Source organism: Heterodontus francisci, chromosome 11 (genome assembly GCF_036365525.1).
Source record: "Heterodontus francisci isolate sHetFra1 chromosome 11, sHetFra1.hap1, whole genome shotgun sequence".
Lineage (NCBI taxonomy): Eukaryota > Metazoa > Chordata > Chondrichthyes > Heterodontiformes > Heterodontidae > Heterodontus > Heterodontus francisci.
Window position 1 is genome coordinate 115497025 of NC_090381.1, and position 117902 is coordinate 115614926.

The 117902-nt window shown below is 42.7% G+C and overlaps 2 protein-coding genes across 7 annotated transcripts; both read right to left on the reverse strand.

The window, feature by feature from the left end:
- Window positions 1-8530: 8530 nt before the first annotated feature.
- On the reverse strand, window positions 8531-64228 carry LOC137375484 (deleted in malignant brain tumors 1 protein-like). 6 transcript variants are annotated; one of them, XM_068042819.1, is made up of 17 exons: window positions 64201-64228; window positions 55017-55113; window positions 50325-50393; window positions 46436-46738; window positions 43874-44194; window positions 28334-28648; window positions 24967-25281; window positions 19952-20263; window positions 17240-17554; window positions 16550-16864; window positions 16402-16476; window positions 14925-15227; window positions 14024-14155; window positions 12809-12895; window positions 12086-12175; window positions 10715-10801; window positions 8531-9449 (listed from the first exon to the last, which is right to left on the reverse strand). In XM_068042819.1, exons 2-17 carry the CDS (start codon window positions 55060-55062, stop codon window positions 9394-9396), a joined length of 3141 nt encoding a protein of 1046 aa, XP_067898920.1. In that variant the 5' UTR covers window positions 55063-55113; window positions 64201-64228; the 3' UTR covers window positions 8531-9393. The 6 variants fall into 6 exon arrangements, with proteins under 6 accessions (XP_067898920.1, XP_067898919.1, XP_067898918.1 ...); XM_068042818.1 differs by lacking the exon at window positions 64201-64228 and adding an exon at window positions 55274-55317; XM_068042817.1 differs by lacking the exon at window positions 64201-64228 and having other exon boundaries at window positions 55017-55175.
- A 19637-nt stretch (window positions 64229-83865) lies between these two features.
- LOC137375092 (EEF1A lysine methyltransferase 3-like) lies at window positions 83866-92984 on the reverse strand. The gene is made up of 3 exons (XM_068041720.1): window positions 92832-92984; window positions 88012-88123; window positions 83866-84251 (listed from the first exon to the last, which is right to left on the reverse strand). The coding sequence occupies exons 1-3, from the start codon at window positions 92982-92984 to the stop codon at window positions 83866-83868; spliced, it is 651 nt and encodes a 216-aa protein (XP_067897821.1).
- Window positions 92985-117902: the final 24918 nt, after the last annotated feature.

Consider the following 117902-nt stretch of genomic DNA (forward strand, 5'->3'; position numbering starts at 1 on the left):
AGCGGGTTGGGGGATGGGGGGCGTGGTGGTGGTGGGTAGTGGTGGTGGGGATTAGCTGTGTTGTGGTTGCAGAAAGCCGGCATGAACACGAGTGGCATAATGGCTTCCTATCTTGCTGTAACTATTCTATGATTCTGTTCGTTGTATCCCTGTGAAGTGTAAATCCTTTCCATTAAATAGAAACGAGTAGTTAATTGCCTGCATTATCACTATATCTACCCTTCCTTTTTCTGTAGACATGCATAACTTAATCATATTGGGGAGGGTGGAATTTCAGTGCGTTCATCTATTTTAACATGAAATCTAGAGTTTCGTAGCCCTGTCTCCTGCAATCGCACACAGGAAGATGAGACAAAGCAGGACAACGTTAAATCTCATATTAAGATGAACTTGATCCCCAATGGCATAATTGTATTCGCATTTTATTTTTCATTTAGGTTTTCATGCATATTAATTAAAAATATATATTCATTCGGGGGATGTGTGCATCGCTTGCTAGGCCAACCTTTATTGCCCATCCCGACTTGCCCTTGAGAAGGTCGTGGTAAGTTGCCTTCTTGAACTAATGCAGTCCTGGTGACATAGGTACACCAAGAGTATTCCAGGATTTTGACTCAGTGACAGAGAAGGAACGGCCATATAGTTCCAAGTCAGGACTGTGTGTGACTTAGAGGGGAACTTACAGTTGTTGGTGCTCTCATGCATCTTCTGCCCTTGTCCTTCTAGGTGGTAGAGGCCACAGGTTTAGAAGTTGCTGTCAAAGGAGGCTTGACGAGTTCTTGCAATGGATCGATTAGATAGTACACACTGCTGCCACCGTGCACCAGTGGTTAAGGGAGTGAATGTTGAAGGTGGTGGATAGGGTTCCAATCAGGTAGGCTGCTTTTTCCTGGATAGTGTCGAGCTTCTTGAGTGCTGTTGGATCTGCATTCATCCAGGCAGGGGAAGAGTATTCCATCACATTCCTGACTTGTGCCTTGTAGATGATGGACAGGCATTGGGGAGTCAGTAGGGGAGTTACTCACCGCAGAATTCCCAGCCTCTGACCTGCTCTTGTAGCCACAGTGTTTATATGGCTGGTCCAGTTCAGTTTTTGGTGAATGGAGGTGTTGACAGTGGGAGATTCCGTGATGGTAATGCCATTGAACGTCAAGGGGAGATGGATAGATTCTCTCTTGTTGGAGATGATCATTGCCTGGCAACTTGTGTGGCCTGAATGTTAATTGCCACTTATCAGCCCAAGCCTGGAAGTTGTCCAGGTCTTTCTGCATGTGGACACCGACTGCTTCATTATCTGAGGAGGGGCAAATAGTGCTGAACACCGTGTAGTCATCAGCGAAGATCCCTACTTCTGTCCTTAAGATGGAAGGAAGGTAATTGATTAAGCAGCTGAAGGTGGTCAGGCCTAGGTACTATCCTGAGAAACTCATGTAGTGATGTCCTGGGACTGAAATGATTTACCTTCAACAACCACGACCATTTTCCTTTGTGCTAGATAAGACTTCAACCAGCGGAGAGTTTGCCCCCTGATTCCCACTGACTCCGATTTTCCCAGGGCTCCTTAATGCCAAACTCAGTCAAATGCTGCCTTGATGTTAAGTCAGAGTCTCATCTCACCTCTAGAGTTCAATCCTTTTGTCCATGTTTGGACCAGGGTTGTAATGAGGTCAGGAGCTGAGTGGCCCTGCCGGAACCCAAACTGAGCGTCAGTGAGCAGGTGCCACTTGATAGCACTGAAAATGACCCTTCCATCACTTTGCCGATGATCAAGAGTAGACTGATCGGGCAGTAATTGGCCACTTTGCTTTTGTTTTGCTTTCTTTGAGCAGGACATACCTGGGAAATTTACGCATTGTTGGGTAGAGGCCAGAGTTGTAGCTCTACTGGAACAGCTTGGCTAGGGGTGCAGATTATTTTGGAGCACAAGACTTCACGACCATTGCTGGAATGTTGTCAGGGCCCATAACCTTTGCAGTGTAGACCATTTCTTGATATCACATGCAGTGAATCGGATTGCTGAAGACTGGCAGCTGTGATGCTGGGGACCTCAGGAGGAGGCCGAGATGGATCATCCATTGGGTACTTCCAGCTGAAGATGGATGCAAATGCTTCAGCCTTGTCTTTTGCACTGATGTGCAGGACTCTCCTGTCATTGAGGATGGGGATGTTTGTGGAGCCTCCTCCTCTGGTCCGATGTTTAATTGTCCACCACCATGACTGGATGTGGCAGGATTACAGAGCTTATATCTGATCCATTGGTTGTGGGAGCACTTAGCCCTGTCTACCGCATGCTGCCTCTGTTGTTTGGCATGCAAGCATTCCTGTGTTGTAGCTTCACCAGGTTGACACCTCATTTTACATATGCCTGGTGCTGCTCCTGGCATGCTCTCCTGCACTCTTCATTGAACCAGGGTTGGTCCCCTGGCTTGATGGTAATGGTAGAGCGGGGACATGATGGGCCATGAGGTTACAGATTGTGGTTGAATAAAATTCTGCTGCTGCTGGCCATAGTGCCACATGGATGTCCAGTGTTGAGTTGCTAAATCTGTTCAAAATCTATCCCGTGTAGCACAGTGGTCATATCACACAATACGATGGTGGGTGTCCTCACTGTGAAGATGGGACTTTGTCTCCACAAGGACAGTGTGGTGGCCACTCCTCCCAATATTGTCATGGACAGCTGCGCCTGCAACAGGTAGATGAGGTCAAGTAGGTTTTTCCCTCTTGTTGGTGCCCTCACCGCCTGTCACAGTTACGCATAATTGACAACTTGTTCGCCTCAATGATCTTGCCTGCTAATGTATTTCAAATGTAATGCATGAATAGATTGCATTTGAATTTCATTCTTTCTATTTTTTAATCTTTACAACTCTGAGTTTCCATTTCACCTTGATTCATAAAGTGCTGGGAGTTATCTAGTTTCAAAATTCCATTTACATCACCTCAACGTCCAAGGAAGGTTTCCAAAGAAAACAAGACAACATTCCTCGGGTAGATTTTATTCTTGTGTGATCGTGTAGAACGCATGATAGCAAGATGGCTTCCTATTTTGCATCTTTTCCGATTTCTATTTCTACTGATTTCAAAATTCGCCTCATAACCTCTCCTCGTGAATTAGATTGCCGTCACCCAGCATTTTCCTTGTCCACTCTGTACCCTTTTAAAGGGCAATAATATCCTTCCCCCGATTATGCACCCAGGACTGTAAAGATGGTATTTACCCAGAGCCCTACACTGTAAGATTAAATCCTGTTTAGATTTGTGCTGTATGGGGTGATATTCAACTTCCGCTCCGATTTTCTCTTTTGGTTAGGGGCAATTTCATCCTTTGTGTATTGGCGAGAAACGGATGTCGTAAAACTGGTCATCGGCAATCTTTAGCCCCGTTACGTCTTTCCCAGTTCTTTTATCCACCCAATTGAATGCAAATGACAATCGCGGAAGTTGTAAAATAGTCTGACTATCCGTTATCGCTCCTATTCGCCCAAACCCCGATCCACCGTCGTTCATTTTGCGCTTGGTTTATCTCTCAATTGCACACGCTCAAAGTGTCGAGTTGAGCACTCCCTCTTTATCACATATATTGTGCAATTTATCTCACTCGAATACAGACTGTAACGAGTTTATCGCTCCCACAATCTCTGACAATTGACTCCGATAATTGACTTCAGTGCTCCAAGATAGCTGATTGTTCCAACAGTTAATCAGCGATCGAATAACGGAGTGTTTCCTGACAACGGAGAGCATGCGCAGAGCTATCGCCAATGTCATCAGTGCGTTCCAACATTTGCCAGCTTACCAGTATGAATCTGCACATGCGTGCACCGACACCACCAGGCAGTGACGTAATGTCGTCCGAACGTTGCCTCACCCCTCAATTACTGCAATCACTCCCTCTATTCTATCCCAACAGTACCCCTCTTCGGCCGTCTGGGCCGATATTTATCCATCAACCATCTGCACAACATATTGATTACCTGGTGATTTACCGCATTGCTGAGTGTGGGATCTTGCTGTGCAGAAATTGGTTTCCTGTTTCCCGGACAGAAAAATGGTGACAAGAATTCAAATGTGCATTTTTGGCTGTGAAGCCCTTTGGGCTATCCCGAAGTCGTCAAAGGCGCGATCGAAATGCAAGTGGTTCTGTCTCTCTTGAGATTAGCGAACAGGTCTAGGGAAAAAACTAACATTTTCCTGACCAGTAGGTTCCAGCTTTCCCCCAGTGTTACATTTCCTCTGTGATCCTGATATCACCAGTACATCCAACATAAATATTGATCACGACATAGGTATGTCCATCTAACTTCCTGCTTCTATATGATGGATTCTAATATTGGGTCATGCTTATGTTTCAACTGCAAATTATATATGTTAGGGTTTTTTTTAATATTCAAAACTCTGCATCCAGCTGGAGAAAAGTGTACCACACAGTGTAATATAAAACTGTTTAGTTCACCATTTATATTCCTATTCTGGATGTTGCTCAATTTTTATTTCATGTAGTTTTAAAATTCTCGTAGCACAGACTGCTAATTATTGTTATTTATTACTGTTAGCGAAGAGATTCTCATTTCTAATTTACTCGTCAAATCATTAAGGGTTAGGGTTAGGATTAGGGTTAGCCCCTTTAATGTATTAAAAAGTCCCAAGGCACTTCGTAAATTTGACATTGAGACACAGAGCTGGTATACGATCAGAAGGACAGGCTTTAAGGACCTAGTTAACGAAGGAGAGTGAGGTAGAGAGGTGGAGAGGTTTACGGAATGAATTAGACAGCTTTGGAGTTCTGATGAAAGGTCAATGATCTGAAATGTTAACTCTTTTCGCTCTCCGCAAAAGCTGCCAGATCTGCTATTTCTTTCATTTTCTCTTTTTATATCAGACAGCTTTGGGCCTGGGCAGCTGAAAGCATGGCCACCGAGTAATAAGGAATGAGCAAGAGGCTGGAATTCGACAGGTCCAGTGATCTCGAAAGGCTGCTGGGCTGAATGAGAATACAGAGCTGGAAGGGACAAGGCCATGGATGGCTTGGAAAAAAAACGAGAATTTTAACATTGAGCGATAGTCAGATTGAGAGCTAATGTAGGTCAGTGAAAGCCCGGGGTGATGGTTTACAGGATATGGGCACGAAAGGTTTGGATAAGCTCAAGTTTAAGGAAGGTGTGGGATGGAAGAGGTCGGCCAGGATAGTGCTGGGATAGAGACATTTAAAAGTAACAAAGGCAAACATTGGATGTCAGTTACCACGGATTTATTAAGTATACAGTACATATAATCATACCTAAAAGTCAATACTTACAGTCAAACAGTGCTGGTTTAGTTAGTCACAGAGTCTTTGAGTGAAGAGTCGTTTCGGCACATAAGGAGGCCATTCGGCCATCCAGTCCATTCGCCTGTTTGTAGAGTCAGTTCCATTCCCCCCGCTCTATCCCCGTAGCACTGCACGTTTATTTCCCACAAGTGTCCATCCAATTTGCTTTATGAAATCATTTATTGTCACCGCTTTCACCACCCTTGTGGGCAGGAAGTTCCAGGTCATTACCACTCACTGTGTAATAAAGTTCTTCCTCACATTCACCCTGCATCTCTGGCTCAAAATTTTAAATCAGTGTCCCCTGTCCTTGCACCATCAACTAATGGGAACAGCTTTTCTTTACCTACCTTATCTAAACCTGTCATAATCTTGTACACTTCTATCAAATCTCCCCTCAATCTCCTTTGCTCCAAGGAGACCAACCCCAACTTCTCCAACTTAACTTTGTAGCTTAAAACCTCTCATCCCTGGAACTATTTTGGTCAATTCTCTCTCGGACCCTCATCCTTCCTAAAGTGTGGTGACCAGAACTGGATATAATACTCTGGTTGTGGCCTAACCACAGCTTTATAAAGGTCCATCATAACTTTGTCATAACTTCCTGCTTAATACCTCTATTTATGAAGCTCATGATCCCATATGCTTTGCTAACTGCTCTCTCAACATGTCCTGTCACTGAGTCTGATTTGCAATTCTTTCAGTTGAATTAGTTCACCAATTTCCCACTGACTGCTGTGGAATTTAACTTAAGGACATAGATGAGGGGAGTGATGGCATGGTAGCTAAATTTGAAGATGATACAAAGATAGATAGGAAAGTATGTTGTGAAGAGGACATAAGGAGCTTGTAGACCGACATAGATAGGTTGTGTGAGTGGGCAGAAAGCTGGCAGATGGAGTATATGGTGGGAAAATGTGAAGTTGTTCACTTTGGCAGGAAGAGCAATGGAGAATGATTGCAGAACTCCGAGGTGCAGAAGGATCTAGGTGTTCAAGTGCAGGAGTCACAAAAAGTTAGCATGCAGCTACAGCAAGTAATAAAGAAGGCTAATGGAATGCTGTCCTTTATTATGAGAGGAGGTGAAAATAAAAATAAGGATATATGCTTCAGTTATATAGGACATTGGTGAGACACATCTCGAATACTGTGTGCAGTTTTGGTCTCTATATTTCAGGAAGGATGTGAATATGTTGGAGATGGTTCAGAGGAGGTTTACTAGATTAATGCCTGGAATGAGTGGTGTTATGAGGAAAGGGTGGACAGACTGGAGTTGTTTTCACTGGAGTTTAGAAGAATGAGGGGAGACTTGATTGAAGTATATAAGATCCTGAACGGTCTTGACAAGGTGGATGTGGAAAGGATGTTTCCTCTTGTGGGGGAGTCCAGAACTAGGGGGCACTATTTTAAAATTAGGGGTCGCCCTTTTAGGACAGAGATGAGGAGATTTTCTTTTCGCTTAGAGTATTGTACGACTTTGGAACTTTCTGCCTCAGAAGGTGGTGGGGCGGGGTCATTTAATAATTTTAAGGCAGGGTGGATAGATTCTTGTTAGGCAAGGGAATCAAAGGTTATAGGAGGCAGAAGGGAGTGTGGAATTCGAGACAGAAACATATCAGCCATGATCTTATTGAATGACGGAGCAGGCTAGAGGGGTCGAATGGACTACTTCTGCTCCCAATTCGTATGTTCGTATGTAAAAAGCTAATTTCACTCGGGCAGCTGCAACTTAAGGAACAAAGAAACATGACATAACGGGGAAAATTCACAAGCAACCGTTGTAGGTCACATTTCATCCTGAGGGAAACTGGAGTCCACTGCCGTTTGGGGCAGTCCCAAATTTCTTCTCGTGCACTGTGAACATTACCATGGATTTCCATGTTCACGTATGTTTACTATTTTCGGAGTGAGTTTCTACGTGTCATTAATATCTACAATAAACAAGCTGTCAGCAGAATTACTATACATGTATAGATAGAGAGAGTTATGTAGAGTCTGTTTCACAAAAACAGCTCATTTATCTCAACAGGCCCATGCTGACGTTATGGTCTATACGAGCCTCCACCCACCCCTCTTCCGATCCTATCTGCACATCTTTCTATTCCTTTATCCTTCTGGCGAGGTGAGGCATAATTAACAATCAATAAACTTGTTTCTTTCACATCAAATATATAAATGAAGAGTATATATTTTCGCAGTGATATCGTTCCATTTCTTACCGCTTATAGTTTCATGACAATATACGTAACTCTACAAGCGCCATTTTCAATTTACCTAAACAAAGTCACTCATTTATTTAGGCTGGGCATCATTGCCTGTCTCGATGGGCCAGGTGTGCAGATGAAATCAGCTCAGCATTGTGACTGGTCGATGACGATGCATTTATAGGTTCCGCATTGTCAGGGCAGACAGGATGTTGAAGAAGTCAGAAGAACTCAGGAGCTTTAATTTTTCTGATAGTAGGATCAATGGTGCTTCAATTCATGCATAATGTAATTTCAGATAGCCATTGGGACCGTAGTCGGTGAGTTAAGGATTTTTATATTCATCAAGGCAAAACAGAACTAGAACATTTACTGCAGAGTGTGAGTTTGCTGTGGTGACAAGTGGGGTTGGGATTTTTGATTGTTGCTCTTGATGTCATTGTTACTAGAGGTTCGCACTGTTCGTAAGGAAAAGATTCATCCGACTGTCCTGAAGTCTACTAATGTTATACTGCTATTGATTATTCTTTATGGTTTAGTGATGTTAACCGTTGACTTTTGAACAGGCAGCTTTAAGTCAATTTAAGCCTGACCCAGCAGCAATGAATAGTTTTAGGATGAAATAGTAATAGGTTGAATTAAAGACTAGCATTAAATCATTTGATAAAGGTACGGGGAAATCAAATAGCGGCAAAGGAAAAATTTGAGAATCTATCATCCTTTCTAATTGTTACAAATGATATAGAAACAAAGACAGACGTAAAATTCAAGGTTTCATTTGGTAAAATTGCAATTATATGGAACAAAAGTGAAACAAACAAAGTAAAGGGGTTATATGCTGTTATACTGTTATATGGAAAAAGAGTTTCTTTTTAAGTAAGGACGCTAAAATATTTAAAAGGCATATACCAATTAAATTTTCCTTATTTTGATATGTATTTTTAGCGATTATATAATTATATAATGCTAAAAGATTGTAGAATGTCTTGAGTATTTGGATTGGTAAAGGCCTAAGATACTCAACTAATTGTAACATGTTTGAATTTTCCAATCAAACTATCATGGTTTGTTGTAAGTTCTGCTTTTAAAAGTCTGTTTCAGTATTATTGTTTGCGCTGCATACTTAATAAATCTGTGACACATGATTTGATGAGTAAATGATTACAAGAACTCTTCAATTAACAGTCAGGGTTCAGGTTTGATATCTGATTAACAAGCCAGCCAACAAGTTAAACGTTTGCATATCTATAACTTAAGAGATAGCGAGACTTCCAAAGTGTACAGCTAGGATGGATATGATCTGCCCAGCACAGTGAGTCAAACATCATTCATCAGTTCATTGGTCAATTTATTTCACTTCAGTCTGCACTTATTATGCCACTACCAGATAGGCGGTCCCGCTTTGGATGATACACGGTCAGCAACATCACTTTTATGAAAACTAGTATCTCAGGGCCAGGAACAAAATTAAACCAGGCACAATTCCTCAAAACACGTACATGTAAAAACTAGAATAAGAAAACGTGCAGACCTTTATAATCGCAGTCTCCAGAAGAAAATGGCCAGGACGTGAAAATTATGAAGGTCAAGATATATACCAAAAAATCCAAACGAAACCCACTTTAGATTTCGAACTAGTGATTGAGTCCATAGAACGTTCTAATTTATCATTCTCTGCACAGCAACTTACTGTCCTGTTTCATACCACAGAGCTTACCACTGGAACTTCCCCATTAATGATGACTGCTAAATCTGCTGGATTCTATTTTCAATTTCCAATATCAGGACCTGATTCAAATCAAATTTAAAATGTAATTAACAAGTGATCAGAGTGATCGTAGCAAACTGCTGGGTGAGCAACTCAAGTGGTCTCACAACTTATTGAACATCGTCATATTCTCCTCCCAATTCAGCTTCAAATGGAGTTAAGGAATCTGGAAAAAAGACAGGAATATTGAGCTGGTTGTGTAGTCAATGTAGCCACGAAAATAATGAGTGCAGCTTTCACGTAGTCTGTTTGTGAATCTATCCAGCTACAAATTAGTTTACTTTTAGTCCATCCCATCACTCTGCATATCTGTTCAGTTATCGCTCACTCGACACAAGGAACCAAATTACTTTAATTGAGACAGTTCAGTCCTATTTACAAAATCGCACTGAACACGTCAGAATAATTGCCCTTGAAAACTAATCATGCGTTTAGTTGATATGAAACTGCAAGATGGGATAAATGTGTCTCTCGCTAGACAATGGTGAATTGTTTTTCTATTTCTGAGTGCTGAAGCCATGACACTGATTTTCTGACCTTTCTATAGGGTGAAGTTCTAACACGTTTAAAGTACACTGTGTACAGGTGCACTATTTCTCTCTGTTCACAGTTTCTATAAGGCCCGTGGCCCTTCTAACCACCCAACACAAGAGACATTGGAGGCTTACCACTAATATGGAGATAGTGTTGTATCACTAGGCATTATCTCACGTGAAAAGTCTAAATGATGCTTCCATATCCTTTTGAAAAGCTTCCACTGGCTATAATCATATCGAGAACAAGGGAAGATGGCTGTGATTGTAACAGGCCAATCACATCAGCCCCGGGATATTGGTGAAGTGGTTCTGCAGGGGAGAGTCCTAGGCCTAATCATTTTCAGCTGCTTCATCAATGACCTGCCCACCATTATCAGGTCAAAAGTGAGGATGTTTGCTGGTACATGTATAGTGTTCAATTCCATTCGCAATTCCTCAGAGATTGAACAACTTGCCATCAGTTCCTGGACAACATCCAAGCTTGGGCTATAAGTCACAAGACTCTGCTTCCACCACCTTTTGAGGAAGAGAATTCCAAAGACTTACAACCCTCTGAGAGAAAAATAATTCTCCTCATCTCTGTCTTAAATGGATGACCCCTTATTTTTAAACATGTTCGAGATTCTCCCACAAAGGGAAATATCCTTTCTACATCCACCTTGTCATGATCCCTCAGGATCTTATATGTTTCAATCAAGTTGCCACTTATTCGTCTAAATTTCAGTGGTTACAAGCCTAGCCTGTCCAATCTTTCCTCATAAGACAGCCCACCCATTCCAGGTATTAGTCTAGTAAACCGTCTCTGTACTGCCTCTAACGCATTTACATCCTTCCTTAAATAAGGAGGCAGTACTGTATGAAAGTAACAAAATGCCTGAAGCTTAGTTATAATTACCGGATTCTGCCCCAGGCTCCTGAATCTCTATCTCCTCATAAACAGGCTGAGGAAATCCAGTTGTAGAACGTTGTCTGTTTCCGCTGCCTGTAACACCAAGAACACGAGACTATAGGGTGAATAAGAGTCCAGAGTTATTTATATCTCTAGTTCCCCTTGTTCCTCTTTCTATCTCTCATTATTATTTTCCGGCAATAATCGGATTCTGATATAATAACATAATTCGCCTTCCCCCGTCCCTGAAGAGCTTTGTGTTCCTCAAGTGGTCTCTGCCCCAATTTTTCTGATGAGAGCTATCCGCACTGCCTGGGCGCATTACCAGTACAGAACCAAGTCCTGGCACGATCTTGTAGCAGGGATTATGGTTCGAAGACGAACCAAGGCCTATTGGCAGCTGCTGGAGAGGCCAACTCCTGAATATCCTGCTGAGGCAGTGAAAATAATTGTTGTGTCTTCTGTGATGCCTCCTATGTCCTTTTCGCCCCTCCCACCTTCCCTCCACCACAACCCGGTTTCCGTGATCTGAGCAGGATCTCGCCAGGTCGACCACTTTCAACTTTTTGGGGTGTGCCTGTATCGGGGAACTCCATGAGCATATTTTGAAGAAATGGAGACCGTAAGGCCTTACTGGAACATGTCGACCCACGACGCTTGCTGGAGCAGATCAAGGAGGTGCCCATTTACAAACACTCTGCAAAGATGCACGTCAGTAACTCGCTCAGGTTTCTTCAACAGTACATTCCAAACTCGGAACCTCTACCACCCAGCAGGATAAGGGCAGTACACACATTGGAACACCACCACCTGCAAGTTCCTCTCCCGGTTACGCACCATTCTTATTTAGAAATATATCGCAGTTTCTACATTGCGGCTGCGTCATAATCCTGGAACTCCCTCCCTAACAGCCCCGTGTGAGTAGCTTCACCAGAGAAGGCAGCTCACCACCACCGTCTCAAGGACAATTGGGGATGGGCAATAAATGTTCACCTTGCCGGGGACGCTGACATCCCGTGAATGGAAAAAAATGAAGAGTCCACACGAAAACCTCTCTATGGTTAGATTGCAATGTGTTTGTAAAGTCTGTGTGTGTGTGAGGGATTGGTTCATTTTATGTCAATCTGCCTTGTGGAAGGTGTGGGAGTTGGAGGATGCGGTTGGGAGCTGGAAAACATGTGACAAATCTCAAACTGTTGTAAAATAAGTATGGAAAATGTTGAAAACACTCGCAGGTCTAGCAGCATTTGTGGAAGTCATTGGCCTAAAACGTTAACTCTTTCTCTCTCCTCAGATGCTGCCAGACATGTTGAGTTTTCCTGGCATTTTCTGATTACATTTCAGATTTCCAGCATCCGCGACATTTTAGTCTCCTACCTTCCATATTTAGATCTTCATTGTCACCTTCATATAAACCACTGTCTATATAATATGGCAACTTGTCTGCTGAACTGATAGAATGTGAATCTATAACAGAAACACAGTGCAATCTTAAAATACTAAGATTATTTCAGATACGAACATATGAACATACAAATTAGGAGCAGGAATAGGTCACTTGGCCCTTCGAGCCTGCTCCGCCATTCAATAAAGTTCATGGCTGAACTGATTATTCCACATTTCCACCTACCCCCGATAACCTTCCACCCCTTGCTTATCAAGAATTTATCTACCACTGTCTTAAAAATATTCAAAGACTCTGCTTCCACAACCTGTTGAGGAAGAGAATTCCAAAGACTTACAACCCTCTGAGAGAAAAAAAATTCTCCTCATCTCTGTCTTAAATGGGTGACCACTTATTTTTAAACAGTGACCCAAAGTTTGAGATTCTCCCACAAGGGGAACAATCCTTTCTACATCCACCTTGTCAAGACCCCTCAGAATCTTATATGTTTCAATCAAGTTGCCTCTTACTTTTCTAAATTCCAGTGGTTACAAGCCTAACCTGTCCAATCTTTCCTCATAAGACAGCCCACCCATTCCAGGTATTAGTCTAGTAAACCGTCTCTGTACTGCCTCTAACGCATTTACATCCTTCCTTAAATAAGGAGGCAGTACTGTATGGAAGTAACAAAATGCCTGAAGCTTAGTTATAATTACCGGATTCTGCCCCAGGCTCCTGAATCTCTATCTCCTCATAAACAGGCTGAGGAAATCCAGTTGTGGAACGATGTCTGTTTCCGCTGCCTGTAACACCAAGAACACGATACTATCGGGTGAACAAGAGTCCAGAGTTATTTATATCTCTAGTTCCCCTTGTTCCTCTTTCTATCTCTCATTATTGTTACCGACAATAGTCAGATTCTGATATCGCAACATAATTCGCCTTCCCCCGTCCCTGAAGAGCTTTGTGTTCCTCAGGTGCTCTCTGCCCCCAGTTTTTCTGATGAGAGCCATCCGCACCGCCTGGGCGCATTACCGGTACAGAACCAAGTCTTGGCACGATCTTATAGCAGGGACTATACTAGGAAGACGAACCAAGGCCTATTGGCAGCTGCTGGAGAGGCCAACTCCTGAATATCCTGCTGAGGCAATGAAAATAATTGTCGTATCTTCTGTGATGCCTCTGATGTCCTTTTCGCCCCTCCCACCCTCCCTCCACCACAACTTGGTTCCCATGATCTGAGCAGGATCTCGCCAAGTTGACCACTTTCAACCTCTTGTGGTGTGCCTACATCGGGGCATATTTTGAAGAAATAGAGACCGTAAGGCCTTAATGGAACAAGTCAACCCATGACGCTTGCAGGTGCAGATCAAGGACGCGCCCATTTACAAACACTCTGCAAATCGCAGGGAAAGAATGAAACGCGGAAACACTACTTTAAGGAGATAAAAGCAAAATACTGCCGATGCTGGAAATCTGAAATAAAAACAAGAAATGCTGGAAATACTCAGCAGGTCTGGCAGCATCTGTGGAGAGAGAAGCAGAGTTAACGTTTCAGGTCAGTTCTAAAGAAGGGTCACTGACCTGAAGCATTAACTCTGCTTCTCTCTCCACAGATGCTGCCAGACCTGCTGTGCATTTCCAGCATTTCTTGTTTTTATTACTTTAAGGAGCTTCGTTACTTTTCCATGCAAACGAACTTATTTCTCAGTAAATCCGTATCATTGATTTTGGAAGCAAAAGTTTGGTTTGTCTCATTACTCCACAAAAAAAATCTGTGCTGAGTGTTTAACTCTCTTTTATCCCGTATATTTTGGACTTCCCATGGCCTTTCAGCCCGTTTCAATAGCACTTAACAATGACTGGAAAAGATAACCAGTGATAGGACACACCATTTATTCTCCAGGAATTGTTACGACTTATGAACCAACCTTTCTGGAAGCGTCTCTGCAGTACTGCAGCCAAAACAATTGATACGACAACCAAAAGAGCACCAAAAATTGAAGGGATGAGGAAAATAGAGGGTCTCTGCTGGCTGGCAGGCGCTTTGTACTTCTGATGGCCTGTAAGTGAAACACTTAATATTAGCACAGGGAAAATGTGTCCCACTCACTTCGTTCACTCGTGGAAACAGCAACAGGATTGAACTAAAATATTCATGGGATATAATTGGGAAGAAACCCATCATTTGACAGGAGTTCTGTTGTGGCTGTTACGGTTACTCTTACTCTGCACAACATTTTAGTTTTAACTCAGTTAAGAAGCCTCAGCTTCAGTGTGACTTGCACACTCTCTACCATTTCCCAAGTCTTCGATCGCAAGCTGCCATTAACAGTTAATTGCACTGCTGGGTAGAATAGATGCAGTTCGTGACGGAGGGCAAGATAATGTAAAGTCCCAAAAACATGGAGAAATACGGAGCCGTACACTCAAATTTGTTGACGACACCAACTTAGGCGCAACATTAAATTATGCAGAAAGCAACAGAAGGTTGCAAAGGGACGTAGACAGATTCATTGAGTGGGCAAAACTTGGTCAAAGTTTGGACAAAGTTGCCGGATTTAAGGAGCGACTTAAAGGAGGCGAGAGAGGCGGAGAGGGCTAGGGTGGGAATTCAAGAGCCTAGGGCCCAGGCAGCTGAAGGCACGAAGGCAATGGTGGAGTGTTGAAACTTGGGGATAGACAAGAGTCCAGGATTGGGGGATTGCAGAGAGCTAGGAGGGTAGTAGAGCTGGAGGAGAAGAGAGAGATAGGGACGAGCCGAGGCCATGGTGGGTTTTGATCACAAGGATGAGAATTGCAAAATCAAGGGGTCGCTTTAAAATGGCGTACCAGAACATATCACATTGACATCTTCTTTATGTTCACAGTCATGACCCTTTGCTGAAAATTGGCAGTCCCACAGGAATAGCTCACTCCCCTTGCATTTAACCTCGTCCATCCAAATGGTGCCGTTTCCTCGGTCAAATACAATCTTTCCGGGTGCCCACACGGGGTCGCCACAGTTTATTTGTCTACAGATGACAGCGGCATCGTGTCTATCCCAGGAATCATCGCATACCGTTCCCCACGTACCGCTGAAGAAGATTTCAACTCTTCCTGAGCAATTATCGAAGCCAGCAGCCAGCCGCAACTCTGCATTAAAAGATACAGGGTGAATACTTGGACACTTTAACTTGCACTTGGAAACAATCACTTTCTTGCATTTGTTCTTTTCCGAGTCCTAACCCAAATTTTCATAATTTGGCAGGACACAAATTAAAAATTCTGGGTTTCTCCCTAGCAAATGTTTCGGGATAATCTGCCGCAATACATAAAGCTAAATTAGATAGCGAACCAGTACGGCGGAAAATAACCCCATTCTCTCAGGAATGATCGTGATTAATGAGAGCCTTTGGAAAATTTCAATGGAACCAATTGAATTAAAATTGGAGTCATAGAATAGCACAGGACAGAAGGAGGCCACTCAGTCTATCAGGTCCGCGCTGGCTGTTTTGAAGCGCAATCCAGTTTATCCCAACTCCCCACTCCTTCGCCACATCCCTGCAACTTGTCCTCCAAGTATTTATCCAATTCCTTTTTAAAAAATACTACTGAATTTGTTTCCATCACCTTAACATGCAGTGCATTCCAAATTGTAACCACTCGCTGCATAAACAAGGGTTTTCATACTTCAGAAATTCTCTGCCATCAAGCCCTCAATACAATTACTGCCCAATTCAACATTGGGGAGTTTAAGTCTTCCGAGAGCCTAGCATCGAGGAGAGCAGTTGTAAAATAAAACCCACCATGCCAGAATTCAGAATAGGAAGTTTGGATTTTCCCCGACAGGGGCAACGGGCCAACCCTCGTGTTGAATACAGTGTGGCCTGTCTGCTAACTGGCTCACGCGCTGCCGATATCTGACTAAAAAATCTCCCTTTCTTCAACATTTTCTCCTCCCTCTCCCTACCCCTCAACTCGTTCTATTCATTAACAACAGCGAGTTACCAAGTGATCAATGACAACTGACCATTGTAACTCTCCAGGCAGCTGATTCTGACAGTGCTGAACTAAACTCGTAGAAAGACAATTCATTGGCCCACTGTCGTTGACTCTGTCAAGTGCATTCGCTACTGAACTTATAATGGCTTTGTACTAACAGACAAGAAGTAATGAGGGGTTGGACAGACTGATTATATACACCTAGGGATATAAATAAAATATACAGATGGGTTAAGAATAAACAGGAGTAAAATAAAATTCAGGACACATGTCTCACGATCCTTAAAATATCAATCTCTGTTATGGATATCGATCAACTACTTACGGGCATCGTCTGAAGCTGGTACCATTTTATTTTGCTTCGTATCCACCTCGTCGCGGTTCTTCATCGGATTTATTTCTGAAAAATAAATCCCATCAATTTACTTTAATGAAACTTCCTAAAAGAAACGGGTTCCATTTACTTTTCTTACCTGAACAAATGACTCCTACGTCCTCCTGGTGGCTACAATCATGTTGGCCCCATGGTGAAGATGGACATTGCCATAAGAGGGAATCGTGCCAACGGCAGTTCACATCATCGAGCCAGATCTGTCCAGAACCCTCTCCAAATGTGGTATCAGTGAGCACAATTCGGGCCGAGCCGCAGCCAAGCTGCTTACAAACCACTTCTGCATCTTCCAGATCAAAGTTATCGGAACAAACAGTGCCCCAGGTCCTGTTATAGAAAACTTCAACTCTACCCTGGCAGGGACTCGGTCCATTCTGCAGCCTTATCGCCTTGTGCTCTGTACAAGAAAGTGTAAAGTTTAATCTTCGCCTTAGCGGTAACTCACCTCTGTTAATGTATGAAGAAGAAGTCATAGGCTAAAACATAACAACGTTGCATTTAACAGATTGCTTATTTCAGAAATTGTAAAACGCCAATTATTTCAGCGGAAATAAATAGAAGAAATAAGACTATCTTATGCGGACACATTCTACATTGTGATGGAGCGTCAGTAGACCAAAGGGATTTCCTATTGGTCATCTACAGCGCAAGGCCTGAAGTGTCAAATACAATGTTTACCATGGCTACTAATCAGTTGTCCTGATCCCACATTTGTTAAAAATGGCCCTTTAACTGAAGTCAAAAAGTGCGCATATTTGAAAGCACATCTCACCCGAGCAGATAACACCAGCATCTTCTTTATGCATGCAATCGCTTTCACCCCACGGGCCGGCCAGACATTTCCACAAAACTGAATCATTCGCTGAACATTTCATATTGTCCAACCAGATAGGCCCCGATCCTGGGCCAAACCAACCGGAAACGGTTGCATTTAGAGCTTGTCCACACTTCAGCTGGTTACAGACAACATGGGCGTCTGCTAAATCCCAGGAATCATCACACACAGTTCCCCAGGTTCCATTGTAGTAAACCTCGACCCTTCCAGCACATTGACTTCCACCATCCGCCAACCTTATGAGAATATGATCTGTTGTACAGGAATAATTATATTAAACAGTATCCGACCCAGGAATCAGCTACTGCACAGCTCCCAGTCGATTCATTCCCAAGTGATATACCCTTGCACATTAATATTTAGGAGTAGCGCAACGGTTAGCACCGGAGCCTCACAGCTCTGGCGACCCGGTTTCGATTCTAGGTACTGCCTGTGCGGAGTTTGCAAGCTTTCTGCTAGGTCCCCCGGTTTCCTCCCACAGCTAAATCCTTGCAGGTGGATAAGTAAATTGGCTAATTGCCTTTAGTCTTGGTAGGAGAATGTGGTAGGGAGATATGGGATTAAATATAGGATTCGTATAAATGGGTGGTTGTTGGTCAGCACAGACTTGGTGGGCCAAAGGGTCTGTTTCAGTGCTGTATCTCTCTATGATTATGACTCTAACCACCACTCAAACAATGTCTCAGTTCTGTATCTCTAAATAAATACTGTTCCATAGACTCGACCTTTATGTTTCTGTCAAATGATTTTATTACAAATTCTTACATCCGCATTTGCAACGAAAACGAGCTACGTGAACCTCTTAATAGCAGCCTCCTAGAGTGCTGCAGGTTTTCAGAGTGTATAATGCAAAATAAGATAAAAGCAAGGTCTAAATCTATGATTTTCAAACTGAAACTGAATTTCAACTGAAAATGCTTCATCCAATGTCTCTATTTTTTAAAAGATCTATTCTCCGATACGGGCATCACTGATAAAGATAGAAATGTCCATCTCCAGTTACTCTTCAGCAGGTTGTGATATAATTTAATGGCTTGCTAGGTTACTTCAGCGTGCAGTTAAGAGCAACGCCCATTATTTGGAACTCGAGGCACGCAAAGGGGAGAAGGGTAAGGACAGTAGGTTTCCTTCCCCTAAAGGACGTAGTGAACTAATTGGGTATTTATGACAGTCGCAAAGCTTCGATGTCTCTTTTACGGATGCCAGATTTTTGTTCCAGAATTTTATTTTGAACTGATTTCAAATGCTCAACCTGCCACAGTGAGATTTAAACTTATTTTCCCTGAATTAATAGCCTAGGCCTCTGCAGTAATAGTCCAGTAACATTAAAACGCTGCGCTACTGCACTCATGAGTTTGAGTGTAATGAAGGTTCGAACACATGGGATCCAGGGTGAGCTAGCAAATTGACTTGGTGATAGGAGGCAGAGGGTAGTAGTGGAGGGTTATTTTTCAGATTGGAGGCCAGTGACCAGTGGTGTGCCGCATGGATCGGTGCTGAGCCCTCTGTTGTTTGACATATATATTAATAACTTGGATGTGAATGTAGGGGGCATGATTAGTAAGTTTGCAGATGACACCAAAATTGGCGGTATAATGGAGAGTGAAGAAGGTTGTCTGAAGTTGCAACAGGATATAGATGAACTGGGAAAGTGGGCAAGGGATTGGCAAATGGAATTTAACGCAGACAGGTGTGAAGTGATGCATTTTGGTAATTTAAACCAGGGCAGGACATATACAGTGAATGGCAGGGCCCTGGGGAGTGTTGTTGAGCACAGAGACCTTGGGGTGCAAGTACATAGTTCCCTGAAAGTGGCAACACAGGTAGACAGGGTGGTGAAGAAGGCGTACGGCATGCTTGCCTTCATCAGCCGAGGCATTGAGTACAAGAGTTGGTAGGTCATGTTACAGTTGTACATAACGTTGGTTAGGCTGCATTTAGAGTACTTCGTGCAGTTCTGGTTGCCGCACTACAGGAAAGATGTGATGAAGCTAGAGAGGGTGCAGCAAATATTCACAAGGATGTTGCCTGGTTTGGAGGGCTTGAGTTATAAGGAGAGATTGGATAGGCTGGGTCTGTTTTCCCTGGAGCGAAGGAGGCTGAGAGGGGACATGATAGAGGTATATAAAATTATGAGAGGCAAAGATAGGGTAGATAGCCAGAGTCTGTTTCCCATGGTAGGGGTGACTAAAACTAGAGGGCATAAATTTAAGGTGAGAGGGAGCAGGTTTAAAGGGGATCAAAGGGGTAGATTTTTCACACAAAGAATAGTGGGTATCTGGAATAAGCTGCCTGAGGAGGTGGTGGAGGCAGGAACAGTAGCGACATTTAAGAGGCATCTGGACAGGTACTTGAATGAGCAAGGCATAGAGGGATATGGAATTAATCAAGGCAGGTAGGATTCGTATAGATAGGCATTATGGTCGGCATGGACACGTTGGGCCGAAGGGCCTGTTTCTATGCTGTACAACTCTATGACTATGACTCTGTGATACAGGAGATGAATTAATATTACGGTAAAAATATACCGTCTGTGCACTTACTGTGAGAAAATTGCTGTGAGCAAGGCCAGGGAATATTCAGGAGTTTATCTTTAAACACGATGTTATTGATATATATTTTAATTTGCATAAGTAAATAGGTTCTTACCAGAGCAAACCACGCCCACTTCATGAGCGATAGAAACCTGGTTCACTTGTGTAAAACTGCAGTTCCACAGGTAGGGTTCACTTCCATTGCAGCTGACGTTGCTGATCCATACCGGCCCGTTGCCGTGTCCATACTTCGAATGGTTGTGAACACTTACTGCAGTGCCACAGTTCAGCTGTCTGCACACTACATCTGCATCATTGAAATTCCACAGGCTGTCAATCACTCTCCCCCAAGCACCGCCGTAATAAACCTCCACTCGGCCATCACAACCACTCTCTCCATTGGCCAGTCTCAGATGCCAATATTCAGCTGTGGGAAAACAACTTAGAAATCAATGTTCATGCCATGTTTCACAAGGAAATATTTTAACATAAGTGATGCAAGTTCCGATTATTGTGTGGTCTCACTTTGGCTGCGTTAATAAAAGAGAAAATGTTGCAAATACGCTACAATATTGTCAAGGACAATAGCGGGAGACTGTGTGTTGAGCCGGAAGAGATAAGTGAGGTTTTTAATGAGTACTTCTCTTCGGTATTTACGAATGAGAAGGGGTGTATTACTGAAGAGGACGGTGTGAAACAGACTGGTAAGCTCGAGGAAGTGCTCGTTAGGAGGGAAGATGTGTTGGGGTTTTTGAATAACTTGAAGATAGACAAGTCTCCCGGGCCTGACGGGGTATATCCAAGGATGTTATGGGAAGCAAGGGATGAAATTGCAGAGCCGCTGGCAATGATCTTTTCATCTTCTCTGCTGACGGGGGTGGTACCAGGTGATTGGAGGGTGGCAAATGTTGTGCCCCTGTTCAAGAAAGGGAATAGGAACAACCCTGGGAATTACAGGCCAGTTAGTCTTACTTCGGTGGTAGGCAAGTTGATGGAAAAGGTGCTGAGGGATAGGATTTCTGAGCATCTGGAAAGACACTGCTTGATTCGGGACAGTCAGCACGGTTTTGTGAGGGGTAGGTCTTGCCTCACAAGCCTGATTGAATTCTTTGAGCAGGTGACCAAGCAAGTGGATGAGGGTAAACCAGTGGATGTGGTGTACATGGATTTTAGTAAGGCATTTGATAAGGTCCCCCATGGTAGACTTATGGAGAAAGTCAGGAGGCATGGGATAGTGGGGAATGTGGCCAGTTGGATTAAGAATTGGCTAACTGATAGAAGGCAGAGAGTGGTCTTAGATGGTAAATACTCAGCCTGGAGCCCAGTTACCAGTGGCGTGCCGCAGGGATCAGTTCTGGGTCCTCTCCTGTTTGTGATTTTTATTAACGACTTGGATGAGGAAGTCGAAGGGTGGGTCAGTAAATTTGCAGATGATACAAAGGTTGGTGGAGTCGTGGATACCGAGGAGGGCTATTGTCGTCTGCAAAGGGACTTGGATAGGTTGCAGTGCTGGGCTGAAAAGTGGCAGATGGAGTTTAACCCTGAAAAGTGTGAGGTCGTCCATTTTGGAAGGACAAACATGAATGCAAAATACTGGGTTAACGGTAGGGTTCTTGGGCATGTGGAGGAGCAGAGAGACCTTGGGGTCTATGTGCATAGATCATTGAAAGTTGCAACTCAAGTGGATAGGGCTGTGAAGAAGGCATATGGGGTGTTAGCGTTCATTAGCAGAGGGATTGAATTTAAGAGCCGTGAGGTGATGATGCAGCTGTACAGGACCTTGGTAAGGCCTCATTTGGAGTACTGTGTGCAGTTCTGGTCGCCTCATTTTAGGAAGGATGTGGAAGCCTTGGAGAGGGTGCAGAGGAGATTTACCAGGATGTTGCCTGGAATGGAGAATAAGTCTTACGAGGAAAGGCTGAACATTCTAGGCCTCTTCTCATTAGAAAGGAGAAGGATGAGGGGTGACATGATAGAGGTTTATAAGATGATCAGGGGAATAGATAGGGTAGACAGTCAGAAACTTTTTCCCCGGGTGGAGCAAAGTGTTACAAGGGGTCATAAATTTAAGGTGAAGGGTGGGAGATATAAGGGGGATATCAGGGGAAGGTTCTTTACCCAGAGAGTGGTGGAGGCATGGAATGCCTTGCCCGGGGAAGTTGTTGAGTCAGAAACTTTAGGGACTTTCAAAAGGCTTTTGGATAGGTATATGGATAAAGGAGAATGATGGGGTATAGATTAAATTGTCCTTGACAGAGGACAAAGGATCGGCACAACATTGTGGGCCGAAGGGCCTGTTCTGTGCTGTATGTTCTATGTTCTATGTTCTATGTTCTAATACACTGCAGTATCTGCGAGAGAAAGAGAGAAATTAACGTTTTGGGGCAGGTCTCGGTCAGAACTTGGTCAGGAGGCCAAGCCCTTCACAGACCAGCCTGTAAAAGAAAGGGAGAGATTATTAATAGGTTAAGGATAAAGGTCATGTAACTACTTCCCCAAACATGTCAATAACCGACTCAAATAGACACCGAATGTACTTATTAATTTGTAAATGGGAAATAAAATCGATAAAAATCTGTTGATTGGCTCATATCCTGGACCGCAGTGGTTCAATGAGAAGGCACACAGCCATCTCAGGGTATCTATGGAGACGCAGTACAATCAGCTCTTGCTCGTATAACCCACTTCCCGACAACAGATTACAGACTAAATGGAGTGTTGTTCAGTAAAGAAGCAAAGGATGAAGTGTGATTGGGTTCCATAAGAAATTGAGTACTGTGTGCAGTTCTGGTCACCTCCTTACAGAAAGGATGCAATTGTACTAGAGAGGGTACAGAGCATATTTACCAGGATGTTGCTAGGACTGGAAAAAAAATCAGCTATGAGGAATGATTAGATAGGCTGGTGTTGTTCTCCTTGGCACAGAGAAGGCTGAGCGGAGACTTGATTGAAATGTACAAAATTTTGAGTGGATGTGAAGGGCTTTTCACCTTAACAGAGAGGTCAGTGACTAGGGGGTATAGATTTAAAGTGACTGGTAGAAAAAGCAGAGGGGAGATGAGAAAAAAAAATTCACCCAGTGGGCTGTGGGGGTCTGGAACTCACTGCCTGAAAGGGTACCTTCAACTCATTCAAAAGGAGTCTGGATATGTACCTCAAGTGCCGTAATCTGCAGGGCTATGAACCAAATGCTGGAAAGTGGAATTAGAGTAGGTGGATCGTTTTACGGCTGGCACAGACAGATGGGCCAAGTGGCCTCTTCCTGCTCCTTAAACTTTCTTTGATTCTATGATTCTAATATAGAAATAAGGAATAGTCCATTTAGCCCTTCTAGTTTGTTCCACCATTCGTATTCAAACCCCGCCTTAGCTCCATATCCCTTAATATCCATGACAAGCCTAGTTTATGTAATCTCTCCTCGCAATTTAAACTTTGGAGCCATGGTAGCATCCTGAATTGTCTAAACTGCACGTCTTCCAAGGAAAATATATCTTTTCGAAAGTGCGGTGCGCGGACCGACACACTGTACTCCAGATGTGCCCAAACAGGGATTTGTATAGCTGTCGCAAATATTCCAGTCCTCTAGTTTGAAAGGCTGGCATTCCAATAATGTCTTTGATAGTCTTTGCAACTGATCACTGCATTAAATCTTTTTGGACCTCCACTGTTGCTTGCTCGTCACCATTTGAAATGCACCTATGTATCCTTTTATCATCAAAAAATGGATGACTTCTCATTTACCTATCTTGAAATTCATTTGCCACAGTTTTGTGCACTCACTTAATCTGTCAAAATCTCTTTGTCATTTTAGGCTACCGTCCACATCACTTCCTATGCCACCGAACTTTATGCAATCGGCAAACTTGGAGATTTGGCTATCTATTGTGTGATCTAAGTCATTCACAGATATTGTGAATTGTTGAGGCTCCAGCACAGATCCTTGTGACACACCACTAGTCAATTTCTTGCAATTCGAGTACATGCTCATTATCCCTATTCTCCGTCTTCTACAGCCTAAGCAATCTGCTGACCAGATCAACAATTTTCCTTGAATTCCATGAGCTGTATCTTTTTTTAGCGAACTGTCTCTTATGACTAACCTTGTCGAATGCCTTCTGGAAATCCAAACAAACTATATCTATTGACATTCCCTTATCCGCTGCTCTAGTTCCTTCCTCAAAAAGTTCAATTCGGTTAGATAGACATTTCCTTCCCTTTATAAATCCATGTTGTATCTCTCTGATCATCTCAATTTTCTCAAAGTATACAGCCACTCTGTCCTTAATTATAGATTCTAATAACGTTCCCACCACAAATGTTAGACTAACATGTCTATAATTTCTTGATTTTGCCTTCTCGCCTTTCTGGGTTTCTCTCACGCTCTTATCCATTATGGAAGGAAGGACGCTTGAAATTAACTGAGAGGTTAGAATAGACAGAGTTTCTACCTTTAGCTGGGTAGAACATGGGAATACTATAATTATCAAAAAGGTTCTTGAAATTATTGGTAAATCCGATTAATCATGAGTGCACATTAATATTTATTAATGTTTATTATTAATGTTTGAGACTTATTTATTTGAAATATCTGGAAGCTAGTTTTTTGATCCAAATCTCCTTTAATTCCTTATGATAGTATATTGTACTGTATGTTATACATTGTTTTATAGTCTGTATAATAGACCAGCCTTTATCTTTTCGAATTACAGTAATCCCCAATTCCCAACGGACTGAAATTATACAACTCCAACACTCGTTGTTTAACCTATTTTATTTATCAACAGGAGATAGTTACAACTCCCGGCAGCTGTTAGTCCCCGAGGAACCTTCCCTGACAGGTACAATCACACGCTTTGGAGTCGGGTTTGTTTTGGACTGAGGTACAACACACCTGCTTGGAGTGAGAAACTAGGTTATATTAATTCTAATTTCCTGCTGCCAATGAGGACAAATAGAAGAGTAGATAAGCTTTGAATCATGGTGATTTGACCACGCTCACGCCTCCTGTTTCCCTCTTTATCCCAATGTAAACAATATGTGACATCGAGTATCGTCCAGAATTACTACATACAAAACATAATAATATAAGTATGCGAATAATTGATACGTGACAATGAATGAAACGCCTACCGGAACAGATGAGCCCAGCATCATTTCCGTGTGTGCAGTGATGATGTCCCCAGGAAGCAATGGGGCAGTCGCTCAAACGCATCTCATTGCCGTTACATTCGATGATATCCTTCCAGATCGGACCCTCTCCTTCTCCAAAAAACGCTCCCCCTGGCGTTGACATCGCGGCCCCACAACCGAGCTGATTGCAGACCACAGCCGCATCCTGTAAATCCCAGTAAGTATCACAAATTGTGCCCCATGTGTCACCCAGTAGAATCTCCACTCTCCCTGAGCAGGTGTCTTTACCATCAACCAATCGCGGTCCTTTTTGTCCTTTGTGTGTAAACAATTAACATTATTGGGTTAATTTATATGTCTTTGGAAAGTCTTTGGCTCGCTTAATCTATCAAATGTACACAAATAGAACTGTTTAAAAAGGAAAAGCTTTATATTTTCTCTAGGATTGAATTAGAAACGCCGCAATGTGTGACAGTCACCGTGACCCACACAAGCAGGATCTCAAAAAATGAAGAGATTACTACAACTAACACTGCTCTGCAGCGCCAGAACAAAAAGGCAAGGACTGACTGAGGAATGCAACAGCTCAATCCTTGTCCAGCGACAAGGTGAATGTTGAGGTCCATTACTGGTGGATTAGATGGAAATTTTGAAGATTGGAAAAAATAAATTAGAAACAAGTGAACAGGCAGCTTTGGGCTTTTTTTTTTATCAGCCTGGATACCGTAAAGCAAAAGGAAAGACTGGGGTTGGAGAAGGTTTTCAAAATTTTGGAAAACTGGGACAAGATGGGAAATGGCGATGAGCCTTCCTTTGAAAAGTGGTGCAATGGTGGCGACTGGGAAGGAAGGTGCAGCTGCTGGGAGTTGGCGGGCAGGTGAGGCTGGAGGTAGGAAATTTATTTTTTGGATCCTATTTTTGGCGGGTTAGCACAACATCACCAGAATCGAATGGGTTCGAATGGTACAGTTGTCATGCACCAGATGTCACTGAAATTTGAGCCTCAGCAAACCTTGTGATGTTACTGACTTGACTGTGGGAACATTGGGATCACATTCCTCTGTTTACTTTAAACTGCATATGATTCCATTAAATGATGAATAAAGGAATTTTTCTAAGATCTGACTATGTGAGATCACAGCGTTAATTCCAACATCCGATGTTAAAATGGCAGTTGCAGTGTGGGGCTGATCGTGAGCTTCAACGATGTTTGTCAAAGAGGTGATAGAGGTTCAGTGATAACATATATCCAATCTATCACAGAAATTGAATAGATGTAAACCTATCAATGAGTCTGTCCCTATCTCTATCGCAATCCACTGTAAGAATGATGTGCAGTACATATACTGATGCTCACACTCCCAGATACAGGCGGATACATAATAACGTAAGAAAATATGAAATGGGAGCAGGGGTAGGCCATACGGCCCTTGGATCTTGCTCCACTATTCAATAATGGCTGATTGTGGCCTCAACTTCATTTTTCTGCCTGTCCCCCATAATCCTATCATTCAAAAATCTGTCTATCTCAGTCTTGAATATACTCAATGACCCAGCCTCCACAGGTCTCTGGGTAGAGAGTTCCAAAGATTCCTGACCCTCTGAGAGACGAAATTTCTCCTCATGTCCATGTTAAACGGATGCCCCTTTCTTCCAAATCTATGCCACCTGGTTCCAGATTCCCTCACGAGGGATAATATTATCTCAGCATTTACCCTGTCAAGTCCCTCAGAATCTTGTGTGTTTCAATAAGGTTACCTCTCATTCTTCTAAACCCCAATCAGTATTGACCCAATCTGCTCAAGCTTTACTCAACAAACAATCCCTTTATCCCAGGATTCAACTAAGTGAATTGCAGCCAATGCAATTATATCCATCCTCAAATAAGGAGGCTAAAACTATACGCAGTACTCTAGGCGTGGTCTCACCAACGCCCTGTACAATAATAGCAAGATTTCCCTACTATTATACTCTAGTCTCCCACTGTAATAAAGGCTAACATTCCATTTTCCTTCCTAATTACTTGCTGTACCTATATGCGAACTTCTCTTGTTTCATGTACGAGGGCACCCTGATCCATCTGCACCACAGCATTCTGTAGTCGTTCTCCACTTAAATAAAATTTTTCTTTGCTGTTCTTCCTATCAAAATGGATAACGTCATATTTTCCCACATTATACTGCATCTGCCAAATTGTTGCCCTATCTATATCCCTTTGCAGACTCTTTGGTTCCTTACAGTTTGCTCTAATACACTTGGTTCCTTCATCCAAGTCATTAATTTAAATTGTGAATTATTGAGACCTCAGCACTGATTCCCGTGGCATCTGTTTGTTACCGTTTGTCAACCTGAAAATTGCCCATTTATCCTGACATTCTGTCTTCTGTTGACTAGTCAATTTTGTATCCATGCTAATATATTATTTCCAATTCAATGGGCATTTATCTTGTGCAGCAACCTTTTTATGTGACACCTTATCGAATGTCTTTTGGGAAGCTAAATACAGTACATCTACCGGTTCCCTTTTATCCACGCTGCTTGTTACATTCTTAAAGAACTATATTAAATTTGTCAAACATAATTTCCCTTTCTTAACCACGCTGACTGTGCTTGGTTGTATTAAGACGTTCTAACTGTAATACTAATACTTCCTTAATAATGATTCCAACATTTTCCCAATGGCAGATGTTAGGCTAACTGGCCTATAGTTTCCTGCTTTCTGTCTGCCTCCTTTTCTTGAATTGCAACATTACTTCTGTGGTTTTCCAATCTGCTGGAACCTTTCCTAAACCGAGGGAATTTTAGAAGATTGCAACTAATGCATCCACTGTTTCTTTAGCCATTTATTTTAAGACCCCAGGATGCAGGTCCAGGGGGCTTGTCAGCCTGCAGTCCCATAAGTTCGCCTAACAACTTGTCTCCAGGAATAATGATCGTTTTAAGTTCCTCTCTCCTTTTTGCCCCTGATTTTCAATTATTATTGAGTTGCTTTTCGTGGAGACAAAGGCAATATACTTGCTCAAAGTCTCTGCCATGTCCTTGCATCCCATTGTTAATTCCCTTTAAGGGCCCAACGTTTACTTTAGTGCTCGCTCCCTTTTTATATACTCGTAGAAGCTCTTACTGTCTGTTTTTATATTTCCCGCTTGTTTACTCTCATTCTATTTTCTCCTTTTTTTTAGTCATCATTTGCTGCTTCCTAAAATGTTTCCAATCTTCTGGCCTACCATTAATATTCACAACATTGTATGCATTTTATTTCAATCTAATCCCATCCTTAACTTCCTTAGTAGGTCACGGATGGTTCATCCTTCTTGTAGAGTCTTTCTTTCTCTTTTGTGCAGATACACACAGCTAAAATACTCACCAGAACAAATGATACTGACATCATTGCTGTGCGTACAGTTGTGTTGATTTATTGGTGTAGTGGGGCAATCCCAGAGAATGGTCTCATCACCCTGGCATTCATACGCATCCTGCCATACAGGACCACTGCCCTCTCCAAAGTAAGCCTCTCCGGTTACTGATATCACTTCCCCACATTTCAGTGCCGCGCACACCACACGGGCGTCCTGTGAATCCCAATACAAATCACACACAGTCCCCCATGTCTCTCCGTACTGTATCTCCAATCTTCCAGAGCATCCGTCAGTTCCGCCAACCAGTCTCGGCTGTCGGTGTCCTGTTGATTTCGAAACAAATGGTAAAACATATTCAAGAGAATTTGCTCGTATATACAGCTTAAAACAAGAACAAAGAATGTTATTATTTAGAAGTATCTGCCTTGTGTTTAAATCTGCTGTTCGCGGTTTAATAACACTTTTCATCGGTTCGGTTTTGCAGTTGAAAATAACGTGACGTCAGCGCTCACGCTTATCAAAAAGTAAATTGGACAGTGATTTCCTGCGGCCAAACATGCGCAGTTAAAAGCGAAATACAGGTAGCTGTCAGTGTTCCCCAGATTCTCCAGAAGCTTCGCCATATCGGTACCTCGCCAAGAAACTGTACATTCAAACACATGGGAAAGAGTAGTTAGGGTTGCTAATGTGATAGATATCCACAAAACAGGCCTGAAAAGTCAGGGTTTGCCTATTCAAGTGTAAATATTTTTTTAAGTCTGTTGTCAGCCTCAATTCTTGCCAAGCAACCTCACTGGCACTGAAAATTAATTTTTATTAGCATGGTATCTCATTCCTCCAGATTGTAATTATTGTTGGAGATTTCGTTGAAATAAAAAAAATAACTTTTTTACTCTTTCTTTTTGATCCCTTTCTATCTCTCCCTTAGTGCCATCTTTCCTCTCCTCTCTTTTATGTTTCCTATATATGATGTGACATTGAATTAATCATTCTAACATCCACTTCCCGTTCAGACTCTATGCGTCTCAGTAATGATTTTTCAATCTTGTTGGTTAAGGAGATACACAGTCGCTTGCCCTTTCACACAGTGTCCCAGCTCCCGTGTAAAGTGTGCCACACCGTTTTAGAATCCGAAGCACTGGGCAAGTTCCAGTACAAAAGCCCATAGAAGATTTGTGGGCAATAGTAAGTGTAATAACCTATGAGCGGCGTTCGTTCGTTGCTGACCTATTTAAAGATTTCTTCCAAATAATCTTTAGTTTTGTTATACAGTTTTATATGCACCATCGGACTTTGATTCTTTCCCGGAATCCGTGGGTTATGATGTCATAACATAGTCCCTTTAGTGTCTTGCACATTCAGGTTATCTCTGAAATCCTAGTTTCAAGAATAAAATATTAGATGTCATCCTGATGCACGGCCAGATTTTTATCATTCACCAGAGAATACAGCTGTAGTATTTTATTCTAACCATCTGAAGCTTCAAACTATCTAATGTGATAATGTAGTTCTAATCATTAATGAGTTACTGTAATCTCTTACATAGAATCATACACCACAGAAGGAGGCCATTCGGCCCATTATGTCCGTGCCTGCTCTTAGATCGAGCTATCCAATCAAATCCATTGCCCTGTTCTTTCCCCATATCCCTATAAACCGCCCCCCCCTTACAGTAGTTATTTAATTCTCTCAAGTCGTTTCTGATGCTTTTGCCAATCACCTTAAATCTGTGTCTTCTGGTTAGAACAAAGAACAAAGAACAGTACAGCACAGGAACAGGCCATTCGGCCCTCCAAGCCTGTGCCGATCTTGATGCCCGCTTAACCTAAAACCTTCTGCACTTCCTCTACTGACACCTCTGTATTGGAAACAATTTATCTTTATTTACTGTATCGAAACCACACATAATTTTGACCACCTCTATAAAATCTGTTCTTTGTCTTTCTTGCTCTACGGAGAAGTACCCTAGTTTCTCCAATCCCACTGCATAACTGTAGTTCCACTTCCTCTTCCAGTAAATCTCTTCTGCACCCTCTCCAAGGGCTTGGCATCCTTCCTTGTTTTGCCCAGAATTGAATGCAATACTACAGCTGAGGCTAAGTCGTGTTTTATAAAGATTTAGCATAACTTGTTGCTTTTTTAATTGATGCCTCTGTTAATACAATCAAAGATTCTATATGTTATTTTAACAGAAGTGATTTATGATTTTAACCTCTTATAGGGACGAAACCAAATCAGAAGTACATCCCTATGAATCTCCTTTAATTAAGTTTAAACCAAACAAATTCTTATCGACACTTATTTGGGTCCAAAGAACTGAAATAGTTTTCCCTTAAAGAAAGAAAACTAGCAGAGAATATTACCATCTTTTGGATAGCCTATTTTAATAATTCCAGAGCGTGGTCGCCAATATTGATGGATGGAGCATTTCTGACGTCACCACGCTCTGGAAGTGGTTCAAGAGTTCACCTACCTAGGCTCAACTATCACCAGTAACCTGTCTCGAGATGCAGAAATCAACAAGCGCATGGGTAAGGCTTCCACTGCTATGTCCAGACTGGCCAAGAGAGAGTGGGAAAATGGCGCACTGACACGGAACACAAAAGTCCGAGTGTATCAGGCCTGTGTCCTCAGTACCTTGCTCTACGGCAGCGAGGTCTGGACAATGTATGCCAGCCAAGAGCGACGTCTCAATTCATTCCATCTTCGCTGCCTTCGGAGAATACTTGGTATCAGGTGGCAGGACTATATCTCCAACACAGAAGTCCTTGAAGCGGCCAACACCCCCAGCTTATACACACTACTGAGTCAGCGGCGCTTGAGATGGCTTGGTCATGTGAGCCGCATGGAAGATGGCAGGATCCCCAAAGACACATTGTACAGCGAGCTCGCCACTGGTATCAGACCCACCGGCCGTCCATGTCTCCGCTATAAAGACGTCTGCAAACGCGACATGAAATCGTGTGACATTGATCACAAGTCGTGGGAGTCAGTTGCCAGCATTCGCCAGAGCTGGCGGGCAGCCATAAAGACAGGGCTAAATTGTGGCGAGTCGAAGAGACTTAGTAGTTGGCAGGAAAAAAGACAGAGGCGCAAGGGGAGAGCCAACTGTGCAACAGCCCCGACAAACAAATTTCTCTGCAGCACCTGTGGAAGAGCCTGTCACTCCAGAATTGGCCTTTATAGCCACTCCAGGCGCTGCTTCACAAACCACTGACCACCTCCAGGCGCGTATCCATTGACTCTCGAGATAAGGAGGCCCAAAAGAAAAGAAAGAAGTAATTTTAATAATTATAGATAAATCATAAATATCCCAGCTATTAATGGACTGGGAAACTCTCTTCAATACGTATCTCTCCACTTAAAGAGACACAGAGAAGGGGTTCTTGTAGCTCTATACAGAATACTACATGAGACGATTTATTAACTTTTACATATTTAGTGATGAATTTAACATGCAATACACTTTTAAGTGGATAGGTATACCACAATGTCAAATATTACTAAGTGATGTAACACATAATCTTATTTCTAACATAGAATCCAAAAGCTTACCTTGCTAATGTTACAGCGAAATGTCGCAGACTAGCCATCAAAAGTTAAAGTAAACTCTTACCTTAAATTCTAGAGTAAAGGTTAGAGTGAGAAGTATTGTTTGAGGAATTCAACACTTCTAATTTTTGCTTCAGATACCCTCATGATTATACTGTTTCTAAGGTGTCATCTGACCTTTTAGCATACAGGTGTTAGATTTCTGTGTGTGTTTTTCCTGCTTTCAAGATCCATACATGGGAATATCACTAACTAACATCTCCATTTAATGTTTTGTTGGAAATCCCCTGCTCTTGAAATTGTGAGTATTTATCTGGTCAAAATGTTTATAAATGTGTTTACTTGACCTCTTGTTCCTGTAAGTACTTTTCTAATTTATTATTGTATTATCTGTAATTGTGTTTTATGGTATCTTGAACTTTCCTTGTGTGTCAATCTGCCTCCATGTACCAACACCATCAATTAATTAAATTTATGGCCACCTTTTACTGATATCACACCGGACATTTCAGTGTGTTTTTCCTCCAATTCCCTGGCAACAGAAACACTGACATGGATTTTCCATCTTGCTTCTGGTTCTCATTTTATTGTAACAGGTACCTTGAAAGACCGGGACATTTTTTTACTTTATCTTCTTAAAGGGGAATATCAGTGAGTCTTGAAAATTTACCATTTATACAATCTTTAATTCTAAAAGGTATAATATATTACTTATATCTAAATTCTACCTAATTAAGCCTATTATACCTATATTCCATCACATAACAACATTCTCAAGTTGTTCTGCCACCTTCAAAGATTTGTCTAAACCTACCTACCTGCACCCAGGTCTCCATATCCTTTAAAGTTGCTCCCCTTTAAAATTCTACCATTTAGCTTATATTGCCTTTTCCTAGCCTTCTAATCAAAATATATCACTTCACACTTCTCTGTGTAAACTTTCATTGGCTACGTGTCTTCTCATTTTACTGGCCTGTTTTATTTCTTACTGAAGTCTGTTACAATTCTCATTGTTTGCATATTTCTGAGTTTAGTAATATCTGCAACCTTCAGCTTCCTTATTCACTATATTATGAAACTTATAATTGTCATAGGCATCTTTTACAAACCCATTTTATCTGCTACAGCTTTAGTCATTCAGGAAACTCTGGATTTGGATGTCCATTCTTTCAGCCCTTAAGGAAATGTTTCAACTCAGTACATGAACCATCTATTCCTTGAAGACCTCCCATTGTTCAAACAATGTTCTGTCTCTCAATGTTTTATTCCAATTTTAGTCTTTTGCCAGATCCTTTTCCAACTCACTGAAGTTAGCTCTCTGCCAATTAAGTTTAGTAACACTTGATTGCATGTTGACGTTTTCCATAACTATAATAAATCTAATAAAATTATGATCACTATTTCCAAAATGATCTCCCACTGAAACATGATCCACTTCTCAACTTCACATCTCAGAATTAGATACAGCATTTACTCTGATGAAGAACGTTATTTTGTAGCTTTTTCAGGATTCCTCCCCTTATTGCCCTTTACACTGTTATTTTCCAGTCTATGATAGGATAATTGAAGTCGCTATTATCAGTACTCCTCAATTGTTGCATTCTTATAATGGAATAATTAACATTTAATTAATTAGCATAGTTAAGAAGAATCTTTATTCTCTGAGCCCATTTAGTGTTTCACTATCGGTCTAAACAAATTGATAGGCCTTAAAGTATACAACAACCGTTTTAAAATTAATGATCTGCTCAAAAATGTAAGGCAGCAATATATCAAAGCTAAAAATATGGAACCGTTGAACAGTCGTAGCGACGTAATTGGTACAGATACAGATGGCATAGCTCTTGACTCTTAGAAAAAGATGTGCCAGAATGCCACCTTGTTCGGTATTCTCTGCTTTGGTTTGGGCATTTCTACACTATCTGTATCTTGGCAGTGCTGTTCGATATAGGTAAAAAAACTAAATTGTTGCTATGCGCAAGATTATTTATCCTCCAAATCAATTAAACGCAATCATTATTGTCAGCCCTAGGCTGACAGCACCAATCCTACAACACATTTGGCAGATTTGGTCTATGTCACTGCATCCAAGCACTTAATCAATCAATTGTGCAATCGGCTTAATTTCGCTTTTAAATTCTCCATTTATAACTAAAGTAGTGCTGATTTCTCCCACTTTTCAAAATGTCTTGGATTCATGTTTACCATTCAAAAGTGTCAACGAATGTCTTGTTGCAGGAATGCCCTGGTTGAAAAATCACAAAGAAAATCCCATTTCTCACAATCAGCAATTTCAAACATTGCAAGTTCTTCAAATGTTGCACAGGACTCTTCAAAATTGTTATGCAATCTATGTGCTGTTTTGCAGATTGCATTGTACACATTGTTCACTTGCAGCTAACATGCACATATGAGCCAGCAGAGGAAGCTGAAAGGGAAAGTTGAAGTAAAACAGAATAAAAAAGACTCCATCATCTTCAATAGCATGCTGCTTCTGTCTCAGCCTCTGCCTCATATTTCTTACAAAACTTGGCTAAAATGGTGATGAGGTAAATAAAAAACAAATGGTACAAAACAGGAAACATTGCTTTCTGGCATAAAACTTTTTGGAAGGCTTTGGTCAGCTCTTTGAAGAAAGTGGTCGGAATTTTATGCCCCCCACCCACAAAGAGCAGGCTGGTGGCGGGGGGAGAGGGTGCGGGGAGGGGGGCGGACTGGTGTCAATTGGAGAGGGAGACGGGGTGGGGGGGCCTTCCCCAAAAACGTGATTCTTTCCCATCATGAAGAATTTTACAGCGGGCGGACGGGAGCCGGACTCTGACGTAAATGTTGGTGACGAGCCCACTCCCGCCCACCCTGACGATCCATCCTGTATTTTATGGATCCCCAGGCTTTAATTGGCCCGAGACCGGACTTCCACCCACTTGAGGGAGGAGGTCCCCCCTCAGTGAGCTGCCAGCCACTCACCCTGTGCCCGACTGCCATGCACCACCACCCCACCCCCCCCCCCCCCCCGGCCCTCAGAGCGTGGAAAGGCCAGCAGCTATTGCTGGGCGGCTTTTCACGTCCCCAGCACACCCGCTTGCCACGGGTAAAATACCTGTGGAGGCGGGCGAGGGCCCTTAAGTGGCCGTTAAGTTGCCACTTAAGGGTCTTGATTGGCCTCGGGCAGGCGAACCGTTTCCCAGCCCACGCTCCCCACACCACCCCCCCCCCCCCCCACCCCCCACCCGGCTGTCCTCCGTAAACTTGTCCGGAGGCAGAATCGGGGTGTCTAGGCCTCTCGGAGCCTCCTGCTCAATCTTATGTCACCCCCACGCCACCATCCGACCCGTTGGGGCAGCGTAAAATTCTGGCCATCCTCTCCATCATCTTGATCATGTAGCTGGTTGCAGTCCCAGCAATGGGCACCGCTCCCCGTGGCACTGCTGGGATTAAGACCTGCCAGCCTGATAATTAGCCAGCAACTACATTAGGCGGCACTTCCTGCCTCAATGAGGTGGAAGTCCCACCTAAGACCAATTAATGGCCTGGGACCAGAAAATCCAGTCTGGATCCCCAGGTCCAGCAGAGGCAGAATCGCCACTGACTTTTCAGGTGGTGGATGGCTCCTGTTCAACAAGCGCAAAATTCTGGCCTGTATTTTAAGTTATAGACGGGTTCAATGACACACAGGAAGCTTGTACAGTGTATACTCACACACTGATCTCTCAAAAATAACCATCCAATCAAAATAATATATAATCTCAGATCATTGCAGAGAGGTTTCCTCTGAAAGTTGATCACGCATTATCACTGCATTGCTGATCAATATGGCATTGAGCATTTAGAGCCTTCATCTGTATTTAAACGTTGGCAAGTGTAGCTGTGATGTTTCAAACGTACAATGGCAGGTGTTGCAATCGCAGACGACACAAGGAAAAGGCCTTGCTTCTACACAGTAGCTCTGAAGAAGTGTAGGATATCTTTGAGATGGTTACACTTGTGCAAAATAACTACAACTCAGCAACAAATGCACGAACAACCGACATTACGCTCAAGCAAAACACCGTGTATGAACCGATTGTCTTCCAATGTACTAAGCTAGAAGCAAACGAGACAATTGAGCAATATTGCACACGATTGAGGCAACAAGCAACCAAATGTGACTTCAGTGATTTGAATATGTCTAACAGCAAATTTAACAGAAATAATCAAAGATTGTCGCTCCAGTCAACTATGCTGAAAAGCACTAGAGAAAGACAGGAAGTTGCGAGAGCTGTTGGAGTTAGGGAGATCACTATGGCTTCCAGAGTCCAGAGCTACTGAAGTTGAGGCTGCTACCAGTAACTACCACACTCGAATTTTAACTCCTGTGGACACTATTCATTGCTCACGTGCCAGCAACAACAGACATTTCACAGACAGAGTTGCGAATTATGCAAAGAATGTTTCCAGTGTACAGTGCTTAGCCACATCAGACAGAGTGTTCTGCTACTGGTAAAATCCAACCAGTGTGTTTGTGATTGTCGCTCATCAGCAAAATCAACTAACAAGACCAATACCAGTATAAGGGTGTCGTTTATGTGTAAAATAGCAAAAAGGGGAAAGAACTAATGTAACTAATATAGAAGCAGATGACCCTGAACATACTTTTTAGCTATCTCTCTCTCAGACACAGAAAACAGCCACAGTGACAGCGACCATTGGCTACTTGGACGTAATTGCTCTCATAGATACAGGAGCATCTGTAAGTGTCATTGGAGACAAAATATTCAATCAACTTCAGGATTTCCCCATTCTCTGCACATGAGGGAATATGAAAATTTCTCTTACAATAATGACAAAACACTGAAAATCCTTGTGACCTTTGAAATGTTAGTCTCATTCAAAGACACTGGAACAAAAGCTATACTATATCTGGAGCTTATGAGTTTCCCCATAGCAGCAGATCTGCACATGATTGCAGTCACATATTCAATCCCTACACATAATACCAAAATCATACTCAAACTGTAAGCTGATCGTTTCACTGGTATCGGCAAAGTGAAAGTTGTTACATGCAAGCTGCACATCGAACCTAATGTGCCCCCAGTTCTGCATCAATGGCAACGAATACCATTTCATGTCAGGAAACAGACAGCGAAGGAACTTCAACACCATGTATGTGCTTGACCTTGACACTACTGAGAAAGTTGGAGATGGGTCTACCCCTAGCATCTCACCATACAAGTTGTCAAGAAAGCCAAAAGTGAAAACCAAATTAGAATCTGCATTGATATGCAATCACTAAACCAAGCCATACACCGAAAAAGACATTTGACACTGACAATTGATGACATTATAGAGTAAGGAAATGGTGTTAATCGCTCCACTAAACCTGACCTCAATGCAGGTTGCAATCAAATTGAGCAGGCAGAAGAATCGAGATATCTTACTGTATTCTTCACACACATCAGACATTTTTAATACAAGAGGCTCAGCTTTTTAGTCAATGCAGCAGCTGAGGTAATTTAACATTTGATTCTGTCTGCACTAATATGACATGGAGGCATGCTGAACATAACTGATGACATTCTTATCTATGACCACACCAAAAAGGAACTTTAGACATGCCTACAACATCTCAGAGAACGTAGCCTCAACTGACTGACAAAAGAGACCACCAAATGAGAATGGATTTAATTACACAAACAAGCGGTACACCAGATCAAGCGACATTTGTCAGCAAGTTGCAAAAATGCTTATTTTGCCCCTGAAAAAACCACTCAGCTAGTCATGGATGCAAACCTGGTTGGCTTAGGTGCAATTTGTGTACAGCAAGACAAGACACAAAACCCATCAGTTGTTGCAATGGCAAGAAGATCATTAACGCCTGTAGACAAATGTTATTTGCACACAGAGACAAAAGCGTTCTGAATCACATGGGTATCTTACACTTCCATATCTGCTTATATGGAAACAAGTTTAAAGTTATAACCGATTTTAGACCACTAGTGAGCTTGTTCAACAATCCACATAGCAAACTACCCACGTGAATAGAACGTTGGATACTCAAACTGAAAGAGTACGAGTATCATGTTGAGTATAAGCCAGGCAAGCTCAAACCAGTGGACTATCTTTCATAACATCAGTTGCCAACCGTTGGTCCTGCTGTGAGGAAAAGGTTGCTGAGCAACAGCTTAAATAAAGAAGCATAAATGCGGTGCCAAAGTCACTAAAACTAGCTGACAGCAAAGCAGAAATAAAACAAGATGAGGAAATGCAATTATGTATAAAGGCTATAGAATCACGAAACTGGACAGATGTGATTGAGAAAGCATCAGCAAATTAAATTTTTTGCACACTACAAGGCCTTCAGAGTGTTCGAAATGAGATCTGTGTTACTATCACATCTGATCTCGTATTATGCAACAACTGTATTGTTGTTCCACACTCATTGAGGGAATCTGTTGTCCAAATAGCACATGAAAGACACCAGGGAATAGTCAATACCAAACAACTCCTTAGGGAAAAGGTTTGGTTCCCAGGAATTAACTGTATGGTGGAGCAAGAAATCTACTAGTGTTTTCCATGTCAAGCAACTGCAATGCCAAATCGTCATGATCCTCTCAAAATGTCCAAACAACCTCCAGGACCATGGATTGAAGATAGCGTTGACTTCACAGATTTGCCCACAGGCAGAGAACTACGTGGATAGCACGTTTCAGGAGGTAGTCATCCCCGAACTTAAGAGAAAACAGGCAGACAGGGATACAATGGCTGCCAGACAGACAAGAAGGTCAAGGCAGGTAGTTCAGGAGTCCCTGGAGAACATCTCCCTTTCTAACAGATATTCAGTTGAGTACAGATGGCAGAGAGTGTTTCTCTGGACAGTGCAGAGAGAATCATGACCAGAGCACCATGGGTGACTCAGCTCTGCAAGAAGGGAAGAGAAAAGACAGGTGAGCAATAGTGGTAGGGGATTTTATAGGTATGGGAACAGATAGGCATTTCTGTGATCGCAGACGTGATTCCAGGATGGTATATTGCCTCCCTGGTGCAAGGGTCATGGATAACACCGAGCGGCTACAGGGCATTCTGGAGGGCGAGGGTGCACAGACAGAGATCATGGATCACTTTAGTACCGACGATATAAGAAGAAGGAGGAATGAGGTCCTGCAGGCTGAGTTTAGGGAGTTAGGAAAGAAATTAGCAAGCAGGACCTCAAAGGTAGTAATCTCTGGATTACTCCCAAGGCCACGTGCTAGTGAGCATAGAAATAGAAGAATACACCAGATGAATGTGTGGCTCGGGAGGTGGTGCAGGAAGGAGGGATTCAGGTTTCTGGGGGATTGGGACCAGTTCTGGGGAAGGTGGGACCTGTACAAGCCAGACGGTCTACACCTTAACAGGACTGGGAAAAATATCCTTGCAGGAAGGTTTGCTAGTGCTGTTGGGGATGGTTTAAAGTAGTTTTGCGAGGGGATGGGAACCTGAGGGTAGTTTCATATAGAACAATTTCAGGGCAGGGAATGGAAGGCAGAAAATTAGCAAGTGACTTGGAAAGACAGAAGAAGCAAAAATGTGTGCAGCACAGGAATTTGGCAGTGTTAAAGGGTATTTAATTAAATGTAAGGAGTATAGTAAAAAAAAAAACAATGAGCTGAGGGCACAGATAGATACATGACAATACGATACAGTTGCTATAATGGAAACTTAGCTTAAAGTGGGGGAAGAATGGCAGCGCAACATCCCTAGGATATAAAGATTTCAGGCGGGATAGAGAGGGGATAAAAAAGGAGGGGGTGTAGCATTATTGGTTAAGTAATCAATAACAGCTGTGAGGAGGGATGATATGCTAAATTAATCATCAAATTAGGCCATATGGGTGGAGATCAGAAATAAAAATGGGGCAGCCACACTACTAGGAGTGTACTTTTGACCCCCAAATAGATAGAGGGAGGTAGAAGAACAATTACGTAGGCAAATTTCTGAGTATAAAAATTATAGGGCAATAATAGTTGGGGATTTTAACTACCCTAATATCACCTGGGATACAAACAGTGTGAAGGGCACAGAGGGCTCAACATTCTTGAACTGCATTCAAGAGAAAGTTTTTTAGCCAGCGCATAGCATGCCCAACGAGAGGGGGCGCAATTCTAGATTTAGTCTTCGGTAATGAAGCTGGGCAAGTAATGAAGCAGCAGTGGGTAACCATTTTGGCGATAGCGAATATAATACAGTAGGTTTTAGCATAATCATGGAAAACGACAAAGATAAAGCAGGAGTTAAAGTTCTAAATTGGGGGAAGACAAATTTTACGAAACTGAGAGGTGATCTGGTGAAAGTAGACTGGATACAGCTACGTGAAGGAAAACCAGTGGCAAGCCAGTGGGAGGCATTCAAAAGCGAGATTCTACACGGGATAGGCATGTCCCCACAAAGGTTAAAGGTGTTACAGCCAAATCTAGAGCTCACTGGTTATCTAGAGCCTTACAGGGTAATGAAAGCAGACATAGAAAGCTTATGATGATCATAAAAAATGTAATACTTTAGAAAGCCTAGAAGAGTATAGAAAGTGCAGGAGAGACTACAAAAGGAAATTAGAAAAGCAAAGAAAGGGCATGAAAAGTTATTGGCAGGTAAAATCAAGGAAAGCCTGAAGATGTTTTATCAGTATATTACGACCAAGAGGATTACTAAAGACAGGGTAGGCCGTCTCAGAGATGTACGAGGGAACTTAGATGCGGATGCAGAAGATGTGGGCAGGGCTCTTAATGAGTTTTTTGCCTCTGTATTCACAAAGGAGAGTGATGATGCAGATATTGTAGTAAAAGAGGATGAGCGTGGAATATTAGGTATGATTAACATAATGAGAGAAGAAGTACTGGAGAGTCTGACATCCTTGAAAGTGAATAAATCGCCAAAGCCGGATGGATTGCATCCCAGGTTGTTAAAGAAAGCCAGGGAGGAAAGAGCAGATGTGCTGAGGATCACCTTTAAATCTTCAGTGGATAGAGGCGAAGTGCCAGAGGATTGGAGGTCTGCTAATGTTATACCATCGTTTAACAAGGTTGCGAAGGATAGGTCAAATAATTATAAGCCGGCTAATCTGACCTCAGTGGTGGGTAAATTACTGGAATCAATTCTGTGAGACAGGATAAACTGTCACTTAGAAAGAAACGGATTGATCAGGGGTAGTCCGCAAGGATTTGTTAAGGGATGGTCATGTCTTACGAACATAATTGAATTCTTTGAGGAAGCAACAAGGAGGATTGATGAGGGTAGTGCAGTGGATGTGGTCTACATGGATTTTAGTAAGGCATTTGACAAGGCCCCGTATGGCAGAATGGTCAGTAAAATGAAAGCCCATGGGATATAGGGGAATGTGGCAAGATGGATCCAAAATTGGCTCAGTGACAGGAAACAAAGGGTAGTAGTGGACAGATGTTTTTGGGAATGAAAGCTGTTTCCAGTGGCATTCAACAAGGTTCAGTGTTGGGTACCTTGCTGTCTGTGCTATATATTAATGTTTAGTTTATGTTTAGAGATACAGCACTGAAACAGGCCCTTCGGCCCACCGAGTCTGTGCCGACCATCAACCACCCATTTATACTAATCCTACACTAACCCCATATTCCTACCACATCCCCACCTATCCCTATATTTCCCTACCACCTACCTATACTAGGGGCAATTGCTAATGACCAATTTACCTATCAACCTGCAAGTCTTTGGCATGTGGGAGGAAACCAGAGAACCCGGTTGAAACCCACGCAGACACAGGGAGAATTTGCAAACTCCACACAGGCAGTACCCAGAATTGAATAATGATTTGCACTAAATGTGGGAGGCATGATTGAGAAATTTGCTGATGACACAATAATTGGCCGTGCAATTCGTAGTGAAGTCTAGACTCCAGAACGATAGCAATGGTTTGGGTGAATGGGCATAAATCTGGCAAATGGAATTCAATCCAGAGAAGTGTGAAGTAATGCATCTGGGGAGGACAAATAAAGCGAGGGAATGCACAATAAACTGGAAGATTTTGAGAGGGGCAGAAGAAGTGAGAGACCTTGGAGTGCATGCCCGCAGGTCCCTTAAGGTAGCAGGACAGGTAGATAGAGTGGTGAAGCAGGCATATGGAATGCCGAGGTATAGAATACAAAAGCAGGGACGTAATGCTGGAACTGTATAAAACGCTGGTTAGGCCACAGTTGGAGTATTGTGTACAGTTCCGGTCACCACATTACAGGAAGCACATAATTGCTCTGGAGAGACTACAGAGGAGATTGACAAGAATGATGCAAGGGCTTGAAAGTTGCAGCTATGAAGAAAGATTGGATAGGTTAGGGTTGTTTTTCTTAGAACAGCGAGGCTGAAGGGTGACTTAATTGAGGTGTACAAAATTATGAGGGGTCTAGATATTGTAGACAGGAAAGACCTGTTTCCCCTAGCGGAGAGGTCAATTACCAGGGGGCACTGATTCAAGGTGATTGGTAAAAGAATTAGAGGGGACATGAGTAAAAGCATTTTCGTCCAGAGGGTGGTTGGCATCTGGAATTCACTGCCAGGAATGGTGGTGGAGGCAGAATCCCTCTATTCTTTTGAAAGGTACCTGGACATGCATCTGAAGTGCTGTAACTGGCAAAGCTATGGATCAGGTGCTGGAAAGTGGAATTAGATTGGCGGCTAGTTTTTATTTTGGACCGCACGGACATGACAGACTGAATGATCTCCTTCCGTGCTGTAATTTTTCTATGCTTCTGTGGTTCAAAATGCATCATTTATCAAAGCACTGAAAACACCACTCATCAGCATTGAATCCGATTCTGACATCAACACGTCAGATGAAGAACATGAGTCAAAGGAGATTACACATGATGTCAGATGATATAAGATTCGTGAAAGAAAATACTCACCACACTTATATGACTATGTTATGAAGTGAACTATTTATGTTTAAATTTATTGCTTACATTTTTAGAATCACATTATTGAAACATGCTATGTCTCTCATTTACTAAGAAGAGATATAGTGGTTTGAGAATTGCATTAAACATTTTATTCACATGAGGTTACCTTGCACACTTGAACCAGCATTGGGAACTGAAAGAGATAGTGAAAGTGAAGCCGGATAAAGACTCCATTATGTCCATCAGCCTCTGCCTCATATTTCTTACTAAATTCGGCTAAACCTTGCTCCAGTTCCATCAACCCCACAATATAGGTTTTTGCTTTTTTTTAACCAGGGAAAATCTGCACCCCCCCCCCCGCCCCCCCACACACACACATTGTTTGTAGTCCTGACTCAACAACAAATTGTAAAAGGAACTACTTATTTTGTTTATAGGGAATAATAGTATCACAGTCACAACAGTATCACAATAGTATCACAGTATCTTGCTACACAGAAGGCGGCTATTGGGCACATTGCCTCTGTGTCGGCTATTTGAAAGAGCTATTGAATTAGTCCTAATCACCTGCACCTTTCACTATGGCCATGCAATTTTCCCCCTTAAATAATTATCCAATTCACGTTTTAAACTTACTGGCTCTTTCAGGCGGTGCATTCTAGATCATAAGAACTCGCTGTGAAAAAACAACTCCTCATCTCCCCTTTGATTCTTTTGCCAATTTCCTGAAATCTGTCTCCTCTGATTGCAGGGCCTCTTGCCAGTGGAAACCGTTTCTCATTATTTATTCTCTCAAAACACTTCATGATTTTCAGCACATCCAGTAAATCTATCCCCAATCATATCTGCTCTGAGGAGTAAAATTCCAGCTTCCCCAGTCCTCCACAGATCATGAATAACGGAACAGATCATGAATAAGAGAATGCATAATTTATAAATCTATACCATATTAACTCTCCTTACTTTCTGCCACGGATGCTGCCATCCGTAAAAGAGACTTCAGTAATTTTTAGTACTTTAAAGCATTACTTTTGCATTTTTTGGGGGGTTTTTTGTGCTCATGGATGGTGTGACGTCAACGTCTATCATTTTCTAATATATTGTAGACAATGGAATTACCTGAACAAACAACCCCGGCTGCTTCCTCTTCCACAGAGCAGTTTGCATGGGCCAACGTTTTCAGCTCACAATTCTGGAGGTTCTTCTCGGTGCCTTTGCAGCGATATGCAGCGTTATTCACGTGCCAGACTCCAACTCCAAACTTGGAATTCCCCGATGCTGATACAGCGTCGCCACAACTTAGTTGTCTGCACAAAACGCGAGCATCGTTTATATCCCACATTCGACCGCAAATAATGCGAGCGGCCAAATCGCCAATTCCGAGCTCAGCTCTCCCAGCACAGGGGCTACCTCCACCGATCAGCATCGCTTTTATCCCATCTGTTATGAAAAAATGCCGTTACAGTTTAGCACCTTAAATATATTACACCAAGTTAAACATGAAGTACATTTCCCGAGAATGATCCGCGCCATGAACATATGTCAATCCTGCTGCCAATGCACCAAGTTTAAACAATTATATATATATATATAATATAGCACAAGTAGCTAGCTGTATAAATATAACACATAAAGCCCAGGCAATAACCAGCATAAATATCGCACACACTGCAAAGGCAAGCGTTTATTTAGAAGACGGGGTCACAGCCTCAGGATAACATTTAGCAGTGAGATGAAGGGAAATTTCTTCACACAGACTGATGTGAATCTTTGGAATTTTCTATCCCGGAAGGTTGTGGGTGCTCCATCATTGAATATATTCTAGGCTGAGATCGATAGATTTTCGATCTCTCAGGGAATCAAAGGATATGGGTGCCGGCGGGCAAGTGGAGTTAATGCAGAAGATCAGCGATGAGCTTACTGAATGACAGAGCAGGCTCGACGGGCCGCATGGTCGACTGTTGCACCCATTTTTGCGTTCTTACCACAATTAACACTCTAAATGCAGCGTATACAGCACAGGTTATTAGCATTATGAATAAAACAGGCAGTGGAGCAATTAGTACTATAGATGCAGCACAGGCGATGATCGATATAAAGATTACACATACAGTGCGGACAATTAGCACAGGGAGTTCAAAGTATCAAATACAGCCCAAGATCACAGTCATTTGGCGCTTTAAATACTTTGGAAGTAAGAACAGCAAAAGCATGTGCAGCTTAGTAATAAAATTTGAAATGGATTAGAGGATCAACGCCATAATCAGGCAAATAAAATCTTTGGTGTTATATCTAGAGCATAGAATATAAAACCAAGAAGGCCTTCGTTAAGCCCCGTTTGAAGTACTGCATTTTGCAGTCTCCCTAAACGTATGTTGCATACTTTGCAACCGTAAGGAAGACTTCCTATGGTCTTTTTTTTAAATAAAATTATGTGCCCATTGGATCTGAAGTACCATCTACCTGTGCATTAAATTAAACATTTTAGTAGGTGGAGCAACGCCCATTTACCAACCTTGCCTCATGTTACAATTTTGACAATTTTTAATTCATTTTATCAATTTCCCTATTTTTTATCAGCTGTCACGATGTTGACAATGCTCTTCGGCAGAACATCCTAAACCAAAACCTCCACTACCTGGATGGACAAGAGCACAATCAGAACCAAGCTCCTCTCTAAGTCGCATACCATCCCGACATATCGCTATTCTATCATTATCATCGGGTCAACTTCCTATCTAGCAGCACTGTGGACGAAGGTTTCCCACATGGACTGCAGCGGTTCAACCAGACGGCATATCACTCATTTCACTAGTTCAACCAGGCATGGATGATAACTGCTGGCTTTGCCAGACAGACACATAATCCCGGTATGAAGTAAAAGGCCAATAGGTAGTGCTGCGTTATATATTTCCACAATTCACTGAAATTTTTCTCCAAAACACAAACTTTCTGTTATTTATTTTCTATTTAAATGCGAGTTGTAATGTTCCAATCAGGTCTTAAAAATAGAGTCTTGTAGCATTTGTGGAGAGAGAAACAGAGTTAACGTTTCAGTTCGATGACTTTTCATCAGAACGCGGAACAAGTGAAAGAGGCGCGGGGGAGGATGGAGGGTGTTGCTTTTCCACAGTGTGTACCATATACAAGATGCACTGCAGCAACGCTCCCCGTCTCCTTCGACAACACCTCCCAAACCCGCCACCTCTTCCACCTAGAAAGACAAGGGCACCAGACGCATCAGAACACCAGCATCTGGAAATTCCTCCCGCTCCCCACCACCGACCCCCACCCCCCACCCCGCCGCAAGCCACACACCATCCTGACTTGGAACTATATCGCTGTCCCTTCACAATTGCTGGGGCAAAATCCTGGAACTGCCTTCCTAACAGCACTGTGGGTGTACCCACACCAGATGGACTGCTGCAACTCAAAAAGACAGCTCACCACCACCTTCTCAAGGGCAATTTGAAATGGGCAACAACAATTTGCCTTGCCAGCGACGCCCACATCCCATGAAACGAATAAAGTAATTGGTGGGGGGGGGGGGGGGGCACTCATTGCAATCCATTTTCACCCGCTCGTAACTAGTTAACTGCATCGTCTTTAATAATTTTCGTTCAAACCATTAAAAAGAAGTCAAGTAAAACATTTAATAGTAATCAGTAATAGCAAACCTACCTAGACACACAAGGCTTACTGTCTCCCCAGTTTCGCAGTTCTGCTGGTGCGATACACTGGACGGACACTCCCACAGTGAAGATTCTGTTCCCTTGCATTCTACCTTAACCAGTAAAACAGGTCCCGTTTCTTGTGAGATGGGACTGGTAAATGAACTGTAATAAGATTCGCAGCCAATCTGCCTACAGATGACTTCTCCAGTAGCTGAATCTGACAGACTGCTACAGACGGAGGCCCACTGGCCTCGGTCGTAAACCTTCAGTTCCCCGACACATGGTGCGTCCGGGCCCTCCAATCTCAGGACTGTAATAAAATACAAGAGAACCACTAATTATGAAACTTCTGCCAAATTGAACTGAAAAAATCCTCTTATAATCTTTATAAACCACTTAAAACATGGCTTTAAAATGACTGATAAAACAGGAATATTGAAGTTATTGGTGCACTCAGTTGACACTTGATTCTACGTTTTGCAGTTTTAAGATTTTAAAATAACGGCTCTGCATCTCCAACAAGTACCTCTGGAAGTGCTGTAAATTATACTATTAAACCTTTTACATTGCATTAAAATCATTCAAGTTGCCCATTTTAATTTGTATTATAATTCTGACTTTTAAATATATCCTTTGTTAGCCTTTAAAGAGTATCAGGGTCAGGTGAGATGGTAGGGGATGAGCAATACGCATTACGTTGCCACTGCCGCCCACATCCCCCCTTTCCTACCCCCCAAAAAATAGTGTCATTCCCCCTGACTATGTGCTCCAACTGCAACAGTTTTGTCTGCAATGTACGGAGGAATCTGAACAGCGATCTGCAAACCTAGCTCTGTAACGCTACTCTTTTAAAAGCACGAGACTGCACGAGTTGAAATCCAATTTCCTGTAAACAGGAGGTGCTTTGTAGTGCTTGAAATTAGCATCAGTTTGCAGAATGCATTACAAATTGCATTACAAATAGGAACCACGGTTCATCCTCCTCTATTCGTTTCCACGTCAAGCGTAGGCTGCGCCCCATTAAAGTGCCACTGAACGTGTTAAGGTTTCTCATTCAATGGTTTACCCTTCCCCTTCATTCTGAAAGGGAAGGCAGAAAACACAGAAAAGCTGCACATCGAACCAGAATTTATCATCCCTAAATGGCCTTGTGACTGGCTTGATGAGCCGCCATCTTGAATCGTTGCAGTCCATGCGGTGTTAGTAAACTCACGGTAATGTTAGGAAGGGAGTTTAGGTTTTTGACCCAGTGACAGTGAAGGAACGGTGATATAGTTCGAAGTCAGGATGGAGCGTAGTTTGGACGGAACTTTCAGGTAGTGGCATTACCATGCATCTGCTGCCCTTCTTCTAGGCGGTAGAGTTCGCAGGCTTGGAAGATCATAGCCAAGGAGTCTTCATGAGTTACTACAACGCAACTTGTAGATGGCAAATACTGCTCCACTGTGCACGATGGTGGAGGAAGTGAATGTTTAAGATGGTGGATGGAGCGACGATCAAGTGGGCTACTTTGTCCTAGGTTGTGTCAAGCTTCTTGAGTGTTGTTGGAGCTGCACTCATCCAGGCATGTGGCAAGTACTCCATCACATCCTAGACTTGTCACTTATGAATGGTGGACAGGCTTTGGAGAGTCAGGAAGTGAGTTGCACGCCACTGAATTTGCAGTCCCTGATCTGCTCTTATAGCTAGAATATGCATCTGGCTCGTCCAGTTTAATTTCTGGTCAATGGTGACCACGCAGGATATTGCTGGTGGGGGATTTGGCGATAATAATGCTATTTAATGCCAAGGGGAGGTAATTGGATTCTGTCTTGTTGGAGGTAGTCATTTCCTGGCACTTGTCTGGTATGAGTGTTACTTGTCACATCAGCTAAAGCCTGAATGTTGTCCAGGCCTCAGTATCTGAGTAGTTGTGAATGGTACTAAACAGTGTGCAATCATCAGCAAACATCCCCCTCTGATCTGAAGAAGTTGAAGATGGTTAGGCCTGGGACACTACCCTCAGGAATTACTGCAGCAATGTCCCGAGGCTGAGATGAATGGCCTCCAACAACCATAATCATGTTCCATTGTGGAGAAATTCCCCCTTTCCCCCTTCCCCCCACCCTGATTCCAATTGACGTCAATTTTGCTAAGGCTCCATGATGCCATACTTGGTCAAATGCGGCCTTATTGTCATGGGCCGTCACACTGACCCCGCATCTGGAATTCAGCTCTTTTGTCCATATTTGGACCAAGCTTGTACTCTGCTCCACTGTGGAGAGCAGTGGCCGTGGTGTAACCCACACTGAGCATTGGTGAGCAGTTTAGTGCTGAACAAGCACCACTTGATAGCACCGTGAATTACACCTTTCACCACTTCTCTGATGATTGAAAGTAGATTGATGGGGTGGAAATTGGCCAGATTGAATTTGTCCTGCTTTTTGTGGACAAGACATACCTGGGCAATTTTCCACATTGCCAGTGGTGTAATTGTACTGGAATAGCTTGGCTACAGGTGCGGCTACTTCTGGGGCAGAAGTCTTCAGTACCACTGACAGGATTTTTTCTGAGCCAAAAGCCTTTGCTGTATTCAGTGCTTTCAGCTGTTGCTTGATATCATGTGGAGTGAATTGAATTGGCTGAAGACTGGCATTAGTGATGGTGGGGACTCAGGAGGAGACCGAGATGAATCATCCACTCAGCACTTTTGACTGAAGATGGTTGCAAATTGTCAGCCTTGCCCTTTTCTCTGACTTGCTGGGCTCCCCCATCATCATCTCCTCCGCAAGAGACTGTCAACTTGCAGAGATTCTTCAGTACTACTTGAGAACATGGAGAGGAAAATGCATTCTCTGCAGATGTGAAATCTAGAGACATCTTTGAAAATGTTCTATATCACACACCTGAACCATATACCAAACCAACGTACTCAGTCTCTCTGTCGCTCCTGAAACTGGAGTTGCTGCTTTAGGTCTAGAATTCTTAAAGCACCTGCGGCAACAATAACTGAATCGCAGCTTTTTCTCTTTGAGAGTGCTTACATTGTCATAGAATCAGTGGCGCAGTGGTTAGCACTGCAGCCTCACAGCTCCAGGGACCTGGGTCTAATTCTGGGTACTGCCTGTGTGGAGTCTCCCTGTGACCATGTGGGTTTTCGCTGGGTGCTCTGGTTTCCTCCCACAGCCAAAGACTTGCAGGTGATAGGTAAATTGGCTCATTGTAAATTGCTCCTAGTGTAGGTAGGTGGTAGGGAATATGGGATTACCGTAGGGTTAGTATAAATGGGTGGTTGTTGGTCGGCACAGACTCGGTGGGCCGAAGGACCTGTTTTAGTGCTTTATCTCCAAAATAAATAAACCACAAAGTGAAGCCATTCGGCCCACTATGTCCGTGCTCTCTTTAAAATATTTATCCCAATAATTCCACTTGCCTGATTTTTCCCCTATCCCTGCATTTGTTTTCTTCTCAAGTCATTAGTCAACTCCCTTTAATATTTACCATTGATTTTGCTTCCATCACCGTTTCTGTCAGTGAATTCCAGATAGTAAGAACTTTTCTCAGCGTTTGAAAATCCTCTCGGATATTGTATTCTGCCAGGAAACCATGGTTCGAAGTACGGTTAGAATAACAATTCATATATTCAATCCAAACGGTTAATTGCATCTTAAAAGCATGCTTCCAGCATAAGTAAATGGCCAGAGCTAGTCGTTGAGATCAGATAACTATGGTCATATCTTCTGCCTTCCAGTCTCAGTGCAGAATTTCAGAATATAAACATCGTACATGTCTGCTCCCAACACGAGATGTGTAACGTATTTCTTCTGTGCAACTTTTATTAAATCAATACGAAGGATTAATATCATCTTATTCCATACTTCAGGATATATTTATCTCTAAATGTAGAAAATGTTTACCTCTTTCTTTCGCTGTTTGAACTGAAGCACTTTGACTGGTAGGTTGCACAGAGCGTTGGCTTGCTGAGACTGAAATACAAAACGTGGGAAATGGAGATTCTGAACATCTGTAGCCCGCAGAATGACATTATATGCACGGCAATGGTGAGGCAGACAACGAAATCCCTTTTCTGCGAAGCTAAAATTGGAGAAGCGCAACACATGCATCAAAGGCGGAATTTTATCAGTTCCGCCGAGGCGCCTTTCTTCTCGGGACTGGAAGGAAAGTTGGACTGCCGGAGATCGGCCCGGTAGGTCGACACGTTCCCGCATCCGGCCGAACTTGCCGAAGGTGGGATGCATCTGGCAACGGCTATACTCTCGGCAACAGCAGGTAGTCTATTTGAATAATTAAGTGCCATTTATAGGCAGTTTAGGGATGCCGGCAGAAGTCCCACGCCACCCCTCCCACCAAACAATGATCCTTTGGATGAGAAGGCTAGTGGTGTGGAAAATGAGTACAAGGGGAACCCTGTCGCGATTCTGGGAGGGAGGGAAGGGGTGAGGGCAGAAATGCGGGAAATGGGTTGGACACTTTGGAGGACACTGTTAACCACAGTGCGAGGGAATCCTCGGTTGAGGAAAAAGGACGACATATCAGAAGCTGTTGTGGAAGATTTCGAAATCAGAACAGATGCGTTGGAGATACAGAAACTGGGAGAATGAAATGGAAGCCCTGCAGGAGGCAGAGATGGAGACAGATATGTCAAGTAAAGCATGGCTACCTGACCTGAACCCAACCAAACCCAACTACATGTGTCGGGTTCGGGTCGTGTCTGTATTCGGCGTCCAGCTTTCCGGCTTGGGTTGGGTCGGGTTGGACTGTACTGTTTTGTTTTGTATTGTTTTTGTTTTCGTCTGTGATCCTTTTCTGTTTCAAAAATATGTTTGTTACTTTCGGGTCGGATCAAGCATTTAGAAAAATTAAAGGACTCGGGCCTGGGTCGGGTTCGGGTTGGCTTTTGTGGGGTCCGGCCCGGGTCAGGTTTTAACTTTATATCAGAGCCAGGCTTTAATGTCAAGAAAGGGAAGGGAAGTGCTGAAGATAGACCTTATGATGGTGAGAGAAGGATGGAATTCCGCCACATCTAGTGTGATGCCACCACCAAACACATCTTCCCCGCCCCTTCCCTTTCCAGTAAGCATTCCAAAGGGTCTGTCCCCTCTGCAGCACCCTGCTGCACTCCTCCATCACCCTGACACCTCATCTTATTCCCATGACACCTTCTCATTCAATTGCAGCAGTTGAAATACCTGCTGTTTTACCTCCTCTCTCCTCGCTATCCAAGGCCCAAAACAATCATTCCCGTTGAAAGCAGTGATTTATTAGCATTTCTTTCAATTTAGCCTACTGTATTCGCTGCTCACAATATAGCTGTCTCTGTTCTGGGGAGACCAAACGCAAACCAAAGGTGACTACTTTGCAGAACACCTTCACTCAGTCGGCAAGCATCACCCCAAGCCTCCAGTTGCTTGCCATTTTAATTCACCACCCTGCTCCCATGCCAACATTTCTGTCCTTGGCCTGCTGAAGTGTTCCAGTGAAACTCAATGCAATCTCGGGGAACAGAACCTCATCTTCCAATTAGGCACTCTACAGCCTTCTGGACCCAACATTGAGTTCAACAATTTCACAGCATGGCCGCCATTGTTAGAGTCATGTATGGCACAGAAGGAGGCCATTCGGCCCATCGAGTCGACACCAGCTCTCCACGGAGCTCTGCAGTCAGTCCTACTCCTCAGCTCGATCCCCATAACCCTGAAAGTCTATTTCTGTCAGGTGGCAATCCAACTTCCTCTCGAAAACATAGATAATTTCTGCTTCCAGCACACTTGTAGGCAGTGGGTTCCAGGTCATTAACACCTGCTGCATACAAAAGTGCATCCTCACATGCCCCTGCACTTTTGTCCAAAACTTTCAATCTTTGTCCCCTAAACCTTGTACCATTTGTTAATGGGAAGTTTTTCCTTATCTAAGTTAAATAAGTCTGTCATAATCTTGAACACTTCTATTAAATCTCCCCTCAATCTCCTTTGTTCTAAGGCGAAGAAACACAACTTTTCCAACTTAACCATGCAACTAAAATCCTCCATCCCTGGAACCATTCTGGCAAATCTCCTCTGCACCCTCTCAAGGACCCACAAATTTATTTTTTAATTTTTACTTCTTATTTTATTTCAATTTTATCCATGTACCTGTCTGAAACTTGTTTTTCATGTTTTTGCTGCCAGACACTTCATTCTTCTGCCATTAACACTCTCTCTGTTTTGTCTTTTGATTAGTGGGCGGCAGAGTGGCGCAGTGGTTAGCACCACAGCCTCACAGCTCCAGCGACCCGGGTTCTGGGTACTGCATGTGTGGAATTTGCAAGTTCTCCCTGTGTCTGCGTGGGTTTCCTCCGGGTGCTCCGGTTTCCTCCCACAGCCAAAAGACTTGCAGGTTGATAGGTAAATTGGCCATTATAAATTGCCCCTAGTATAGGTAGGTGGTAGGGGAATATAGGGACAGGTGAGGATGTGGTAGGAATATGGGATTAATGTAGGATTATTATAAATGGGTGGTTAATGGTCGGCACAGACTCGGTGGGCCGAAGGGCCTGTTTCAGTGCTGTATCTCTAAATCTAAAAAAAATCTAATCTAAACTATTACGACTCCCTTTGCATTTTATTCCATGACATCTTTGTCATTTAATCTCTCCTGCCCTCCGCCCTCTCACAGACCTTCCCCTGTTCTCTTCTTTCCCTCTCCCTCCTTTTATTTGCTCATAACCTATTGCATTTCTAACCTTTGCCAGTTCTGATGAAAGGTCACAGACCTGAAACGTGAACTCTGTTTCTCACTGCACAGATGTGGCCAGACCTGTTGAGTATTTCCAGCACCTTCTGTTTTTATTGATGGAATGATCTCACTGTTTATAGCCTATTTCCAACTAATTACCAAAGTGCGAAAAACAAGGACAAAAAATAAATCTAGATTCTTGAATTCCACTATTCTGATGCTAGGTTCTAACATGCAAAAATTTCAATTTTCTGGTCTGTTGGACTCAAAGTAGATTGGAAGCGAATTAAAATATATTTCTAAAGTGGGGTTTCTGTCACTGCCAAGATATTGTAACTAAAAACTAAATAGCTTGCAAATAAGTCTTTACACTGATAGGTATCTGTTACCTTCAGTGATTTACAATATTTAATTGAGAAGACGAATTATCATAAAATGCACTCACAATGGCACTGAATTAAATCAATCCTAATTGGAGTCTTCAAGGTAAATTAATCCCCTCTACTCACAAAGCATTAACTGGAATGAAGCACCAACATCTCAATCAAAGAATATCAATTTTAAATTAACTTTGTAGCAGTTAGATACGACTGAGTGGCTTGTTTGGCCACTTCAGAGAGCATTTAAGAGTAAGCTACATTGCTATGGGTCTGGAGTCACATTGAGGGCAGAATAACAGATTTCCTTCCCTAAAGGACATTAATGAACAAGTTTTTTTTAAAGAACAAACGATAATGGTTTCATGGCGATCATTAGACTAGCTTTTAATTCCAGATTTATTAGTTGAATTCAAATTCCACCTTCTGCTGTGGTGGGGTGGTGAGATTCGAATCCAGTCCCCCAGATCAATACCCTGGATAGTTGGATTACTCATCCAGTGACAATGCCACTTCCACCACCACCCGCAACCCCCCCCCCCCCCCCGCACCCCCACCCGAGGGATGCACCAAAGCTCCTTAGACAGCACCTTCCAAACCCCTGACCTCTATCACCTAGAAGGACAAGGGCAGCAAATGCATGGGAACACCACCACCTGCAAATTCCCCTGCATGCCACACACCATCCTGACTTGGAACTATATCGCACTCCTTCACTGCCGCTGGATGAAAATCCTGGAACTCCCTTCCTAACAGCACCGTGGGTGTACCAACACCACATGGACTGCAGCGGTTACAGAAGGCAGCTCACCACCACCTTCTCAAGGTCCATTAGGGATGGACAATATATTGCTTAATATTGTTTAATATTTAAACTCTGGATTTAGAAAAAAAAATCATTTATGTGACCCAACCAAAGAGATGGCGGCTCTAATAGAAAAAAAGATAGATGTTGGTCAAAATTATATGATTTTACATTGATTTCCTTCAATCGATGTTACTAAACCTATAACGTTGCATAATTATTAAATGCAATTAGTTAACTGTACATCTGCTCAGACAGCAATATTTCGCTGATTCTATTCTGTGTTTGACTAAAACACGGACTGTAATGTATTTACATTGAAAGCAGAGATCCGCCTTTTTCCATTTCAATCGGCGCTTGTCTGGAAAGCATTTCCCAGCTAACCGTACAGAATGTTAAAGATGCAAAACTCCCACAGCAGAAACGTTTATTGGTAAATAGGGATTGATTTTCACCTATCCTGGTCTCCCCTTACAGTGGAGACCTGTCGGAATGGCAGTGAAGTTCTCTCACTAATGGTTGGGATGAGAATAAATAACAGAAGGAAATAATTCAGTAAATGAGAAAAGAGTTTTGAATGAACAGTGATTGATGGTAATAAAGAGAAACACTCAGTGAATGGCAACAGTTCCAAAATACAGATTTAGGACATTTGTACATTTTCAGGGCAAGCGGAATGGAGATATACTCACACATTAAAGCTTGCAGAACCGGCAGCAGTAATCCCACGCCCTGCATTTCACGATAACTGTATTTGCAGAGACACGAATGAGAACCTGATCAATGGATCTGCGCAAAAAAAACTGTACATCAGCTCAGTGAGAGAGACATCTAGCCCACATCAGACAACCGTTCTGTCCATTCCTAAAGTCAGGCCGGCCAATAAGTTTTGACGTGTTTGAGGCAAAACTAGAACTGGAATCAGTGCACCAATCACAGATATTATTACCATTTTAGGCAAAAGAAAAGTCAGTAATTGGATCGGGGGAGGAGTTGTCCGACAGATTTTCCCACTCACAATCTCTAACACTGTCCTGTTAGGTAGAAAACGTTGAGATAGATAGATAGTTAGACAGACAGGCAGGCAAGCAGGCAGGCAGACAAACAAACTGACAATGCAGACGTACAAAAACAGTTGGAGAGAAACAAAAAGAATAAAGAGAATATATCATATATAAATGAGAGAGAGTGTGAGAGTCGTGGGGGGTGGGGGGAGCGGTGGGGTCGGGGGCGGGGGGGGGGGGGGGGGGGTGGGGGCGGTGTTGCAGTGGTGAGGACTGTTGTGGCCGAGGCAATGTGAGAGAGACAGGTGCATGGAAAGAACTTAAATTGACAATAACAACTTCCACACTCTCAGCTCTGCCTGGTTTTGCATCTCCGTTTTTCACCCTGTTTTGTTGTCGGCGTCTCTTTCAGTTTCTATGTCTATCTGTATCCATGTATATCTGCATCTCTATATATGTCTATCTATATATTTCTGTTTTTGGCATCGTTTGTTGCTTCTCCCTATCGTATTGGTCTGGCAATTAAGGTGATTGGATTAATTATAACAGAACAGAAAGCAGGCAGAAGCCTGGTGAGGGAGGAATTGAATTTAATAATGTCACACAGGCAGTTCTCAATGTAAAGATCTAGAGATCGAGAGAGAGAAAGAGGGCAGAGCGTGGACTCCAGATGAAATGAGATTTCTGAAGATGTTGGACAGGGTCCGCTGTGCGGGGGGAGGGCTCCTGGTTAAAAAGAAAATGAGCGTGGATGTGAAGGCGCTAAAGGAAGACCTCAGCGTCCTGCCTAACCCGACATTCATTGATGCAGAGCATAAGGGGATGGAGCTGAGACTTTTGCTAAGGACTGATAGTTCAGTGTCAATGAAGGGAATGTCAGAGGAGATCATGAAAACAAGGGAAAGGGTGAGATTGGAAGTAGGGGTGGAATCAGAGGAAAATGAAGGGGATGAAAAATCCGGAGGTGTGTTGGTACCCATGAATTGTTGAAACTTGATAAATGAAAGTGTCAGACGAGGAGAAGGGTGGAATGGAACTATGGGTCAGGACAGCTTTGGCACAGAGTGAGATGGTGCTACTCAACAGAGAGGTGGAGAGAGCGCATGTGGCGGCACGTGGGTGTTGCGCGTGGATCCCAGGATGCAGCGAAAGCAGTGGTTTCAGGAGCCCTGAATGTCTTGGAGTTATCTGTGATCGTGGGTGAAGCCGAAACATGAAAGGTGGAGTTCGTCTGTAAATTGTGTTGAGTTACTGTGCAGACTCTTATCTGATTTACAACTGGATTTTCAATCCGTGGACGACGTAAATGAGGAAAGGATAGCGAAGATGATTCTCGACAGGAGCGAGAGTAACAGGGTAGTTGTTATGGGGGACTTTAACTTTTCAAATATTGACTGGAAATACTATAGTTCGAGTACTTTAGATGGGTCAGTTTTTGTCCAGTGTGTGCAGGAGGGTTTTCTGACACAGTATGTAGACAGGCCAACCAGGGGCGATGCCACATTGGATTTGGTACTGGGTAATGAACCCGGCCAGGTGTTAGATTTAGATGTAGGTGAGCACTTTGGTGATAGTGATCACAATTCGGTTAGGTTTACCTTAGCGATGGGCAGGGACAGGTATATACCGCAGGGCACAATTATAGCTGGGGGAAAGGAAATTATGATGCGATTAGGCAAGATTTGGGATGCGTAGGATGGGGAAGGAAACTGCAGGGGATGGGCACAATCGAAATGTGGAGTTTATTCAAGGAGCAGATGCTGCATGTCCTTGATAAGTATGTACCTGTCAGGCAGGGAGGAAGTTGTCGAGCAAGGGAGCCGTGGTTTACTAAAGAAGTTGAAGCGCTTGTCAAGAGGAAGAAGAAGGCTTATGTTAGGATGAGACGTGAAGGCTCAGTTAGGGCGCTTGAGAGTTACAAGCTAGCCAGGAAGGATCGAAAGGGAGAGCTAAGAAGAGCAAGGAGAGGACACGAGAAGTCATTGGCCGATAGGATCAAGGAAAACCCTAAGGCTTTCTATAGGTATATCAGGAATAAAAGAATGACTAGAGTTAGATTAGGGCCAATCAAGGATAGTAGTGGGAAGTTGTGTGTGGAATCAGAGGAGATAGGGGAAGCGTTAAATGAATATTTTTCGTCAGTATTTACAGTAGAGAAAGAAAATGTTGTCGAGGAGAATACTGAGATTCAGACTACTAGGCTAGATGGGATTGAGGTTCACAAGGAGGAGGTGTTAGCAATTTTGGAAAGTGTGAAAATAGATAGGTCCACTGGGCCAGATGGGATTTATCCTAAGATTCTCTGGGAAGCCAGGGAGGAGATTGCAGAGCCTTTGTCCTTGATCTTTATGTCGTCATTATCGACAGGAATAATGCCAGAAGACTGGAGGATAGCAAATGTTATCCCCTTGTTCAAGAAGGGGAGTAGAGACAGCCCTGGTAATTATAGACCTGTGAGCCTTACTTCGGTTGTGGGTAAAATGTTGGAAAAGGTTATAAGAGATAGGATTTATAATCATCTTGAAAAGAATAAGTTCATTAGCGATAGTCAGCATGGTTTTGTGAAGGGTAGGTCGTGCCTCACAAACCTTATTGAGTTTTTCGAGAAGGTGACCAAACAGGTGGATGAGGGTAAAGCCGTGGATGTGGTGTATATGGATTTCAATAAGGCGTTTGATAAGGTTCCCCACGGTAGGCTATTGCAGAAAATACGGACGTATGGGGTTGAAGGTGATTTAGAGCTTTGGATCAGAAATTGGCTAGCTGAAAGAAGACAGAGGGTGGTGGGTGATGGCAAATGTTCATCCTGGAGTTTAGTTACTAGTGGTGTACCGCAAGGATCTGTTTTGGGGCCACTGCTGTTTGTCATTTTTATAAATGACCTGGAAGAGGGTGTAGAAGGGTGGGTTAGTAAATTTGCGCATGACACGAAGGTCGGTGGAGTTGTGGATAGTGCCGAAGGATGTTGTAGGTTACAGAGGGACATAGATAGGCTGCAGAGCTGGGCTGAGAGATGGCGAATGGAGTTTAATGCGGAAAAGTGTGAGGTGATTCACTTTGGAAGGAGTAACAGGAATGCAGAGTACTGAGCTAATGGGAAGATTCTTGGTCGTGTAGATGAGTAGAGAGATCTTGGTGTCCAGGTACATAAATCCCTGAAGGTTGCTACCCAGGTTAATAGGGCTGTTAAGAAGGCATATGGTGTATGAGCTTTTATTAGTAGGGGGATCGAGTTTCGGAGCCACGAGGTCATGCTGCAGCTGTACAAAACTCTGGTGAGGCCGCACCTGGAGTATTGCGTGCAGTTCTGGTCACCGCATTATAGGAAGGATGTGGAAGCTTTGGAAAGGGTGCAGAGGAGATTTACTAGGATGTTGCCTGGTATGGAGGGAAGGCCTTACGAGGAAAGGCTGAGGGACTTGAGGTTGTTTTCGATGGAGAGAAGGAGGAGGAGAGGTGACTTAATAAGGACATATAAGATAATCAGAGGGTTAGATAGGGTGGATAGTGAGAGTCTTTTTCCTCGGATGGTGATGGCAAACACGAGGGGACATAGCTTTAAGTTGAGGGGTGATAGATATAGGACAGATGTTAGAGGTAGTTTCTTTACTCAGAGAGTAGTAGGGGCGTGGAACGCCCTGCCTGCAACAGTAGTCGACTCGCCAACGTTAAGGGCATTTAAGTGGTCATTGGATAGACGTATGGATGAAAATGGAATAGTGTAGGTCAGATGGTTTCACAGGTTGGCGCAACATCGAGGGCCGAAGGGCCTGTTCTGCTCTGTAATATTCTTAAAAAAAAGTATCTCTGAGATATTGAACATGTCTCCTTCCATAATATTCAAAAGTTTATATTTGACTCTCCTTTCCCTTTTTCACAACTGTTATTACATACCCTGCTGTGAGTTTGGAATTCCCCTCTTGTTTACGAATGGTTTTTTCGACCTTTACCCAATTATCTGAACAGATTGTGGAGCTGTTGCTACGAGCAACTGGTTATCCGAATATCTTTGGTTGAAGTTTGACGCACAATCAATCGTTTAGATCATTCTGAAGTGACGCTTGCAGCAGCAGTACAAGGTGTCGTCAGCGTGAGCTGGGTGCAAGGCAATGGCATGAGTTACAGTGCAGAGTATTATCTGATCTATGCCTGGGCTTTCAAGAATTGTGCAATGTAAAAAAACCAAAACATTAAGATCTCTTCTGCAAACCACAGGCAACAGTATTTTACAACTGAAAGAAAAGGTGTTTAAAAGCATAAAAAGCGACTACTCGGGACTGCTATGCTACACAAGCCCATGCCTCATTGATACAGAGAGATATGGGATGGATTGGCAACACATTGCAGCTGGGAGCTACCGATACTTCAAGAATTGATCCTGCCGTTCATTCCTTGCACAAAAAGATCAGTACTTTCGTCTTGGGGCCAGGCCTAAAACTTGCCATAAAATCACAGAATCTTCCACCACTGGAAGAGGTAATTCGACTTATCCTACCGGTACCAGCTCTTTGAAAAATGTGCCAATTAAGTTCCACCTCTGCTCTTTCCCCAGATTCCCGATTTGTTTTCCGTCTTCAGTTAAGATTCAACTTCCTTTTGAAAGTTACTAATGGATCTGCTTCCACCACTCTTGCAGGCAATGCATTCCAGATTATATCAATTCTCCCTGCAAAACAAAAGTTCTCTTACTACCCCTTGGCTTTCTTTCCAATTATTTTAAAGCAGCGTCACCTGGTTTCCGACTTTCCCGAAAGTGGAAAAGGGTTCTCCCTATTTACGCTATTGAAACCCCAGATAATTCAGAACTCCCTTTAAGCTTTTCTGTTCTAAGGAGGACAATCCCAATCCCTCTCTTCTCGCTAGATATCTTAAATACCTCATCCCTGATACAATTCTAGTCAAGTTCCTCAGCACCTTTAGACCTTTACATCCTTCTTAGAATTGTGGCATCCCAAACTGAACACAGTACTTTAACTGAAATATGATCAGTTACTTTTAAAGGTTTATTACAATTTCCTTGCTTTTGACTGTTTCTCTATTTGAAAGCTAAGGCCTTGCTAGCGACGCTCACATCCATAAAAGTATGCAGAACACGCTTTTTAAACAGTTTTAGCAACTTGTCATGCCACATTCAAAGATCTCTGTATGTGAATCTCCAGGTTTCTCTGTTCCTACATGCCCTTAGAATCATAGAGTCATGGAGTCATATAGTTATACAGCACAGAAACAGGCCATTCGGCCTATCGTGTCTGTGCCAGTCATGAAGCACCTATCTATTTTAATCCCATTTTCTAGCACTTGGCCCATAGCCTTGTATGCTATGGCGTTTCAAGTGCTTATCTAAATACTTCTTAAATGTTGTGGGCGTTCCTGCCTCTACTATCCCTTCAGGCAGTGTGTTCCAGATTCCAACCACCCTCTGGGTGATTTTTTCCCCTCAAATCCCCTCGAAACCTCCTGCCCCTTACCTTAAATCTATGCCCCCTGGTTATTGACACCCCCACTGAGGGAAAAAAAATGTTTCTTCCTTTCTATCCGATCAATGCCTTTTATAATTTTGTATATCTCAATCCGATCCCCCCTCAGCCTTCTCTACTCTAAGGAACACAACCCTAGCCTATCCAGTCTCTCTTCATAGCTGAAATGCTCCAGCCCAGGCAACATCCTGGTGAATCTCCTCTATACCCTCTCCAGTGCAATCACACCCTTCCTATAGTGTGGTGCCCAGAACTGTACACAGTACTCCAGCTGTGGCCTAAGTAGTGATTTTTACATTGTAACATTTAACTTATACTGCCTCTCGGCATTTTTTCCTTCTGAAATGCATCACTTCATACTTCTTTGCATTCAATGTTATCTGTCAGATCATTCGTTTATTTGATTTTATCCTTTTACATGGCATCCACCATTTCCTTTACTGATATCATTTGGATTATCCACACGCAACTCAGGTCAGGAATCCTTTCAGCAATTTGTGCATTGTCTCGTCATGCTTCCAAAATGGTTCAGTAACTATTCGGTTCTAATCTGCATTTTCTACGGTAGCTCCTATACCAAACCGATCTTCCAAAGCTCTCATTTACTTTACTCAAACCAATTAAATCTTTACCATTTTTCTTATTAAACCCATTTATTAATTCCTGGACTAGCAAGATGATAGTGCATGTTTCCCACGAATTAATACACTCTACCACAAACAAGTTAATGTAAAATAGACTTACATAAAGATTTTAAAACAATGGATTTGAGGTAATAATTGTTCCAACCAAGTGTATATGAATTCCAGCAAATAGTTTTCAGCTTAAATGGATCCAGCCTACACATCATTAATTTATAATTTATAGGTAAAATGTCAACACAGTGATAGTACAACAGTTTCCCCAATTTCTAAGATTCACTTCTTAACTGAGTTTATCAGCGGCTCACTGGAGAATAGCAAGATAAATGGGTTCCATCATTGAAGAAAAGAAGGGGTACAAGAACAGAAAGACTTAGGGATATATATGTACAGATCGTTGAAGGTTGACAGGAAAGTGGTCAGAAAGGCATACGGGATGTTGGCCTTTATAAATAGCAGCATAAAGTACAAGAGCAAGGATATAATGATGAACCTTCTTAAGAAAAAGCACTCATCAGCCTCAGCTGGAGTATTGTTTCCAATTCTGGGCACCACACTTCAGGAAAGATATGAAGTCTTTAGAGAAGGTGCAGAAAAGATTTACAAGATTGGTTCCAGTGATAAGGGACTTCAGATATGTGGGTAGACAGGAGAAGCCTGGGATGTTCTCCTTAAACAAGTGAAGTTTCAAAGGAGATTTAGTGGAGGTGTTCAAAATCATGAGCGATTTGAACAGAGTAGATAAAGAGAAACGGTTCCCATTGGCAGAAGGGTCGAGAAACAAAGGACGGTGATTGGCAAAAGAAGCAACAGCAACATGAGGAAAAATGTTTTTACGTAGCGTGTGGTCAGGATATGGAATGCATTTCCTGCGAGTGTGGTGGAGGCAGATTCGTAGCTTTCAAAAGAGTATTGGATAAGCATCTGAAGAGGAAAAGAAGTTGCAGGACTACTGGAAAAGAGTGGAGGGAGTGATACTGGCTGTGTTCCTGTTGCAGAGAGCCGGTATGGTCACGACGCTCCGAATGGCCTTCTTTCCTGCTGTAACCATTCTATGATTCTATCAATTGTATCCCTGAGAAGTATAAATCAGCTCCACCAAACAGAAACCATTAGTTGATTGCCTGCATTATGATTATATGTTCCCTTCATATTTCTGTAGACATGCATGGCTTAATCATATTGGCGAATTCAGTGCGTTCATTATTTTAACGTGAAACCTATAATTTCATCGCCCCTCTCATGCACACACAAAAGGCGATGAGACAAAGCAGGACCACCTTAAATCTCACAAGATTTTGGGTGTACCATATTAAGGTGAATTTGATCCCCAATGGCATAATTATATTCGCATTTTGTTTTTCATTTAGGTTTTCATGCATGTTAATTATATTCTTATTGCGATAAATTTAACAGAACTCTAGTTTCTTTAATTACACTGAACAGTCACCATTGATTTCCTGTTATGGGGAATGATCTCAGAAATGCTAGTTGTTATGCGACAGAGCCGTGGCACAAAGCAGGCTCAGCCAATTTACTTAACTAATTGTCTGCAGTAGCTGATCACAGGAAACTGGTATTTATACCTCTATTCAAAAAAGCCGTGTTATCTCAGTTGATCAAACACTCTGTCTGTAAACTCAAATTGTTTTATGTCAATTCAGTTCAAACCAAGATACAAAGGCAGTCAACAGTTCAAAATAAGACGCATATATAACGATGTTAGGCTTATATATGCTTCCAAAAACCTAGTAAGCTGCACATTATCATTGTCTTTCTGAGCCTTTGCAGAAAAACTACAAATCCGCAGAATATAACTGCTTAAAAGAAACATTTCTGGATAGATCAAAGATTAAAACACTGCCAGCAATCAAAACCTCAGTTAAACTAAGGTACAGAAAGGGTAAAGCACCACAGCCTGAGAAGGAACGGAATGCATGCAAAGCGCGCAACTCGACTTTAAAGCGGCTAAAATGAAAAGGAATCATGTCGTGGGTAACAGTAAAAAGTAGCACTTTCTTGTCTGTGATGAAGTCTTCTTTCTGGTTTGAATTTCATCTTTCAATCTCTGATCCAATTCGTGACTGAATCCAGTTTGCTACTGATTTGAAACCTTACTCAGATGTATGAAATATTCCTTCTCGGGCTTATGGTTAGAAGGTAGGAAAGGGGGAATCAATATTTGCAGCATTCCGGTGCTTCGATTGCAAGGCGGTGGTAATTACAGCGTTAGAAGGTTACATACGCAGATCCTATTACAAAGAAATAATAACAGACAATTACTAGGACGTGACATGTGGGCATACGGATTTAATATATTATACATATATACGTACTTAAACTACTTTATTTGGAAACATGGATGCTCTAGGCCCACTGTTGCACTGCTAACTGGAACGGTTATAATAACACCTGCATTTCTGTTTCCTTCTACAGGCTGAAGTTACAGGTCTCCCAAAAAATGATTGTAAAAGCACCTGCGATTCTTGCTATCTCGCGGGAATTTGCTCTAGGAAATTTGCCGATTCCGATCAGCTTGGGGTAAAATTGTCTTCGAACTTTCTACTGCCATTGCTGGAACCGTGCACGGCCGCTGTCTGAAACCCCCGAGGACAGGCCTTCCAACAGTGTCCTCACCACCGAACATCGAACGCAAGATGTCAGGGCCTAACAGACTGCACTAGCGTCCTGCCTTTAACTGCATCAAAGCTCCGGTTATATGGCAGACGCCATATTTCTTTCATTTTCACCTACCTCGCATGTACCCAGACACGTATGCACGGGAGCATTTTAGACTGAAATCCCAGCCTAATGTGAAACGTGTGCAAGCTGAGATGCAGTGCGGTATGTCTCCTATGATTTCTATCCCAGATTCTCCAAGATGTCCACAGGATCTACTTGGTCCACAATGTGCATGTGGTTAGGCATGTGCAACGTCAAACTAAATTTTAAAATAAAAACAAAATACTGCAGATGCTGGAAATCTGAAATAAAAACAAAACATTAACGTTAACTTTTCACATCTCTCCACAGATGCTGCCAGACCTGCTGATTATTTCCACCACTTATTGTTTTTATTACACTAACTGTTTTCGTAAACTACAACCTTCTCCCTGCTTACCGATTGGTGTTGTGGGAATGTGCCCTTCTCACTGCCGCCACCGAGCTAACAACTGGCTCTCACCTATTGCCCTTGTTATCAGCAGAAAGTCGTCTGGCCCTGCATTTGAACTCAGTGCGAATAACTAAGGAAGATGTCTGGTAGCTGCAATTCTTCGCAGGACCATCGGCGTGCAGCATTAGTAGAACAGGAGGCTGTTATTATTTTAAGACTCGTGCTTTGCTTCAGTACTTTGAAGAAAAGAAGTTTCTCGCTGAATAAAGAGACTGAACTGGGTGCTGGCATTAGGATTTTAGCAATCTAACTTTTCTTCCAGTTGAGTAAAATGGACTCTGTGCACCCGGAAGCAACAATAAATGCTGGAAATACACATTTTACGAGGCCTGTAGCTCCTTGTCGAATTTTTGCTGAGAGAAATAGACAGCTCTTTTCCGCATGTCGCACCCTTTGCTGGTGAATCTCAAACTGGTTTCAGCAAGTTTTTACATAGACTTAAATTGTTACAGTACACCATATGACCTCTTCACTCCTGCTGTGGCCTCTTATGTTTTCTTTTTAAGGCACAATGTTTTTAAACGGAGTCTTAAAGGCACACAGTTTTAATCTGAGGAGAAAAAGAAATACAGTTCTGTGACAATACATATAGGTTTATCTCATTATCGTTTAACATTGGTTTATTAATAAATAGTTAATTTGTTGTTTAAAGAAACCTGGTTTGTACTGCTTTATTCTGGGGAACAAACACGGTGCTTAATTTGGTTAATCTTCCGGTAGATGGGAAACTTTACTAATATGTTTTGATATATGGAATAGTGGGACTGAATTAACAGTACATTATTCACGTCTTGATCATAACACTAACCAGAATTACCAATAGTGGCCCGGTAGCACCACTACTGACTGACATAGCCGAGTTCTGTCAGTTGCATCTGCCAGACTGGCCCAGAGGGAACCAAAATGAGGGGGGAAACCTACTTGACCTCATCCTTACCAATCTATCAGTCACCGATGCATCTTCACACTGAGGACATCCTCCATCATGCTGTGTGGCACTACCACCATGCTGAAAGTCATAGATTCAGAACAGATCTAGTAACTTAAAATTGGGCATCTGTGAGACACTGTGGGTCATCAGCAGCGTCACAATGTATTAAACCACAATCTGAAAACCTCATGGCCCAGCATATCCCTCAATCTACTATTACCATCAAGCCAGGGGACCAACCCTGTTTCAATGAGAAGCATAGGAGAACCTGCAAGGAGCTGGACCAGGCATACCTAAAAATGAGATGCCAGCCTGGCAAAACTACATCACTGCACTACATTCATGCTAAACAGTGGACACAGCCTCCGATAGGCAGAATTGAGTGGTCCCACAATAAATGGATAAGAACAAAGCTTTGAAATCTCATCACATCCAGTTATGAATGGTGGAGGACAGTTAAACACCAACCAGAGGGTGAGGCTTCACAAACATTCCCATCCTCCATGATGGGGGTGACCAGCATGTCAGTGCAAAAGACAAGGCTGAAGCATTAATAACCAACTTCAGCCAGAAATGACACGTGAGTGATTCATCTTGGCCTTCTCCTGAGGTTCTCCAGCAGCCCGAGATGCCAGATTTCAATTTATTCAATTCATCAAGAAAATGGCTGAACGCACTGGATACAGCAAAGGCTGTGGGCCCTGGTGGCATCCCAGCTGTAGTACTGAAGGCTAGTGCTCCAGAACCAGCCACATCACTAGCCAAGCTGTTCCAGTATAACCTGGAATCTACCAACATCTATTATTGCAAATTGTCCAGCTGTGTCCTGTCTACAAAACAAAACAGGCAAATTCCACCATACCAACTCCTACACAATCGGTCTACTCTCAATTGTCAGCAAAGTTATGGAAGTTGTCGTTGACAGTGCTAATAAGTGGCACTTATTTGCCAATAACCTGCACATTGATGCTCAGTTTGGGCTCTGCCAGGGTCACTCAGCTCCAGACCTCATTACAGCCTGGGTCCAACCAGGGAAAACAAGAACTGAATTCCAGAGGTGAGGTGAGAGTGACTGCTCTTGGTATCAAGGCAGCATTTGAGCGAGTGTAGCATCAAGGGTTTCTACCAAAATTGAAGCCAATGAGAATCAAGGGAAAAACACTCCCCAGTTGAAGTAGCACGTAGCACAATGTAAGATCGGCGTGGTTGTTGTAGGACAATCATGTTGATCGCAGAACATCACTGCAGGATTTGCACAGGGGAAAATGCTAGGCCGAACCATCTGCAGCTGCTTCATCAATGACCCCCCATTCATCATAAGTTCAGAAGCTGATAATTTCACATTTCTCCGTACCATTTACAACTCCTCAGATACTGAAGCAGTCCAGGGCTGCATGCACATTCAGTAGTGGTCTGATAAGTGGCAAGTGACAATTGTGCCATGCAAATGCTAGCCAATGACCATTTCCAACAAGATAGAATCTAGCCATCTCCCCTTGATGTTCAACAGCATTACCATTATTGAATTCACCCACCATCAGATCCAGAAACGTAACTCTACCAGCCACATATATACTGTGACTATAACAACATCTCAGAGGCCGGGACCTCTGTAGAATGTACTCACATCCTGACTCCCCAAAGCCTGTCTGCTATCAACAAGGCACAAGACAGGAGTCTGATGGAACACTTGCCACTTACGCGAATGAGTACAACTCCAAAAACATTCAAGAAGCTCGACATTATCGAGAACAAAGCAGTCCACTTGATTGGCACTCCCTCCATCACCTTAAACATTCAGTCCCTCAACCACGTCAGTGGCAACAGTATTCGTCATCTCGGAGATGCACTGCAGCAACTCACAAAGACTTGTTCGACAGCACCTTCCAAACCCGCTACTTCTACAACCTAGAAAAACTAGGGCGGCAGGTGCCTGGGAACAGCGCCATCTGCAAGTTCCTCTCCAAAGCGCACACCATCCTTACTCGGGAAGTGTATCGCCATTCATTCTCTATAGCTGGGTCAAGATCCTGGAACGCCCTCCCTACCAGCAGTGCTGGTTTACCTACACCGCATGGTCTGCAGTAGTTCAAGAAGGCAGCGCACCACCATCTTTACAAGGCAACAAATGCTGGCCTTGCCAGCGATGCTCACATCCCTTGAACGAATAAAAAGAAGCCTGTGATCAGGATAGAGAGATTAAACTAGATGTTTGAATGTGCACTGGTGCTGGTTTCACGGATCGATTGATCTGCTGCCGTGCTGCAACATTACATGATTGTAGAGCAGAAGCGCTACCTCAGCTAACACGTCAGGGAATCACCTCATTGGTATGCAGTATTGTTATTGAATTATTATTGGAAATTTGCAGTCTCCAGAAATTCATGTTACATACTTTGCAACTGGAACGGACTATTTATTTGAGCTTTTTATAATTCGATGTTCCGACTGGATAGGCAGCACCATCTTCCTATGCATTGCATTAAATATCTTAGTCGGTGGAACATCTTCCATCCACCAAAATTAATTCCTGCCGTTGCAATTCGAATAAGCGTTCCCATTTGCAATTTATACGTAAACAGCTCTGAACAACGTGGCGATATTTTTATTATCTACCACAATTTTGGCAAGGCTTCTTGGCAGCACTTACTAGACTCAAGACTGCCACAGCCTGGAAGGACAAGAGCAACAGGTACACCATCAGAACGAATGTCCCCAAGTCATATACCATCCCGATTAGGTTATAAATCGCCATTTCTTCACTATTGGCAGGTCAAATTCCTATCTAACAGCACGTGGACAGCAGCGGTTCAGCCAGAAGTTCATCACCACTTTCACAAGGGCAGAGTGGCGGACATTTGCCATCGATACGCATATCCCGAGTATGAATTTTAAAAAAACATAGTCTCTGGCCAACAGGTGGTGCTGTAGGTATTTTACTGATAACGTTTTAGATAACAAAAGTGTTTCATTTGCTGTCCTTTTAATTATGAGTTGCAATGTTTCAATCAAGTCGGAGAAAAATATGTATTTCACTTAACAAGCCCAACGAGAGGTGGTGCAATTCTAAAGTTAATCTGAGGAAATGAAGCTGAACAAGTGGATGACCATTTTAGAGATAGTCGCCATAATACAGTTAGACGTAGCATTATTATGGAAAAGGACACAGATAGAACAGGAATAAAAGTTCTAAATTGGGGGAAGGCAAATTTTACGAAGCTGAGCGGTGATCTTGCGAGAGTGAACTGGATAGGGCTACTTGAAGGAAAATCAGTGGCAAACCAGTGGAAGGCATTCAAAAGCGAGATTCCATGGGCACACTGTAGATATATCCCAAAAAGAAAAAGGGTGATACTGCCAAATCCCTGGTTATCTGGAAGCATAAAGGTAAGATAAAGCAGAAAAAGAAAACTTATGACATTCACAAAATCTTAGTACTTTAGAAAGCCTAGAGGAGTATAGAAAGTGCAGGGGTGAAGTAGAAGAGGAAATTCAGAAAGCAAAGCGAAAACATGAAAAATATTGGCAGGTAAAATCAAGGAAAACCCAAAGATGTTTTATCAGTGCTTTAAGAGCAAGAGGATAACTGTCAGAGATGTACAAGGTATGCGTGGATGCAGAATATGTGGGCAAGGTTCTTAATGAGCACTTTGTCTCTGTCTTTGTAAAGGGGACGGATGATGCAGACATTGTAGTTAAAGAAGAGGAGTGTGAAATATTAGATACGATAAACATAATGAGAGAGGAAGTATAAGAGAGCCTGACATCCTTGAAAGTGGATAAATCACCAGGCCGGATGGATTGTATCCCAGGCTGTTAAAGGAAGCCGGGGAGGAAATCCTGATGCTCTGAGAATCATCTTCAAATTTTCACTAGATACAGGTGAGGTACCAGAGGATTTGAGATCTGCGAAAGTTGTACCATCATTTAACAAGAGTGCAAGGGGTAGATCAAATAATTCTCGGCTGGTCAGTCTGAGCTCAGTGGTGGGCAAATTATCAGAATCAATTCTGAGAGATAGAATAAGCTGTCACTGAGAAAGGCACGGATTAATCAGGGATAGTCAGCGTGGATTTGTTAAGAGAAGGTCATGTCTTACTAACTCAATTGAATTGTTTGAGGAAGTAACATGGAGGATTGATGAAGGTAGCGCAGTGAATGTTATCTATGGATTTTAGTAAGGCCTTTGACAAGGTCCCACATGGCAAACTGATCAGAAAATTTAAAACCTGTGGGATACAGGGGAATATGGCGAGTTGGATCCAAAATTGGCTCAGTGTCAGGAATCAAAGAGTAATGGTTGACGGATGTTTTTGCGAATGGAAGACGGTTTCTGGTGGTGTTCCACAAGACTCAGTATTGAGTGCCTTGCTGTTTGTAGTATATCTTAATGATTTGGAATTAAATGTGGTAGGCATGATCGGGAAATTTGCAGATGATACAAAAATTGCATGTGTAATTGATTGTGAAGAGGATAGCTGCAGACTCCAGAATGATATCAATAGTTTGGTTGAGTAGGCAGAAAAGTGGCAAATGGAATTCAATCCGAAGAAGAGTGAGGTAATGCATTTGGGGATGGAAAAGAAAACAAGGGAATACGCAATAAATGGGAGGATATTGAGAGGGGTAGAGGAAGTGAGAGAACTTGGAGTGCATGTCCACGGGTCCCTGAAGGTGGCTGGACAGGTAGATAAAGTGGTGAAGAAGGCATATGGAATGCTTTCCTTTATTGGCCGAGGTATAGAGTACAAAAGCAGGGATGTAATGCTGGAACTGTATAAAACGCTGGTTAGGCCACAGCTTACAGTTCTGGTCACGACATTAGACGAAGGACATAATTGCTCTGAAGGGAATACAGAGGAGATTTACAAGAATGTTGCCAGGGCTGGAAGGTTGCAGCTATGAGGAAAGATTGGATAGACTATTGTTTTTTTCCTTAGAACAGAGGAGGTTGGGGGTAACTTAAGTGACGTGTATGGACTGGATTCTATAAGTTCGCCACCAATCTCAACCATGGTGGTTCATTTGAATAGCTGGGGCTGATGCCATTTCTGAAGGGCTGTTAGTCCTAATTTAAATGCTTAAAGATAGAATGAATTAAATTGCACAAAACATTTCTTTTGAACAACCCCCCCCCCCCCCCCTCCCCCCCCCCCCCCCAATCGCAACACTCACTAACAATTAAATTAATTATTGGGCCTTTTCCCTAAAAAAAACACATGTTTATCATCTGACCTTCCCCCCTGCCCCCACAAACTGTATAGACTTCAAACTACAACTCTTCCCATCATCCCCTACACCCATGACGCTTCATCTGGATAAAGTGCCTCGTTTCCTCGGATGGTGATCAGAATCATAGAATCACAGAAAGTTTAAGGAACAGAAAGAGGCCACTTAGCCTATCCTGTCTGTGGGAAGGCTTGGAAATGTCGGCCGCCAGGCGAAAGATCGCAACGGGACATCAGGAGTCGATGTAAGTTTATTTAATTATTTTAATTGATTGAAATATTTAAACTGTTGTCCCATCGCCCAGCGGCGGGAGGCCGTCACAAACCAGCGTTAAGGTCTGTGGCAGGCTTCATCCGGGGTCATCTTCAAGTCCCCAGCGCCACCTGTCCCCCAGTCCGCTACGGATCCCAACGTCGAGGGTTCCTTGATATCCAGGCCTATGAGGGGCCTATATAGAGGAGACAGGAAGGACCTGTTTCCCCTAGCGGAGAGGTCAGTTACTGGGGGCATAGATTTAGGGTGATCGGTAGAAGGATCAGAGGCGACATGAGGAAAAACCTTTTCATTCAGAGGGTGGTGGGTGTCCGGAATTCACTGCTTGGATTGGTTGTGGAGGCAGGAACCGTCAACTCATTTAAAAGGTACCTGGACATGCACCTGAAGTGCTGTAACCTGCAAGGCTACAGACTCAGCGCTGGATAGTAGGATTAGACAGATAGTTTTGTTTCAGCCGGTGCAGCCACAATGGACTGAATGGCTTCTTTCTGTACCATAACCTTTCTATGGTTCCACGATTCAGAATGCGCATGATTACATTTCAAATTGTCTATTGTATCTTTTTATTTCTTCAATCAGGTTTTCATTTCAAGCACTCATTCTTAGCCAACAAACTGGCTTTAGAGTGCTTTGTGACGCTTGTCGATGATGCAGCTTGCCCAAACTGAACATATACAGTGTTCGCAATTTTATGGAATTCGTAAGTAAGATTCAGTCAACTAAATAGCTGGAATTTCTTTTTCGTCCAGCTGCTGTTCTGACATTTTTGCATAAATTTCTCTGATCAGCAGCTAGTTGTCAATTGCTATGTGCTTTATTCCATTATGAATTATAGATAAGAGTCATAGAGTCATTGAGTCATTTACAGCACAGACTGGGACCATTCGACCCATCGAGTCCATGCTTGCTCTCCACAGAGCTATGCTGTCATTCCCACTCCCCGGCTCCAACGCCATGGCCCTGAAGTCAATGATTATCTTCATTTCCACCACCGTTCTGGGCAGCGAGTTCCTGGTCATTACCATTCGCTGGGTAAAAAAAAGCTTCCTCCTGAATCTCTTGCCCAAAAACTTTAATCTGTGTACCCTAGTTCTTGCACCATTTGTTAATGAGAACAGCTTTACCTTGTCTAACTTATATAAGTCTATCATAATTTTGTGCACTTCTATTAAATCTCCCCTCAATCGCTTTTTTTCTAAGGAGAACAACCCCAGATTTTCCAACCTCACCTTGTAACTTAAATTCTCCATATCTGGAACCATTCTGGTAAATCTTCTCTGCACCCGCTCAAGGACCCACACATCCTTCCTAAAATGTGAAGACCAGAACTGGTCTCAATACTCTAGTTGGGGCCTAACCAGAACTTTATAGAGGTTCAGCATAACTTCCTTACCTTTGTACTCAATGCCTCTATTTATGAATCCTGAGATCCCATTTGCTTTATTAACCACTCTCTCAATATGTCCTGCCACCTTCAAAGATCGATGCACGTACACTCTCAGGTCACTCTGTTTCTGCACACTATTTAGTACTGTGCCATTAAGTATATATTGTCTCTCCCTACTCCTTCTGCCAAAATGCATCACCTGACATTTGTCACTATTAAATTACATCTGCCATATCTCTGTCCATTCTGCTAGCCTATCTATGGCCTGCTGCAGGCAGTTCATATCATCTTCACAGTTTCTCGCACCTCCAAGTTTGGTGTTATCAGCAAACTTAGAGATTCTATTCTGTATTAAAGCCTGACTCAGGTATAAAGTTAAAACCCGACCCGGACCTGATCCGACCACAGCCAACCTGAACCTGATCCGAGTCCGAGCCCTTTAATTTTTTTTCCGCCCCACCCAACCTGACGCGAATCTCCTTCATCTGTTCTGGCAGCAGGCTATTCCTGCAGCTGGAGTTGTGGGGAATCATGGGTAAGCCTGATTGCGTGACTTCCCAAAAGCAGTGTCCAGTCAGACTCGACCCGAGCCTGAATGCTGGACTCAGAATTTCGACCTGACCTGACCCGAACCGAACCCGATGCATGTAGTCGGGTCTAGTAGGGTTCAGGTCAGGTAGCCAGGTTTTACTCCGTATTCCAAAATCCAAGTCATTTATGATTTTAGATTTTAGAGATACAGGCCCTTCGGCCCATCGAGTCTGCGCCGACCATTAACCACCCATTTATACTAATCCTACATTCCTACTACATCCTCACCTGTCCCTATATTCCCCTGCCACCTACCTATACTAGGGGCAATTTACAATGGCCAATTTACCTATCAACCTGCAAGTCTTTTGGCTGTGGGAGGAAACCGGAGCACCCAGAGGAAACCCACGCAGACATAGGGAGAACTTGCAAACTCCACACAGGCAGTACCCAGAATCGAACCCGGGTCCCTGGAGCTGTGAGGCTAACCACTGCGCCACTGTGCCGCCCATATATATATTAGAAAAGTACTGAACCGAGCACTGACCCTTGGGGAACACCACTGTCTACTATCCTCCAGGCTGAAAAACAACCATTCACTCTGACTTGCTGTTTTCTGTCCATAAGCCAATTTTTAATACAATTGACACTGACCCTCCTATTCCATGAGCTTCAGTTTTCTTAACTCGCCTTTTATGTGGTATTTTAGAAAATGCTTTCTTAAAATCCATATGAACAACATCCACCCCATTCCCTCCATCAATCGTCTCTGTTACTTCATCAAGAAATTCGATTAGATTTACAAAGCATGAACTGCCTCTTACAAATCCATGTTGGCTATCCTTAATTAAATAAAACTTCTCTAAGTGTCTGTTGATATTTTCTCTGATTATAGTTTCGAAAACCTTACCCACCAATAATGTTAAACCAACTGGCCTGTAGTTGCTAGCACTGTCCTCACACCCTTTTTGAATAAGGGTGTCACACTTGCCACTCCCCAAATCTGGCACCTGCCCCGTATCCAGGGAAGATTGAAGGATTATAGCAAGCCCTTCCACTATTGCCACCCTCACCTCTGTTAGCAACCTGGGATGCAAACCATCTGGACCAGGTGACTTACTTACCCTAAGCATAGCCAAACGTTTTAGTACCTATCTCCTCTCAATTTTTAGCCTATCCATTGCCTATACTCTCTCTGCTTCTACTGATATTTTGTCAAGCTCCATTTCCTTTGTGAACACTGAGTACTTATTAAGTATATTAGCCTGGCCCCGTGCTCCTCTTTGTCCCGAATAGGCCCCACTTCTCCACTTACTGCTCGCTTACTATTTACATACCAGTAGAAGATTTTTGGGTTCCCTTTTATGTTGATTGCAATTCTATTTTCATATTGTCTGTTTGCCAGTCTTATTTTCCTCTTCGCCTCCCCTCTCAACCTTTTGCATGGCCTGGTTCTCACCTGATGAGTTCACCTGACAGCAAGTAATTTGGAAATCTAATCGAATGTTATCATTTATTGCAAGGGGAACTGAATGCAAAAGTAGGGATGTTATGGTTCAGTTATATGGGGCATTGGTGAGACCACATCTGGAGTACTGAGTAGAGTACTGGTCTCCGTATTTAAGGAAGGATGTAAATGTATTGGAGGCAGTAAAGAGAAGGTAGATTAGACTAATACCTAGAATGGGCAGGCTGTCTTACGAGGAAAGATTGGACAAGATAGACTTGTATCCGCTGGAGTTTAGAAGAATAAGAGGCGAATTGATGGAAACATCTAAGATCCTGAGGGGTCTTGACAGAGTGGATGTGGAAAGGATGTTTCCCCTTGTGGGGAACTATTTAACTAGGGGTTACTATTTAATTAAAAAGGGGTCGCCCATTCAAGACAGAAATGAGGAGGAATTGTTTTTTTTAGAGGGTCGTGAGTCTTTGCAACTCTCTACCTCAAAAGTCAGTGAAAGCAGAGTCTTTAAATATTTTTAAGGCAGAGGTAGATCGATTCTTGAAAAGCAAGGGGGTGAAAGATTATCAGGGGTAGGCGGGAATGTGGTAATGAGGTTACAATCAGATCAGCTAAGACCTTGTTGAATGGCGGAGCAGGCTCAAGGGGCCAGGTGGCCTACTCCTGCTGTTAACTCGTATGTTCCTATGTTCGTCTGTTTTGAGAAAGAAAGAGTGTGTCATTTTTCACCTCAAGTTAAGTTGTTATGAGTTGTTTTTGGTTTAAATCAACTGTGATTGGAAAAGTGGGTTGTAATAAAATTAATGAATGTTGTACATCTTCCCAATAATTTTCATTCAAATAATTGAAACAAGTCAAACATAATTTTCAATAATTAGCAATTCCACGAATACTTTTACATGAAACATGTGCTATCTCCCTAGTTTCACAGTTCTGCTGGTCCGATGCACTCTATAGAAACTCTCAGAGTGAAGGTTTACATTCCTTGAGCTGAACCTTATCCAATATAACAGATTCAATTTCTTGTGAGATGGAATTGTTAAATGATGCGGGATAAGGTTCGCAACCAATCTGCCTACAAATGACTTCTCCACTAATTCTCCACTGCTCTCGGTAGTAAACCTTCAGTTCCCCCTGACATGGCACTTCCGGGCCCACCAATCTCCTGTGTCCGAACTCTGTAATAAAATAGAGGAGGAACACTAATTTTGGAATTTCCCCTAAAATAAATTAAAATAATCATCTTGGAATCTTTACAAGCCTGCAACAAAATTTACAGAACAGGAATCCCCCCTGAGGATCTGATGCAGTTAGTGTTCATTAAGCTCTCAAAGAAACCGAAAGCCCTCGAGTGTTCAAAGCCTAGGATAGTAAGCCTCATGAGCCATGTGATGAAAATGATTTTGATAAAATGACCAGAAGCAGAGGTCGATGCTAGTCAGTCAGGATTCCGACCAAAAAAAGGAACAGTTGTCATTGAAAGATTCCCCGAAGTGCAAAAACCTATAAATATGAGAAGACACTTCATACAGTCTACCATCAGAAAATAATAGAATGCTTAAACAAACTAGAAATTGATAGAGATGATAAAAGAACATTTTTAGAATCTATATTGGAATCAATCAGCGATGATGAGACTTGATAACATCTTGTGAAACAGCTTCCCAATCAAAAGAGGAGTGTTGCAGAGATGTGTTATATCCAAAAACGTGCCCAGCCTGTGCACTGAAACTATCTTAAGAGACATAGAAGATCAACCAGGTTTCAACATTGGTGCGTTAAACCTAAACAACTTGAGATTTGCAGATGACATTGCACCGATTGCAGATTCAGAAGAGGCACTACAAGAAATTGTGAACAAAGTGCAAGCAAGGAGTGTGCAAGAGGATTAAGAATGTGAAAAGGACCAAGATAATGGTGATAAGCATAGACCTAACCACGTAAGTGAAAATTGAAATAAATGGAACAAGTGAAAATGTTCACATGCCATGGGCAGCTTCTCACAGATCTTGGGAAATGTGATAGTGAGATTTGAAGGAGAATTGCAACGGTCAAGAGCAGCTTTGTCAAAATGAATGAAGCGTTAACATCAATTAAATTGCACCTGAATCTTAGGAAAAGCATGCTAAGGTGTTACATTTTGTCAAGTATGTTATATGACTCGGAGACATGAACAATAAGCAACGAAACTTATAGATAAGCTGAATGCATTCGAGATGTGGATATATAGGAGGATGTTCAGCATATCCTATGCAGACAGAAAGATTAATGAAGAAGTGCTGAAAATGGCTGGATAAAAGAGGAAACTACAGCATAACATCAAAGAGCGAAATATATAATATTGCTGTCGCATCATTAGAGCAGAAGGTTGATAGAGACAATTATTGGAAGGAAAGATCGACAGAAAACGTAGGAGAGGGAAACTGAGGAGAAAATGGATGGCAGATATTATGGACTGGATGCAGTTGACCTATGTGGAATGTGTAAGGATAGCATAGGACATATAGAGGTGGAAATCCATGGCAGTCTACTTTCTGGGAAGAAGATGACACCAACGAGCGAACAGAAACTCCCAATCCAGCACATTTGGATGATCCAAATACAAGGGTGCGATAAGCCATGCCACATGGCATTACTTCACGAACCTTCTGCAACTTTGTCACGAAAAAGCTGAATTTTAATGCAGTGGAGTCCAAGTCTTCATCAGAGCCAAGCAACATTGACAGCATAACGTCCTTGCTCAAGTAATAGGCTGGAGAACAAACCTGCCAAATTATTCAGGATCTTAGTGAAAAAAATAGACCGCCATAGAAAGAGGCATTCACTTGGAAAAAGGAAGAGGAATTGGAGAAATGGCTCGGAATGCGGAAGCAGCGCAGGAGACTCACACCCACCTCCGCATCCACCCCGCCCTCCAACACCCTAGCTGCTATCCCACGGCAACCTCTTTTCTTCCCGCGAAGCTGCCAACTGTCAAAGAGGTTCTTCAGATTGTGTTTGAAAACAATTCTGCTGCTGCTGATGGCCCCCAGCACGTTATGGATGCCCAGTTTTGATTTGCTAATCTGTTGGAAATCAATCCCATTTAGCACGGCAGTAGTGCCACATAACATGATGGCGGGTACCCTCATTGTTAAGATGGGACTTCGTCTCCACAAGGCCTGTATGGTGGTCACTCCGACCAATACTGTCATGGACAGATGCATCTGCGGCATTTAAATTGGGGAGGACAAGATCAAGTAGCTTTTTCCCTCTTGTTGGTTCCCTCTCTACTTGCCGCAGACCCACACTAGCAGCTATATCCTTTAGGACTCGGCCAGCTCGATCTGTAATGGTGCTACCAAGCCTTTCTTGTTGATGGACATTGAAGTCCCCCACCCAGAGTACATTGTGTGCCCTTGCTACCCTGAATGCTGCTTCCAGTTGGTGGACTAAAATTGTCCCCCTCCAATTAATTATTTTTACTCTGGATTTCTCCTTGTCCCTTTCCATAGTTAATCAGAATCTTATAATACTAAGATCACTGCTCCTTACTGACACTTGAGCCACTTTACCCATCTCACTCCCAGAAGCAGATGCAGCAATGCCCGCGTCCTCGTTGGGCCTGATCTAGTAAATTCTCCTAAATACACTTCCGAAACTCTTCCCCTCTCTTCCCCTTACATGATTACTATCCCAGTCTATATTAGGATGATTGCTCTCCCCCATTCTAACCACTTGATAATTCTTGCACCTCACGGTGAGTCTTGTGCTAATTTGTTCCTCTATATCTTGTGGATGTTTTAACATTTGTTTGAAAGCAACATGACACAGGCAGAAGAGATTGGTTGGCAGAACTGGTGGCTGCTCTCGAAGATTGGAAATACAGTATGGAGAGATAGGGCACTGTTTACGATTCTCATTGGGATTCACAGGACGCCCATGTGGTGTGTGCAGCACTGAAATATAGGGACATGGCATCAGTACCCGGAGGGGCTCACTTTGGAGAGGGCAGTTGTCTTATATGGCAGGATGCCTATGAATGTCAGGGTAATGAGACCATATTCTGGGACTGCCCCACTGCACCAAGCAATCAACATTAAGGCACGCACAGAAATGATGTCAGTGTCATTTGTTACAATAGGTGCTTCATCCTTTCCTACAGTTAGATTCAGGTAGAGGAAGAAGCAGACCACGAGTAGCTTAGACTTTTTTTGGGGCATTTTTTCTTATAGATTCCATATTCTCTTTCTCTAAACCTCTATCATTTATATGGGAAAGATAATTGATGCTCAGTATCAGATCTACCCTGCAGCAGCGCTGCAACATCGGTAGCAGGAAGTGACGTTATATTATCACATTCCCTGTTCATATGTATTTCCTTTCGTCACGCTTTAATAGAGACAGTTGAAACAAACAGAAATCTCATCCAAATACAAGAAGGGTCAGTTAAATAGTGCCGTATAGAGTTATAAATTCCAGCAAAATCTGGTGTCTGATAATAGTTAAATTAAAAACTCCCCGGATTTTGCTCGATTTGTTCTTATTCGCCACAATAAGATTAGAACAGCAAATTTCAGAGATCCCCGCCCCCAAGCACATTCACAGTTCGTGCAGTTTTCTTCCCTATCGTTACTGCTGCACCGCATTTCAAAGGAGAACCCATCGCAACCTTTCTTACTTTATCTCAATCGTTGCTAGGACTTTTAACCTATTGACATCCTCCGAGCCTAATATTCCCTTTTGTTGTTCGGTATTCAGGCTAATAAAAGTCAAAAGCTTCCCTTCACCTGGTCACTCCTACCAAGTTTACTTCTTCCATTCTTCAGAATATTGGTGGCATCCTTCACTATGGAGCCTCATCCTTCACCTTGCCTCTCAGCAAATGCCCTAGCGGCTGCATTCCCGAGTCGTTCCTTCCCTTTTACTGTGGCGTTGCAGTGCAAATTAACTGCCGCAGTGATGTCTTGAATACCTCAAGAACTTGTGTGGGTCACGGTGAATCATTCATTGCTGGATTTCTCACCAAATCCTAGTCCAAATATAAAGCTGTTCGTGTTTGAACGATTCTATTGGTGTATATTTGATTGGTTAAACGACATAAGGACTTTCCAATGGAATATAAATAAGCTCAAGAAAGTTCATTATTTATACACAGGACAAAAAGGATGAAGGTTAGTTGTTGGTGAGGACACCTGCTCAGTGAGCGTGGAGGGACTACTGGGGTACAACTTGAGATACTTGCTGGAATTTACGGGATGCGGCTGTGGTCTGACATCAGCTCGGTTATGGGACCTCGATTTTAACGCCAAGAATTCAAATCAATTGCCCTCAGTATTGTAATTAGAAATGATTAGTTTTTTTTTATCAGATGTGAAACTAAATCTTCATAAGACTGCCACATTGAATTGAGTTAGCAAGGTGTTTGATTATACATCGTGAACTTCATCATTCTGCATTTTTTAGGCTTTACATTCAGCATTGAAATATCAGTGACAAGGTTGGAATAATACTTTCATTCATAATAACCATCGATCATCAATGCTAAACAGCGATCTTTAAAATTATCATGATCTTTAATACATAGCACTGCATACTGCTAAGTACCGGCTATTGATAAGTAGCATTTACCATTATTAAACATTAACAATCAGTAATGAGCCCGAATGATTCATAATATTTACCAATCATTTTAAGTGCCCAATTGTTAATCTAAGTCTAATTTATATTTACTGCTTTGTACTTCCTAGTTTTAACTCTGTGTGGCTCAGTAAGGATATTTTAGTCTGAATGGTTGAAAAGCCTCACAGTTGATTGTCCTGTTCTGTGGATTATGGAGGGAGTAAGAAAGATTTATAAATCTGGCTGTTGTAAGGAGTATTTGGATTTCTAAAAGACCAAGACATCGAGCTCAGAACTGTGATACATTTCAATTCCTCAATTAAACCAGCATCGTACTAGCACTTAGATGTTTGATTGAATACAATTATATATACTTTATGTTTAATACATTTGTAATACGTGACATCCAATGTTTGACACTCTTACTTCTAAACTTGATTATTCATGACCAGTCTCCCACACTCCACCTTATTAGGCATTTTAATTGCTGAACTATTTGAGGTCATGCTTTCAGCTGCCTCCTCCCAAATTCTGGAGTTCCTTCCCTAAACGTTTCTACCTCCACTACCTCACTCAACTTCAAAAGCCTCCCTAAGTGTACCTCTTTAGGCAAGTGTTTGCTCATCTGCCTGAATAACTTTCTTTAACTTAGTGTCCAATTTTGTTTGATAATGCTCCTGAGAGGCGCCTTGGCACGTTTTACAACATAAAGAGGCTATATAAAAACAATTTGTTGCTGTTGTTAAGAACCTTTGATTTGATAGGTAAATTAGAAATACGAAACTCGACACCAACAGTGTAATTGACAATAAAGCAAGGTCAGAGATACGAGAATTCTCAACATAAATGCAAGGTAAAACTGAATATTATCCAGAATAGAAACATCAATTGTGAAATAAGCAACTTTATATCACACAGTGTGATACACGGTTCTCCGGCTGAACAGAGGTTTTGAATTAAAAAAATAAACAAAATAATTTGAAGTTGAAGCATAACTGAAGATTTGAATGCACCGTAAAGAAGCAAAAAATTAAATGAGCATAGTGAGAAATGTTCCTGTTGAATGTACTGATGCTATCAGAGATACGGTTTATTCAAGAGAAATATGAGCTATAAATGTTTTTTGAAAGGTGACAAACAGACTATAAAATGAAACTTTGATTAGTTCACAGGGGAAAGAAACATAAGAGCGAAGCTGCACCATACGGGTCAAGGAGATGCATGGTTGTTCACCGGCATGTCTGCTAATCTCCATAGATGTTCTACCAAGAGTGAAAGAAACAGTTGCATGTCAATAGCGGTATTCAAGGCATCGGGATGATCCAAAGCGCTTTACAGCCAAAAATATGTATACATTTGATTCTTGTCACTATTGTTGGTAAAACTGGCAACTAATTTCTGGATGGCAAGATCCTACAATCAGCAGCGTGGCAAATCACCATATAATCTGCATTTGGTGGAGTTGGTTAATGGTGAACCTCAAGAGTGTTAAAGGAGCTGGACCTTCACTTAATCAGGCAGACAGACATGTTTAACTTATTACCCACCTGTGGGAAAAGAGTGCTTTCTCTGAGCCAAGCTGACTCTTATAATGGTGCTACAATTGACTTCGGTGCTCCAAGCTAGTCGGCGCTTTCTGCAGTTAATGGGCAATATATTAATCCCCGTTGGGCAATCCGTATGTGAACGTTGAAAGAGGAAACGATGCTATTTGATTAACACGACGAACTGCTGAACACTTTAATTCTTTTTTGCATTGACTACCCAAAGCTTGCAGTTAGAATGAGAGAAAAGTAAGCTTAAATTTTAAAGAAAATCTGGGCCAGGATATGTAGTTAGTCAACGCAACTTTTCAAGCTATTCGTCAGCGTGAGATCACACTATCCATCCCTTTGAACGAGAAACCACTTTCTCATTCTGCGACTGCGGCTGTTGACAGAAGCAACGGAGGAAATAATGGAGGTTCAGTGCATCGTTTTCTAATCTACTCTGGCTACAGCCGTGGTGCCGGGGGATTGGTCTACTGTTAACATCGTACCTTTGTTTAAAAAGGGGGAAAGGGATAGACCGAATTATGGCAGGCCAATCAGCCTAACCCTGGTGGTGGACAAATTATTGGGAAAACTTTGAGTGACAATAATAAGCGTCATTTAGCAAGCACGGAGTCGTTAAGGGTGAACAAATGGATTTGTTCAGGAAAGACTGCATTTGATTTGGATTTTTGTGGAGGACTGATGAAGGTAAAGCATTCGATGTAACATACATGGACTTTAGCAACACTTTTGAAAATGTTCCACTTTGTTTAAAGCTGAAAATAGAATGGGAGAGAGATAAATGCAATTTTATAGACAATCTAAACCAGAATAAATAGTTGGTCAAAATGACTTAGCAAGCTAATCGTCAACATGAGAACACATTATCCCTCCCTGAAAAGTAGCAATTAGTATTCTATGTGGAGACGCATGAGCTAATGAATTTAGGGAGTGCAAACAAGGCAAGGGAATCCACAATAAATGATAGGATGCTGAGAAGTGTAGTGCAAAAAAGAGACCTCAGCGTGCATGTTCACAGATCCCCGAAAGCAGCAGGACAGGTAGATAAGGTGGTTAAGACGGCATATGGGATAGTTTCCTTTATTAGCTAAGGCATAGTGTATAAGAGTAGAGGAGTTATACTAGAATTACATAAAACACTAGTTAGGTCAAAGCTAGAGTACAGTGTACAGTTCTGGTCATCACATTACATGAAGATCTGATTACAAAAGAGATTTACGAGCAGGCTTCCAGGACTTTTAGCTATGACGAAAGATTGGATAGGCTGGGGTTGTTTTCTTCATAACAGAAGAGGCTAAGGAGAGATTTAAAGGAGGTGTATAAAATTATGAGAGGATAAGGTATTATGGATAGAGAGAGAGTACTAACCATAGAAGCATAGATTTAAAGATTTTGGCAGAAGGATTAAAGCGAAGTTGAGGAGATTTTTTTTACATCCTGACTTTTGTTTAGTTTAGTTTAGAGATACAGCACTGAAACAGGCCCTTCGGCCCACCGAGTCTGTGCCGACCATCAACTACCCATTTATACTAATCCTACACTAATTCCATATTCTTACCACATCCCCATCTGTCTCTATATTTCCCTACCACCTACCTATACTAGGGGCAATTTATAACGGCCAATTTACCTATCAACCTGAGAGTGGTAAGTGTCTGGAACCCAACGCCTGAAAGGTGGTAGAGGCAGGAAACCTCATCACATTTAAAAAGTACTGGGATTTTTGAATGCTGTAACCGGCAGGGCTACGGAACAAGATCTGGAAAGTGGGATTGGGCTGGAGAGCCCTTTTTCCAATGGCGCAGGCACCAGGGACCGAATAAGCTCCTTCTTAGCCGTACATCTCTATGATTCTATGATTTTTTGTTCTTCTGCAAGTAACATAGTTTAGAGAAAACTGCACAGTGGCGCAGTGGTTAGCACCGCAGCCTCACAGCTCCAGGGACCTGGGTTCAATTCTGGGTACTGCCTGTGCGGAGTTTGCAAGTTCTCCCTGTGTCTGTGTGGGTTTTCTCCGGGTGCTCCGGTTTCCTCCCACATGCCAAAGACTTGCTGGTTGATAGGTAAATTGGCCATTGTAAATTTCCCCTAGTATAGGTAGGTGGTAGGGAAATATAGGGACAGGTGGGGATGTGATAGGAATATGGGATTAATGTAGGATTAGTATAAATGGGTGGTTGATGGTCGGCACAGACTCGGTGGGCCGAAGGGCCTGTTTCAGTGCTGTATCTCTAAATAAATAAATAAATAAGATTCCAAGTGATTTATAATATTTCAAGTTCTTTTAGTCAGCCTGTACAGGTTAACATCTTTGTTTTCGTATCTGTAAACAAGATCGCAGTTAAAATGCTGAGACAGAGTTTCGTATCCAGAACTGATCAATTTGCGACAGATCGACATGGTGGAGGCGAAATAGATGACAGTCCTTTCGTTGCTTAGGTGTAGAAGTGTCTTTAGAATTAAAGGAACGCTTGCAAGAGTATACATGATATCCGCGCACAGGATATAGTCGTAGTCTGAAGGGAAAAAAGTGTGGTCAAAACCCCAGGAAAGAGCACGGATTGTGACACGAGCTCTACAGGAAGAAGGGGTATTGGCAAAGACGTTCAGTTCTATTTGCTTCAGAAGTTGTGGTTTGTCTGTAATGGTGACGTCACCACCTGAAAGAAGAAGAAACATGATCTGACTCTGTTACTTGGATCACCAGGAATGCATCCACATGCAAAGCGCTGGACCAGGGAACTCCAGTAATACTCAAGAAGCATGAAACCACCTGAGACAAACCAACCCCCTTGACCAGCACCCCATCCACAACTTTAGATATTCATGCCCTCCACCACGAGTGCACAGTGACAGCAGCGTGTACTATCTACCCATTGCACTGCAGCAACTCACCAAGACTCATTTGACAGCATGTTCCTGACCCACGACATCTACGACCGAATAAAACAAGGATAGCAGATGCCTGGGAACACCACAACCTGCAGGTTCCCCTCTAAGTCACTCACCATCCCGACTTAGAACTATATTGCCATTCCTTCACTGTCGCTGAGTCAAAATCCCAGAGCTCCCACCCTAACAGCACTGTGGGTGGACCTACACCACATGGACTGCAGAGGTTTAAGAAGGTGGCTCAACAACACCTTGTAATTAGGGATGAGCAATAAATGCTGGCCCAAAAAGAAACAAAAAAAAAAATCAGACCTGTTACATGGCAGATAGAAAGTAAACAATGAAGTCGTTCCTGGGTCCGGCTTTCCCAGTGTAGGACCATGATAACAAGGAGCTGTGGGTGAAAAGTCAATGGTTCCACTGCCTAATTCATGTCGTTTTTAAAATGAACTACGCAAAGTCAGGGATTTGGGTGCCCTGGTGTCTGTATTGGCCCTCAGTTTGTTGAGCAACATAGAAACCAGAGTAGGCCCTTCAGCTGCTCGAACCTGTTCTATTATTTAGTTAGAACAATGTTGATCTGTTCCACAATTCCATTTCATCGCTTTTGCTCAAGGACCCTTGATACCCTTGCCTAAAACATATTTGTCCGTCTTAGCTTGGATTTTCAATTGACGCTCAGCATCCACAGATGTTTGGAACAGAGAGTTCCAGATTTCTAATATCATTTGCTTGGGAAAATATGTCTTGCTTTCGAACTTTAAGAGCTATTTCTAAGTTTAAGTTTATGCTCCCACTTTCTGGGTTCCATTTGCGGTCATGCCTTCGACTATCGAAGGCCTGGGGTCTGAAACTCCCTCCCTAAACATCTCTGTGCCTCTATCTCTCTTTCATCCTATAAGATGCTCCTTAAAACCTACAATGTTTTCTGCCATAATATCGCTTTATGTTGCTCGATGTCATATTTTGTTTGACAATGCTTCTGTGAAGCACCTTGGGACGTTTTTCTATGTTAAAGGCGCTACATAAATGCAAGCTGTTGTTCGTCTTCTTCTCCTTTCCACATGTAAGGGAATAGCTTCTCCTTTTCTATCCGATCAAATCATTTAAACATTTTGAACAACACAATTCGATAACAAAACCAACGTCTAAAATGGCGTATCGATCCTCTCCTCACAATTTAACACTGTTCAGCCTCTAAATCACCGAATCTATTTAATTTTGGTTCAAAATCTTCCTTAATAATGTTCCATACCGCCAATGATCATTGGCCCGGACATGCAGCTGGCTAATATGCGTTGTTTGCCTGCCTCTTCAAGCGACAAGACGGCACAGTGGCGCAGTGGTTAGCACTGCAGCCTCACAGCTCCAGGGACCCGGGTTCGATTCTGGGTACTGCCTGTGTGGAGTTTGCAAGTTCTCCCTGTGTCTGCGTGGGTTTTCTCCGGGTGCTCCGGTTTCCTCCCACAAGCCAAAAGACTTGCAGGTTGGTAGGTAAATTGGCCATTATAAATTGTCACTAGTATAGGTAGGTGGCAGGGAAATATAGGGACAGGTGGGGATGTTTGGTAGGAATGTAGGATTAGTATAAATGGGTGGTTGATGGTCGGCACAGACTCGGTGGGCCGAAGAGCCTGTTTCAGTGCTGTATCTCTAATCTAATCTATCAAGGATATGACTATCTGGGGGTACCTCTGGGCCATGTAAATATCTGCCGACAGGATATCCCGATGATGCTGCGGCTGGCCAGGCGCAGCGCCCTAATGAATATAACGTTCTTGTCTAATCGGGCAAAATCCACGTGGCATGATTGACTACACAATGGGGCTAAGTTTTAATGCGTTCTGTAGTGTTAAATGGTGATATTGGATCAGTTGCCAGATGACGGTAGTGCAGTTGTTGTGGTCTACATGGATTTTAGCAAGGCTTTTGACAAGATCCCAAATGGCAGACTGGTTTTAAAAAAATTCATGGGGTCCAGGGAAATGCAGCAAAGTGGATACACAATTGGTTCAGTGGCAGGAAACAAAGGATAATTGTTGACGGCTGTTTTAGCAACTCAAGGGCTGTTTCCAGTGGCGTTCTGCAGGGCTCAGTACTGGGTCCCCTGCTTTTTGTAGTGTATATTAATGATTTGGACGTAAATGTAGGGGGCATGATCAAGATGTTTGCGGGCGACACAAACATTGGCCGTTTGGTAGATAGTGAGGAGGATAGCTGTCGGCTGCAGGAAGATATTGATAGTCTGGTCAGATGGTCAGACAAGTGGCAAATGGAATTTAACTTGGAGAAGTGTGAGGTGATGTATTTGAGGAGGTCAAAAAAGGCAAAGGAATACATGATTAATGGGAAAATACTGAGAAGTGTAGAGGAAGCAACGGACCTTGGAGTGAATGTCCACAGATCCCTGTGCGTTTCTGGTCACCTCATTACAGAAAGAATGTAATTGCACTAGAGGGGGTACAGAGGAGATTTACGAGGATGTTGCCAGGACTGGAAAAATTCAGCTATGAGAAAAAATTGTATAGGCTGGAGTTGCTCTCCTTGGAACAGAGAAGGCTGAAGAGAGATCTGATTAAAATGTACAACATTTTGAGGGGCCTGGATAGAGTGAAGGTGAAGGGTCTATTCACCTTAACAGAGAGGTCAGTGACAAGGGGGCATAGATTTAAAGTGATTGGTAGAAAAATATAGAGGAGAGCTGAGGGAAAACCTTTTTCATTCAGAGGGTGGTGATGGTCTGGAACTCACTGCCTGAAAGGGTAGTTGAGGCAGCGACCCTCAACTCATACAAAAGGAGTCTGGATATGCACATCAAGAACCATAAGTGGCAGGGCTATGGACCAAATGCTGGAAGGTGGGGTTAGAATAGGTGGGTCCTTTTTCGGCCGGCACAGACACGATGGCCAAGTTGCCTCTTTCTGTGCCTTAAACCTTCTATGATTCTGTGATTCTATTCGATACATCACTCCCATTGACTTTAAATTAACATAAAAATCAGGATGACGATGAAGACAATCCCAGTGAAGGAGAAAAAGTAAAAAAGGAGGCCAGCAAAGTTCAGGTAGACGAGGTGGTACCAATCTACAGAAGAGATTGCCATGAGGAAGTGTATGCCGGATCTCATCAGTACCCAGGCAGAGGGGTCTACCTCCTGAAATTCGACAATTCCTATTCACTGTGGAGGTCAAAATCCGTTTATTGCAGAGTATATTATACCAGATAAAACCAAGCTTGCCCACGCTTGGTAAAAGTTTTTTTTTGTTTTCTTTTGTAAACTTTAACATGCACATTGTGCATAGAAATAATTATCTATAATGAATATACAATGATAAATTGGTCCGATATTGTCCGTTTTACTACAGCGCCCAAAATTAAAATCATCTCCATTAGTTATAAAAACAGAAAATGCTGGAAATACTCAGCAGATTTGGAAGCATCTTTGGAGAGAGAAACAGACTTAAGGTTTCAGGTCTATAGCCTTTCATCGTAAAGTTATGCCTTGTTTCCTGCTGGAGTCCATTTTACCTAGAAGGAGCGATAAAATGCTCAAAATCCCCGTGCCTGCTCCCAGTTCAATCACTTTTTTCTGCGAGAAACTCAACTTCTGTTCCTCGAAGTACTGACACAAACCAAGAGCCTAAAAAAAACAATACAACTATGTTAGAACCGCCACACACAGTTGCCGCCAATAAATGCAGTAGCGAAAAAAATCAATCGACCCTTCACCACTGGAAACAAATTATTTTCAGGTGGTTTTTCTCCTTGGCCTGAGCTAAAGTCACGTGGGATCAGCCGGAAAGGTTTCTCGGACTGTTTGCCTTGCTGCTTCTGTCCAATGTACACCCAGGTAGCCCGAGACAGGTATCATGGATTTAGGGGCAGGCATAGCAATTGCTGGAAGATAAAAAGTCCGTCTAGTTCGGCCAGATGCAAAGTACAATTATGATGGAGTTGTTGACTGAAAATAACAATCTCCTATCAATTAATCTCCAACAGACCCGGACGAGAGGCGAGGAAAACCCCAAATGGCGAAGCGTTTGGGAACCACAGATCTAAAGCCATCTTTTCCTCTAAGCGCGTCTCATATTACTTATATACTATATTTAGAAAATATTGTTTTCTGAAATAAATCTATCTAATTTTCACTCGAATGAATCGACATTTACTGCTTCTGTCCTCTCCCTCGGGACCCTGCGCCGTAGATTTACCACTCGCTCAATAAAATGCCACAACCTTGTTTTACATGATCCCACCACCAACGCATCCCCGCCCCCCCCCCACACCCCCGCCCCAACCCCCGCGTCTTCCAATGCAGGCTGTGCCTTTTGGTTCTATGCATCGACTGTTCTGTGCAAAGCTGGAATAGCTTGGCATGATCCTGTTTTAGTTTTAGTTTTTAGTTTTAGAGATACAGCACTGAAACAGGCCCTTCGGCCCACCGAGTCTGTGCCGACCATCAACCACCCATTTATACTAATCCTACACTAAGCCCATATACCTACCAAACATCCCCACCTGTCCCTATATATTTCCCTACCACCTACCTATACTAGGGGCAATTTATAATGGCCAATTAACCTATCAACCTGCAAGTCTTTGGCATGTGGGAGGAAACCGGAGCACCCGGAGGAAACCCACGCAGACACAGGGAGAACTTGCAAACTCCACACAGGCAGTGCCCAGAATTGAACCCGGGTCACTGGAGCTGTGAGGCTGCAGTGCTAACCACTGCGCCACTGTGCCGCCCCTACATTACCTACTCCATTAAAATCGTAAAAGCAATAATTATATCACCTCCTAACTTTTTTTCCCCAGTGAGAACATGTGCAATTTATATGATTCAGTCCACATAATCCAATTCCTCCAACCATTCAGTCATTCTTGGTTGTTGTTTTTCTATAACATTTCAATTGTTGCAGTGTCCTTTCTGTGCTATGGCGACCAGAACAGTACACAATATTCTAAGTGATCCAAATGATTGCATTTTAAAGCAAGATTCCCTCACAATTTCGGCTCAGTATTGACCTATTAATACATCCCAACATCTGATTGAGCTGCAAGGGCAAAATGTTTAAGGAATAGCTGGAAGCAGTTCAGAAACAGGTGGACCTTACAATGGGTTATATTGGGATCTCAGTGAAATGATGAACTCAGGTGAACCGAATTACTTTCCTTATCTGTACTTATCTTGTGAGCAATTATCTCCGCAGTCCAGCTTTTCTAACATTGCGGTGTGCTGATGTGGAGGAACTGAGAACGACACCAATTTCATTTGACATTACAAAGACATGGTGCGAATGTTACACTGCTACTATGACGAGGATTGTATATCCCTAAATATTAAAATTAGAATTAGAACATTACAGCGCAGTACAGGCCCTTCGGCCCTCGATGTTGCGCCGACCTGTGAAACCATCTGACCTACACTATTCCATTTTCATCCATATGTCTATCCAATGACCACTTAAATGCCCTTAAAGTTGGCGAGTCTACTACTGTTGCAGGCAGGGCGTTCCACGCCCCTTCTACTCTCTGAGTAAAGAAACTACCTCTAACATCTGTCCTATATCTATTACCCCTCAACTTAAAGCTATGTCCCCTCGTGTTTGCCATCACCATCCGAGGAAAAAGACTCTCACTAACCACCCTATCTAACCCTCTGATTATCTTATATGTCTCTATTAAGTCACCTCTCCTCCTCCTTCTCTCCAACGAAAACAACCTCAAGTCCCTCAGCCTTTCCTCGTAAGACCTTCCCTCCATACCAGGCAACATCCTAGTAAATCTCCTCTGCACCCTTTCCAAAGCTTCCACATCCTTCCGATAATGCGGTGACCAGAACTGCACGCAATACTCCAGGTGCGGTCTCACCAGAGTTTTGTACAGCTGCAGCATGACCTCGTGGCTCCGAAACTCGACCCCCCTACTAATAAAAGCTAACACACCATATGCATTCTTAACAGCCCTATTAACCTGGGTGGCAACCTTCAGGGATTTATGTGCCTGGACACCAAGATCTCTCTGTTCATCTACACTACCAAGAATCTTCCCATTAGCCCAGTACTCTGCATTCCTGTTACTCCTTCCAAAGTGAATCACCGCACACTTTTCCGCATTAAACTCCATTTGCCATCTCTCAGCCCAGCTCTGCAGCCTATCTATGTCCCTCTGTAACCTACAACATCCTTCGGCACTATCCACAACTCCACCGACCTTAGTGTCATCCGCAAATTTACTAACCCACCCTTCTACAACCTCTTCCAGGTCATTTATAAAAATGACAAACAGCAGTGGCCCCAAAACAGATCCTTGCGGTACACCACTAGTAACTAAACTCCAGGATGAACATTTGCCATCAACCACCATCAATTTCTGATCCAAAGCTCTAAATCACCTTCAACCCCATACTTCCGTATTTTCTGCAATAGCCGACCGTGGGGAACCTTATCAAACGCCTTACTGAAATCCATATACACCACATCCACTGCTTTACCCTCATCCAGCTGTTTGGTCACCTTCTCGAAAAACTCAATAAGGTTTGTGAGGCACGACCTACCCTTCACAGAACCGTGCTGACTATCGCTAATGAACTTATTCTTTTCAAGATGATTATAAATCCTATCTCTTATAACCTTTTCCAACATTTTACCCACAACCGAAGTAAGGCTCACAAGTCTATAATTACCAGGGCTGTCTCTACTCCCCTTCTCGAACAAGGGGACAACATTTGCTATCCTCCAGTCTTCCGGCACTATTCCTGTCGACAATGACGACATAAAGATCAAGGACAAAGGCTCTGCAATCGCCTCCCTGGCTTCCCAGAGAATCCTAGGATAAATCCGATCTGGCCCAGGGGACTTATCTATTTTCACACTTTCCAAAATTGCTAACACCTCCTCCTTGTGAACCTCAATCCCATCTAGCCTAGTAGTCTGAATCTCAGTATTCTCCTCGACAACATTTTCTTTCTCGACTGTAAATACTGATGAAAAATATTCATTTAACGCTTCCCCTATCTCCTCCGATTCCACACACAACTTCCCACTACTATCCTTGATTGGCCCTATTCTAACTCTAGTCATTCTTTTATTCCTGATATACCTATAGAAAGCCTTAGGGCTTTCCTTGATCCTATCCGCCAATGACTTCTCGTATCCTCTCCTTGCTCTTCTTAGCTCACCCTTTAGATCCTTCCTGGCTAGCTTGTAACTCTCAAGCGCCCTAACTGAGCCTTCACGTCTCATCCTAACATAAGCCTTCTTCTTCCTCTTGACAAGCGCTTCAACTTCTTGAGTAAACCACGGCTCCCTCGCTCGACAACTTCCTCCCTGTCTGACAGATACATACTTATCAAGGACACGCAGTAGCTGCTCCTTGAATAAGCTCCACATTTCGATTGTGCCCATCCCCTGCAGTTTCCTTCCCCATCCTACGCATCCCAAATCTTGCCTAATCGCATCATAATTTCCTTTCCCCCAGCTATAATTCTTGCCCTGCAGTATATACCTGTCCCTGCCCATCGCTAAGGTAAACCTAACCGAATTGTGATCACTATCACCAAAGTGCTCACCTACATCTAAATCTAACACCTGGCCGGGTTCATTACCCAGTACCAAATCCAATGTGGCATCGCCCCTGGTTGGCCTGTCTACATACTGTGTCAGAAAACCCTCCTGCACACACTGGACAAAAACTGACCATCTAAAGTACTCGAACTATAGTATTTCCAGTCAATATTTGGAAAGTTAAAGTCCCCCATAACAACTACCCTGTTACTCTCGCCCCTGTCGAGAATCATCTTCGCTATCCTTTCCTCTACATCTCTGGAACTATTCCGAGGTCTATAGTAGACTCCCAACAGGGTGACCTCTCCTCTCCTGTTTCTAACCTCGGCCCATACTACCTCAGTAGACGAGTCCTCAAACGTCCTTTCTGCCGCTGTAATACTCTCCTTGATTAACAATGCCACCCCCACACCCCCCCCCCCCCCCTCTCTTTTACCATCTTCTCTGTTCTTACTGAAACATCTAAATCCCGGAACCTGCAACATCCATTCCTGCCCCTGCTCTACTCATGTCTCCGAAATATTAAATATTTATATCCGTGCGAACTTTTTAATGGAATCTGCCTTTGCAAATTTGTGACTGTGTAATCATATCCACGCCTGGTGGAGGCACTTTAGTCCTCCTTTCCCCACAAAAGCTGCTGGTGATTTACTGAGTTTCACTAATTAGCACTTTGCGTCAGTGTAAATTTACCAGCACAAGTGAAGGAACATTATCAATGCACCTGGTGACCCCAAATGAGCTCCCACATTTGACAAGAGCAAACTGGTGTAAACTTACAGCATCCCAGACCATCGTCCCAAACTCTTGGTTTGATACCAGCTTGATATCGATTTCTAAAACGAAACCACACACTGCATAGGAAAGTTTGTAAGTGGAACCACAGGTCCCTCGGATAAAGTGAGCAATAGGTTTTCTCAACAGGCCCGTCATCTTTCTTTCTGAAATTCAGTTGGATTTCCCTTGATCTCCTGTAATTGTCGGATAGATCCCGGTCGATTTCTGATTGGCCGACTTGGGTCTTCACTTGTAAACACTATATAAAAATATAAATTTGAAAACGTGATTTAGAATGATTAGAAATAGTCGTTTTTGGTAGTACAGAACTTGAGTATTGCTGAAAATAGAGACATTCTATCGAAGCTTTTCCTCTTGCACACATCAAGACAACTCTTAAGACTACCAATGTAAGGGAAGCAACACATTTATGCTGCATGAAAGGAGAGTGCTGATTGGTTGGCAAGTGGACTCTGATTGGTAGAGGCATTGCCATGGAGAATGCACCAGTTTGTGGTGACTGACAGCTAACTGTCAAGCTTTGTTTGAAATCTAAACCAGGCAGCTTGATTCTGATTTACCAGGGCATTGTCCTAAGGAATGAACCAGCGGATGGCTATCACTTATTTTGTTTAGCTGAAACAGGCGCAATATGTGTACATGTTCTTTCTATCTGCAAAAAACAGGGTCCTGTGCGTGAACATAGCTTGCAGTACAAGCAAATGCACTACACTGTGAGCCTGACTGACAATCTTAAATTTGTTGTCAGTGTAATTCTTAGCACACTGCGGATTATGTAGTAAACGTTGTTCAAATGCAGAATCGCATCTAATGTTGAACACTGTGTTTCGTGTTTTGCAAGCACAGGCTGGTTGGCTACGGCCTGTACCTTGCCTGTTGCAAACAGCTGAAGGAACATGTTGTTTGATATGATCCGCCAGTCTTTGTGGTGTACGGCTTATATATCTAGCATCACACTGGTGCTGAAATTCATATGCACATTACTTATTTGTGTGCTCGGCAGAACGTCTTTTTGGCTTGACGGTAGCATCCTGTTAGTGGCGAACACCACACGTGTTGTTAGCACATAATAGCAGCATGAAAAAAGCTAGCTTCACCTTTTGCTCAACTTTTTGGGATATGTTACCTTTCCAGGGAAATCTGAAGTATACTGGGCACTTTACAGGGCTGAAGATTAGGCCCATTCATAAGTTCTCGCTGTATATCGCACAAACTAATGAACTCTCTTCTCATACAGTATAGATTTGTTGTTTCCCTTACATTGGTATTCCTGAGAGTTGTCCTGATGAATGCAAGGCAAAAAGCTTCGACAAAATGTCTCTTTTTTCAGCAATACTCAATGACTGGAAAAATAATTTTACCTTTTTTGAACTTTATGCACATGTCTTGTCAGCGTTCAGGCATGTTGGAGTAGGCAACATCTTGGGTATTAGGTCAAAATGGCAGCATTTCATGCCTGTTATACGCCCCATTCGATAACCTGTTCTATTGAAGGGCTTCATTTCCTCTGTTTTTGAATACCTCTAAGAATTGATGTCCAGAACCGGACGCAGTATTCAAAGTATTCTCTGACTAGAATGAGATACAGTTGTTTAGAAGTCCTCTGACGTAATGTTCTGTTTTGACTATGTAGTTCAACATTGTATTGTCTTTGATTGCTACTCTGGATTAGTTCGACATGTTTAGTGTTGACTCCACTAAGACTTCTGAGTCTCTCTTAATTTGTCCCTTCGCTATTTCAACACGGGCAGTGTTCATATCTCCTATTTTTGCTCTGGCCCCATTAAATCGCATCTACCATTGTGCTTGGCAGCTATATATTTTGTCCGATTCATTCTATATGTTTTAAGCTGCCTCTTTCCATTCTACCTCCTCTCTTAGTTTGGCATGGTCTATAAATGTGACAACAGTGCGCTCAATCAGGTTATTTATGTAAATTAGAAACAGGAGTTCTCGCAGCAACAGCCCTCAGCTGTACCATTCAGATGCAAGTCCTCTTCGTGTTTCGTTATCCAGTTTCTTGCTCATTCCCAGAGTTTCCATTCAATTCCATAGCTTTGAGTTTATTTAAAGACCGTTTGGAATTCAGTTGTCAACATAGGTGGGCTAAAAGTTGTTCGGGTGCATAAAAGACCAGAGGCCTTGAACGCTTGTTGGGCTGGTAGTTGTTACAGAGATAGCAAGGGTTTAGGACAGAAGACCTTTGAAAATGAGAATGATAATTTTAAATTAGAAGCGTTGGTGAAACTGGCGTCAATATCCGTTACTTGGCGCAGAGATGATAGATGAGTGAAACTTGGTACGGTATCTGTGGCCATATATAAAGATGTCCTGTTTTCTACCCTGAATTGCTCATTTAAATTATTTTTATTACCGTCTCGATGTTTCTCATATACTCTGCTTTTTGTTGATATAATTATGCTTCACGCTCCAGTTATTTTTATTCTGGAATAATTCCAATTTATTTGAGAAAGTAGAATTGTTAGCCTCACACATGTTGGCAACGAACCATTTACCTTCTCCATTTTCCTGGTGAACTGCTTTTTCTTTCCAAATATTGGCGTTGTACCAGAAAACATAACTTCACCATTAAATTTTAGGTCAATCTTTGTACAAGTGCCTTTTAAGACTCCTGTACCATTTTGTGCTACGCCATTCGGCCTACATTACTAGAATTGGTTCTCTATCTGACTGCTTCAATATCAGTTCTAATTTTTCCGAATATGTAGTGCACAAGCTCCAGGGACACAATTCATCATATCTCGCAGAATCATAGAGCACAGACTGAGGCCATTAGCTGGCTCTTTGAAATCCATTTAATCCCATCTCTGTAGGTATTACCATTGAAACAAACATGAAGAAGAATCATGTGTGACTATAATCTCTCTGTGAGCCTCTCAGAAAAAGCTGTTGGCTGTTTCTTTGAATAGGATTTACCTCCGGGCTTGTGTTCCTCTGTCGTGTTTGGTCATACATGCTCTCCATTAACCACAATAAATCTTACTCCAATGTGAGCAGAATCATGTAGAAAATTGAGAAAATACGACTATGAATATAGATAGAAACGGAGAAGACCAAACAGATCAGAGAAAGGGGAAGCGACATGGTAAACATAAGATGACAACCAAAGACTGCAAGTCATAGTTAACAAACAGATGTGAAAATACCTAGGGAGAATTGGTGCAGGACAGACCGAAAATAAATTTTTGATTTTCATTAAAACATTTTCTCATCTCTAATATAATGGAAGACAATAGCGACGGAGTCTATTAATTTCTTTGGATACAATCGCCAACCTTCCACTTATCCTGAAAAGTAAAATGAAATAAATTACACGATTTAGTATTCCGATCATTATTCAAAACCTAACACTCACTTCAGTCTTCCGGATCTGCAGTAAGTTGCTTAACCCTGCCCGGCGCAGTTCCTATGCCCTACACACTGACAATGAGCCACATCAATATTTGAAAGGGTCAGAGCACTATATATAACTTGTTATTGATCGGCAAGATTTCAAACCATGCGATTTTGACACAAAAATTGCGAGATCACCAACAACCCAGAAAAAAAGCTACAGGCCAGCAGAGAACTGAGTGAAGAGTTTTTGCTTTGTGCTGACGTGTATTTATGTGGCAATCTGCGCACTGATCAGAGAGTGAAGTTGGGAGAGACGTCTGGACAATTAGGAAACACTTCGGGATCACCAAAGAATTTTCCGCAATGAAAACAAGTAGTAGTCAGAGAGTAGGAGTGAGAGTGAGGAATAACAGAAACACAGGCAGATTTAGTAACAGAGAGAGAGAGAGAGAGTGAGAAACATACAATGAGAGTGTAATAGAGGCATAGGGAGATGGTGAAAGGAGAGTAATAGAGATACAAAGAGATATAGAGAGGGAGAAAGAAACAGATAGCGATAGGGGAGTAACAGAAACCTGTGTGGTGCACAGAAATTCTGTCTTTGCCGTATGAAATGTCAATTCATACCCTTGTATATTATTTTGTTAAAATCACCTTCAACAGGAAACTTGACTTCAGAAAGAGAATCAGAGAGACAGTGTAAGAATAACAACAGGAGAATTAAAAAAGAGACTGAGTTAGAATAGCAGATACATTCCATGAGGTGGGAATAAGGGACAGAGACATAAAGAGGTGGCAACATTATGGGGCAGCGAAGTCGAGAATGGATGAGAATAAGAGAGACAAATCACAAAGTGACAGTAAAAGTAATGGAGAGAAAAACACAAAGATAGGATGAGGGTAATAGACACGGAAGAAAATATGTGTGAGAATGAAGGTCCTATTAAATTTACACAGAAAAGCTATCGGGTTCTTCCCCACCCAGACTTCGGAAGGGTGGATGGATGAAATACATGGATTTGGTCTGACAATAATTGGGTACTTACGTTTTGATGGATTGCTATTTGAACAGGAACATAGTACTGACCTGAAATTCCCGCATGACATCTGGGCGGAACAAAATGATAAAGATCACGGAATTTGAATGGTTGGGGGTGAAATTTAAAAAGATAAAATTCAGTCCCTTGGTATGGAAGGGATGTGACCAGCAGCCAAATGAAATCACACAAGTGTGCCCTGGTCTGCTGTAGCAATTAGTTAATTGGAGATAGCAGTGCGTTGAAGGCAGTTGAAGTCAATTAGAAAATGAAACTGATCATTAAGGCACTTCACAGGAGCAATAAGGAAACGAGATCTGAAAACCAGTCACATAAGGAGATATTAGGACAGATGGAAAGAGGCAGATTGCCTGGCAGTCAACTGAAGCTTTACGCAGTCAGTTTTTCTGCTGCCGCAGTGGACTTTCAATTACTTTTAGATGCAATTTAATGCAATTCAATCAATTGGCCTGCACTTGGTGCATAAGATCTGTGACAAGGAGTTAATTGAAGTCACACATGTATGTCTTGCTCTGCAGCAGTAATTAGTTAACTGATGAGAGCAAAGATCAGCAGTCAATTAAAGCTACTTGAAAAGTAAAATTGATCATAAATAAAAACAAGAAATGCAGGAACCACTCAGCGGGTCTGGTAGCATCTGTAGAAAGAGAAGCAGACTTAACGCTTCGGGTCAGTGACCCTTCTTCGGAACCGAAGAAGGTAAGATTGATCAGTCGGATTAAGAGTGGCTAATTTCCTAGCTTATCCCATTCCTCTTTGCATCGCTGGAGGATGCTTGAATTCAGTCACGAGTTGATTGTGATTAATTACCCTGCATAATCGTGCTGGTTCAGTAATTGTTTTACGTTCAGACTTATGCTCAGAATTTTGTGCGATCGCTTCACCTTGCCAAAACCTGTGCATTGTCCAGTACATGCTGGTGGCAATTTTCCAGTTGTACACCTAGCAGAAACTCCACGCCCTCAATAAAATCACCACTTATTCTTCAGTACTTATGTGAGTACAAGTCGAATTTATGTGGTTTATCCTCGAAATTCAACCCTTTAAGCCCTGGTATCATTCTGGTGAATCTCCACTATGCTCCTTTCATCCCAATATATTCTTCGTGAGATGCGGAGCTCCAGATTTGTTTTTTGAGGGGTTTTTTTCTCATAACTACAACATAGTTTCCACCCTTTGTATTCCAGCCCACTTGAGATCGTTACTCGTTCAAATTATTTTGAATCTGTCCACTTACTATTAGTGATATTTGTACATGGATCCCAAATCCCTCTCCACCTCTATAGCTCCTAGACTCATAGCATGTAGGAAAAAAACTTTGATCTATATTTTGTCACAAGAGTTTTGTTCATTTTTTAAACTGGGAATTCTGTGAATTTGAAAGCCTAGAAAACGGGATTTTTTCTGAACACTGCTGAAACTTTGTGTTTGAACTATGTGCACAGCCAGTAAGACCTGTTTCCAAGCAAGCAGGAAGATTTATGACTGCCTTGTGACTTAGTTATTGAAAGGTTTTAGTTTCGTTTTGCGATTGAAAAGAACCAGTGAACCCTGCAAGGTGCAGGCTTTGAAATCTTTGTTTTGCCTTGCCTGAAAAGAGAGGAAATCCCAGAAAAAAAGTGTTACCAGTCTCTGCAAAGAAGCCTTGCATCTCTTAGAAAGCCATTCTGCATTTAAGGTGTGATATTGACTTGCGTGAAGAGAGAGAAAACACCTAGAGAAAGAGGAGTTGTTGCTCACTGTGGAGAAAGGCTCCTTTTCTAAGAGGAGGTCCTGTATTGTTAAAGGTAGCAAATTCCTATTGCCACCATTCTCTGGAAAATCTCTGCCTCAAGAGTGATTCCTGCTACTTGTGCTTTTGGGAGATCCTGAAATGTCAAGAAAGCTTCTATTGCTAGACTGCCACTTTAAAAATTTAAGTAGACTTGTTGCTACACCTTTTGCTGAAAGATCTGTGTGATGCCTACTGCAGACGAAGTGCCTTGAACGCCTACCCATCACAGACTGTTCATCAAACTCGCCTGGAGAGACTTCGAGTGGCATCTGACTATTCAACTCTGGGACAGACTGTGACAACCAATTACTTTTAAGAAACCGTTGCAACTCACTGTTGTTCCCCAGTTAACCGGTTTTTGAATGTACATGTGTGCATGATGGTCAGGAGGAAGAATAAGAAGTTATAAATATTTTTAATATATAGATTTATCTCATCATTGTTTAAGATTTAGTTTATTGATAAATACTTAATTTTGTTGCTGTTTAAAGAAACCTGGTTTGGTGTAATTTATTCTGGGGGATAAATAGAGTGTTTAATTTGGCTAAATTTCAGTGGTGGGAAGCTTTACTAATATGCTGTGACCTGTGGAGTAGTGAGACTGAATTAACAATGCATTACTCCCGCCTTGGTTGTAACAATTCCTCAGGTTCAATGTGGATGATGTTTCAGTTCCCCACATTAAATCCTTCTTTGGCCTCCTTGTCTTGGGAGACAATGGGTAAGCGCCTGGAGGTGGTCAGTGGTGTGTGGAGCAGTGCCTGGAGTGGCTACAAAGGCCAATCCTAGAGTGACAGGCTCTTCCACAGGTGCTGCAGATAAAATTGGCTGTCAGGGCTGTTACACAGTTGGCTCACCCCTTGTGCTTCTGTCTTTTTACCTGCCAACTGCTAAGTCTCTTCGACTTGCCACACTGTAGCCCCGCCTTTATGGCTGCCTGCAAGCTCTGGCAATCACAGGCAACTGATTCCCACGACTTGTGATCAATGTCACAGGACTTCATGTCACATTTGCAGACGTCTTTAAAATGGAGACATGGACGGCAGGTGGGTCTGATACCAGTTGCGAGCTCCCTGTACAATATGTCCTTGGGGATCCTGCCATCTTCCATGCAGCTCATATGGCCAAGTCATCTCAAGCGCTGCTGGCTCAGTAGGTTGTATAAGCTGGGGATGTTGGCCGCCTCGAGGACATCTGTGTTGGAGATACAGTCCTGCCACCTGATGCCAAGGATCCTGAGTGGCGTGAAACAGGGCTGTGTTCTCTCACCCACACTGTTTGGGATCTTCTCCCTACTGCTCTCACATGCGTTCAAGTCTTCAGAAGAAGGAATTTTCCTCCACACAAGATCAGATGGCAGGTTGTTCAACCTTGCCCGTCTAAGAGCAAAGACCAAAGTACGGAAAGACCTCATCAAGGAACTCCTCTTTGCTGACGATGCTGCAGTAACATCGCACACGGCAGAGTGTCTGCAGAGTCTCATCGACAGGATTGCGGCTGCCTACAACGAATTTGGCCTAACCATCAGTCTCAAGAAAACGAACATCATGGGACAGGACGTCACAATTGCTCCATCCATCAATATCGGCGACCACGCTCTGGAAGTGGTTCAAGAGTTCACCTACCTAGGCTCAACTATCACCAGTAACCTGTCTCTCCATGCAGAAATCAACAAGCACATGGGAAAGGCTTCCACTACTACGTCCAGACTGGCCAAGAGAGTGTGGGAAAATGGCGCACTGACACGGAACACAAAAGTCCGAGTGTATCAAGCCTGTGACCTCAGTACCTTGCTCTACGGCAGCGAGGCCTGGACAATGTATGTCAGCCAAGAGCGACGTCTCAATTCATTCCATCTTTGCTGCCTCCGGAGAATCCTTGCCACATTAAACAGCATCACAACAAATCACAATAGGATATTTGACTCATTCAGCAAGTTGGTCAACTGAAAACTAATCAGTACTGCCCTCAAAATGTATGGATGTTCAACATATTTAATGTTGATAAGGTGTTGGGGAGATTGAAGAGTATTACCACTTGGGTCCTCAGTCAAGTTTAGTGTTTCCCCACTCTGCGTCAGGCTTTGGTCAAGCAACTACAGTATATTTAACATAGTAATGTTTGAGAAACACCATGTCACTAATTTGTTGATCCAGAAATCCACGTTTTGTTGCAATTTCAAGGCTAAGTAATACGAAGAAGTTTCGTAAAGTCACTGCGCTCTAGCTGCAAACACATTTATTGTGAAATAAATTTACTATCGGACTTTATTGCTCATTTGAACAACCACTGTCGAAAATATGTTACTTCCACTGCGTTTTTGTTGTAATCAAGCACTGAAAGAATCGTCAGTATTTCAGGGCAGCTGTAGACACGGGTCACCCATGGAAATTTACATAATTGCAATTATAATAGGTGTCTGCCTGACGCATGTTACTATTTTGAAAGATTTTCTATGTTCCACGACAAATCTGAACCAATTAAGACAGGAGCTTCCAATAATATCCAGATCAATTCATTTACTTTCCTGGATCACACAGTTATCTGGATGGGAGAGCGTCCAATTTAAGGTTTTTTTTCCTGAAGTCAGCAGATATTTCTTTCTCACGTACTCTTCTCTCATGACTAGTATTCTTAACCAATCTTTGTGTTGCTCTCGCTCTTATTCCTACCATCTCTCTGTGATTTGTCTCTCCTATTCTTACTCTGTGTCTCCATTTCTCTGTCTCTTTGTTTTTCGCTCTCATTTTCTTGTCTTTTCTCTGTTATTCACACATTGCTTCTAATTGCCTCTCTGTTATTCTTACCCTTTCTTTCTGTGATTTCCCTCCTGAAATCAAGTTTTCTGTCATGGTGAATTTAAAGAATAATAATGCACAGAGTCTAAAGTGACATTTCATTCACAAAGAAGGCGGTAACACCCAGGTTTCTGTTACTGTCTAATCGCTATCCGTTTATTTCTCACGCTTACTATAGCTCACTGTATCTCTGTTAGTCTTCTATTGCCATATTTTATCTCTCTTGCTATATCTCCCCGTGCCTCTATTACCCTGTCATTCACAAGTGTTAAGTGATTTATTTTGGTAGGAGAACAAAGTGAAGCAATATAAATTAAAGCGTACAATTCTAAAAGGAGTACAGGAGGGACCTGGAGGTATGTACATAAATCATTGAAGGTTGCAGGGTAGGTTTAGAAAGCGGATAATAAAGCATATGTGTTCCTCAGCTTTTATAAATAGGAGTGTAGAGTATAAAAACAAGGAAATTATTACAAATCTGTATAAAACGCTGCTTTGGCTTTAACTGGAGTATTGAGTCCAGTTCTGGGTACCACGCTTTTGGAAGGATGTTAAGGCTTTAGCGAGGATGCAGAAAAGATACAGGACAATGGTTCAAGGAATGAGGAACATAAGTTATGTGGATAGGTTGGAGAAGCTAAGTCTCTTGTCCTTGGAGAAGAGAAGAAGAGGAGAATTGATAAAGGTGTTTGAAATCATGAGGGGTCTGGACAGGGTAGGTTGAAATTGCTCCATTGACCGAAGGATCCAGAGCCACAAGACACGATTCAAGATGATTCTCAAAAGAAGTATCAGCGAAATGAGGAAAATCTTTTTTTTTTAATCTAGCATGCGATTAGGGTCTGGAATGCAATGCCTGAGAGTGTTGTGAAGGCGTAGTCACTTGAGGCCTTCAAAAGAGACCTGGATGGTTATCTGCAGAGAACAAAAATGCAGGGCTACGGGAAAAGGCAGGGGAGTGTGGCTAGTCGAATTGCTCTTGCAGAGAACCAGTAAGGACACGATGAGGCGAATGGCCTCCTTCTATGATGTAACCATTCTATGGTTATATGTTTCCTCACACTTTCTCTTAATATATCTCACTGTGTCTCCATAACTCTAGAAAAGACTTGCATTTATATAGCGCTTTTCACAACCACCGGACGTCACAAAGTCTTTACAGACAGTGTTGTAATGTAGGTAACGTCCAATTTTTCACCACAATGTGATAATGAGCAGATAATCTGTTTTTGTGATATTGATTGACAGATAAGTATTGGCCAGGACACCAATCTGCTCTTCTTTGCAATATTGCTATGCGATCTGTTATGCACATGTATATCTCCCCGCGTTTCTGTTACTTTTCCACATTCTGTCTCCTAGTCTCTGACCGCTTCTGTTTTTTTTAACTGGGTAATATTCTTCCATTGACCTCAAACTGCTGCCTCTTTGACAACGTGCCCCTCTCAACTTCACTTCATGTTTGATAACAAATGGGAGAGGAATAGACCATACGGCCCGTCGAGCCTGCTTCACCATTCAGTACGATCATATCTGATCATGATTTAAAATTAAACATTAAAACTGGCTGCTTTGTTTGTCTCCGTTGCGTGAATGAAAGCGCACATACACAGACATCGAACAAGAAGAGGCGGCATGTTTTGATTCCTCTTAATATTGTTATGTGTCTGTCGTCTGAGGCCGCCTGTGGTGGGTTTCTTACTTTTCCTCCAGTCTTTCTTCCGTCTCCACGGTGCGTACACTGAATTCCAAATATTATTTTTAAACAAAACTAACTTAATTATTGTTAAAAGTCTGTTTAGCTGGATTAATGTCAAATTAAAGTTATTGGACTTGCTTTTGAATTGTCAGAAAGAAAATAGTTTTTTAAAAAAACTAGAATTTATATAGCACTTTTAAGACCGCAAGACATCCCAACCCGTTTTACAGCCGTTAAAGTACTTTTAAAAAAATAATGTAGTCATTATTGTATGTTGCAATCATAAATTTCAAGGGCTAGCTGTACAATGATAACCTAGTCAGCTTCAGTCGTGTAGGTTCAGCCTATTCTGCCTGTCCAGTCCGCTCAGCTTCTTTCACAAAGTGATGGCAGCATAATTGTACTGTTAAGCTCAATTATGCGATGTATTAAATTACCAAAGGGGCTTTAAATAAAGTTCAAATAGAAAGGTTATTACTTTAATCCAAAGTTGTGGTGATTCATTATATTCTCCAGATTGAATAAAAAACTGAATGAAGTGTAATAAACAACACTGGAGCTTACATCGGTGTTAAAATACTGAGCTGAGTAAATAAATCAGTGCAGGGACAGCTACTATTTCCAAATAACGTAATGACCCGAAATCGGAAACTGAATGCAACGTGGGCACATTTTTGGATAGTAACAAACGAAGGAAAAAAGTAAAGTTGGGGGAGGCAGCAGTAAAATGATAGAATGAATTGACTGAAACATTTAAGTGAAGTAAAATGACAGACGGGACTTAATGGAGTCAGAGGAAAACTGGACGATTCACATACTGAAAGAATAGTGTTACGAACTTACGAATTAGGAGCCGAAGTAGGCCATTTGGCCCCTCTAGTCCGTTTCGCCATTCAACAAGATCATGGCTGATCTATTTTTGTCTCGAATTCCACACTCCCATCTACCCCCGATAATCTTTGTTTCCCTTGCCTATCAAGAATCTATCTACCCCCGCCTTAAAATTATTCAATGACCCCGCCTCCACCATCTTCTGAGACAGAGTTCCAAAGCCGCATAACCTTCTGAGAGAAAAAAAAATCTCCTCTCTGCCCTAAAAAGGCAACCCCTAAGTTTGAAACAGTGCCCCCTATTTCTGGACTCTCCCACAAGAGGAAACATCCATTCCACATCCATCTTGTCAAGACTGTTCAGGATCTTGTATATTTCAATCAAGTCTCCCCTCACTCTACTAAACTCTAGTGAATACAAACCCTGTCTGAACAACCTTTCCTCATAAGACAACCCGCTCATTCCATGTATCAATCTAGTAAACCTCCTCTGAACCACCTCCAATACATGCACATCCTTCCTTGAATAAGGAGACCAAAGCTGCATACAATATCCGAGATGTGGTCTCATCAATGGTCTGTATAACTGAAGCCTAACATCCTTCCTTTTATTTACAATTCCTTTTTAAATTCATCTGTGGGATGTGGGCGTCGCTGCCTAGGACAGCATTTATTGCCCATCCCCAATTGCCCTTGAGAAGGTGGTGGTGAGCTTGAACTGCTGCAGTCCATTTGGGGTAGGTATACCAACAGTGATGATAGGAAGGGAGTTCCAGGATTTTTGACCCAGCAACAGCGAAGGAACGACGATAGCGCTCTAAGTCAGGGTGGTGTGTGGCTTGGAGGCGAACTTGCAGGTGGTGGTGTTCCCATGCATTTTCTGCCCTTGTCCTTCTAGTTGGTAGAGGTAGTGGGCTTGGAAGGTGCTGTCTAAGGAGCCTTGGTGCGTTGCTGCAGTGCATTTTGTAGATGATCCACACTGCTGCCATTGAGCATTGGTGGTGGAGGGAGTGAATGTTTGTGGATAGGGTGACAATCAAGAGGGTTGCTTTGTTCTGGGTGGTGTCGAGCTTTTTGAGTCTTGTTGGAGCTACATCTATCCAGGCAAGTGGTGAATATTCCATCACACTCCTGACTTGTGCCTTGTCGATGGTGGACAGGCTTTGGGGAGTCAGGAGATTAGTTACTCGCCGCAGGACTCCGAGCCTCTAACTGTTTTTGTAGCCATGGTATTTATATGGCTACTCCAGTTCAGTTTCTGGTCAATGGCAACCCCAGGATGTTGATAGGGGGATTCAATGATCGTAATGCCATTGAATGTCAAGGGGAGATGGTTAAATTCTCTCTTGTTTGAGATCGTCATTGCCTGGCAATTGAGTAGCTTAAAAGTTACTTACCACTTATCAGCCTAAGCCTGGATATTGTCCAGGTCTTACTGCATTTCTGCATGGATTGCTTCAGTATCTGCGGATTCTGGAGAAGGTGGTACAGTGGTCTTATCACTAAACTGGTAATTCAGGGCCCTTCCTGTGGGGACATGAGTTCTAGTCCCATCACAACCGAAAGTGGAATTTAAATTTAATTAATAAAACTGGGTTTTAAACAATCTCGTTTAACGATGGCCATGAAACCATTTTCAATTGTTGTAGAAGCCCATTTGGTTCATTAATGTTCACCCGTAATAAAAGATAATAATCCATTCGCCTTCTAAAATTACTTGCATACCAACTTTTTGTGACTCATGCACTAGAACACTAGATCCCTCTGGACCTCCGAGTTCTGCAGTCCTTCACTGTTTAAGTAATACCCTGTTTTTTTTTTTAATTCTTCCTGCCAAAGTGAACAACTTCACATTTTCCCACATTACACTCCATCTGCCAGATTTTTGCCCACTCACTCAAACTATCTATATCGGTCTGCAAGCTCCTTATGTCTTCTTCACAACACGTTTTCCGACCTATCTTTGTGTCATCTGCAAATTATGCCATCGCTCGCCTCATCTAAATCATTGAAATAAACTGTAAAACCTTGAGACCCCAGCACAAACCCCTCCAGGACTCCACTCGTCACATCCTGCCAATCAGAAAAGGAAACAGTTTTTAAACAGCTAAGAAGAAATTGAAGGAGACCCATGGGTTTTAGTAGTGTCAATACTAAACATGTCCACCTAATGTCAGGTAGCTATCAACAAAACCAATATAATGTTGAGCCTCATAGTCAAAAAGTAGAATATGTAAGTGCAAGTAATGATCCATCTGTTTCATACCCTAGGCAGACTAATTCTGGAATTCTGCTTCCAGTTCTGGTCGCTAAAAATTAAGAGACATTCAAGAAGGAGCGGCAGTTCAGAAACTGATCTCCAGTGCAATATAGATTTGTGAATAAAACCTTGGATTGATTTTGGAATTTCCAGCCTGTTAATGAGGTATCCGGGTGATGTACTTGCAGAGATTTACAAACCCGGAATATTGCTTTCAATTAAGCCCAGGAGACAGAGCTTCAAATTAGAAGTTGATAATGTTAGAGGTGATACCAGGAGACTCATCACACTGAGACTGATGTGTAGAATAAACTTCAAAATAGAGGGTAAATATTCAAGAATGTACTGAAAGAAATTGGATGAGTCATAAAGTTATAGAGCACAGAAACAGGCCCTTTGGCCCATCGTGTCTGTGCTGGCCATCAAGCACCTATCTGTTAATCCCATTTTCCAGCATTTGACCCCTAGCCTTGTATGCTATGGCGTTACAAGTGTTCATCTAAATACTTCTCAAATGGTGTGAGGGTTACTGCCTCTACCACCCCTTCAAGCAGTGTGTTTCAGATTCCAACCACCCTCTGGGTGAAATTTTGTTTCCTCAAATCCCCTCTAAATCTCTCACCCCTTACCTTAAATCTATTCCCCCTGGTTATTTACACCTCCGCTAAGGGAAAAAAGGTTTCTTCCTATATACTTGATGTATCCTATCAACGCGCCGCATAATTTTGTGTACGTCAATCAAGTGCCCCCTCAACCTTCTCTGCTCTAAGGAAAACAACCCAAGCCTATCCAGTCTCTCTTCATAGCTGAAATGCTCCACCCCAGAATCTCCTCTGCACCCTCCAGTGCAATCACAGCCTTCCTATAGTGTGGTGACCAAAACTGTACACAGTACTCCAGCTGTGGACTATTAACATTTTATACAGCTCCGTCTTAACCTCCCTGCTCTTATATTCTATGCCTCGGCTAATAAAGGCAAGTATACAATATGCCTTCCTAACCACCTTATCTACTTGTGCTGCTGCTTTCAGTGATCTATGGACAAGTACACTAAGGTCTGTCTGACCCTCTGTACTGCCTAGGGTCCTACCATCTATTGTATATTCCCTTGCCTTGTTAGTCCTCCCAAAATGCATCACCTCACACTTTAAATGGATTAACTTCCATTTGCCACTGCTCCGCCCATCTTACCAGCCCATTTATATTGTTCTGTAATCTAAGGCTTCCTCCTCACTATTTACAACACCACAAATTTCCGTGTCATCCGCGAAGTTACTGATCATACCTGTTATATTCACGTCTAAATCATGAATGTACACTACAAACAGCAAGAGTCCCAGCGGTACACAACTAGTCACAGAGTTCCACTCGCAAAAACAACTCTCAACCATCACCGTCCTGCCACTAAACCAATTTTGGATCCAATTTACCAAATTGCCCTGGATCCTATGGGTTCTTAACCTTCTTAACCAATCTCCCATGCAGGACCTTATCAAAAGCCTTACTGAAGTCCAGCTTGACTACATCAACTGCTTTATCCTCGTCCACACATCTAGTCACCTCCGCGAGAAATTCGATCAAGTTAGTTGGACATGATCTCCCCCTGATAAAGCGATGCTAACTATCCCTGATTAATCCCTGCCTCTCCAAATGGACATTAATCCTGTCCCTCAGAATTTTTTCTGAGGATGCTACAATGTGGAAATGTTAAGATCTCTGGGTCGATGATACATTGTAAATTATTTGCATATCCTGCCAATGGCTAGTGGAACTATTTTTCTAGATTTGCCAGTTGTCTGATGGTCGATAATTAGGAGCTGTATCTTTTGCAAACTGTAAAGCAATTTCAGCACAGAAAGGTCGACTTTTTAAGTTGCTTATTACTACATGTGCTTTTTGTTATTTTGTTTTTGTTAATTTTTGCCGCGGTTTTATTTACCAATGGTAAAACAAAGCGTTCTGTTCAGAACAAAATGTACACGCATTTTTTGAAAGGTTATATTTACAACAGTTTCAAACATTAAAGTGTATCCGTCCATTGCTATTTTGTTTCCTTGTTCAGCGTTAATGCTTATTGTCCAATTAAGCCATTGGAATAGCAATTCGATTTGGACAATAGTACAAGATGGTTGGCATCACATCCACGTCTCCCTCGATATTCAGTTTCGTTGGCTTCATAGAACTGAATATCAGTTGGGCACATAACAGAAGTCGCATGCGATACCGTCCATTTTAAGCTAACACCCAAGACGAATTTCTGCACCAAGCATGTATGAACTTTTAGTGCATGATGTTCTATAGAGAAGACGCTATGTTTCCAAACGTTTTCAAAGAGTTCAAAAAGCCATTTTTGTACCATAGAAAGGACAAGTGACGATACAAACTGGCCTGTCAAACAATGACCACGTTCTACCAGAGGTCTATGTAATCCAGTTCACATTTTGAGAGGAAGATGGCGGGACTTCTGGGGGAAAGAAATCTCTTCTTAGGCTGTGGACTGGGATAATGATTTCACTAAAATAATCTGTGGTTTCATTTTGAAATCACTATTCTACCGTTCCCTACCACATCAGCTAGAAAATTCGTCACCCATAAAGTGATCCATGTGTGGAATAAATGGCCAGTTCGAGGCAAATGCTCCGGAATCGCTTACGAAATAGAAAAGGGTGATGTTAATTTATTTGGATGTATGAATCAGAGTAATTTGTCAGCCTTTTATAAACTAAAACTTATTATGCGAGAAATCTCAGCACAGCAAGGTCGGCTGTTCATTACTAAATGCTATGTATTGGTAAATGCGTTTTTCTTTTGTATTTCTTGCAATATTTTAATTTTCTTGCTTCAAAACAAAGCATCCTGTTGAGACCGAAATATACAAGTTTCTCCAGAAAGGTAATAATTCCAACAGCTTTCAACGTAGCTGTTATTAAGACCAATTTATGTACGTGTATGTAATTGTTATGTTTTCTTATTCAAAGTTCATACTCATTATCTAATTACGTCATTGGTGTAGAAATTCGATTTGGTACAGAACGGTGATATTACATCCACTGTTAGCCGAACCATACAATATTTACAAAAAGCAAAACATGATGGATGTTGGAAATCTGAAATAAATGCTGGAAATACTCATCAGGTTGGGCTGAAACTGTGGAGAGAAAAACAGATTTAATATTTCGGGTTTGTGACTGAAAGAACGGAAGTTTGCATGGTGTAGAGGAAATGCATGCAATACCACACATTTTAAACTAGCGCCCACATTAATAGTCTAAACTCTGGAAAGTTGTGTGAATAATGTTCTTAAAAGATGAAATGAAGTCCAGACGTTTCAAATGCAGTCCCAAGCAGGCCTACCAGACATTGACCAGGATCTATCAGAGTAACTGGAGATAGGTATAACCAGTGCTTCCCAAAACTCTCCACCTCTTTCACATTTCTTCATCTCATGTCCGGGATTGTTGCTGACTAGTTGATAGAGATTGATTTCCATGATTAGTCAACAACTCCATTATCATTGCATCATGTGTCTACCAGCATAAAATGGCACATAAAATGGGCTGCGATGACCATTGATTGTTTCAAGAGGTGAATGCAGCACGATCCAACTCGAGGGCCACTTGTATGCATACAGAACAGCAGCAGAATGGCAAACAGTCCAAGCGACACATCCTATTGGCACCATGTACCATGGACCCAGAGATAGTAACTTTGGCCAGACTCACCAGAAAGTCATTTGCCCCAATATTTCAACAACGGCAACTTCTTCTATTTATGTAGCGCCTTTAACATAATAAAAAGTCTTAAGGTGCTTCATAGGAGCATTATAAAACAAATATAACACCGAGCCACGCAAGTAGATATTAGGTCAGATGACCAAAAGCATGATCTAAGAGGTAGGTTTAAGGTTTGGCTTAAAGGAGGAACGCGAGGTGGAGCAGGGGAGAGGTGTGGGGGTGGATTTTGTTATGATCCCCGTGAAGAATAACAAATCAAAAGAACAGAATAAACCGAACGGCTCCAGTGGAATAAAACAATCAAATGGTGAAGGTTTCATTTGTATAGCTTTTACTGTAACAATCAATAAAAAATCAACATGAGTCAAGCATGAATTAACAATACATCGTCTTTCTTCCTTTGGACGCCTTATCTCGAGAGACAATGGGTAAGTGCCTGGAGGTGGTCAGTGGTGTGTGGAGCAGCGCCTGGAGTGGCTATAAAGGTCAATTCTAGAGTGACAGGCTCTTCCACCGGTGCTGCAGAAAAATTTCTTTGTCGGGGCTGTTGTCTTTTTTCCTGCCAACTGCTAAGTCTCTTCGACTCGCCACACTTTAGCCCCGCCTTTATGGCTGCCCGCCAGCTCTGGCGAACGCTGGCAACTGACTCCCACGACTTGTGATCAATGTCACAGGACTTCATGTCACGTTTACAGACGTCTTTAAAGCGGAGACATGGACGGCCGGTGGGTCTGATACCAGTTGCGAGCTCCCTGTACAATGGTTCTTTGGGGATCCTGCCATCTTCCATGCGGCTCACATGGCCAAGCCATCTCAAGCGCCGCTGACTCAGTAGTGTGTATAAGCTGGGGATGTTGGCCGCCTCGAGGACGTTTGTGTTGGAGATACGTCCTGCCACCTGATGCCAAGTATTCTCTGGAGTCAGTGCGCCATTTTCCCACACTCTCTTGGACAGTCTGGACATAGCAGTGGAAGCCTTTCTGGTCCAACCTTTCTTCATAAGACAACACGCCTATTCCAGATATTAGTCATCCTTCTCTGAACTGCTTCCAATGCATTTACATCCTTCCTTAAATAAGGAAACAAATATTGTACACTGTACTCCAGATGTAGTCTCACCAGGGCCCTGTAGAGCTGAAGCATAACCTCCCTACTTTTCTATTCAATTCCCCTCGCAATAAACGATAACAGTCCACTAGCTTTCCTAATTACTTGCTGTACCTGCATCCAAACCTTTTGTGATTCATGCACTAGGACACCCAGATCCCTCTGCATCTCACAGCTCTGCAATCTCTAACCATTTAGATAATATGCTTTTTTTAAATTGTTCCTGCCAAAATGGACAATTTCACATTTTCCCACACTGTACTCCAGTTGCCAGATCTTTGCCCACTTACTTAATCTATGTCCCTTTGTAGCTTCCTTATGTCCTCTTTGCAACTTACTTTCCTACCTATTTTTGTGTTATCAGCAAATTTAACAACCATACCTTCAGTCCCTTCATCCAAGTCATTGATATAAATTGTAAAAAGCTGAGGCCCCAGCACTGATCCTTGTGGTATACCACTCGTTACATCTTGCCAACCAGAAAATAACCCATTGATGCCTACTGTCTCATTCCTGTTAGCTAGCTAAAATTCTTTCCATGCCAAAATGTTACCCCCTGCACCATCAGCTTCCTTTTCCGCAATACCCTTTGATGTGCCATCTTATCAAATGTCTTCTGGAACCTAAGTACAATATATCAGGAATAAGGTGAGTGAATTGAAGGCGTGGATGGGCACTTGGGACTACGATGTTGTGGCCATCACTGAAACGTGGATAGGTGAGGGGGAGGAATGGTTTTTGGAGGTACCTGGTTATAGATGTTTTCATAAGATTAGGAATGGTGGTAAAAGAGGTGGGGGGGTGGCATTGTTAGTTAGAAATAGTGTAACAACTGCTGAAAGAATTTTCGAGGAGGATCTGCCGACTGAGGCACTGTGGGTTGAGGTCAGGAACAGGAAAGGAGCAGTCACCTTGATGGGAGTTTTCTATAGGCCCCCCAATAGCAGCAGGGAGGTGGAAGAGCAGATTGGGAAACAGATTTTGGAAAGGAGCAGAAGTCACAGGGTAGTAATTATGGGGGATTTCAACTTCCCAAATATTGATTGGCAACTCTTTAGATCGAATAGTTTGGATGGGGTAGTGTTTGTGCAGTATGTCCAGGAAGCTTTTCTGACTCAGTATGTAGACTGCCCGACCAGAGGGGAGGCAATATTGGATTTGGTACTAGGTAATGAACCAGGGCAAGTGATAGAGCTGTTGGTGGGCGAGCACTTTGGAGATAGTGATCACAATTCTGTAGCATTCACTGTGGTAATGGAGAGGAATAGGTATGTGCAACAGGGCAAGGTTTACAATTGGGGGAAGGGTAGATATGATGCTGTCAGGCAGGAACTGAGGAGCATAAGTTGGGAGCATATGCTGGCAGGGAAGGGCACGGTCGAAATGTGGAACTTTTTCAAGGAGCAGATAGTAGGGGCCATTGATAAGCATGTCCCTGTCAGACAGGGAAGGGATGGTCATGTGAGGGAACCGTGGTTGACAAGAGAGGTTGAGAGTCTTGTTAGGAAGAAGAAGGATGCGTATATAAAGTTGAGGAAAAAGGGCACAGGCATAGCTCTGGAGGGATACAAGATGGCCAGGAAGGATCTGAAGAAAGGGATTAGGAGAGCTAAGAGAGGGCATGAAAAATGCTTGGCGGGTAGGATAAAAGAAAACCCCAAGGCCTTTTACGCGTATGTCAGAAATATGAGGATGACTAAGGGGACCGTAGGTCCGGTCAAGGACAATAGCGGGAGACTGTGTGTTGAGCCGGAAGAGATAAGTGAGGTTTTGAATGAGTACTTCTCTTCGGTATTTACGAATGAGAAGGGGTGTATTACTGAAGAGGACGGTGGGAAGCAGACTGGTAAGCTCGAGGAAGTGCTCGTTAGGAGGGAAGATGTGTTGGGGTTTTTGAATAACTTGAAGATAGACAAGTCTCCCGGGCCTGACGGGGTATATCCAAGGATGTTATGGGAAGCAAGGGATGAAATTGCAGAGCCGCTGGCAATGATCTTTTCATCTTCTCTGCTGACGGGGGTGGTACCAGGTGATTGGAGGGTGGCAAATGTTGTGCCCCTGTTCAAGAAAGGGAATAGGAACAACCCTGGGAATTACAGGCCAGTTAGTCTTACTTCGGTGGTAGGCAAGTTGATGGAAAAGGTGCTGAGGGATAGGATTTCTGAGCATCTGGAAAGACACTGCTTGATTCGGGACAGTCAGCACGGTTTTGTGAGGGGTAGGTCTTGCCTCACAAGCCTGATTGAATTCTTTGAGCAGGTGACCAAGCAAGTGGATGAGGGTAAACCAGTGGATGTGGTGTACATGGATTTTAGTAAGGCATTTGATAAGGTCCCCCATGGTAGACTTATGGAGAAAGTCAGGAGGCATGGGATAGTGGGGAATGTGGCCAGTTGGATTAAGAATTGGCTAACTGATAGAAGGCAGAGAGTGGTCTTAGATGGTAAATACTCAGCCTGGAGCCCAGTTACCAGTGGCGTGCCGCAGGGATCAGTTCTGGGTCCTCTCCTGTTTGTGATTTTTATTAACGACTTGGATGAGGAAGTCGAAGGGTGGGTCAGTAAATTTGCAGATGATACAAAGGTTGGTGGAGTTGTGGATACCGAGGAGGGCTATTGTCGTCTGCAAAGGGACTTGGATAGGTTGCAGTGCTGGGCTGAAAAGTGGCAGATGGAGTTTAACCCTGAAAAGTGTGAGGTCGTCCATTTTGGAAGGACAAACATGAATGCAAAATACTGGGTTAACGGTAGGGTTCTTGGGCATGTGGAGGAGCAGAGAGACCTTGGGGTCTATGTGCATAGATCATTGAAAGTTGCAACTCAAGTGGATAGGGCTGTGAAGAAGGCATATGGGGTGTTAGCGTTCATTAGCAGAGGGATTGAATTTAAGAGCCGTGAGGTGATGATGCAGCTGTACAGGACCTTGGTAAGGCCTCATTTGGAGTACTGTGTGCAGTTCTGGTCGCCTCATTTTAGGAAGGATGTGGAAGCCTTGGAGAGGGTGCAGAGGAGATTTACCAGGATGTTGCCTGGAATGGAGAATAAGTCTTACGAGGAAAGGCTGAACATTCTAGGCCTCTTCTCATTAGAAAGGAGAAGGATGAGGGGTGACATGATAGAGGTTTATAAGATGATCAGGGGAATAGATAGGGTAGACAGTCAGAAACTTTTTCCCCGGGTGGAGCAAAGCGTTACAAGGGGTCATAAATTTAAGGTGAAGGGTGGGAGATATAAGGGGGATGTCAGGGGAAGGTTCTTTACCCAGAGAGTGGTCGAGGCATGGAATGCCTTGCCCGGGGAAGTTGTTGAGTCAGAAACTTTAGGGACTTTCAAAAGGCTTTTGGATAGGTATATGGATAAAGGAGAATGATGGGGTATAGATTAAATTGTCCTTGACAGAGGACAAAGGATCGGCACAACATTGTGGGCCGAAGGGCCTGTTCTGTGCTGTATGTTCTATGTTCTATGTTCTATGTTCTATCCACCGTTTTCCCGTTATCCACAGCACATATGAGTTCTGCAACGTTCAGTGCGGGACGGAAAACAATGGGTTCGGTCTTCCCAGTATTTAATTGCACAGGGACTGGTGCTGTTTCACTGTTGCATCTCTTGGCAGGACAATCGGCATGTAGCAGTTGTAACATTGTTGTGCTTTTTATCGGCTCTTGGTTTGCATCACTGAATGAGCAGAACATGATCTTCTCGAAGAAGAAAGTGATTAAACTTAGAATAGGCACTGTGATTTTGAGCATTTTAACTGTCTTCCTCGGTAAGTAAAATAGCCTCCGTGTACCAACGGGAACAGCAAGACATAACTTTATAATGTAGCAGAAATAACTAGAAATAATCAACAATTAATGGGGTTCGTTTTGATTTTGGGCGATGTGGTAAAACGGACGATATCGAATCAGCCACCCGTTGTGCATTTTCACCGATTTTTATATCCATTATAGTCAAAAGGAAACATGTGTAGCGGGCAGCTGATTCCATATCGTCGCTTTGCACTATAGCAGGGAGTCGAAATTATCCGCATTGTATTCAGTTATGCTATATGGTTTCTGTCCGATTAAACCTGAGCATCGTATCCATTAGGTCTCTAATTCATTGAGATATACTGATGAAAACCAAATGACCATGGGAACCCCAGGTAGTTTGGCACCTGACTCTTGCCACTTGAAATGGCAGAAACATACAGTACAAAAGCCAACTGCATGTTCGGGCATCGAATATCGGGACTGTCTGTTCGACAATGCCGGCTGGCAGTATGAAGGCCCAACTTCAACTGGAATATCCTTTGGGGAGCTTTTAAACCATAATTAAATCCTTCATGTAACCAACTGACCCAAGAGAAGTGAATCGAATGATTTCGGGGCTTAAATTGAAAACTAATGAATACATCTTGCATAAACTTGATTTGCATTCCTTTGAGTTTAGAAGGTTCAATGGTGATCCAATCGAGGTGTTTAAAATGTTAAAAAGGATTTGACAGGGTAGATAAGGAGAAACCAGCTCCTTTCGTAGCGGATGAAATAAATATTGGCCATTTAGGGTAGAAATCGAAAAGCATTTTTAAAAAAAGATGGTAGTGAAAATCAGGAACTCTCGCACCCAAAAGGCTGTCGATGCTGACAGTTAACTGAACTTTCCAAGATTGATGTGGACAAATATCATTGATATTTATAGAGATCATTGTCAAGGGGTGTGGTGCAATTGCTGGTAAATGGAGTTGCGGAACTTATCGGACATGACCCATAAAACAATGAAACAGGCTGGAGGGGTTGGAGGGGCTACTCCTGTTCCTATGTTGATCAACCCTCCGGAGCGCAAAGCAGATACCAGGAGACATCACTACCTAATTTCGCAAAGGTTAATAGAAAAGGGAGTTCAATCAGATACACTCGATCCTAATTTCCGGCCCTTTACTTCCTATTAGCACGGTTCTACACTGGAAGTGACCAGACCGAGGGATTGCCCCTCGTGCATCGGTCGTGGAGGGAGTGAATGTTGAAGGTAGTGCATGGGGTGCCAATCAAGCTGCCTTGTCCTATGGCGTTGAGCTTATTGAGTGTTTTTAGAGCTGTATTCATCCGGGCAAGTAGAGAGTATTCCACTACACCCCTGACTTGTGCCTTGTAGATGGTGAACAGGAATTGAGGCGACCAGAGATGAGTTACTCGCCACAGCATTCCCAGCCTCTGATCTGCTCTTGATGTGCATTGATGTGGCTGGTCTAGTTCAGTCTCTGGTCAATGGTGACCCCCAAGATGTTGATAGTGGGGGACTCGGCGATGGAGGTGCCAATGAACGTCAAAGTGAGATGGTTAAATTCTCTCTTGTTAAGATGGTCATTGCGTGGAACTTGTGCGGCACGAATATTACTTGCCACTTATCAGCTCTAGCCTGGACATTGTCCAGGTCTTGCTGCATCTGGACATGGGCGGTTTCAGTATCTGAGGAGGCACGAATGATGCAGAATATTATGCACTCATCAGCGTACATCCCCGCCTTTGGCCTTATGATGGAGGGAAGATCATTGATGAAGCAGCTGAAGATGATTGGCTGGGCCAAGGAGACTACCCTGAGGAACTCCTGCAGTAATGTCCTGGGACAGAGATGATTGTCCTACAACAACCACAAGCATCTTCCTTTGTGCTAGATATGACTCCAACTAGTGGAGAGTTTCCCCTTGATTCCCATTGATTCCAGATTTGCTAGGGCGCCTTGATACTATACTCGGTCAAATGCTGCCTTGATTGGAAGGGCAGACACTCTCGCCTCATCTCATCCAGCTCCACTCTCACTCCATTGAAATTTGTCCTCCTCCGTATAATATATTTTTTAACTTTGGATTGCTCCTTGTCCTTTTCCATAGTACCTTATGGTACTATGATCACTTTCTCTGGAATGCTCTCTGCAATATTCTCTGTAAACAATACTGCCACGGCGCCTCCTTTATTCCCTTCCCTATCTTTTCTTGAATACCTTGTAGCTAGGAATATTGAGCAACCAGTTCTATCCATTTTTTATCCTCCAATATTTCCATGACATCATATTCCCAGTTGTTTATCTGCGCCTGCAGCTCCTGAACCTTATTTAACACACAATGCATTCACATGCAAGCACACTAAACCTAATTTAGACCTTATTGTATTTTTTCTTACTCTCATTGTACTTAATGCCTTATTATTTCCTACTCCGGTGCTCTCAGTCTCTCCCAATTCTTTGCCTAGAAGTTAATGCAGCCGTTTAAAGCAAGAATGGTGGCATGGGAGGACGGAGAACCTTTTTTTAATTCATTCATGATGTGGGTGTCGCTGGCCAGGCCAGCATTTATTTCCCATCCCAAATTGCACTCGAGAAGGTGGTGGTAAGCTGCCTTCTTGAAGTCCATGTGAGGTAGAGACACACACTGTGCTGTTAGGAAGGGAGTTCCAGGA

Bases quoted from the DNA above. Each gene is read 5' to 3' on its own strand.
- LOC137375484 (XM_068042819.1), bottom strand. From the start codon at position 55,062: ATGCAGGGCGTGGGATTACTGCTGCCGGTTCTGCAAGCTTTAATGT. The intron at 17,555-19,951 runs GTAAGAACCTAT...CCTGTACAACAG, and splicing joins AGTGGGCGTGGTTTGCTCTG to ATCATATTCTCATAAGGTTG. The intron at 15,228-16,401 runs GTAAGTAGTTGA...CTTTTAATGCAG, and splicing joins ACCAGCTTCAGACGATGCCC to AGTTGCGGCTGGCTGCTGGC.
- LOC137375092 (XM_068041720.1), bottom strand. From the start codon at position 92,984: ATGACGGGCCTGTTGAGAAAACCTATTGCTCACTTTATCCGAGGGACC. The intron at 88,124-92,831 runs GTAAGTTTACAC...TGTTTTTTTTAG, and splicing joins GGACGATGGTCTGGGATGCT to GCTCTTGGTTTGTGTCAGTA. The intron at 84,252-88,011 runs GTAAAATGGACT...TTCTTCTTTCAG, and splicing joins CATTTTATCGCTCCTTCTAG to GTGGTGACGTCACCATTACA.